At 34.6% G+C, this 144,179-nt stretch overlaps 2 pseudogenes; one reads left to right on the plus strand and one right to left on the minus strand.

Annotated features, from left to right (window-relative positions):
* Positions 1-21,417: 21,417 nt before the first annotated feature.
* Positions 21,418-22,667, minus strand: LOC100686735 (annotated as a pseudogene).
* A 2,707-nt stretch (positions 22,668-25,374) lies between these two features.
* On the plus strand, positions 25,375-96,217 carry LOC100687454 (annotated as a pseudogene).
* Positions 96,218-144,179: the final 47,962 nt, after the last annotated feature.

The raw sequence follows: 144,179 nt of genomic DNA on the forward strand, positions 1-144,179 counted from the left end.
GCGAGAGCTCCATGGATTGAGAGTATGTTACAGGAGGATATTTAAACTAAGACTCAGCCTTGGTTTTGGGTTTGTTTTGCTCTAAGCTTGTTGCATTGCTTTATATTATGCGATATTTCAGAGTCAATGTAGTGGCCCCAAATCTGAGGCCTCAAACTTATAGAATTTAGGGAATCACCCAAATTCCAGATAACAGCTAAACTGGACTGTGAACTGAACTGCTGTCTGTCCTCCATACTCATACCCTGGGATTTCAGGCTACAAAAGGGATAACCTCATAGACTAATTAGCACAAGTGCTACCGACCTTTCAGTTGTAGCCCTGATGTGTAATTTTGGACAGAAGTACTTTGGGAGGATATGAAGGACTCCAGTATAGAAGACAGGCATAAGATGCATGATCTTGGCTAGGATTCTGTCCTCCTGGCACTGTGGTGTTAGCAGGAAAGTAGAGTTGAGCCTGGGCGCAGCTCTAGTGAAAGCCTTTGTTAAATGGCTTAACACCTTGCTCTATAAAGAGAACATAGTCCCTATCTTTACAGAAATATATCCAAGCAATCCTTATTCTTGTGCAAGTGAACATAAATGCTTTATTCTTCAGATTTCACCTACAGAAAGAGAATCATGTAAGTCCCTTTCATTCCCCCAAGTGGCTGCTATGGAAACGCGTCTTGATGCATGACAGGACGGGGAAGCTAGCTCCACTGTGCTTAAACAAAGAGGAGAAATTTCCACAAGATTTCCAGTTCTGTGTGGAGCCAATAAAGAAGCAACTAGGAAGTACACAGAACAGCAAATCTAAGGAAGAGATTGCTAATTCAGCTTTGCCAGTTACATTTTCTCAAGGCCTATAATTAAAAGTGAGCTTCAGGATACTAGCAGAGAAATCAGATTTGCTCCGAGCCTGAGGGGCTTGTAAATTGGCTGCTTTTGCAAACTGCTTTCACTCTTGTAGGTCAAGAGGGGAAGAATTAACGCCTTTGTGTAATGGAATAAATGCATCCCTGATGGCTTGAAAGAAGAGATTTGCCTCCCTAAACTTCTAAGATTACATATAAAGTAAGAATTGACTTTGGTAGAGTTAGGCTTGCTGTGAAAAGTTACAAGTATCCCAGATCATAGCACTGTGCTTTGCATTATAGTCACATGACCCCAGTTTTGTCTTCCACATGCCCTTTACTGTAGCTGTATAATTTGTATAATATAAACACACATTTATCAGGTTTGTGTTTAAAAGTCTAGGCCAAAATATACTGCAGGAAGCAGAAGTTATCTATATGTTCTAATAAATGGGAGGTTTTCTCAAAATTCAAGTACATTTTTTAAAAAAAGTTTTTGAATCTATTTCCCTAGGATATCACAGCCTTAGGTTAAATCTAGTCACATTAATATTTATAAACCATGTTTCCAAAATTTTCATCCCCTTCTGATATAATGGGATCTCTAGCCTCAAGCAATGTCTTGCATGTGCTAATAAACAATGCCAATGGACTCCCACAAAAGTCTACTCCTACACTGGCCTACTTTCAAGATGTCCCTGACAAGTACTTACTGCACATATCTCTTGGCTGATTTTGGTGCCCAGATTCTAGATGCTTAGAACCTGGTTTTGCTTCTGACTGCAGTCAGACAGCAGTATCCTTCAGAGTCCCAAATAACCAAAGAAAAATTGAGAAGCCTGAGAGAAACTTGTATGCCAAAACTTCTTCATGATCCATGGAGAAGTGGGGGCAAGGCTTCTCTACTGGGTTAGTTATACACAAACACATAATGAAGTTGAAAGGAAGTGCTAATATTGATTCAATATGTATCCAGCACTCTTTAATCCTCTCATCCATAACTTTTATAACCCTCACAACAGCTCTATGATGTGGGGTTTTAGGTACTGGGGTTATGGGTTCGGAGAGGAGACATGTTTCCCACTCTTAAGGCTTTCCTTTCTTCTCTCTCTCAAATGTCTGAGATATAATGAGTTTTCTCTCCTCTGACTGGGATGGAAATATCTCCTAGCTTTACTCAACTTTGAATATCTCTAATTTGCTCTAACCCGCATGCCTGCCCTAGATTGCCTCTCTCATGGTGTCATCTTGAGCATGCATGGCTCAATTTTCAGCAAAGGATTTTTTTTTTTTTAAGATTTATTTATTTGCTTGAGAGAGTGAAAGCACTTGAGAGTGGGGGAAGGGGCAGAGGGAGAGACTCTCAAGCAGATTCCCCACAAGGTGTAGAGCCCTGTGTGGCTTTCCATCTCAGGACCCATGAGATCGTGACCTAAGCTAAAACCAAGAGTCTCGAACCTAACTGACTGAGCCACCCAAGCACTGCTTAGCAAAGGATTCTTGAGGGAAGCCCCACACTTTCTTCCAGAGCTCAATCTCCTCCACACTTGACCTCACACTGCAGCCCCTTCAGCAATCCTGACCTCACATATTTGCTGCCTACACTTAGCAGGATTGTAGCAGTTGGTTAGGAAATTTTCCCTACACAGTAAGCCTGACCACAAGTAGGGCTCATCTTGTGAGTTTCCCATTTATTCCAGATTGCAGTCTAGGTTGGTCTATTTTTCAATGCCTCAGTAATCACCTCATATATTTTCTCTATTTTATAATTGTGTAATTGTTGGTCTGGTACCAGTTAGTCTTTCTTTGCTGGCACTATAGCTTCTTATCGAATAAGAAATAATTTCACTGAAATTCCCCCCAAAATTACTATTATTTTTTTAAAGATTTTATTTATTTATTCATGAGAGACAGAGAGAGAGAGAGAGAGAGAGAGAGAGAGAGAGAGAGAGAGAAGGGCAGAGACACCAGCAGAGGGAGAAGCAAATTCTACAACTAGTTTTCATTTTAGTCTGTTAAAGGCTGTGCAGTAAGTAAGTAGATGCAAGTGCTACTTAGATGTTTCGAAAAGCACTTTTATTTATATTCTATTTAAAGACCCAAAGGACCAGGACTGGGATGTATACATTGTCAATATCCAGGTCTTGGAACAGAGATCAAAAATTAATTACAACAATATTTTGTGACTAGGGCACCTGGGTGGCTCAGTCACTTAAGCATCTGCTTTGGCTCAGGTCACCATCCCAGGGTCCTAGGATCAAGCCCAGGTCAGGCTCTCTGCTCAGTTGGAAGCCTGCTTCTCCATCTCCACCCCCTTAACCCTGCTTGTACTTTCTCTTGCTATCTCTCTCTCTCTCTCAAATAAATAAATAAAATCTTTAAAAAATAATATCTGGTGAATAATTAATTGAATATATAAGTAAATTATTCTTAAAATTTTAAACATAAAAATAAATAAATTTTTAAACGTAAAATAAACATAAAATAAAATAAAATAAACTTAAATAATTTTTTTTCAAAATGATACTTTCTTTTTCTAAAGTATAAGGTTTTCTGCTAGGAGTGTAGACTGAGAAGTGCATAGATTATGGCTTGCTGTCAGAAAAATACTTGAAATTACTTCCATGGTAAAGAAAGCTAGGGGAACTACGGAAGCTAGAATGATTTAAAACCAGAGGGTTTAAATCATGTTTCATATTGATATGGTATTTGGAATAACACTAATGGCATCTTTTTATTGATATGGCATCCATACAAACCTCTAAATATAGAGCCTAACTCTAAATATCCTTGGACTTACTTTTTTTTTTAATTTTATTTATTTATGATAGTCACACACAGAGAGAGACAGAGAGAGAGAGGCAGAGACACAGGCAGAGGGAGAAGCAGGCTCCATGCACCAGGAGCCGACGTGGGATTCGATCCCAGGTCTCCAGGATTGCGCCCTGGGCCAAAGGCAGGTGCCAAACAGCTGCGCCACCCAGGGATCCCTCCTTGGACTTATTTAATCTTAGATTTAGTTTTCCTTAAAACTTATGTGACTTGCTCAAGGTCACAGGGTTATAAAGATTGGACTGGCATAGGAAATATCTGTATGGAGATTTTGAAGTTATATCAGATATCAAAACACTGCACATTTATAGGTATTAAACTTGCACAAAAACAACACTATGTAATCAGGTTAAACAAGGAAAGTGTCATTCAAAGTACTTAAGAGCTAAGAATCCTTGGGAAAATGTGTGTAGCTATGATTATATTTTAAACTACATTATCTGATTCAATTGCACTTATAATAGACTTATTAAGAGCCTTTGGAATAAAGGAATAGGATGAATAGGATGCTAACATTAGAGCTAAAGAAATAGGTTTGAAACTGTATTATTTCATGATTTTTGTATGACATTATGTTTTGTGATTTAAACTAATTTTAAAACATTTCTTCATATTTAATGTGAGATTTAATTAAATAATAAATTTGAGAATATCTAATAGGTTTGTTCAACATGTATTTATAGAATTAACAAATGGACTTATATAGGTATATGAAAAACAATTCAAAAGGTAGATTCTTAATATTATACTGAATGCCTCTCAAAGAAATCTTGATAAGTCTTAGAGTAGATGCTTCACATTTTTTTTAAAGATTTTATTTATTTATTCATGAGAGACACAGAGAGAGAGAGAGAGGAAGAGATAGAGACATAGGCAGAGGGAGAAGCAGGCTCCATGCAGGGAGCCCGACGTGGGACTCAATCCCGGGTCTCCAGGATCACACCCTGGGCTGAAGACGGCGCTCAACCGCTGAGCCACCTGGGCTGCAGGCTGCCCCACATTTCTAAACAAAATAGAGTTTTTCAATCATCCAATGAATAATTTTGCATTGAATATTTACAAAATATAATTAATCTAAATTTAAGCATTTTCATACTCACAAAAGCTCATTCTGCTAAAGTTTAGTCCTAGTATCTGTTACTCCAGGGTTCAGCTTCCAAGGATCTTCTAATGACAGTGATCTACGGGCATTAGGATTTTAGCCCCAACCAATTTCAACAAACCTAAGGTAGTGAAATAGAGACATTAATTTAAATGATTCAGTTATACGTGAGAAAATACCTTAAAAGTGAATGTCTGATTATATAAAGAGCATAAAGAAAAATATTAAAAACCTGGTTTATTGTAAAAAAAATGGCCAATTTTGAAAATAAAAGGAAAAATAAATTTTACAAGGAGGTAAACTTTATGATTTTTTTTCTTTCCAAGTTTTTACTTAAATTCCAGTTAGTTAACATAGAATGAAATATTAGTTTCAGGAGGAGAATCTAGTGATGAATCACTTCCATACAACACCTGGTGCTCATCACAACAAATGCTCTACTTAATCCTAATCACCTATTTAACCCATGCCCCCACTCGCTCCCCTCTGTTAGCCATCAGCTTGTTCTCTATAGTTGAGTCTGTTTCTTGGTTTGCCTTCTCTTTTTATCCTCTACAATTTTTTATTTTGTTTATTAAATTCTGCATATGAGTGAAATCATATGGTAGTTATCTTTCTCTGACTTACTTATCTTGCCTAGCATAATACTCTATCCACATCTTTACAAATGGCAAGATTGTATTCTCTTTTAGGCTAAGTAATATTCCATTATATATTCCAGTGTATATATAATATATACTATATCTTCTTTATCCATTAATTAGTTGCTGGACATTTTGGCTGTTTCCATAATTTGGTTGTTGTTAATAATGTTGCTATAAACATTGCAGTGCATGATTCCTTTTGAATTAGTATTTTTGTATTCTTTGGGTAATTACTTGATAGTGTAATTGCTGATTGTAGGGTAGTTCAATTTTTAACTTTTTGAGGAATCTCCAAACTGTTTTCCAGAGTGGCTGCACCATTTTGCATTCCCACCAATAGTGCAAGAGGATTCCCCTTTTCCTACATCCTCACCAACATCTGTTTTTTTCTTGTGTTTTTGAGTTTAGCTATTCTTTTTTTTTTTTTTTAATTTATGATAGTCACAGAGAGAGAGAGAGAGAGAGAGAGGCAGAGACACAGGCAGTGGGAGAAGCAGGCTCCATGCACCGGGAGCCCAACGTGGGATTCAATCCCGGGTCTCCAGGATCGCGCCCTGGGCCAAAGGCAGGCGCCAAACCGCTGCGCCACCCAGGGATCCCGAGTTTAGCTATTCTAATAGGTGTGAGGTGATATCTCATTGTAGTTGTGATTTTTGTTTCCTACAGAGAGGTAAACTTTTTTAAAAAATGGTAGAAAGAAAAACTCACTAAAATAATTTTTTAAAAATTTCATTTAAACATTTTGTTTACAAAGCCTCTTTTTTAAAAAATTTTACTTATTTATTCATTACAGAGACAGAGAGAGGCGCAGAGGCACAGGCAGAGGGAGAAGAGGGCTCCATGCAGGGAGCCTGACGTGGGACTCAATCCCTGGTCTCTGGGATCATACCCCAAGCTGAAGGTGGCGTTAAACCGCTGAACCACCAGGGCTGCCCACAAAGCCTTTTTTGAAAAGTAGACCTTCAATTAACACTTTTCATGAAGTGCAAGTATTTGTTATCTTTACATATTCCCAAAAAATTTTCTCTTCCAGTACAAAGCAGGTTTAAATCACATAAACTGGGAGGAGGGAGGAAAATGGTATTTAATTCAACCTGCCAGTTATATTAAACCTCAAGTTAAATGAAGTTATTTTCTGCTCAATAATTTCCAGTGACTTATCATATCACTTTTAAGGAAAGGCAAAGTCCTCAAAGTAACTTGCAAATCTCTATATATGCATTTTTCCTTTAGGCATTACAGAATTTTCTTGCAAAAAGATCATATTCTGTATCTTCAATAGGTAATTAGTTACTTGCATGATTACATGAGTTACAATTCAAAAAAAAAATTCAACACATGTGTTCATGTATTTTAAATTGGTATGTTTTATTAAATAAGTTATATCTTAATAAAATTGAGTAGACAAAATAAAAAAGGTTGAGGAGCCCATCAAGCTCAAATATAGTTTATCTAGTTTATCTGGTATTCCCAGTGAAAGATAAAACTCTTTTTATTCATAAATTCTTGAATAACTAGGAAGGAAGTATATATAAACTTATAAATGACATTGTGATAGTTTGGAAATTGTAAGAAATTATACAGAATAAAATTAAATTTATAGTGACAAAATATTTAAATTTCTTGTATATTACTTTGATTTTTCATTATTTCCTGGATGTAACAATTCTAAATCTATCCTATATTTTGCTACTTTCTCTTTAATTTTAGGATTTTTAAATCGTTCACAATGAACAGAGGAACATAGCTCTGGAAGATTCTGAATGAGGTATGCTTATTGTCAACTCTACAAAATACAGTACAGGTTGAAATCTGACCACTCAAGAGGAAATCCTGCTCCTATCAAGTATAATAGTAAAGAAAGGGTCCAGAGAAGACATATACTTAGTCTTCTCTCTATATATTTCTGGAACATTACATCTGTAACACTTTCATTTTTGGAATCTTGTTAGATTCATCCACCTCCTGGAAAAAAATTACCTCAGGATTTAGCTATTATTGTGATCTGGTTTAATTTTTACCAAAGAATTATTCCTAAAACTTCCAAAATAAATCTTCAATGTGTTTCCTTTAAGAGCAATTTCTGCACATGTTATATAAGCACATAATTAAAGCTTTATTTTAAAAAACGAGTGCATTTCATGGTATATTTTGATGATATTTGTTTTACTAGAAAAAGTCCATCTGGGCAGCCCGGGTAGCTCAGCAGTTTAGCACGGCCTTGGGCCCAAGGCGTGGTCCTGGAGGCCCTGCATTGAGTCCCTGCATGGAGCCTGCTTCTCCCTTTGCCTGTGTCTCTGCTTCTCTCTCTCTCTCTCTCTCTCTTTTCTCTCTCTCTCTCATAAATAAATAAAATCTTAAAAAAAGTCTATCTTATTCATGGTATAAAACAGAGAAATGATGAGTTACTGTTAATTATGTAAGCGATCTTAACCTAATTGTAACAGCTCCCTTGCGTTTATAGTGATTAATATACCTAATTATTCATTGGTTATTTGGAAAATCACATTTGCTTTCTTTGAGAAGGAAAGAATAGGAAAAGAAAGGAAGTCTTCTAGAGGGGGAAAAAGGGGGAAAGAATTTTGAAATTCCTAAAGCCATAAAGGTGGAATAAAAATGCCATCTACAATTTTTTTCAAAATTATTTTGCAATCCAAAAATAGGAAAGGAGCCACTTTTCTAAAGTGTTGGTACTTTGTATATCAACAGACCTCTAAAATTGGGAGTCATGACTTGGAATTGCTATTCTCAATGACATTGATACTTAAGGCATATCTATCCTACATCAGAAACCATTCTAGAAGGAGGTAAGTATATAGTAAAATAAATAAATAAGTAAGTCTGTGCCATTCAGAAGGTCTACATTCTTCCCCAGGAGATTTTTTTTTAATTTTATTTAAATAAATTTGCCAACATAAAATATAACACTCGGTGTTCATCTCATCATGTGCAGAAGGGGAGGTGGGTGGAGAGATGGGGTAACTGGGTGTTGGGATTAAGGAGGGCCCAAGATATTTCTATAAATAGTAGCAACTAACAGAGCTGAATTGAGCGCTGAGGTTTTCCAATTCTTAATATCTTTCTAGATCTATTTTATATTAGCTCATAAAGACATTTCTAAAGGGTAGAAATGCAGAGATGCCATTACCTCAATCAATGAAATTAGTCAGTCTACCATAACTCCTTTTCCCCTCCCCTTAATTGTTGAATACGTAGTCCTCTGTTCAGTTATTAAAGATTTACTCCATGAAAACAAAGAAATACTGTATCTTAAAACAATCTAGCATGAATAGCTGGAACAAATTTATTAACATCTTGGTGAACTGTTTCTTTAAATATTTGATATATCCATGCTTCTTAGAATATCATCTCTACCTACAGTCTCTACTTACTAAATATTTGTTAAGTCAACTTTCAATTTATATTATACTGTTGGATGGATATAGGTTCTATGAAAAGGAAGCTAATGATTTAAGGAAGTGACTTTGCCCTTTGCTTTAATTAGTTTTATGGAAATAGGTAAAATCTCTTGAATTTTCTGAATCTCAATTTATTTATAATTCATATGAGAAGCTGTGCCATATCTGTGGCTATCAAAGTGTACTGCATATATGAATCAATCTGGGAAATGTTAAAATGCAATTATGAGCCCCTTTTGTCTTTGAAACTGATTCTCTAAGATTTGGATGAAGCCTAGGTATTTGTTATTAAATAAACATCTGAAGTGATGGTATCTCAGAATGTCTGCAGTCAAGTTTAAAAAACTGAATTAAATATTTCCTGAAAGTCTTTCCTAATTCTAAAATGTTATGATTTAAAGTCCACAAAAAAAGTATTGAGAAGAATTGCTAATGTAAATGTAATAAAAGCTTCTCTGTGATTCCATTAGTATAGTCTTATTAATTCATAAACTTTATATTTTAAGACTAGTTTTGGTTAACAGGCAAAAGGACAGAGATCCCATATACTCCCTGTTCTCACACATATAAAATCTCCTCCAACTATCAATATCCCAACCTATTGTGGTATGTTCATTACAATTGATAAAACTACAGTGATACGTCATTGCTCAAAAGTCCACAATTTACATTACATTTCATTCTTGTGCATTCTATGGATTTTGACAAATGTATAATTATGTGCATCTACTATTTTACAGAAGTTTCACAGTCCTAAAAAATCTTCTCTGCTCAGAATCAGTACTCCAATTCCGCTAGTAACTTCATGGGTCACACTTTAAGAATATCTTGAGTCTCTCTAACACAGTGGCATCAAAAAGAGTGAACTATTTAATATTTTAGCCCCTGTGTTCAAAAATTATGCAAGATCTTGATAATTCTAATTAACCCACCTTATATTTTATCATATAATAATAATGCTATGCAGAAGTTGAATATAGGTGATGAAATCATTTCACTAGACTTAACACATTAGCTCCTCATTTCTAGTTTTTTAGCTATAGAAGCTTGAATCCTGCCTAAAAGAACAACTCTATTTTTTTCTCACATAAAATTTTTTTAAGTCTCAAAATTGTCTCTGGTGTTCTAACCAATTTTCCTTTGGTTTTCTAAGAAATTACATCCAGTGTATTCCAATTAATTGATAACTTGAAGTAGTTTGAAGTTTACTTATTGTGAAGATCACAGAGGTCTAGCAGCTTGGCCATAGCTCCTAGGTGATTTCATTGTGTCCTGGCTATCAGCTGGACAAGACACAGTTTTTCTAAAAGTCAACAATTCTAAGTCACCCTCATTTTTTCTTTTGATACTAAGAGTAAATAAGTTGTCAGGAAACAGGGATATCTGTAAGTAAAATAACATTCTCTAGTACCTTCTCACCATTTTCTCTCTCTTTCACATCCTGATTTTGCCCTACTTTATTACTTATTGCCATATTATAAAGTAAGCCTATATTAAATTCTATCTAAAGATACCATAGGTACTTAGGATATTAAAATGCAGTAGTTTTGACAGCTCTCTAATCATAGTGAGATTTTATACTCATAATCTGAAAACATGGCCTGAGTATATGCATATGAATAATGAGAATCTGAGCTCTGCTATCCTTTATCTCAGAAACACACTGATCAGAAAAGTTGGTTCTAGCATCAGATTGACCATATTCATTTCTTATTTCCTACTTCCATCCCTTGATTGCTTTTTACACTTGGGTAAATGATTTTCAACCTCTCTGATTCAGTTTTCTCATCAGTATAAAGGACTTGATCATAATAGTACCTACCTCATAACTTTTCCGAACATAAAATTAGTTAGCATACCTAAAACTCTGCTTGTTATATCATCTTATAAATTGTAGCTAATACTGTTAATTTATTCAAAGGTTAAGAGAAAGCATAGTTTGTTGTTTTGCAAGTGTCAATAATTCACTATGAAATTAGAGCTCACTTTATTATTTGTAAGTCGAATATAGGGTTCTAGATATCTTCTGAAGTGCAGGTTACAATTAAATTGCTAATTATAGAGCACTGCTAAAGGTGTGCTGTGTGAAGTCTATTATCAGTTCTATTCTGTTTTTTTTTTTTTTTTTTTTTTTTTTTTTTTACTGTTAGCTACAATTCCTCTAAAAGAGTTGAAGTCAGCCTTTATTTTAAAAGTGCTTTAAACATTTCACTGAAATAATTGAATGTATTGGTATTAATGGGATTCTCATAATAAAGAAGAATAAATGGGCTAGCTGTTAAGAATATTGAAAGAATTAGGGGCAGTGGATTTAAAATGCCCTCTTCAACTTTCCTCAGATATTATAAATGTAACCATTAATATGCAGTTTCCTACTAAAGTTCAGGATATTTGAAAGATTTTTTTTCTTTTTATGATTTGGAAATGGTGGTTAAAATATGCTGAAAGAATAAGCCTTGGTTTTTTTTAATATATGAAAATACTCTGAAATCATAACTGAGGCAATTTTTCCTGTACCTCTAAAATATCTATTTAATTTAAGACAGGAAGAAATTGGCATACAGAACTGGTATAGAAGTGTCAGTAAATGTTAGAGTGGATTTTGGAAGTCTTTCCAGTATATAATTAGTAAGTATGTGTACATTAGGTTGCTTTGGGAGAATATAATACCTTAGAACTCTACATCATAATAATAACCACCATTTATTAAATCTGTGCTGCATGTGAGGCTACAGAATGTTATGTTTTAATCTTATCTTTCAATAACCAGTGCTGAGTTGTGTTATAGAGTTAACATCGGCATCACCACCATCTAAATTCTCCTCAACTTCAAGAAATACTAGGAACTAAGTTTCACTAAATTCACTTGCATCTGTAGTTCTCACCCAGAGTTTGAAGTAAGGAATCCTGTCTGAGACAGGAAAAACAGATTATTATCTTCCAGATAAAACAGGTTATTATCTTCCAGATTATTATCTTCCAGATTATTATCCTGTCTGAGACAGGAAAAACAGATTATTATCTTCCAGGAGCTCCTGGAAGATGCAAGATTCAATGCGACTTTCAGATGAGCTTCTTGAGAAGAACCTGCATCACAACTATAGGCTGAGACCATCCAGAGATACTTTGCCATATATCTTGAAACCTGGCTTTGGGCCAAGCTTCTCATGATCATCTATCTTTTCGCTTTTGACTGACATTGGTGATGTTGGCTTCTCTGACCTTCATTCCCTCAGACTTTCTAACAATTGTTCAGACTTTAAAGCCCTTCTTAAGTGGTAATATAAAGTGGCTTCTATTTTCTTTCTCTTTTAAATTTTTTTATTAAGACTGATTTTCATTTCAGTATAGTTAATATACAGTGTCACATAAGCTTCAGGTGTACAATATAGTGATTCACCAGTTCTACACATTACACAGTGCTCATCATGGTAAGTGCATGACTTAATCCCCATTACCTATTTCACCCATCCCCCACTCACCTCCCCTCTGCTCACCATCGTTTGTTTTTTACAGTTAGGAGTCGTTCTTGGTTTATCCCTTTCCATCTCTCTTTTTTTTTTCTCATTTGTTTTGTTTCTTAAATTACACATATGAATGAGATCATATGGTATTTATCTTTCTCTTACTGACTTATTTCATTAGCATTACATTAACAAGAGTCATCCATGTTATTGCAAATGGCAAGATTTCATTTTTTTTATGCATGAAAAATTCCATTCTGTATATACATCATATCTTCTATATCCATTTATCTATCATTGGACATTGGACTATTTCCATAATTTGGCTATTGTAAATAATGCTGCTATAAACAGAGAGGTGTATATATCCCTTGTAATTAGCATTTTTGTATTTTTTGGTTAAAAACCCAATACTGTGATTGCTGGATCATACAGAAGTTCTATTTTTAACTTTTTGAAGAACCTCCATACACTTTTCCAGAGTGGCTGCACCAGTTTGAATTCCCACTAACAGTATTAAAGGGTTCCTTTTTCTTCAGATCCTCATCAACCCTTACTGGTTCTTATGTTATTGATTTTTAGCTATTCTGAGAGATTTAAGATGATATCTTACTGTAGTTTTGATTTACATTTCCCTGATGATGAGCGACATTGAGCATCTTTTCATATGTCTGTTGGCCATCTGGCTGTCTTCTTTGGAGAAATGTCAATTCATGTCTTTTACCCATTTTTAATTGGACTATTTGGCTTTTGGATATTGAGTTGTGTCAGTTCTTCATATAGTTTATATACTAACCCTTCATCAGATAAGTCATTTGTAAGTATCTTCTTTCAGTAGGTTGCCTCTTAGTTTTGATGGTTGTTTGCTTTGTTGTGCAGATGCCTTTTGTTTTATTGTAGTCCCAGTAGTTTATTTTTGCTTTTTCCCCTCCTTGTCTCAGGAGACATGTCTAGAAAAATGTTACTATGGCTGATGTCAGAGAAATTACTTCCCGTGTTCTCTTCTAGGATTTTTATGGTTTCATGTCTCACGTTTAGGTCTTTAATCTATTTTGAGTTTATTTTTGTGTGTGGTATAAGAAAGTGATCCAGTTTCATTATTTTCCTTGTAGTTGATCAGTTTTCCTGACACCATTTGTTGAAGACACTGTCTTTTTCCCATCGCATATTTTTTCTTCCTTTTTCAAAGATTAATTAACCATATAGTTTTGAGTTTCTTTCTGGGTTTTCTACTCTGTTCATTGGTGATGGTGGCTGGCTTCCCTGATCTTCATTTCCTCAGACTTTCCAACAATTGCTTAAGCTTTTAAACTCTTCCGACTGGTAAAATAGGTGGCTTCTGGTTTCATGACTGGAACTTGACACAGACAAGATGAAGTAGGCATCACTATCCTCCTTTAACAAATCAGGAATTTAAGCTCAAAGAGCTTAGATAACATGTTCAAAAATGACATAGCTAATACATGACTACACTGAGATGCACTCCTAATTTATTCAAAGATGCTTTTGTCCAATGATATTATATTCTGGGGTCAGTTCCAATAGCGGTGTGTCTTATACTAAATTCATATATATTGCATTTATTATTTATTATTATTTTTTTATGATAGACATAGAGAGGGAGAGAGAGGCAGAGACACAGGCAGAGGGAGAAGCAGACTCCATGCCGGGAGCCTGATGCGGGACTCGATCCCGGGACTCCAGGATCGCACCCTGGGCCAAAGGCAGGCGCGAAACCACTGAGCCACCCAGGGATCCCCTGCATTTATTATTTTAAAAAAATTAAAAAGGCTACATATGGTGGCCACATATACTAACATAAATTTCATACAGTACAGATTGATTCTATATCTAATATATGGGCAGGTTTAAAAAGAAACTTGTTATGCAAACTTAATACTTGTTCAGTTTTGTCATTCACATTTCCCTAGGTTAAATCAAACTTAAGTTTTTGCTGTGTATTGACTCTGTTGGCATCAATACATGAAGACCCTTTAATCATACAGCAGCCAGAACAGGGACCCTGGAACCAGGCACATGAAGATTACGAACTTTGCAAAAAGGTAGATAAAGACCAACAAGTTATTTCCTCAAGGATGATAACATAGAATAAGAGCATGACTAAGTTAAAAGCCACAGAATACGATTTTATGAAAGAAGTAAGTGGAACTCAACAGATCAACTCTCAATTGATATTTTGAGATGCCTTACTCCTTCAAGACTTAACTCAATTGTTTTCTCTTCTTGAAAGCTTCTTTGGGTCAAGTCATCACCTCTCCTATGTTAAGTCTAATGATCCTTCTTTAGCTCCATTGACACTTTATGCATGTTTTTATAGCAAAAATTTCAAACTTTTTACCCTTTAGACAGATGAAAAGAAATGTTATCTTTAAAAGAAGACTATTAAATAGATGCCTCAACAGTCATTGGTAATAACAATATATTATTTCCCACTCAAAATTTTGAAGAATGATACCAGTGCCAATACAAAGCAAATTTTAGCTATGAATGATGTACTTATTATTCAGAGCTGAAAAACAAAAACAAAAACAAAAACAACAACAAAAAAAAAACAAATACAAAAAAAAACAAATACAAAACAAACCAAGTCATATAGAGAAAAGGCCACTTCCTGATTTTGGTATAAGCTAGAGAGGTCCAGACAACACATGAACCAGAGGCCTTAAGATGTCCGTTGATACAGCAGGGCTAAAGGAAGCTGTCTGGCATCAAAAGAGTAAAAGAAAGTATAAACAACAACAACAAAATGAACATAAAGCCAGCTAGAGACCTAAATGGCCTCTCTTCGCTCTCCTAGCTTTGCAGGAGTTAACCTGATGTCCAGGAAGGGACTGTGAGGGAGTTGGAGATTATGTTGAGATAAATCTACCAGTAGAATTTGAAAATTTTGGAATACAGGGAATTCTGAGTTCAGATTCAAGCCAGAGACATTTGCTTTCCCATAGACAAATGTAGGATGGGAAATAGTTACTTGTGCACATATTTATATCATTCAGAACTATTTTACATTGTAAAACATTTTAACAATAGCTTTATTAAAATATAATTTACAAACCATATTGTTCACCTAATTATACAATTCAGTTGGTATATTCACTGAGTTGTGCAACTGTCACAACAATTTTAAAACTTCTTGCCACCCTTCCAAAAAAACCCTATACCCATTAGCTGTAACCCCATTTTCCCCCTCAACCTCCACCACCATTACTGTCAACAGCAAGCCATAGAAAATGTCTAATTTTAACCTACTCTATAGATTTACTTATACTGGACATTTCATAGAATGCAATCATGTAATATGTAGTCTTCTGTGATGCCTTTTTTTCACTTCGCATACTGCTTTCAAGGTACATCTTGTTGTATCATATATCAGTACTTCACTCATTTTTATTACCAAATTATATTCTATCATGGAGGTATACTATATTCTACTTGTCTGTTTATCAACTGGTCAACACTTGGATTGTTTTTACTGACTTCTTTCATGTAGCATACTGTTTTTGAGGTTCACTAAGATAAACGACAAAAACATCAAAAATTTTGTAGCAGTAGTTTAGTCTCTGTGCCCATTCCTAATGGTTGCTGAGTCATTCTAATATATATATATATATACCACATTTTACTTTCCTGTGTATCAGTTGATGAACATGTATATTATTCTCATTTTTTGATTATTATAAATAATGCTACTATATACATTCACATAATGTGTTTCTATGGATATGTTTTCTCTTGGTTAAATTCTTAAGGAGGAAAATTATTATTATTATTATTTTAATTTTTATTTATTTATGACAGTCACACAGAGAGAGAGAGAGGCAGAGACACAGGCAGAGGGAGAAGCAGGCTCCATGCACCGGGAGCCCGACATGGGATTGGATCCCGGGTCTCCAGGATCGCGCCCTGGGCCAAAGGCAGGCGCCGAACCGCTGCGCCACCCAGGGATCCCAAGGAGGAAAATCATTGAATCACATGGAGACTTTATGCTTAACTTGTTTTAAAAGGCATTTGATAATTATTTTAAAAGATTTATTTATTTATTTATTTATTTATTTATTTATTTATTTATTTATTTATCAGAGAGAGCATATAAGCAGGGAGAACAGCAGAGGGAGACTGAGAAACAGGCTCCATGTTGAGCAGGGAGCCAGATGTGGGGCTCCATCCCAGGAGCCTGGGATCATGACCTGAGCTTAAGGCTGATGCTTAACCCACTGAGCCATCCAGGCACCCCTATGTTTAACTTTTTAAAAAGCTACCAAATTATTTTTCAAAGTAGTTTTTGTGTTTTAACTTCTTCTTTTTTTTTTTTTTTTTTTAAGATTTTATTTATTTATTCATGAGAGATGAGAGGAGAGAGAAAGAGAGAGAGGCAGAGACACAAGCATGCTCCATGCAGGGAGCCCAATGTGGGACTCAGTCCCAGGTCTTCAGGATCACACTCTGGGCCCAAGGTGGCACTAAACTGCTGAGCCACCTAGGCTGCCCTATGTATTAACTTCTTATCTGAGCTACATGAAGATGTCAGTTTCTAAACTTCTTTGCCAATACTTGTTCTCATTTAGCTTTTTATTATAGTCATTCTATTGGGTAACTAATACTATTCCATTGTTTTTTAATTTGCATTTCCTTAATTAATAATGGTGAGCGTCTTTTAGTGTGTTTATTGGCCATTAGTGCTTCTTATTTGTAAAACATATATTTAATAGTATGCCTGTTGTTATTCTTTCTTATTTTTCAAGTTATAAAAATTATTATATATCCTAGATACACTTTATTTACCAAATACGTTATTTGAAAAACTTTCTCCTCTATTACTTGTGTTTTTATTTTCATAAGGGTGTTTTTTGAGGGAACAAGTTTTCAATTCTGAAAATGTCTATCAATTTTTTTCTTTTGGTATTATAACTAAGAATTATTATCTACCTAAGGTCATCAAGATTTCCTCTTTTTTTCCAGATTTTTAAAAATAGCTATAGCATTTACATTTAGGTCTTCGATTTATTCTTAATTAATTTTTTTTAAGATTTATTTATTTATTCATGAGAGACACAGAGAGAGAGGCAGAGACACAGGCAGAGGGAGAAGCAGGCTCCATGGTGGGAATCCGATGTGGCACTCAATCCCAGATCCTGGGATCATACCCTGAGCCAAAGGCAGACACAACTGCTGAACCACCCAGGCACCCCTTTTAATTAATTTTCTATATGTTGTTAGGTATAGATGTCAGATTCATTTATTTTATCTTATTCTATTTTGCAATATATATTTGTTTGAATGAAGATACATAATTTTCCCAGCACCATCCTGTGAAATTACTTTCTCCCATTGAATTATTTTGCATTTTATACTTATTTTTTTAAAGTCAGTTGATCATAAAGATTAAGTCTACTTCTAGACTTTTAATTCTATCTCACTAAACTGTATGTCTCTTTCATTGCCAATATCATATGATGCTGATTACTATGGTTTTACACTTTTTATTTCCTTTTTTCATTTAATATATCATGGCTCTTGTCTCAGGTCAAAATTTATGATTTTGAATAGCTTAATAAGGCTTTCTGATATTTTTATAATAATAAACAGAATGAATAAGTTATACTTTTTCAAATAGTCCCCTATGGGTTCATATAGACAGTTTTCTATGTTTTCTTTTAAAGTCTTTATTGCTGGGGGATCCCTGGGTGGCTCAGCGGTTTGGCACCTGTCTTTGGCCCAGGGCGTGATCTTGGAGTCCCCGGATGGAGTCCCACTTCGGGCTCCCGGCATGGAGCCTGCTTCTCCCTCTGCCTGTGTCTCTGCCTCTCTCTCTCTCTCTCTCTCTCTCTCTGTCTATCATGAATGAATAAATAAATTTTTTTAAAAATAAAATCTTTATTGCTGGGAATTCAGATCTAGTTTATAACATTTGGAGTTGATTATTTAATAGTGTAAATTAGAGGGATGATAATTTCATGTGAGTATATAAGTGTTTCCAAATAACTACTTGAAAAGACTATAGATTATTCATTACTCTGTACTGTAACCTTTGTCATAAATCTATAGCTTCGGATATTTAATTGTTTTATTACATTTTTATAGTTTTATTTTTTGAACTCATCTACATATTTTGTTAAATTCTTTTCTATGTGCTTGATGTTTTTCATATTATTTTACTACACTTTACCTAACTGCTTAGGATGGTTATTTAACCTTCTTTCTTTGCCCTTAGGTTTTTTTCTGCATTTTCTTTGATCACTGGGTTACATTGTTTAATAATGGCTAAATTCTCCTACTGTGATTGTTAATTTTTCTACTCCTTTAGAGTTCTATTCATTTTTGGTTTGTGTGCTTTGAAGCCATAAATTTGGGCATATAGGTAGATTTGTTGCATTTTCCTGATAAATTAAAAATTTTGTTTTTTGTGAAATAACCTTCATTATCCCTGCAATATTTTTAACTCCTCTATATAAAAGGAGGGAAATCCAAAAATGATATTCATGGACAAAATTGGGTCACACCATCCCTAAAATTCCTTCTTTATTGACACTGATAGCTTCCAGCATCCAATTATACTTATTGTTGTTCTTTCTCATCTGTGGTACTGAGTGGGAAACTTTCTATGTTCTCTAACAAAACTATTACAAAATAGAAAGCATGCATAATAGACATCATAGGATCTCATGTTACTTCTGTAATTAGAACTTAGATAAATTAGTAAAGGCCTGAGAAATTTTTGTAGTAAGTAACTTGTCTGCTGGGAATGAACAGCCTAAATCTTATTTTCTGCCATGTTCTTCTTGTAATTATTAAAAACAAAAATAAAAAACAGTCTTTACAGATAAATAACATCTTGTTAACTGGAACGGATTTTACCTTAGCTCATCAGAAATAAAGAACAGTGTCTGATGGCCCTAGAATGCTCCTTAGATCTCATGAAATGTGTATCTATAAGGACTATGTTATTAAATTATCTAACCTCAATTTTTTAACCTGATGGAAAAAGGCTATTTTTAGAATCTTAATAGAACTCATATTTTAAAGTATTCCAGATAGGGGTAGTTCCCCTAACTGGAACATTGTATACCATTTTCACTGGATAAAGTAAGTTGAAAAGATGAAATGAGAAAACATTGCCACGTAATATTTGTGAGGCTTCATGGAAAAGAGACTATCTCTAGCTTCTCCCACAACTTAATTCTTTTATGCATTAGAACAACTCTATTTCTTTTTTTTTTTTTTTTTTTTAATTTTTATTTATTTATGATAGTCACAGAGAGAGAAAGAGAGAGAGGCAGAGACATAGGCAGAGGGAGAAGCAGGCTCCATGCACCGGAAGCCCGACGTGGGATTCGATCCCGGGTCTCCAGGATCGCGCCCTGGGCCAAAGGCAGGCGCTAAACCGCTGCGCCACCCAGGGATCCCGAACAACTCTATTTCTTTGACCCAACTCAATCAACATTTTTTTAAGATATGAAATGAAAAGAGTTAGTAAGGATAATTCTGAGTTTCTATGATTTGGCATTTAGCAATCATGACTGTGCTTGCTTCACTGATTTTAAGTAATTTAAATGTGTATAAATCAGAATGTACAGCTGACATGAATCTAAAAATTTGTTAGGAAATCTGCAGAGGCCTCTTAGGAATTTGAAGAATTCATGGAGAATGGGAAAAGTACCGTAGCCAAAAAAAACCCCAGAAAATAGCCTATGCAAGTTGAATTGATTCTGTCATTGGTTTATTATACCAGTTTCTTTAAACTTATCTGAAATGTGAAATACCAAATCTGAATGATTCCTATTTATAGTTGTTATAATTATAGCTGTAGTATTACTTGTTGAAAAATACATTCACAAATGTATAAAAAAGAAGTAATAACTGAAAAATCCGAAGCAGATATTACCGCTCACATTTTAACATACATTACTTTAGTTTCAGTCTTAGTATGTTTGTGTGTGTATGTGTGTGTGTGTGTGTAATTCTACCATGTTTAAAATCAATCCTTTGTCACTTTACCCAATTTGTTAAATTTGCTATTAAAATTAAAATTCTTAAAATAATTCAGGGTGAATCCAGGAAGACGGCAGAGTAGGAGGACCCTAAGCTCACCCCGTCCCACATTTACAACTAAATATCACTCATAACGTCCAAGTCAATAACCAGACAACAATCCAAAGCCACATCTGAGAGGTTAGGAGGGGCAGAAACAATGGTGGGGAGCTGCCCACAGGAAGGAGGGATCTGATGTTATATAGAGAGAAAAGCACCCAGGAGCTACACAGGAAACAGCATCCTCATAATGTCTGGCCTTCTAAACCAAATGGGCTGAATTCTGTTAGTTTGTGTAACCGCAGGACTTGGAGCCTGAATCTTTAAAAATCAGCTGACTCAGCATTGGGCTAGCTGGGAGGCCAAGCGGTAGTGGGTCCCCCCACTTAAAGACACAATAGTATGAGGAAAGGCAAACACAAGTGACAATTCATAGATTGGAAGTTCAAATATTATTAAGATGTCTATACAACTTAACGCAATCTACATGTTTAATGCAATCCCAATCAAAATACCACCAGCATTTTTCACAGAACTAGAACAAACAACCTTCAAATTTATAGGGAACTACTAAAGATTCTGAGTAGCCAAAGCAATTTTTTTTTTTTTTGGACTTGAAATATATTTTTATTTTGAGTTTTGTCCTTCATGTTTTATGGAATAAAAAATTCGGGCTTTTTAACAGATTTTTTTTTTATTTTTTTATTTTATGTATGATAGTCACACAGAGAGAGAGAGAGGCAGAGACATAGGCAGAGGGAGAAGCAGGCTCCATGCACCAGGAGCCGACGTGGGATTCGATCCCGGGTCTCCAGGATCGCGCCCTGGGCCAAAGGCAGGCGCTAAACCGCTGTGCCACCCAGGGTTCCCCAAATTCGGGCTTTTTATCGCATGAAACTAAAATTGGGACGGATGGGGGGCTGGAGGAGGGGGTTGGGGCTGAGGGGGAGCAGGAGATGCCCACTCCCCCAGCTCCTGGGTAATGACACCTCACTTTGTCTTGCATAATTTCTGGCATCTTCCTGCCTGCAATGCAGGCTCTCTCAGCGTCTCAGAGAAGAGGAGGGGATCACATGCTCATCCTCATGCTTGGAGAAAAATTGTCATTCTGGAAGGAGTGGAGGAAGTTCTCTCCTAGATCGCCATGGTCTCAAGGGGTGCCTGGAGGATTGCTAATGCCACTTATGTTGTTAGAAGAATTTTTGGGAAGTCCATCTATGTCACCTGACCCTAACGATACGTTCATGTGGTGTGGCTCCATGCCGCCCATGCCTCCCATCCGGCCGTGCGAGCCTGGACCCATGGGGAAGTTGGACCGGCTGCCTCCAGGCGCACCGGATTAATCATTGTGTAGATGCTGTCACTGGAATTTGTTAAATCTGCAGGACTAGGCATGATGGGTGTTCCTGGGGGGCCACCACCACCAGGAGGTCCCACGTAGGTACCAGGTGATGAGGAGGAGTAAGGAGTTGAGTTAGCACTGTTGGGATTTGGCCAGGGCCTGCCAGCTCCCGGGCCCATGTCACCCCCGGGCATGGCGGGCCGAGGGAGTTGCGTGGTGGTCTCATGCCGCTGCCGTAATGCTGTGGGCCAGGCCCCATGGGCCCCATGCCTCGGGGAGGGTTCATTCTCTCATCGATCCTCCCAGGTTGGGGTGCCCTTGTTGTCGGGTGGGATCCATAGAATTGGGCTGCAACCGCTGGGTCCCAGGAACTCCTCCCGGAGGCTGGTTTCCCATTCTGATGGGGGCCTGGGGCCGCCTGCCTATTGCGGTGACATAAAAGGCTGACTGTGGGGCCCCATCAGGCTGCTGGGGTTGTGAGGTGGAGGCTGCGCGTGCGGCCAGGGCTGTGGCCCCGGAGGACCCTGAAAGAACCCGAGTGGGATGGGGCCTCCCGGCATCCCAGGCATCCCATCCTTGGGGGGAAAGTCGCCAAGCACAGGGCTCGGGGCAGCTGCTGCACTGCAATCGTGAAAGACTTTTGCTTCACTCAAATGTTCACAAGTGAACATTCAGTAATGTGAATTCAGAAACTCACAGTCCATTTCAATTAATTAATTAATTAATTAATTAATTCAGCCTTTCAGGAGCTGCACAGTAAAGGTCCCAAAATACGCACCACCACGAGTGCAAAAACCCAGGCGGTTCTCCCAATGTGATGTTTCTTTCCCATCGGATCTCCGACAAGAAGGTCTGTGCAGATTTCTGTGCTCCTACGTGCCGTAAATATTCGTAGACGTATAAAGCTAACTTTCCCCGAGCCTGCCCATCCGAGGGCACAGCCGAGCCTTTGCCTTTGGCAAACATGGTCTGCAGGGAGGAGGGCACCGACCCCGCCGCCCGCCGCCCGCCCGGCTCCGCCTGCGCCGCCCCCTAGCCAAAGCAATTTTGAGAAATAAAAAGCTAGAGGTATCACAATTCCTGACTTTGAGTTTTATTACAAAGCTGTAGTATTCAAAACAATATGGTTCTGATGCGGAAATAGACTCATAGATCAATACAACAGAAGAGAAAACCCGGAAATAAACCTACAATTATGGGGTCAAATACTCTTTCACAAAGCAGGAAGAATATCCAATGGGAAATAGACAGTCACTTCAACAAATAATGTTAGACAAACTGGACAGCAACGTGCAAAAGAATGAAACTGGACACTTTCTTAGACCATACACAACAATAAACTCAAAATAGATCAAAGACCTAAACATAAGACCTGAAACCATAAAAATCCTAGAAGAGAGCACAGGCAGTAATCTCTCTGACATCGGCCATAGTAATATTTTTCTAGACATGTATCCTGAGTCAAGAGAAATAAAAGCAAAAATAAGCTATGGGGACTACATCAAAATAAAAAAGCTTATGTTCAAAAAAGGAAACTATCAACAAAACTAAAAGGCAACCTATGGAAAGGGAGAAGATATTTGCAAATGACATATCAGATAAAAGGTTAGTATCAAAAGATATAAGACTTGATACAACTCAACACCCCAACCAAACAATCCAATTAAAAATGGGCACTGTGGGTGGTGCCTGGTTAGTTCAGGCAGTTAAGTGTCTGACTCTTGGTTTCAGCTCAGTGTCATGATCCCAAGGTCATGATATGGAGCTCCAAGTTGGGTTCCATGCTTAGCTCAGAGTTTTCTTTGGATTCTCTCTCTCTCTCTCCCCTCTGCCTCTCCTTCTGCTTGAGTTCTCTCTCTCTCTCTCTTTTATCCCCCTCTCCCTCTCCCCTAAAATGAATAAATAAAATCTTTTTAAAAATGATTGGAAAACATAAACTAACATATCTCCAAAGAAGAAATACAGATAGCTAAGAAACACATGAAAAGATGCTCAACATCACTCATCATCAAGGAACTGAAAATCAAAGTTACAATGAGATATCATCTTACATCTGCTAAAATAGCTAAAATCAAAAACACAAGAAGCAACAAGTATTGGAAAGGATGTGAAGAAAAAGAAACTCTTGTTCAGTGTTGATGGGAATGCAAACTGGAGCAGCCACTGTGGAAGACAATATAGATGTTCCTCACAAAGTTAAAAATAGAACTACTGTATGATCCAGGAATCACACTACTAGGTATTTACCCCTTAAAAACCCAAAACTGTTAATTACAAGGGGTTTGTACATTCCTGTGTTTATAGCAGCATTATTTACAATAGCCCAATTATGGAAGCAGCCCACATGTTTTTTTGATAGATGAATGGATAAGGAAGTGGTATATATATATATATATATATATATATATATATATATATATATATACACACACACACAATGGACTATTATTCACAAAAAAGAATGAGATCTTGCCATTTGCAACAACATGGTTAAAGCTAGACAATATAATGCTAAGTGAAATATATCAGTAAGCAAAAGATAAATACCGTATGATTTCACTCGTCTGAAGAATTTAAGAAACAAAAACAAGAAATGAGTAAAGGGAAAAAGAGAGAGAGAAAAACCAAGAAAGGGAATAGTAGCTACGGAGAACAAATTTATGGTGATTAGAAGGGTGGTGGGTGGGGAGAATGGGTAAAATCAGCAATGGAGATTAAGGAGTACACTTGGGGTGATGAGCACTGGGTGATGTATAGAACTATTGAATCTCTACATTTTACACTTGAAACTAACATAAAGTTTTATGTTAACTATACTAGAATCTAAAATTAATAACAACAAAACAATAACAATAAAAACTTCAGGGTGTTTCCATTACTTTCATCACTATAATGTTGAAATTATTTGTTCAACATATGTTGAACATCAATAATGTTTTATTATTTGTGTGTGAATATGTGTATAAGTGCATTCATAACTTTGTCAGTATTTCTGAATATTTCCTTTGGATATTTTCATTCTTATTTTTCTTCAAATAATTAGACAATTGTAGCATCTTTTGCTATTCTAAAAATTATAACATGTGAGATAAAATTACTAGCACAAATTTTATGAACTTCTTCACAATTGTGTTTCAGTGTGATTTCTAGAAATACACTAAGTTTCATTCCCACTAACAATATCTAAAAGTGATTATTCAATTTTCCTTTTACAGAATGGAGTTCAATTGTTATTTTTAATCCTCTTGTACACAAAATGCATTTGTGGGTCAAATGTTAATTAATTAGAAAATTAATTTTCTAAGATTAAATTAATCTTTTACGGGTGACTGTTTAGACATTGGATATAAAATTAGTAGATAAGAATGGACTGTGAGTTTCTGAAATTTACACTGGAATGAGGAAGATGGAAATGAATCAAACAATTCCATAAGAAAATGTAAAATTACAACTGTGTTTAGTGCTATGAAGAAGTGTACAAGATGATATGAGATCACAATAGGGAAGTCAAACCTCCTTTGTAGTTTGTGTAAAACTGCCTCAAGTGAACTTGAGGAGACAAGCTCAGTGAACTTCACACTCATTCAGGAGTAAAGGCTACTAGACAAAAGAGCAAAGAGGCGTTTGGAAGAAAATGTGTAAAAGGCTTTGTAGTAGAAGACAATATTGTTTTTTGGCAGCAAGATGAGTGCATCTGAAGCCGAGAAAGCAAGACTTGACAATTTTGGTGTATCTATTTCTCAACAGGTAGGTCAATTAAAAAGAAAAAAAAAAGTTAGGTATTATTTAACTCCTTTTCTTGAATCAAAATGAAAAGCAATTGAAGGGATTTAAACACAGAATGACAATAATTGATGTGACTTAAAAAAATAAAAGTTGTGTTTTTCTTGGTTTTGTCTAGTTTTAATGTGGAAAACAGGTCAAAAGGAAGCCCTTGTGGATTCATGGAAATAAAATATGAAGATCTTTGACATAAAAGATGGAAATATTTGGAGGTGTGTTTGATGAAAGATGGTGGTGTCTTGTGAAGTCAGAATGAAGGAAAGGGTAGAGTTAAGGATGACTCCATTTTCTGGATTTTATCATGAGAAGGATACAGATAAAGAGAAGTTTTCAGAGTGATAGTAACATAGAATTTATTTGGATGTGTTTGGGGGAAAAAATAACTTTCAAATTTGCTTGCTTATGTCCATGCATAATTTGAAGTATAAAGTACCTTCTCAGCAGGAAATACAATAATGAGGGCCATCTGTGTAATAACTGAAATCATGGATACAAATAAATTTATTTAGGGAGGTTTTGGGAATGAGTAGAGAGTAGTTCATGGACCACAGGGCAAAACAAACAATAATCATTACACATTATGTAGTTTATTATAATTTTACGTCTTTTTCCTGAGAACATGTTTTAGGGCCTTTATTCATTTTTCTATCAAAAACTTAATAATTTTCTTAACAATTTTTATGTGTGCTTAAATCATTTAACAATTATATTTAGGTCAATATTTGTGTTTAACTTGCTGTTTAATTATACTTTAAAAGGCATATTTTCCTAAAGTGCCCAAGCACTAAAATTTTATGAAGTCATATATTTTGTCTTTTATTATTTTAATAATTATTATTTATCAATACATTAGTTTATTTGTCATACTATTTTACCAATGTTTAGAAAAAAATCTTTAACAATGCTTACATAAACATTCTTTTTCTGGCTTAAAATTTCCCATTTACTTGGTTTGTAAAATGCACCATGTGAAATGTGAATCTTTTTTTTTTTTTTTAAGATTTTATGTATTTATTCATGAGAGACACAGAGAGAGAGAGGCAGAGACACAGGCAGAGGGAGAAGCAGGCTCCATTCAGGGAGCCCGATGTGGCACTCAATCCCGGGTCTCCAGGATCAGGCCCTGGGTTGAAGACAGGCGCCAAACTGCTGAGCCACCCGGGCTGCCCTGAAATGTGAATCTTAATTAATTGGTATTTATTATCAAATATGTACCCAATTCTCTCATCTCAATATGTTGAATAATCTGCCTCTTAGTCACAGAGTTTTATTTCTACATTTTATTCATATGAAAAATTTATACATATTAAAACTGTTTTAAATGATCTGTTTGGTATCACTGATTCTATAATTTTTCTCAATGTTACTTTTAGTAAAGGTTATCTTAATAAAACAAATAGCTCTACAAATGGAAAAATTGGGATCAACTTGATTAACTATATTTATAGCCTTAATATACTATTTGTTATTTTAAAAAGCAAAAATAAAATAGTCAATTTTAGATTAGATAAGAGACAGCAGAAAATATAATTTATCAAATCCTCAAAATTATCATAAATAATTTAAATACAACAAAAAACAAGCAGAAGCAGCTTTCATTTATCCCAAATTTTTAGAGAATGTTCATGTTCATGAATAAATTTGCTGTTACAGTGTAATTTCTGACAAATAGAATTGTATATGTGTCTATATGAGTGAGTTCTTTAAATCACTCATGGCATCAAATTAGACTTATACTTAAGAAATTATTTGAAAGAAATAATTTATAATTAGTGTTTTTTAAAATCAATTTTCTGGGCAGAAGACATGAATAGACATTTTTCCAAAGAAGACATACAGATAACTGACACATGTAAGGATGCTTAATGTCACTCATCATTACAGAAATTCAAATCAAAAGTACAATGAAATATCACCTCACACTTGTCGGAATGACTAAAATTAACAACACAGGAAACAACAGATGTTGGGAAGGATGTGGAGACAGGGAAATCCCGTTACACTGTTGGTGGGAATCCAAACTGATACAGCCATTCTGCATTTTGTGGAGGTTCCTCAAAAATTTTTAAATAGAACTACTTTATGACACAGCAATTTCACTGCAGACATTTACCCAATGGATACAAAAGTACTGATTCAAAAGGACACAAATGCACCTCAATGTTTATAGCAGCATTACCTATATATCCAGATGAATGTGTAAAGTAAATGTGGCATATGCATATACAATGGAATATTACTGAAATCTTGCCACTTGCAATGACATGGATGGAGCTAGTATATAATGCTAAGCGAAGTAAGTCAGTCAGAAAAAAGACAAATACTATATGATTTCATTCATGTGTAGAACTTAAGAAACAAAACAGATGATCATGGGGAAAATAGAGAGACAAACCATAAAACTGATTCTATTTTTTTTAAAGATTTTCTTTATTTATTCATGACAGAGAGAGAGAGAGAAGCAGAAACATAGGCAGAGGGAGAACCAGGCTCCATGCAGGAAGCCTGATTTGGGACTTGATCCCAGGACTCAGGACCACACGCTGAGCCAAAGGCAGATGCTCAACCACTGAGCCACCCAGGCATCCCATGTAAAACTGCTTTTTCACTATGGAGAATAAACAGGGTTGCTGGAGGGCAGGCGAGGAGGGGTTGGGTTAAATGGGGTGATGGGTATTAGGGACGGTGCTTGTGATGAGCACCAGGTGTTGTATGGAAGCATCGTACACCTAAAACTAATATTATACTGTATGTTAACTAAACATACAGTTTATCTTATTTTTAAATAAAAATTTGAAACAACAAAAACCAAGCAAACAAACAAAATCATTGGGAATTCTGCTCTGACTGGAAATAGGTGAAAACAGCACAAATTTGCTTAGGAGTGAGCTGCCTTTGTCTCGTGTTAAATCATCCAATCAAAATCATGGAAGCTTTTATGTATAATAAAGAGTCGCTGATGGATTAACCAAAAAAAAAAAAAAAAAAAAAAAGTGATTTCCTTTCCGGTCATGAGATCAACATTTATTAACAAACAATTCAGTTTAACATTTTTCAGATGTTTTAATTCTTTTAACTTTATTTAAAGCAGTTTTCTACCCAAGACAAAAGAGAATTTAATCAGTTAAGTGAGAAACTTTCGTGTTTATCTTTCAATTTATCAGAGAAATTAATTGGCATATTTCTTTTTTTTCTTTTTTTGGACAGTTGTTGTGCTCAGATAAGCACAGATTTTCTCCTTCTTCAGTTCTATACAGTACTGCATGAAATATTTTGTTCATACTTTATGAATATTTAGATTTTACATGCCTTGCTGTATTAACTTTAAACTAAAAGTGATTAATGCTAAGGAAATTAAGTTTACAAAACAACTAACAATGAACAGTTTATTATAGTCTTTAATCTCATTCAAACTATACTCTTTATTTTAGAATCCAATTATTTTTCCAAACTGAATGATATATTTTAGAATAAGCTTTGATTTTGTTTTATTGTTTCATGATATTTCTAACTGTTCTGCCTTCAAAACATTCAAGAAAAAAAAGAATTTCCAGTGTATAATCATTCTGTTTCAAGTCTATAATCTTTTAAATTACTCTCCTACATTGTATTTTAGAGAAATATTGTTAGAAAGGAGTAATTTTTCTCTAACTTCAGTTCTGAAGAGTGAGGATCTTTGGTAACTGAATGGTGGCCAAGAATGTCTTTAATAAGATATTTTTACTTCCTATCGAAGTCCAATGACAACTTCCCCATGCCCTCACGATTCTCTGTGAGTTAAATCAAAATTTGAGAATATTTAATTGTTGACTAATAAAATTGCTGACTAAAACATTCATCTCAAGGGAACAAGTCCAGAATTTAAAAGAAAATCACGTGATCTCTTTATGAAGGTGTCTTGGTGTTAATGATATTCAAACATAGACAGCAAGAGTTTTTATCCTGACTCTGTAATCATTTGTAGAGTGCTTGGAATAATATAAGCATTCATAACTCTAACCGGAATCTCTTAAACTGTGGCAATGAATCCCAAGTATCTACACTTCTTTAAACCTCTATTGGAAGATGATTCTAACACAGGACTGTCATTAGCACAAGAAAATGAGCAGCACAATACACCTAAGTTTACATTTCTTACTCCCATTTTACAAATCTCACTGAAAATTACCTGTGATTTTATTAGAAAGTCTTTGAAGAAATAGTTATGTAGAGGCAGTGTGAAGGAATTGGTGTGATAGAAAGAGCCTTGGCCTGACAGAGGACTGAGGGTCTTCCATTCTCATTAAGTGCCTAAGTTCTGCTTTGATTCTGTCTCCCAATCCATAAACGTGAGAGCATAGTAGATAATATAGCAGACATGTGTTTGCCTTCTTACATCTACCTTTTCCTTTCCCTTCCTCAATAGCTTTAGACATCTCTGACAATCTACAGAGCTCTGAGGGAATTGACCCTGCTACCAGTTCAAGGGGCATAGAATGGTATCCTTTACAAGCCAACCAGAATATTCAATCTCTCCTGGCCACACATATGAGCATCAGGCCTAAGCCAGACAAGTCAGAATCAGTTTAATATTTTGCTCCAAATTTTAGGGAACAAAAATTCTCTATTTGTTGGTGAATGCAGTGTATGTATTTAGGGCCTGGAATTGTGTCAGGTACGTTTGCTGCTATTAAAAACACAAACAAACAAAAAAATTTAACTGAGTAAATTTTAAAGATCTAAGGGGATTTACTCAATGACTCATGAATTGGGCAGCATTTAATCTAGCAGATAGAAAGGAGTTCTGAGAAGATGTACAGAATGGAGGGCCTTTCTAGGCAGAAAGAAGTGGGAACAAGAAAAGTTTTCCTAGGCAAAAATTGTGGTGCTTGTTGCCATCATTTTTCTTTAGGGCATGGTAGGGGCCAGGCAGATTACCTAATTAGTGCGGACCAGACAATTCCTCATCAAATGGATCAAGAGTCCATTTCTGGGAGAGCCTAAACTACAACTCTTAAGTCTCAGTTTGGTGACCGGAAGCCTGTTACCTTGCTTTTAATATCACCAAGAGAGAAGTATCCCAGAGAGGAAAGCCAAAGCACAAAGAAGGACAAAGCCAAAAGAATTAAAGGAAAATAGCCCTATTGATAAGGTAGACTTCTCTCTGGAACCCACTCTGCCTTTGAATCAATGACTGCTTTTTTTTTTTTTTTTTAAGCCACTTGAATGTGTCTCCCTGTCAATTGAAATTCTTGCAACTGAATTAATTTTGATGTGGCAACTTTCAAGACCTCATCCAGATTTAATATTTTTGATCTTTAAAATTTAAAATAGTTTGTATTCCCTGATTTCATTTTGGTCCATATTAACCCGGAATTCTGTCAAATGCATTAAAAAGTAGGCAATATGACATATCTTAAAGATCACTAGACCAAAGAGACACATTTCTAATAGATGTATGATCATCAGATCTTCCGGTAACGCGTCAGAAGCAATTCTGAAAATAATAAAGCAATATTTAGATAATCACTAAATATAATGATAGGTTAAGAGATTTCTAAAGCTGCCAGGCTTTCACTCACAGTATTTCCTGTCTCCCCAAAACTGTGCTTATTTGAAGAACATATATAGTCACTGTTCACTCCTGATGGGCCCTGTTCACCAATACCAAGGACTGTACTATCAAACCTGAGTTTTAGCTGGAGGTATTTGAATACTTCTAGTCCAACACTTTGAGATTCCATGCCATTCTTCCTGCAGCTGATATCCCTCTGACTTTGTCTCAAACTGTACTATGTTTTGCATGGGATGTAGGTCTAATTCCCAGTGTCCACCAGAGTCATCCTAAGCTGATGATGGCTTGACACGGGGATAGAAAAGGGAAGCCTCTTTGCCCCATGGTCTGACAACTGTCTGGGGCAATGTGCACTCCTGAATTCCCATTGTATCAGGTTGAGGCTGATGCCTCAATTGGCCTAGTCCCAATGGAGACGAGGCTCTTTCTTAAGTACTTTCCCCTGCTTTATTTCACACCCTTCTCTCCAGAGAGCTCTCCCTCAATGAATCATGTGAAAAGGAATAACTCATCTCAGTTTAGTCTGTAGGCAACCTTGATCTCTGTTTTTTCCCCTGGTGCAAGTCTCTACCTGAGCAACATCCCATCTTCTCAAATACCCTGAAAACTGTAACCACAACTTACACAGCATTTTCCCTTCAGAGGCCTAGAGTTCAAATCCTGATGACTTATTGCCTATTACCATGCTTTTTCATGTGTATCTCTGAAACTCCTGGCTTCTGAAATCTAATTTATCCATTGATATTTGCTTTACCTCATGAGGCTGGAAGATGGGGGAATGTACTGAGAGAGACTTAGTCCAGAGGAGATGGTTTTTAAAACATTTCAAATGCCAGTCTGTTCTCTTGGAAGATCTCAATGGCTCTAATATTGAAATGATTGCAGATATGGAGATAAAGCATTAGAAATTTAAACATAGAGATTCCTACATCTTTAAATTAATTTATTTTCCATCTGTATATCACAAGCTGAGAAAGGTGCTTTCCTTCGACTTGACTTCAAACAAACTATATATATATACTAGAATCATACTAAATGTTGGTCTCCTTGCTAAGACCTTTTTTCAAATTTACAAAGCTTTTTTTTCTTAAAGTTGGACTTAGAAAGCACTGAAAGCTATTACTATCTCTGGGATTCTTTCTTTCTTTCTTTCTTTCTTTCTTTCTTTCTTTCTTTCTTCTTCTTTCTTTTTTCTCTTTCTTTCTTTCTTTCTTTCTTTTTCTTTCTTTCTTTCGTTTTGTTTTCTCATTGTGTTTGTGTTGCTTTCTCAACAGGACATAAAGATATGGATCTACCACATGCCATTATGCTGTGTAGCTGTCCTGGCACTTTCTTCTGTTCTTGCTTCATTTTAACCCAGGATGTGAAACATTTATAGGAAGTAAATGTAGGTCAGTATAAGCAATAGCTAAGCAGTAGAGTTTTTCCAAATTGAAATAATTTGTGTGGGGAAGTAGGTAGGAAAATAAGCCAACATTTAAGTGAAGTACAATAGAGGGGGTTCAGGCATTTAGAGGCAGCACTGGAATAGATGACCCTAATGCCCCTTCCAATGCTGAGATTCTATTATTCCCTAAAATGATAGAGAGTAAAATGGTGAAGATTCCACATGGTAAAGCATTGTTATTTTTATTTTAAGTTAAATAAAATCTGAACATTTTCATCTTTTATGTTCCTGACAAATAGGAGAGATTTGGTGACATTTAAACTTGACCCAAATTTCTTAAATCTTCTTATACTTCTTTACCGTGTTGAAGAATTTTTTCTTCAATTTCAAGAGAAACCCAGAATGTTTCTGATCACTTTTCACTTAAGAAATGATGTGCTAGTTGGTGTCTTAAAAGTTCAAATACAGTGTCTTACTAATCCTGTTGTGTTTTTTTTTTTTTTGAGACAAGAGTTCGCTATTCATCAGTTTTCCTTGTAATGAAGTTATTGTTACATAAAACTTTGCTATCTATAAAAAATCTAAAGTCTATATAAGTGGATCACTCCTTTTTTTCTTAAACTATAGTTAACTCAACCAGTATTTTCTTTTTTAAAGTTAACAAAACTGAAATACAGATAGGTTAAATGACTTTGTAAAAAGCCACAATAAAATGGTAATGAATTAAAAAATCTAATTCATTGCTTCCAGTTACCCATCAAGTTACTTTCTAGGATTAAAATGTGAAAGCTAAAATTCATGTAGGTTTTAAATTAGGCAAAAGATTAATAAAGTATATTTTACATTTATAAAAATGACTAACTTTTTCATATGGTGACACTTCTAAAGTTTAATTTTCACTTCTCACTTACATTGACCAAACAGTTTGTTCTACAAATAAATATATATAGCACCTAAGAACAAATAACCTTCAAGATATATTAAACTAAGCAACCTTAAAAAGAAAGAGATGGGGCAGCCCAAGTGGCTCAGTGGTTTACCACCGCCTTCAGTTGAGGGTGTGATCCTGGAGACCCGGGATTGAGTCCCATGTCAGGCTCCCTGCAAGGAGCCTGCTTCTCTCTCTTCCTGTGTCTCTGTCTCTGTCTCTCTCTCTCTCTCTCTGTCTCTCATGAATAAATAAAATCTTTAAAAAAAAGAAAAAAGTAATTTATGTATTTATTTATTTATTTGAGAGAACACGAGCAGGAATGAGAGTCAGAGAGACAATGAGACTCCCCACTGAGCAGGGATCCTGACATGAGACTCAATACCAGGACCCAGGGATCATGATGTGAGGTGAAAATAGTTGCCCAACCTACTGAGCCACCCAGCTGCCCAATTTAAGTAACTTTTTGAATATAAAATCCTACAAGTACAATGTTGCTTACAACCAATATATTATAGTAATAGGAATAACATCAAACAATTTTAAATTATTTGTTCATTTACAAATTTATTTTACTTATTCTTTAATATGTCTGTGATATAGGTTTTTTTTTTCTCCTTTTACAGATTAGAAATTAAAAACCCATAATAGTTAAGAGGCTGGCATGAAGTCACATGAAATCACACTCAGATCCAATTTTTCCTATTAAGCTATTCATTCATATATTAGAAAACTGCATTTATTGAGCACCAATACTGTGTCAGGCTGCGGACTAAGTGAGGTTATAAGAACACTATATCTCTTATCCTACTTACATATAACTAGAAATTATAGAACTTGGAAAGTGGCTATTTTGTCTTCCCATAGAAAGTTTCCAGATAAGTCATGAAGAATAGATTGGCAAAATGAAATAATGAGAGAGCTAACCTATCCGTCTTCCTCATAGTCAGGGACCCTGCCTGTTCTAGGACTACATGATCATTACATTACCTATTACATAGACCCCTACTTTGTTTCATTTCTTCTTTTCTATCCCCTATACTGCTCAATTTTAACTTACAACTCGAAGTTACATTATTTTTAGAAATATTAGTTCTATCAGCGCACTCCTCTACCCTTGATATCATTCATTATATAAGCTCATTAACATAAAACCTTTTAAGCTCATCTCACACTAATCTCCATTAATTTCCAATACTTTTTTCAAAGAAATGAAATTTGACTTATTATGATACATATTTTAACTTAAATGGCAGAAACTGGTTGCTAATACTCTCTTTTCTGAAGCTCAACCAAGACAAAAGTATATTTTAAATTAAGAAGTTGTTTTAAATAAAGGCTGTCAAATATGCTCCAGTTAAGTAATATTTATTCTCTGAACTTGTCTTACAAGTTATTTATAACATATTTATAAGACACTTTGCTGTCGACAGAGGATACTGGATTTCTCTCAATATTTTTTGAGACAGGTCATAATTTGTGAATTACATTGATTTTATTTACTTACATGTATTAAGATTTGTATCCACAAGTATCAGTAATAATTGACAGTGTATTACTATAAACTTTCAAATTATGATATATAAAACAAAACTAAATAAGTTAAAATAGCTCAATGTTGCCAATATGCAGTATAAAACTGGATTAATGACATTAGATCTTTCTTTATCAAGTACATTATTGACTAAGCAGGAAACTCTCTTCTTGCTTTTATGAATTTTTTACTAATTTGTTTGTTGAGAAGAAATGTCTTTCTCTTTATATTATCATTTCTGATGGTAATATGATTTATCATCTTTGATGGTAATATGATAATCAAAATCTCTGATGATTTTGTTATAAAAAATGTAATTGAGGAGTGCCTGAGTGGCACAGTCAGCTCAGAAGCTAACTTTTGGTCTCAGCTCAGGTCTGATCTCAGGGTTGTGAGATGGAGCCTTACCTCAGGCTCCTGCTTAGCACAGAGTATGCTTGAGTTTCTCTTTCTCTTACTCTGCTCCTTTCCATTGCACTCTCTCTATGTCTCTCATCGAAATAAATAAATCTTTTAAAAAAAAGTGTTATTGAATGTGCTCGCTTCGGCAGCACATATATTAAAAATGTAATTGAACTTATGGTATGAGAGGTTGACAGTGTTAGCATAAGATATGGTTGAGGTTTCCTGCACAGATGATGCTGAAGAAGACCTGAATATTCCCAATGAGGAATACAATTACCTCCCAAACAAAGCAATATGGCCTTGCAGCCTTGGAAAACATACATGGATAGTATTTGGCAGACTAGGTCATTGTTTTATACAAATGGAGTTTGGAACTTTGTCTAAACTTGATGGCTTGCTTAGCTTTCTGTCTTTCTCCATTTTATCTTCTACACCCCTTACCAGTCAGCCTTTGGAGCAATTCCATAAGAAATCATTTGGCCTTAAAGCCCAATCTCAGAACTGCTTCCAGAAAACTACCTAAAAAGAGTACCAGCAGGGCTTGACTCTGAGAAGAGGATGGCTATCGAAGGAAAGAGGGAGAGCAGGTTTGAAGGTGACAGTGTGTGTCTTTTGTGTGTTTGAACCAGTAATTGGTAACAGTGTCCTTTTTCAGGTAGACAACTCTATCTACATTTATTTTTAATTGCCATGAACCTAATGACTGGATTGCATTTGTACTTGTATTATTTTCTTTTCTTCTTCTTCTTTTTTTTTTTTTTTTTTGACTTTCTTGGTCTCTGTGTTTTATTTCTCCTGTTTGCTTGTAATTTGTATCCAATGTGTGTCCTTAACTACAATTATTTAATGAAAATGGGGCTTATTCTTTTTTCTTTATGTAGGGAGCTTCCAGGGCATAGCAGGTGGAAGATCATGGGCCTTGATTGTGCCCCTTAAGGACATTTTACAAAACTTTGTGTTGTCATAAAACATAAGAGTGCGGAAGTGTTACAGGTGATAATTTATAAACAATGACCATAATGATTAGTGAGAGGGATATCCTCTTAAAAAAAAAAAAAAAGGATATCCTCTTATCCACTGGGCAGTTGTACAAATATAGTACCCTACCTTACTCTCCTGCCCTCTGCCCTGGACTTGGTTCTCAGATCTTAGAATATACCAAAGTCCCTGGGAAAAGTCATGTGAAAATTGGGGCCAACAATTAGGGAGAGCAGAATTTATGACTTGTCATCTTGGTCCACACTTCTATTTTCATCCTCTACATGTTGTTCAAACCAGATACTCTCCTAAGGAAATTATAATCTAATATTCTCACTCATTTGGACTGTAATTTCTAGGTAATTACACTTTGTGTTGAATGACATACAAAGAAAGTTGGATTGATTTTCTATGGTGACATTAATTTTCAATTAATGGATTCATTGTATTTGTGTGTGTGTGTCTGTCTCTCTGAGATGAGTATATAAATGAATAATGGATAAGTGTAAGTGATAGCAAGAAAGGAAGACAGAGACTTCATGGATAGAAGCTTGAGTCCTGTGTTTTATGTCCTGGTATTAAATTCTAGTTCTGACCATCTTGTCAAGTTACCCTAACCAAATATTCTAACTCTGAAGATTTATTTTCTCCTCATCAAATGGGATCTTCCCTCTCATTCCTTAATATAGATATAAGTTTCTATCTGGTGTCTCATCTTTAGCATGAAGGGTTAGCATTCTCTTCAGTGCATATTTGCTGGTTGATAATCTCTCCATTTTTGTTTATCAGAGAATATATTTTGCTTTAATTCCTGAAGGATATTTTAATGGTTAGAAAATTATGGCTTAAAAGGGTTTTTTCTCCCACTTTCAAAGCACTTGAATATTGTTAATCCATTGTCTCCTAGTTTTTATTTTTCCTGATGAGAAGTCAGCTCTTTGTATTGTATTTATTTGTATTATTCTGTTTGTATTTTTCTTCCTGTGTCCAAAAATTTCTATTCACCTTCAGTTTCCAGCACTTTCTCCATGCGTTGATATTATTTTTATTTGTGGTTTTATCCTGCTTGTATTTGTGTTTTCAAGGGCTTTTTGTTTGTTTGTGGGTTTTTTATTTGTTTATGGGGTTTTTGTTTGATTTTCTTGTTGTTTTTTGGGTTTTTGTTTGTTTGTTTCCAAGCTTAGTAAATGTTTAGATCATTATATTTTTTGTACCACTTTCCATCTGCTTTCAATCTGGGTTAAAAATCACCTGTATACCACCTGATGTTTCTCCCCAATTTATTTTTTAAATTGTTGTGTCTACTTTTCATGTGAGATAGTTTCTATTAAAATATCTCTAATCTCACTGATCTTTCCTTCTGCTCTCTCCAACTTGCTGTTAAACTAATATCATATTTTAAACTTTGTTATTATAATTTCCTGTTCTAGAATTTCTGATTTGTTTTTTTCCATTTTCATCTTCTGTTTAGTTTTCTCTATTTTTAGTCATGAAAAATATTTTTTCCTTTATGCTTTTGCATCATCCGTTATAATTGGTTTAAGGTCCTTCACTGCTAATAATAACATTTGGGTCATCTTGGTGTCAATTTTTGTGAATTGCTTTTTATCCTGACTATGGATTATACTTCCTAGTTTCTTTGTATTTCTAGTAGACTTAGAGATATTTATATTACACATTATGAATGATACCTTTCAGATTCTCTGCATTTTGTTATCTTCCTCTGAAAAACATTTTTTTTAAAGATTTTATTTATTTATTCATGAGAGACAGAGAGAGAGAGAGGCAGAGACGCAGTCAGAGAGAGAAGCAGGCTTTATGCAGGGAGCCCGATGCGGGACTCCTCTGAAAATTTTTAATATTTTTCCAATATGTAATTAACTTTTGTGAACTTAAACACCAAAATCTGTCAATCATGTGATGCATAGCAGCTGCAAAAGTTCATTGTTTCCAGAATTTCAGCTGTGATTTTCATGTGCATAAAGACTTTAGGAGTAATCTGGGAGTTTATGGTAGGCATACATCAATTATGGAACTTGCTCTTCTGTGGGTATGTCCTTTCCTAGATTCCCCCATCTTCGCTGTACTACTTCTAGTAGCTGAATGTTAGATGGATTTTTGTTTGTTAATATGAGTCATCTCACACTGTGAATGTTGGGATGTATTTTAAGGAACTAAGTCATATAAATGCAAATTACCTAAGGCATCACCTTTTCATAAATGGTCAACTCACTACTAGTTTCGATCTGATTTTGTTCAACCTTCAATACTTTCAAATATGTGTTTTAGCATTTTGCCCAGATTTTATGATTTAAATTTATAAACCATTTAATTTATATTTAGATTTTATACTTAAATTATGAATTTAAATTTATAAAGCATTTAAATATTATCATATTTATTAAATTCAGTAACATGAAAACAACATTAATAATCATTCAAAAAATATACATGATTAAAAAATAGATTGCAAAGGCTCTAAATTGAAGTATCTGAATTTTCTTTGGGAAACTGAAAACACATTTTTTTAAAAAATATTTTATTTATTTATTCATGAGCGACACACAAAGAGAGAGAGAGGGAGAGACACAGATAGAGAGAGAAGCAGGCTCCATGCAGGGAGCCTGATGTGGGACTCAATCCTGGGTCTCTAGGATCAGGCCCTGGGCTGAAGGTGGTGCTAAAATGCTGAGCCACCTGGGCTGCACCTGAAAATATTTTTTGAAAAAAAGAGCAGAATGAAGCAATTGAAAAGAGTATTTTATCTTTTTTTGAGATAATTCAGTTAATCAAAAGCATAAAACGTGGATGACCTAGTCATCTCACTCAGGAAAGTGTGTTTCCTGAAGAACAAAAAAGATTATATCTATCATATCATATCATATCTATCGGTAGGGTGCCCTTCAGACTGTTTACATATTAAATAGTCACTTGTCTTTGATAATTTTATTTATTTAAAATTTTAAAAGTACATGGAAGCAGATGAAAATAAAAACATGATAGTCCAAAACCTTTGGGATGTAGCAAGAGTGGTCATAAGAGGGAAGTACATAGCAATACAGATCTATCTGAAGGAAAAGAAAAGTCTCAAATACACAATCTATCTTACACCTACAGGAGCTAGAAAAGGAACAGCAAATAAAGCTTAAAGCCAACAGAAGAAGGGAAACAATAAGGACTAGAGCAGAAATAAATCATACAGAAACAAACAAACAAAACCACAGTAGAACAGATCAATGAAACTAGGAGCTGGTTCAGTGTAAGAATTTATAAAATTGCTAAACTCCAGCCAGACTTATCAAAAAGAAAAGAGAAAGGACCCAAATAAATAAAATCATGAATGAGAGGAGAAGTTACAATCCATACCACAGAAATACAAACAATTGTAGGAGAATATTATGAAAAACTATATACCAACAAACCACACAATCTGGAAGATATGGATAAATTCCTAGAAACATATAAACTACCAGAACTGAAGTAGAAAGAAACAAATAATTGGAACAGACTCATAACCAACAAAGAAATTGAATCAGTAATGAAAAATCTCTCAACAGACAAAAGTCCAGGGCCACATGGCTTTCCAGGGGAATTCTATTAAACATTAAAAGAGTTAATACCTGCTCTTCTCAAACTCTTCCAAAAAAAGAAAAAGAAAAAAAGAAAAGGAAGGAAAACTCCCAAACTTATTCTATGAGGCCATTACCTCGATTTCAAAACCAGACGAAAACCTCACTAAAATGAAGAATTACAAGCCAATATTCCTGATGAATATAGGTGAAAAAATTCTCAACAAAATACTAGCAAATCAAATCCAGCACTACATTAAAAGAATTATTGCCGGGGATCCCTGGGTGGCTCAGCAGTTAGCACCGGCCTTCGGCCCAGGGCATGATCCTGAAGTCCCGGGACTGAGTCCCGCATCAGGCTCCCTGTGTGGAGCCTGCTTCTCCCTCTACCTGTGTCTCTGCCTCTCTCTCTTTCTCTTTCTCTCTCTCTCTCTCTCTCTCTCTCTCTGTCTTTCATGAATAAATAAATAAATGAAATGTTTAAAAAAAAATTATTGACATGACCAAATGGGTTTTATTCCTGGGCTGCAAGGTGTTTCAATATTTGCAAATCAATCAACATGATACACCACATTAGTAAGAAAAATGATAAGAACAATATGATCCCTTCAATGGATCCAGAAAATGCATTTGACAAAATATACTATCCATTCTTGATAAAAGCCCTCAAAAAACTAGGGATAGAGGGAACATAATTCAACATCGAAGACTGTATGCAAAAGACCTACAGCTAATATTACCCTTAATGAGGAAAACTGAGAATTTTTTTCCTCTACAGTCAAGAACAACACAGGGATGTCCACTCTCACAATTGTTATTTTACATAGTACTGGAAGTCCTAGCCTTAGCAATCAGAAAACAAAAAGAAATAAAAAGCATCCAAATCAGCAAGGAAGAAGTCAAATTTCACCTATTCACAGATGACATGATATTCTATGTAGAAAACCCAAAGACTCCACAAAATTCAGCAAAGTCACAGGATAAAAATTCAATTTACAGTTATCTGTTGCATTTCTGTACCCCAAAAATAAAGCAACAGAAAGAAAAATTAAGGAATGAGTTCCATTTACAACTGTACCAAAAAATTATAAGATACCTATGAATAAACCAAACTGAAGAGGTAAAAGATCTGTACTCTGAAAACTATAGAACACTTATGAAAAGAATTGAAATGACACAAAGAAATGGAAAAGCATCTCATGCTCATGGATTGGAAGATCAAACTTTGTTAAAAGGTTTATACTACCCAATCTACACATTTAATATAATGCCTATCAAAATACCACTAGCATTTTCACAAAACTAGAACAAACAATCCTAAAATTTGTATGGAGCTCCAAAGGACTCTGAAGAGCCAAAGGAATCTTGAAAAAGAAAAGCAAAGCTGGAGGCATCACAATTCTGGACTTCAAACTGTGTTAAAAACTGTAGTCATCAAGACAGCATGGTACTGGTGCAAAAACAGACACGTAGATTAAGGAAACAGAATAGAAAACTCAGAAACAAACCCACAACTATATGGTCAGTTAGTCTTCAATGAAGCAGCAAAGAATATCCAATGAAAAATAGTCTCTTCAGCAAATAGTGTTGGGAAAACTTGACAGCTACATGCAGAAGAATGAAACTGACCACTTTCCTACACCATACACAAAAAAAATAAATTCAAAATGGATGAAACACCTAATGTGAGACAAGAATCCATCAAAATCCTAGAAGAGAACATAAGCAGCAATCTCTGTGCTGTAGCAATTTCTTACTAGACATGTCTCCAGAGGAAAGGGAAAGAAAAGCAAAAATGAACTATTGAGACTTCATCAACATAAAAACTTCTACCTACCAAAGGAAACAATCAAGAAAACGAAAAGGCAACCTATGGAGTGGGAGAAGATATTTGCAAATGACATATCTGATGAAGGGTTAATATCTAAAATCTATAAAGAGCTTATCAAACTCAATACCTCCCTTAATAACCCAGTTAAGAAATGGACAGAGACATAAATAGAGATTTTTCTAAAGAAGACAGGTATATGGCTAACACACACATGAAAAGATGCTCAACATCACTCATCATCATGGAAATTCAAATCAAAACTACAATGAGGGGATCCCTGGATGGTTCAGTGGTTTAGCTCCTGCCTTTGGCCCAGGGCATGATCCTGGAGTCCCGGGATCGAGTCCTGCATCAGGCTCCCTGCATGGAGCCTGCTTCTCCCTCTGCCTGCGTCTTTGCTTCTCCTTCTCTCAGTGTGTGTGTCTCTCATAAATAAGTAAATGAAATTTTTTTTTTTTTTAAAAACTACTATGAGATATCTTCTCACACCTGTCAGAATGGTTATAATTAACAACACAGGAAACAACAGATGTTGATGTGGGTGCTGAGGAAGGTGAACGCTTTTGCAAACCAGTGCAGCCACTCTGGGGGCTCCTCAAAAATTTAAAAATAGAACTTTCCTACACTCCAGAAATTGCACTACTAGGTATTTAACCAAAGATAAAAAAATGCTGATTCGAAGTGGTACATTCACCCCGATGTTTATAGCAGCATTATCTACAAGAGCCAAATTATGGAAATAGCCCAAATATCCATCAACTGGTGAATGGATAAAGGAGATGTGGTATGTATATGTATATGTATATGTATATGTATACCATATGATTTCACTTATATGTGGAATTTAAGAAACAAAACAAAACAGATGAACATAGGTGAAGGGGGATAAAAAAGAAATGGAGGCAAACTATAAAGAACAACCTGAGGGTCACTGGAGGGGAGGTAGGGAAGAGATGAATTAAATGAGTAATGAGTATTAAGAAAAGCACTTGTGATGAGCACTGCGTGTCATGTATAAGTGATGAGTCACTAAATTCTACTCCTGAAACCAATATTACACTATATAATAATTAATTACAATTCAAATAATAAAATGAATAAATAATAAAATTTCCATTTTGGCAAATGAATCTCTTTTGAACATTGGGTCACTACTAATAATATAAATGGTTATTATGAAAACCAAATTTTGTGTTGTTCAAGTGGGTAGTGCATTAGATTACTTATTAAGTATTATAGCTCTTGAACTATGAGGACCATAAAGATTATCACATTTGTACCTAACAGTTTTGAGCTACTTACATAGATGCATTAAATTTATGTTTTTCTAATTATTTAAATTCAGTTAGCCAACATATAGTACTTCATTAGTTTCAGATGCAGCATTCAATAATTTATCAGTTTTGTGACTACCCTACGATCCAGTTGTACTACTGGGTATTTACCCCCAAAATACAAATGTAGTGATATGAAGGAGCACCTGCATTCCGGTGTTCATAGTAGCAAGGTCCACAATAGCCAAACTGTGGAAAAAGCCAAGATGCCCATCAACAGATGAATGGATGAACAAGACGTCACACACACACACAAGGGTGCACGCGCACACACATACACACACACACACTGGAATGTTACTCAGCCATCAGAAAAAATGAATACTTACCATTTACATCGACATGGATGGAACTGGAGGCAAATAAGCCCTGAACAAAATAAGTCAAGCAGATAAAGACAATTATCATATAGTTTCACTCATATGTGGAATATAAGAAACAGCCCATAGGATCATAGGTGAAAGGAGAGAAAACTGAATGAGAAGTCATCAGAGAGGAAGAAAAATCATGAGAGACTTTTAACTATTGGAAACAAACTGAGGGTTCTTGGAGGGGAGGTAGGTGAGGAAATTGCATAGTTTTTTTTTTTTTTTAAGATTTTTTAATTTTTGGGAGGGACGAGATGGCGGAAGAGTAGGGTCCCCAAGTCACCTGTCCCCACCAAATTACCTAGATAACCTTCAAACCATCCTGAAAATCTATGAATTCGGCCTGAGATTTAAAGAGAGAACAGCTGGAACGCTACACTGAGAAGAATTCGCGCTTCTATCAAGGTAGGAAGACGGGGAAAAAGAAATAAAGAAACAAAGGCCTCCAAGGGGGAGGGGCCCCGCGAGGAGCCGGGCTAAGGCTGGGGCGAGTGTCCCCAGGACAGGAGAGCCCCGTCCTGGAGGAGCAGGAGCTGCACCAACCTTCCCGGGCGGAAAGGGGCTCGCAGGGAGTTGGAGCAGGACCCAGGAGGGCGGGGATGCCCTCGGGCTCCCGGGGACACTAATAGACACCTGCGCCCCTGGGAGATGCGCCGAGCTCCCTAAGGGCTGCAGCGCGCACGGCGGGACCCGAAGCAGCTCGGAGGGGCTCGGGGGCGGCTCCGCGGAGGGGGCTGCGCGGCTCCGGGAGCGTGAATCCAACAGCGCAGGCCCCGGAGCACAGGGCGCCGGGACACAGCCCAGGATCCGGCCTCCCCCCGGGACAGGCAGAGGCCGGGAGGGCCCAGGACAGCAAGGACGCTCCTGCCCCAGCTGAGCACATCAGCGGCCCCGCCCCGGAGCCTCCAGGCCCTGCAGACGGAGTTCCTGCCGGAGCTGAATCCAGGTTTCCAGAGCTGCCCCGCCACTGGGGCTGTTCCTCCTGGGGCCTCACGGGGTAAACACCCCCACTGAGCCCTGCACCAGGCAGGGGCACAGCAGCTCCCCCAAGTGCTAACACCTGAAAATCATCACAACAGGCCCCTCCCCCAGAAGACCAGCTAGAGGGACACGGGAAAAACAAATTAGTGACCAAGCAGAACTGGAAAGTTCCAGAGGAAGTCAAGGGACTTACTTACAGTATACAGATTCAGAGGATACCCCCGTTTTTTTGTTTTGTTTTGTTTTGTTTTTTTTGTTTGTTTTTTTGCTTTTTGATTTCTCTTTGCTTCCCCCACCCCTTTTTTTGTCCTTTCTTTCTTTTTCTCTTTTTCTTCTCTTTGTTTTTCTTTTTTTCCTTCCTTTTTTCTTTTTCTCTTTTCTTTCCTTCTTTCTCTCCTCTCTTTTTCTCCTTTTCCCAATACAACTTGTTTTTGGCCACTCTGCACTGAACAAAATGACTAGAAGGAAAACCTCACCTCAAAAGAAAGAATCAGAAACAGTCCTCTCTCCCACAGAGTTACAAAATCTGGATTACAATTCAATGTCAGAAAGCCAATTCAGAAGCACTATCATACAGCTACTGGTGGCTCTAGAAAAAAGCATATAGGACTCAAGAGACTTCATGACTGCAGAATTTGGATCTAATCAGGCAGAAATTAAAAATAAATTAAACGAGATGCAATCCAAACTAGAGGTCCTAATGACAAGGGTTAACGAGGTAGAAGAACGAGTGAGTGACATAAAGACAAGTTGATGGCAAAGAGGGAAACTGAGGAAAAAAGAGACAAACAATTAAAAGACCATGAAGATAGATTAAGGGAAAAAATGACAGCCTGAGGAAGAAAAACCTACGTTTAATTGGGGTTCCCAAGGGCACCGAAAGGGACAGAGGTCCAGAATATGTATTTGAATAACTCATAGCTGAAAATTTTCCTAATCTGGGAAGGGAAACAGGCATTCAGATCCAGGAAATAGAGAGATCTCCCCCTAAAATCAATAAAAACCGTTCAACACCTCGACATCTAACAGTTAAGCTTGCAAATTCCAAAGATAAAGAGAAGATCCTTAAAGCAGTGAGAGACAAGAAATCCCTGACTTTTATGGGGAGGAGTATTAGGGTAACAGCAGACCTCTCCACAGAGACCTGGCAGGCCAGAAAGGGCTGGCAGGATATATGCAGGGTCCTAAATGAGAAGAACATGCAACCAAGAATACTTTATCCAGCAAGGCTCTCATTCAGAATGGAAGGAGAGATAAAAAGCTTCCAAGACAGGCAGGAACCAAACCAGCTCTGCAAGAAATTTTAAGGGGGACTCTCAAAATTCCCCTTTAAGAAGAAGTCCAATGGAACAATCCACAAAAACAGGGACTGAATAGATATCATGATGACACTAAACTCATATCTTTCTTTTTTTTTATTTAGTTTTTATTGGTGTTCAATTTATTAACATACAGAATAACCCCCAGTGCCCGTCACCCATTCACTCCCACTCCCCGCCCTCCTCCCCTTCTACCACCCCTAGTTCGTTTCCCAGAGTTAGCAGTCTTTATGTTCTCTTTCTGATATTTCCCACACATTTCTTCTCCCTTCCCTTATAAACTCATATCTTTCAATAGTACCTCTGAATGTGAATGGGCTTAATGACCCCATCAAAAGGCACAGGGTGTCAGACTGGATAAAAAAGCAGGACCCATCTATTTGCTGTCTACAAGAGACTCATTTTAGACAGAAGGACACCTACAGCCTGAAAATAAAAGGTTGGAGAACCATTTACCATTCAAATGGTCCTCAAAAGAAAGCAGGGGTAGCCATCCTTATATCAGAGAAACTAAAATTTACCCCGAAGACTGTAATGAGAGATGAAGAGGGACACTATATCACACTTAAAGGATCTATCCAACAAGAGGACTCAACAATCATTAATATATATGCCCCGAATGTGGGAGCTACCAAATATATCAATTAATAACCAAAATTAGACATACTTAGATGATAATACACTTACACTTGGTGACTTAAATCTAGCACTTTCTACACTCAATAGGTCTTCTAAACAAACACATCTCCAAAGAAACGAGAGCTTTAAATGATACACTGGACCAGATGGATTTCACAGATATTTACAGAACTTTACATCCAAACTCAACTTAATACACATTCTTCTCAAGTGCACATGGAACTTTCTCCAGAATAGACCACATACTGGGTCACAAATCAGGTCTTAACCGATACCAAAAGATTGGGATCGTCCCCTGCATATTCTCAGACCATAATGCCTTGAAATTAGAACTAAATCACAACAAGAAGTTTGGAAGGACTTCAAACACGTGGAGGTTAAGGACCATCTTGCTAAAAGATGAAAGGGTCAACCAGGAAATTAAGGAAGAATTAAAAAGATTCATGGAAACTAATGAGAATGAAGATACAACCGTTCAAAATCTTTGGGATGCAGCAAAAGCAGTCCTAAGGGGGAAATACATCGCAATACAAGCATCCATTCAAAAACTGGAAAGAACTCAAATACAAAAGCTAACCTTACACATAAAGGAGCTAGAGAAAAAAACAGCAAATAGATCCTACACCCAGGAGAAGAAGAGAGTTAATAAAGATTCGAGCAGAACTCAACGAAATCGAGACCAGAAGAACTGTGGAACAGATCAACAAAACCAGGAGTTGGTTCTTTGAAAGAATTAATAAGATAGATAAACCATTAGCCAGCCTTATTAAAAAGAAGAGAGAGAAGACTAAAATTAATAAAATCATGAATGAGAAAGGAGAGATCACTACTAACACCAAGGAAATACAAACGATTTTAAAAACATATTATGAATTATATTCAACATATTATAAATTAAGCAATCTAGAAGAAATGGACGCATTTCTGGAAAGCCACAAATTACCAAAACTGGATCAGGAAGAAATAGAAAACCTGAATAGTTCAATAACCAGGGAGGAAATGGAAGCAGTCATCAAAAACCTCCCAAGACACAAAAGTCCAGGGCCAGATGGCTTCCCTGGGGAATTCTATCAAATGTTTAAAGAAGAAACCATACCTATTCTCCTAAAGCTGTTTGGAAAGGTAGAAAGAGATGGAGTACTTCCAAATTCATTCTATGAGGCCAGCATCACCTTAATTCCAAAACCAGACAAAGACCCCACCAAAAAGGAGAATTATAGACCAATATCCCTGATGAACATGGATGCAAAAATTCTCAACAAGATACTGGCCAATAGGATCCAACAGTACATTAAGAAAATTATTCACCATGACCAAGTAGGATTTATTCCTGGGACACAAGGCTTGTTCAACACTCATAAAGCAATCGATGTGATTCATCATATCAGCAAGAGAAAAACCAAGAACCATATGATCCTCTCATTAGATGCAGAGAAAGCATTTGACAAAATACAGCATCCTTTCCTGATCAAAACTCTTCAGAGTGTAGGGATAGAGGGAACATTCCTCAACATCTTAAAAGCCATCTATGAAAAACCCACAGCAATATAATTCTCAATGCGGAAGCACTGGGAGCCTTTTCCCTAAGATGAGGAACAAGACAGGGATGTCCACTCTCACCACTGCTATTCAACATAGTACTGGAAGTCCTAGCCTCAGCAATCAGACAACAAAAAGACATTAAAGGCATTCAAATTGGCAAAGAAGAAGTCAAACTCTCCCTCTTCGCCAATGACATGATACTCTACATAGAAAACCCAAAAGACTCCACCCCAAGATTGCTAGAACTCATACAGCAATTTGGCAGTGTGGCAGGATACAAATTCAATGCCTAGAAGTCAGTGGCGTTTCTATACACTAACAATGAGACTGAAGAAAGAGAAATTAAGGAGTCAATCCCATTTACAATTGCACTCAAAAGCATAAGATACCTAGGAATAAACCTAACAAAGAGGTAAAGGATCTATACCCTAAACACTATAGAACACTTCTTAAAGAAATTGAGGAAGACACAAAGAGATGGAAAAATATTCCATGCTCATGTACTGGCAGAATTGATATTGTGAAAATGTCATGACAAAGGCGATTGTTGCAGGATAGGTTGTAACATCGACAGGGAAATCGTTAAACAAATTATACTTGGATCTTGTGGACTGCTATGCAGCAGTTAAAACCATGTGTGGTGACAGGTGTTAACTAGACTTACTATGGTGATCATTTTGCAGTCTATACCAATAATGAATCATCATGTTGTACACCTGAATCTAATATAATGTTTCTTGTCAATTATATCTCAATTAAAAAATGAAACATAAGCTAGATCTTTATTATTCTAACATGGAAAAATCTCTACAGTGTATTTAGTATTGAAAGTTAAGAGTCCTGAGCATATATGACACTATCTTGTTCTTAAAAAATACATTTAAAATGTATTTCTGCAATTTCAAGTTTTATGGAATACTATAGAATACTAATACAATGAGAGCTGATTATAAATTCAATTAAAATGGTACATTTTAAGCAATTGGTAGGCAAAAAGATCATGTAATTTATCTTGTTTATATATATATGTAAACAATATATATAAACAAATAGAAAAATAAATATATAGAAAAAACATATCCAGAAAATATAGAAAAAATAAATATCCAGTCACTGGATATTTATAGACAAAATTAATATCCATCCTGTCAAAGACACACAAGTCATTGTTATATATATTGGATATTCCGAGGAAATACATGCACCTTGACGTTGTTATTCATATTTTGCAATCTTATTTGAGGCATGAGTTTTCTGATCTTAATCCAAGTTCCTAAGTTTCATTTACTGACTCACCTATTTATGGAGACACAGCTCAGATACTATAAGACAACCAGAAAACCTGTATTACCTTTCTATATATGAGTATACAACTTACAAAAGATTTTCAGAGCTACATCTGTCACCGTAATTAAACATATACCATTGAGTATTGAGTTCACTATGTCTGGAACTTAATATTAAAAGCATATACATGCTTTTATCATTGTTGTTAGAGGAAGTCATCAAGACGACATGACTACCACTTGACTTGCAACCTGGACCCAGGCAGTTGGAGGCTTCTCACCCCTCCCCTGTCCTTGAAATGTATGTTCCGTTCACTGTTTGCACAGTTGGAGCTGATTTCAAGGATGCAGTCTTAAGAGAGCAATGTGTTGTTGAGACCATCTGGATGGTTTATGTGACTGAAAATAGTTAAGGGCTTTGTAGAAACTAAGATGCTGGTGGCGGATAGAGGAGATGGACTCTTCTCACTGCTGCCCAAGATGTGAATCCCCTTGCTTTGTAAACTACCTCCTGCCAATGTGGAGTGGCCTCTTTCTTCAGTCTTGCCTTCCCCTCCATGTACAAGGCCCAATTTCATATTTCACCTATGGAACCCTCAAGTTTGCACACCAAGAGATACCTATATTTGTTTCACAATCATCATGATAATCAGTTATATTAATATTCTTTTTTAAAAGATTTTTATTTATTCATAGGAGAGAGAGAGAAAGAGGGAGAGAGAAAGAGAGAAGCAGGCTTGAGGAGCCTAACTTGGGACTTGATTCCAGGATCCCTGGGTCATGACCTGACCTAAAGACAGACACTTAACTGAGCTACCCAGGCACCTCAGTTATATTCATATTCTTAAAAAGCATAAAGTAAAATTGACCATATATGTGAAGTATTCAAATCAAAAAAGCAAATAACCCTTGATTTTTTTTTCTTTACAGCAACAATGTTTAAGCATATAAATCCTATCATTACCTATTAATTATAGTTAACTTGGTGTTTTCATTGGTTTAGGCAAAGCTAGAAGCTGGTTTGAATGATCTCAAGGTGGTTTTCTGCAGGAGTGTGCATTGATCAATGCCAGGAATATTTCCACAAAATAATGATATGTCAAATGAAGTCACCTTCTGGTGTGAAATTCCTGGGAAGTTTTTATTTATTTGTTTACTTGTTTATCACAAAGAAGATAAAGGTATTTACAATAAGATGGGACACTATGATTTTCTATTCTGAATTTATTAGTATATGATCAGAATCTTGAACAGATTATTTTTTTAAAGTAGTCCATATTTAGGCATTCAAACATCTGGTTTGTCTCTTAAAATCTTGTAATAAGATTGCCAGTATATTTTGCAGTTCACCCAATACACAAGCATTCTATAAAGTCACTAGAAGTACAAATTCTCATTTCAACTCCTTCTATATCTATGGCAACTGCATATTCCATTCTCATTGATCAAAGTCCAAAGCAAAGAATGATCTCTAGTAATTGCTTACTTATTCAATTTGCTTTCTAACTCAATGTTCTAGTGAGATTCTTTTTGAAAGGTCAGCAACTTGTCTCCAATTCATTTCATTAAATATGAGAGCACAAAAAAGGAGTTTTATATTATTTAGGAAGGACAAGGTACATAATCACAAAGTGAAAGGTGTTAATATCTATTCTTACTCAAAATGTATTGCAGTATTTTTCATCTTTCATCAGAACTTTAATTGGTATCTTAATAAGAGTATCTTATAAAGCAACTGCATGGTAAAGCAGACAATAGCTAGCAAGAATCCCCATTATTGAATAATTCTTTTCAATATCTGAAAGTGGGAAAGGAAAATAATTAAAAATGAAAGTGGGAAAGGATTAAAATAGGTTATTAAATGGTAATTTTAGAAATTTGAAGTCAGTTGTAAAAGAGGTGTAGTAATAGCAGCCCAAGAAGTCACTGAGAATGTGGACTCTTATTAGCAAAAAGTACCTAAATTTGATTGAGAGATTAATAAAATGTTATTCATATTGTTGATTCATTGTTTTTGAATGAGATGCAGAATCTCATTTCTATTCTCATCTCAAAATCAAGTATGTGTTCCAGCAAGCACTGGTTAGTGATCAGTTAATGGTAAGGTTTACATCTTGGCAAAACCACTTATTAGCTACAGGATCTTATCAAGTTACTTATCCTGATTGAGTGTCAGTTTTCTTATGTGTAAATGAGATAATGAAATGCACTCTTGTACCTGTTTAATAAAGTTGTAGTGGCACTAAATAATCCATGTAAAATGTTTTGCACAGAGCTGGTTATTATGTAGTCATCATAAAGATGGAGGTTATTAGCATTGTTATACCACGAGTGCATCCTTTTTCAAAACTTGATTCTGTGCTAGTGATGAAATAGAAATGGTTTCCTTTAATGCTCCTCCACGCCTCTCCACTCATGCAATTGTTTCCAGCTTCTCTAGTGAATGCCTCTTTGATTAACCCTTATCAATACTATATACTTTGCACTTTTAAAAGTCTTCCCTCTTTATTTGGATAATTTCTCTTCCCTTATACATTTACTTATTTTTCTACATTATAATTAAAAAAATATTCCTTCAAGTCTTAGTTCTTATTGACAATCTGAGGAAAGCTGTGAAATATTTCTTGGAAAAATATCATATATATGTATACATGAGATATATACTACATATGTATACATATTTGTACACATACACATACATGATTTTTGTATGTAATCTCATGGGGGTTCATGATGTACATCACATCTCTAGTCCACCTAGAAGTTGTCCAGGGGTCCCTGAGCTCAACCTTAAATCTTATTGTGAAATCTTTGGATTTCTAGAGTCCTTAAACTGGCACACATCTGATTCTGGAGTAGAGGCCTCCAATTTCTTTTTGCTTAAGATTATAGAAAAATGTAGACATTGCATAAAATACTTGGGAATTCAATGCAGTCATTTTGAGACAGGAAATGTGAAATCAGTATTAGCTTGAAAGCAGGGGAGCTAAAGCCTTGCAAAGGAGCTAAAGGACATGACAATGCAGCATTGTCAGCATTGTCAGCCCAGACAATATTTTGGAGAAGTTTAACTAAAAAAATATCTACTAGTACCTTGTTTGAGATGGAGGTATAAAGAATGAGGGGTTCACCATAGATGCCCACCTGAGGAAATGGACAGATTTGGGGTTGTTTGTGTGTATGGAGTAGAGTAACTTAGGGCAGTGAGAGGCGAGGGTGTGCAATCATCTCTCTGTTTCTGTATATCTGGCCAAGTCATCAAATTCTACTTTCAACATTTGGTGGATTCATAGAAAAGGTCAATAATGATGGGCTATCAGTGGAGATTTAACAAGACAATTAACTCCTTGGAACACCAAAACAGGTCTATCTTTGGCAATGCTTGCTATAAGAGATTAATGAAGAAAATATTCTCCCTCATTTTTTTTTCTATCTGGCAGAGCAACCATTACATATTAGTGCTCATTAACTATTTGTTGAGTAGTTTTACTAAACAGGTATATGTCTGTACAAAAACCTGGAAACTCTGTACGCTAGAAGTTGTTCAGCTAATTTCTGTTTTAAAAGAACCTTTCCTATCAAAGAGAGGTACAGGCTTTTTTTCGAAATCAGTGTGGGATAGACAGTGAAGAGCCAGAGGGAGTGAAGGAGTATAGTGCCCCTATGTCTAATGCACTCATGTGGAAAATTAACTGTTCACCAGCTAGGTCATTAGAATGACTTGGGAAGACTCAGGTAGGCTTACTGATTAGGCTGCTCTAGTAGGAAATTCAGAAACCTCAATTTTGTGACTAGCTTTCTGCCTTTTGACCTTTTGAAAAAGTAATTTCAGATCTCATTTTCTCCAGCTCTTAAATAGAATCATACTTGTCCATAAGGCAATTTTAAGATACTCAGATGAATGATGTTACACATGTTTAAATGCAATTCTCTCCTGATTTACTGGAAGACACATATTTCTTTATTTAGAAAGTGTCTTATATATTTTATTAGCTTTTGCTATATAAAGTGTCTGAAATATGCTACTAGTAGAATCCCCACTTTGCCGATATGTAAACTGAATCATAGGAGTACAAATAAAAGGATCAAAAATCAGAATCTCAGAAATCATTTTTAGTCATTTATCCCCAAAACAACAGTGAATTAAGAACTTTGAAAACCACAACATTGAACCCTGGATAATAGTGTCTACTATATCTAATTTGGGTTAATAATAATAGTTAACACAAAACAATGATTATGTATAGGAGGGCACTCTTCTGAGTGTTTAACATGTGTTAACTCAGTTACTCTCACTAAAACTCTGTCATATACATACAATTGTTGTTTCCATTGTGCACTTAAGGAATCTGAGATGCTAAAGAACTATCTAATATACTTGAGATCAATAAGTGGCAGAGCCAAAACTTGAATCTGAGAAAAGGGATTCAGAATCTAGGCTCCTAGTACTTTACTATACTATATATGTAGCTGAATTGCTTTCCATAACCATGTTAAGTCACAAATCCAAAAAGTTATTTCTACTCAAATATTTCTTACTTCAACTATTACCAACTTACTTCAACTATTTTAAAAATTGGTTAAACATATTTTGTTTTTTAAAACAAGAAATAACATTTATTTCCTACAGTGTAGTAAGAGGCTAAGTTTTACACTGATTGGATGAAAAGATAAATGAGAAGGTATTGATTTGATATTTTCTGCATTCTAACCAGAAGCAGAAGACCCCACTATCAGTATGAAAAGGGGACAATAGTACAGTCAGATATTTACTATTAAAATGACCAAAATTGGGACACCAGGATAGTTCAGTTAGTTAAGTGTCTGCTGTTGATTTTGGCTCTGGTCAAGATCTCAGAGTCCTGAGATGGAGTGCCATGTCTGGCTCCATGCTCAGCAGCGAGTCTGCTTCTCCCTCTTCCTCTGCCACTACCTCTGCTTGGGCTCTCATTCCCTCTCTTTCTCTCAAATAATTAAATTAAAAAAAAATTTTAATGGCCAAGATTACCCTATTGACCAAGACTTATGATTGATATGACAGTAAGACTAGAAAGGAAACATTATGAAATATAATTAACTGTTCCTTGAATATTATATTTTGTTTTGTTTTTGCTTAAGACTGTTTCAACTATTTTCCTAAGTTCCACTTACTTAAAACTCACGTGCATTTTAAGTGAAACCACTTGAAAGTAAGATTTTGCATTTTGGAAATATGCAACAATAACCCAAATATTTTAATTGCTGATAGGTTAATAGGTGATTCAAATCACAGTTCACCCAAAAGTTTGTAACAAATCAGTGTATAGTAAAACTGATTTAGGCAGAGAATGTATATTTGGATTCATAGTTCTCGGTAGACAGCTGATCCACAGCCACAGGCCATTCCTCCTAATTAAACCTTGGTCTCCTACACTGAAAAGATTTTCTAATAGATTTAAAGAAGTACTGTTTATGCAAACACATCTCAACAAGTTCTTATAAATTTGTTTCTTAAGTGAGCCCACAAATATCCTTTATTAAAATGCTCGTGAATTTTTTAAACATTCTAATCATAATGGGTGGCTCAAATTGCTTCATAAGCCACATTTTCTAAATCACTTTAGCAGCTTAAAGGTCCTGCTTATATATAAAACAATGCATTATCTTCATGTGTCATTTTTGTACAGAATAAAAAAGATTTTGAGGAAATAATTTAACCAAAATTGTTTTTTTAATTACCATAAATACCACCTACATCATTTTATATTGCAAACTATGCTGAACTGTATTTTTGGCTTTCCATTTTGAAATCTTGTCTGTCTAGAAAAAAAATCATCTACTCTTTATTTTTTAGTTTTACCATACAAATTTTATACAGATATTTACTTGAAATTATGTTCAACTTGCCAGGAATGAGGTATAATGAATATAATTAACTGAAATTATATGTCTATTTTTCTGTCAATGACTACAGTTTGTATTTAGGACACTAGTTTTGTAGTTTGGCTGTATTTATGTGTAGCTCCTAGAGGAAGATGAATGAGTGAGCATCACAATTTCTAAGCAACTTAAATTGCAATGTGAGACAGGTATTGATCTTTCTAGGATAATGTGTCATATGGTAGATGATCAGTTAGTCTCTTAAGTAAATTACAGATTAATCCATACAACATTATGCAATAGAGGTAGAAGATTTTGATTCAAAAATGGTGATTGTAGGATCCCTGGGTGGCGCAGCGGTTTGGCGCCTGCCTTTGGCCCAGGGCGCGATCCTGGAGACCCAGGATCAAGTCCCACGTCAGGCTCCCGGTGCATAGAGCCTGCTTCTCCCTCTGCCTGTGTCTCTGCCTCATTCTCTCTCTCTCTCTGTGACTATCACAAATAAATAAAAATTAAAAAAAAAATGGTGATTGTAGTGTATAAATTGTAGGGGTTAACCTCAGTAACATAAAGGTAAAAATCAGCAGGAAACACATTTTATCTGTTTTTCTTTACAAATATCATACATAAGGAAACACAAAGTGTCATATAATAAATACTCAGTGCCTATAAATACAATAACATAACAAGACACTGAGGCATAATACATATAGGAATGTAATTTAAATAAATAGGAAAAGCCATTTAGGTATCTATCATGGAAGATAGGTTTAATTTTATAAAGACTGGATGGAACACATTTTATGTTATAACACAAAACAAAATAACCACAGAGTCTAAATTCTTTAAGTGGATTCCATAAGTAAATGTTTATTTCCACACTGTGAATAAGGACATGTCAGAATTTTCTATTGCCATACCTGTGGAAAGTGACATCCTTTTCACTTCTATTAGATGTTACAACTTCATGCCAGTGGAATAGACAGATGTGCCTTTTGTGGCTTTCCTCTGACAGAATGAATACTATATAAAAATACTAATAAAGAAATTCAAGCCGATTCTTTATGTTCCTTAGTGATTTCCACCACTTCAGCTTAACAGGTCTTGGTTTTTCAAAATGGAGAGTACTAGTCCCTGAAATATAATACATCAGTGTTTCCAATCTGCCCTTTGAATGGGTATTTGGAACAATGCTCCATCAATTACTCTTCATTATAAGGGAAAAAATTACTACTTCACAAAATAGGATTCTTCTTTTGGAAGAGATCAATGTATAGGACTGCTGAAAGACTTCATGCTCCTTTGCTACATGTGCCATTTATGTTATTTTATTTTTTAAAAGATGTTTCTACAATTATCCCAAAGGTAGCTTCTTTGCTGTGCTATGAATATATAAAGTGATGCTGCACAAAGAAAGGCCATGCTCAAAGCAGCTGTGTTAAATGTATTCTAAAAGCAGGTCAGAAATGTTATGTGAACTTAGAACACCTGCATTCAAGTCCAGTTCTGCCACTTTAAGCTATATACCATGGGCTCATTTATCTCATCTGCACAAAAAGGATAATAGTACTTAAATATGTTATTATGATGGTATGATGATAAATGTGATATATGAGAAAGGGGCCTTGCGAACTCCAAAGTGGATCTGAATTTAGCTACTTAAGTGCCCATTTTAAATTCTACATTTAATTATATTTTATGGAATACTTTGCACTCATACAAATTATTTTGTCTATGAGCTGTCTTTATTTATGTACCTCATAAAAGGTTTAATTTTTTTAATATTTAAGCATTACTTAACTCCCTTAAATTTTTACTAAGTCAGGAACCAATGAATTTATACCAATGATTCATTTCTGGCTCAAATTTTGTATGTGCAAAAAAAAAAAAACATTTGTCAAGAGTATTTGTGCTGTATCATTGTTATACACCTGAAATAATATAATATTGTATATCAACTATACTTCAATTTAAAAAAAAACATGGTGTAAAGAAAAATAAATAAAATATATTATTTTATATTTTCTCCCTATTCCCTTGACATTACACACACATATACAATTAAATTCTCTGATAAATCATTATTTGGCAAGCAATTTTTCTCCCCATCCTTCATGCTACTGTGACTGCTTAGGACTCTTCACTACAGTGATAGCTATAGTTTGTCCACTACAGAAATAATACAAGTCAGGTCCTTCCTGCCTTATCAGTACTTGTTGACTCTATAGCTCCTATTCTATGCATAGAAAAGAAAACCAATAATATGATATAATTTTTAAAGAATGGATTCAACAATTATACTGCTCTAGAAGCAATTTTTTTAGAGGACTTCAAAGTTTTCTCCTATGATCACCAATATAAACTTGTGATAATTTGACAGACAAATCGTGGAGATAATCTTGGGCAGGAGAATATATGTCCTTTAAATCTTGATGCATATGCTGTCATAGATGTACATGCCCAGTATCATATCTCTTATTTTCAATTAAATAATAAGCCACTAGGCAGCCCAGGTGGCTCAGCAGTTTAGCGCTGCCTTCAGCCCAGGGCATGATCCTGGAGACCAGAGATCCAGTCCCACGTTGGGCTCCCTGCATGGATCCTGCTTCTCCCTCTGCCTGTGTCTCTGCCTCTCTCTCCCTCTCTCTCTCTGTCTCATTAATAAATAAATAAAAGTCTTTAAAAAATAAAAAGCCACTGATCTTAATTTATGCCCATGAAGAAAGAGTAATTAAAGATTAATTGACAAACCTTCACATTGTTAGCTACCCACTTTAATAATATTGACACATATTTTTATAAATCATTAAGCATGATTATCGTAGAGAGGAACTATCTAATATTTTGCACTACTGAATATCTTTCTTTTATGTTTCTGAGACACTTTCTCTTTTAGAAGACAGGATATTATCTTGTCTTTTAAGTTAACCAGTATTTCACATGGTCTTGATTAGTTTGGCATGATTGTCCTGAATATGAAGGGAAGAAATGCATTATTAGCCATTGTTCTCTCCGAGTAGGTATAATCCAATGAACTTTCTCTGCTCTATTATCTCTCACAAACTATTTTCAGTGATCTACTATAAATATTACATATATAAGAACTATCACAGTAAAGATAAAAAGACTATATTCTGTAGGAAAAATTAGGAGAAATATTTTCAAACATTTTTGAAATCACAGTCTGTTTTGTTGATCATAACCAACAATGAAAAGATAAAGTTGGAAAATATGGGACTAGAATTTAATTTCTGAAGGTTAAATGAAATCCTCATGTCTTTATAGAAACAATGGTCAAATATTTGCCATAAGAGGTACATATGTGTGGCCATCTAAATAACTATTCAAAAGACAGACATCAAATCTATAGAAGATAGTGCAAGAAGACTATCTTTTTCCCCCACATGCTTTAATCAATATTATAGATAAAGAGATGCACAATAGATAAAGTATTCTGGATAGAATAATGGCCAAATCTCCAGATACGCAGCTTAGTCTGAAATTTCCTATACACGCAGACATTTTATGGAAAGGGATAGGGAAAGGCAAAGGATGATTAGGTAAACAAACTCAAAATAATGAAGAAAATCGAGGCACCTGGGTGACATGGTTGGTTAAATGTTGGCCTCTTGGTTTTGCTCAGGTCAGGATCTCAAGGTCATATCAGACTCTAACTGGGCATGGGGTTGGCTTAAGATTCTCTCTCTACTTCTGCCCCTAACTCCCCACCCCACCCCCACCAATGCTTACATTCTCTCTTTCTCTAGAAAAACAATTAAAAAAAAAGACTAAAATCAAAAAGAAAACAAACAATAACAAAAAGTAAATTACCCACATTACTGAAATGACTATTTTATTGCTTACTCTCCTGATATTCCAGGAGATGTCTTAGAGAGTTCTAGAGAGTGGTCAAGTGTAATAAGATTATTGTGTATTAGTAGATATACAGAGGAAATAGTCGTGCTAACTTTTAGAAGAGATAATCCCTGTTGTATTGTTATTGGTAGATGAAATTATTTTGGAAACATCTGCTTCTCTCTGATCTGCTTCTCTCTGTTAGACCCAGGAAAAGACAGTGTGATGCAGGAAACACTGTGCCTGATCCTTCATAAATTCTAGAGGAATACACAAGAAAAAATTTGCAAACAATAGAAATATCTTTCTCTATCTTCTTCTTGTTCTATCATAGCAAAAGGGATATGGAATGGGTAGTAGAACAAAGTAGTTATAAATACCAGTTATAAATACCAGCTATGAATAGGTCATGAGTTGCAATAATGTGAACTATAGTAATTATGATTTAAGTGTGTTTATACATATATTAACCAAATATTTTTTTGCTCTCTCATTCTCCTCTTACCTAACATTGAATTTGTTAATGGTATTTTGGTTTACATCTTAGTATTTGTTACAAATATCAAAGAGGAAATGTGAATCAACTAAAAACTGAACATCACTCAACCACAAAACAGGACTCTGTACACATTTTTCAAAGAGTTGTTATCATTTCCACAGAGTAGGTGTATCACATTAAATGGAAGCATGGCTTTGTTGTCTTTCTTTGGAAATAAAATATGTCTGAAATTAAATGCATGAGTATAAATTTGACAATGAGGGTAATGTGGTAACTTTGTCAAATATTCATTTGACTGGGCTGAATTCTATTTCTTAGATCAATTCTGTTTCCTTTATGTTTCCAATTAGGAAAAGACACTTTTTTTTTTTGCATGAGATTCAAAGAGTGGGGAAGTCAGTAGTTGCAAATGACAGTTTATGTATGACAAGTAGGGTGAAGTTAGCCAGGTTCCCATTGGATTAGCTAATTTAATATTCACAAACTCCAGAGCACTCAGGCTGGACCCAGTTGTCTGATACCTGGTTTCAGGGTAATTAAGGCAGATGCATAAACCCAGAATGTGAGAGTCATTAACAGAAGTGGTTGAGATATGGACTATTCTAACTGTTCAAGAAGGGGAAACCATCAGCCAGTGCCTCAGCATGGAGTCAAGACAGCATTAAAAACAAAAACAAAAACAAAGGTTACATTACAATTGACTCCTATTGCCTTAAAATCAAATTTCAGCTTGAATATTTAGGATATTTGAGTGGCCAGAATAGTAGAGGGACTTTTAGAGAATAAGGCAGAAGTTGCCCTAAACACCATGGAAAACATTTTATTTTGAAAGTAAAAAGGAGAAACGCATGTAGAGGTAGGTATAAAGAGTCTTGGTAGGCCAACCCATTGAGAAGTTTTCCATTTAAATGACACTAGCCAAAAAAAAAAAAAAAAAAAAAAGGTCTAAATTTGGGGGCTAACAGTACCTTGATGGAGTTGTAGTATATTTAAAGTAGGAGTTACATTTTTATGATAACAATATATTGATATGTTCCTTAAATCAAGGTTGGGGATCTTACAGTTTCATTGTTAGAAAACATGAACTGACAGTTTAGTAGGTATATGTAAAAGTTAGTGGCATTTATAACCAAGAGTAAGAGCACATGTAGGAAATAGAACCTCCTGGTAGCAAGCATAAAGGAAGTAGGGGAAGGTATTGGGTAATGGGAGGACCTTTCCTCAAGAGATGAAGACGTGTACCTGTATGAGGCAGTTTCCTGCTGGGGAAAGCAATAATTTCCACTTAGTTTTAGAATGGCATACATAGTAGAAACCTCTATACAATTTTCTCTTAGGCATGGAGTAGAGTGTAGGTAGGGGTATATGTTCTGGCTGAGTGCAAAAGACATGTCAGGATCTGGGCTAAGCAAAGAGTGAGCTCAGGAAACATAACAGAATCCCTGATACCAAAAGAAGAGAAATAATAAATGTCTTGTGTCCAATTTTGTCAGTGTCTCAGAAGAAGAAGTTTTGGATTAAGAGATTAAGACCTGGTTGATTTTTTTCTTTTTTAAACCTTAAATAGTTGTTCTTTGAGAAATCAACTAGGCATCTAAATTAAACTGGCTGCCTGGCATCTACTAGAGAGATTTAAATTCTCTCGAATGCCTTTTTCAGGAGCCCAACATTGCGTATTTTTAGAAGTGAAGTGCGTGCATGGTCACTTATAGTTCAGTGATGTCTGAAACTCCAAAGGATATGCATAGAGTGAGTCCATCGCTTGTTGACCTTTTGGCTACAATCAAGTGGAGTCATGACGAGTCCTTGTATTATCATCTTACCATATGCAGAGACATTTGTGACTTTGATTTATATTTCGGGCATCTGTGAGGCAAGATTCCCAGAATTCCTTCCCCTGAATGGGACAACTCTTCTCTTAAGCTATAGCCAAGAGTTTGTAGAAATGTGCAAATTGGCACACTTTGGTAACCAGAGCCTTCAACCTTAAGATGCCTTCCCAAACTTTTGCCCATTGTTCTGACCCTGGGTCCCACCCTCTATCAGTTAATGTTTCTACTGAACTTTATATGATGGTGATAATATCCATTGGCAAAGTGTATTGATTTACTGTTGTTCGATTGGTTTGTTCTAAGGGGCTTCCCAGGTAGCTAAGGGGTTTGGAGGAGAAGTGATTTCCAGGAACATGATACCTGTCAAGGGACTGAGTATAGGGGAAGCCACTCCTTCCCACAGGTAGAATATACCACAAGCTTTGGTTTGGCTCCATCTTATATTAAGGAGGCCTCAGTAACCTTGACAGGCTTGTAAGGTGCTGCTTTTATGTGCTTTTATGACCCAAGAAATAACGATAGATAGTTGGATATGGAGGATTCTCGTCTCAGAGTTTGTGAGAGCCTCTATTTTCAGGAAAGCCCACTCTGTGACCAGCAATTTTCTAATGGTTTCTAAAAGAGCAGATTTTTTTGTTTTTTTGTTTTGGTTTGGTTTGGTTTTGGTTTTGGTTTTTATTTGGTTTTGGTTTTGTTTTGTTTTTGTTTTTCTTTCTTTCTTTCTTTTTTTTTTTTTTTTTGCATCACAAGCCCATCCACAATTTATGGCCATCATAGGTTATCCAGAGACTCCAGAGGCATGAGAGATGGTTGCTAAAGTCTTTACAGTGAAGGAGTCTCTGGAAGCACTAATGCAAATGCCTTTTTATTTGGATTTATACAGATTCTAGAGCCTTTCTTTAAAGGTGGGCTGATTTGTAAGTAAAACCATTAGTGAAACAGAGTTAAATTTGTTAAATGACCAGTATATTGCTTTCAGAACTCAAAAAGAGTTTTTAATGAGTGTGCCAAAGAATCTTCTCAATGGAGGATATCATCAATGGGATGTCATACCTGTGCTGCTGAAGAAAGGGATGCAGGTAATATCTTTTCTGCAAAGATTGTGTGATTGTGTGCATTGGCACAACTGTCAAGATATGTTATGTGGAGACTAGTAAAAGTGTATGTGTGTCCTTTGGAGATGATGTGTTATTAAAGCAAACATGGAATAGAACATAAAACATAAAGGCCAAATTTAATGGTAAAATATTTACTGGCTACTGATTGAATAGAGTTAGTAATTTCAATAGTATTGGGTATTCAGTACTGGGGACTCATTGGATATGACCACAACATTAAGGTTGTGGTAATTTACCATGATGCTCTATTTACTCCCTTCTTGTTTAAGAATAGGGAAAACTAAGCTGTCAAATGAAGAAGAAGTGGAGATAATCACCCATTCATTAATTAGGTCTTATATAATAAATTTTGATCCTTGAAGACACCATTTTGATTTATTTGGGGATGTATTAACCATTCTAACTAGGGGCTCACGAGGCCCCATTTTATCAAGCCAATCTGTAAATGTCAAAGACTTAATTTAACTTAAATTTATTGCTCACTATGTCAGAGTGTCTATGTCTAATACGAGATATTTCAGAGCAAAGAGTGCTATAACTATGGGAAATTTAGCTAAGACTGTAATTGAAATGAGGCATCACTATTTTGTGTCCAATTTATATTTAGTTATTTTCCCAAGATTTTACAGGATACCATGTTTAAATTTAGTGGGATCCTCAAGTATAATTACAATTTAAGGCCTAGTATTGATAAAGTCCATGAAGGTTGTCATTAGTTCATTTTAGCAAATGTTAATCTAAAATCCATGTTTTAGAAACACAAAACGCCATTCAGTATCCTTATAACTTATTGTTATATACATTTTAATTAATAAATTTTGGACTTTCAATTGGTTTAAATTAACCTCTATGTTAATTTAATGTGTGTGTGTGTGTGTGTGTGTGTGCTTTGTTGTTATTAGGTCTTACTCATGTACCCTGGATTTTGGTGTTTTTTAATCCCTTCCTCCCATTTTTAACCTTGTTTTGAACACTTTGCAGCCTAAAGACACAGTTTTTAGTTTCTGTCTCTGTCTGACAAGTCATAGGGTGAACTTTCTGTGGGTTACAGGAAAGAGGAGGAGAGGAGTAGCCCACCTCTTATACAACCATCTCTTGTTCCAATCCTTTCCAGCCTACCTTACAGAGACTACAATCTATACTTAGAGAATTCTAGCTTCCTTTCGTTGGGATAACACAGCTGCTTATACAAAGTATCGGTCAATTCAAATGTTGATATGGAATGGCACTAAGTAAAGCCCAAGTATACTGGATAGGGTTTTTTCATTATCTAAGCAATTGGGTAACTTTGGAGGTGTATGGGGGTGGGGTACAAAAAAGAGATATTGATTCCCTTGTCCAAGAGTCTCAACTTTGGTTTAAACGTTGGACTACTGACCTATAGTACAACCCCCAATACCCCTTAGGATTTGGGAAACATGAAGCTAGTTGAAAATAGCAAAGCACGTAGTAACACAGAAGACAAGCCACTGTCACTGCCATAGGAACAACATCCACGAAACCAGTACCATGAGGAAGTCTGATCAGTATCTTCTTCCACAGGGGTCACCAGAAGCACATGGATAAACCAGAATTCTGCCCCTAATAATAATTAAAAACAAAACCAAAAACACATCCCTGTTGCTGAAGAAAGTGACAAGCTCCTGAAATAAGCCTCTGCCAAATACAGGGTGTGATCAGAAATATATTGGAAAGCTAACTCCAGAAATGCAGCTCAAGCAATCCGTCATTTCTACTGTCCTATGTGAAGACCTCACCTGGGCTGTCATGCAGTCCTCTAAGTTTACTCAATATTTTAAATATTCCAACACCAGAGATATTTGGGTAAAGAGAGACATGGAAGCCATTAACAGACAAAGAGTAAGTTTTGATGACACAACACACTGATACTGGGATAGATGAAAAGCAGGATGTTGTTACTTACAGCCCCAAATGAGGGAAAGCTGCCGAGCAGGGTCACATATGGGGCTGTACCTGGAGATGGGGTAATAGAAAGCTGGAACTGTAAGAGTGCAGCGTATGTTTGGTAAGTGCGGTGGGATGGCTAGATTTCTTGGCCTCTTTGTAGATTGGCTTGTTTGAATAAATTTGCAGGTTCTGCATTATAATGGCTACCCCTAGTTTTCTGATAGTTGGTCCCAGGTCAATTAATTCAGTACATAAGGACCTAGACTGTGAAAGTCCATTAATGCAAGTGGTTGGGTATGAACTTAATTAGGGGAACTGGCTGGATTCTAGCTAGGACCTCAAGACATTATCTAAGATAAACAATAAATCATATTATAGGGCACTTCCAGGCCTATTGAATCAGAATCTGCATTTTGATATCCCAGAAGATGTCAAGGACATTCAAGTTTGAGAAGCACTACTGGACGTAATGCCTTTTCAGGAACAGTTGAAACACTGGAAATATTTAATTTGGAAAAGAAGAAATTTGAGATAGACACTAAAAAGTGAGTCAAACCACTTTAAAACTCTAAATATATGAGGGCTCTCACAATATGAAGGATCCCTTAGTAAAGAAGAAGGAATATTAATGACCAGTTCAAAAATATAGATTTTGTTGAAGTAAGATCATGGTCAACTGACTGTATTATTTGGTCACCTTCTCTATGGAAGAGTTATATATCTTCATTCTGTTTAACTTAGATGTGAACATGTAACTTGTTCTGGCTAATGAAATGTGAAAGGAAATACATTTGTTATTTCCATATGAAAACTTTAAGAAGTAATAAATATTCCACCATTTTTTCCTTCATTGCTTCTGGGATCACAGAAGTATATGTCAAGATGGAATTCCTACAACCTATGTACCGCAGGGAATGCAATAAGTGTCTTGTTATCCTGGAATGGATATACAGTGGAACTATTGTTAGTTTTTTTTTTCCTTTTTTTAAGCCTCTAAAATATGGAAGTTATTTGCAACTGGCATAGAATAAGCTAGGGTGATCTGTCTGATACAATGAGGAGCTTTCTAAAATGAGAATTATACAGAAATGCAATGTACTTTCTTCAGAAGAATGCGAAAAAGGCTTTGCAATCAATTAGACATGGATTTAAATCTCCGCTCCAATGTTCCCAGCCAATTGTATGTATACAGTCTGGCATCTCATGGATGTCTGATAAGCATTATTTTCTCTCCATTAAGACAGTAACTTTCAAATAATCCTTTGCAGCATCATATTTCCATAGTGGTGCCTCAGGAGTCATAGTATATCTCAGGGGATGCTAAGGTACAGAGCTCAGGTCTGCTATCTCCTATTTAATCAGTGTGACCTTATTTGAATATTTTTATATACCTGAATGGTATTTAAATTTATCTGACTAAAAATCCCCAAAGGAGCAAATAATGTAAAAACTGGTGCTCTAGAGAATTTCTTGTGAATGGAAATGTTCTAAACACTTCAGATGACTATAGAATAGCTTGAATGGCAAGATGTCCTAGTTTTCCCAGGACAGTCCTGATTACTCATTTGGTAATCATTCTCTTATTTACTATTAAAAGTTGCCCTATCTGGATGGCGAAATTACATGGTCACCCTAATAAAAAAGTTGAGCAAAGACAATATGAGTAAATGACGATGATGATGATGTTAAGTAGTTAATGTTTACATAAAAGTGCACAATATACTACAGATCTCTTTTTAAATAGTGATTCTTTTTTATCTGATGAATGAATAGACTAGATGGTACTTTAAAATATATTTCACCTGTGAGATTCTATCATATTATAAACATGAGAAATAAACTAGGTTAATCTTAGATGATGAAGAAAATGTTATTGGTAAAAATAGTAAGCCATGAGGCTATGAGGAACAGAAAAACTTCAATTAGGCATCATTTTCATATTTTTTAAAAGATTTTATATATTCATGAGAAACGTATAGAGAGAGGCAGAGACATAGGCAGAGGGAGAAGCAGGCTCTCGACAGGGACTTGATCCCAGGGCCCTGTGATCATGACCTGAGCCAAAGGCAGATGCTCAACCATTGAGCAACCCAGGCAACCTTCATTTTCATATTTGAAAGTCTTATGTGGTTCTTTTTGTTAAAGATTTTTTATTTGTTTTATCTATTTTATGTTTGTTTATTTGACACAGAGAGAGAGAGAGCACAAGCAGGGGGAGCAGGGGCAGAAGAATGAGAAGCAGACCCTGGGGTCACTACCCAAGCCAAAGGCAGATGCCCAACTGACTGAGCCACCCAGGCGCTGGTATTATGTGGTACTAAAAGAGAATGTCCCTTATATAAGAATGCAGGATATCTTTAGAGTTGCAGAAGAAAGTAAATTACATTTGAACAACAAAACCATAGTCCAACCAAGAACCAGAGAGCCATCAGGCACCAGTTATATGCTTTAATCTGGCTTACAACATAGGTCCCAAGTCTAAGGGACATATTTCACATTACTGATGCCATCTTTTTGTGATGGAGTCATTGACAATTACAAATAGGGTTCACATGTATCCTTAGTATTCAAGGTTCAGCTTCTTCCTAGCCAATAGCTTCACTTCTTTAATACTTAGGAAAGCAAAAGGGAAGCTCCAAAAATATTGTTTTAGGAAAGCAGCCTTTCAAGTTACATAGACTTATAAAATGGTGGTTTTAGTGGTAGGCATTTTGGAATTTATGAAAGTTTTGAAATACAGAAAATGTAATTGACTCTATATTATTAATATTTTATATTACTAAATCTAAGGTAACTCTTAGTATTTTAAATCTTTCAGACAATTTGACCTGTAGAAAAATGATTTTAGTATGTAACTCCAATTTCAAATGTATAATTGGGAGTTTAGATTTTAGGTTGAAGTTTTTCTAAATTTCAAAGTGATATTGGAATACTTAAGATAACTGAATCATTCCATTAAAGATCTAATATATTGCAATTTTAAAAATCACCTGTTTGCAAAGATTTGTCAACCAAATAATGGAGGAACTTAAAAAGAGAATCAAGTATTTCAAAGTACCTGATTAGTAGAGGGACTATATGCAGAATCTAAGTATAGTTTAACTGATTCACATTGCCACAATCCTTTTGACCATTTTCAATCAAATGTTGAAAATTCCTCCTTTTGTAAGAATCATTGTTTGTGGGAGAAAAGGCAAAATTCAAAAGTAGCCCAAGAGATATCTCTATGCATTCTCCTAGGCAACCATGCATCAACTCCCAGTCTTACTTTTCAGGTGTAAAAATAATGTCATGTGGCCCACATAATAAAGTTTAAGTATTTAAATATAATCATAAATTTGACAGAATACTAGCCTCTTATGAGCAATGGGGATTTGGGAATAAACCTAATCTTCTACATGTAGAACATTATCTCTATATTTTATTAATGGAAATAGACAATTTTCAAGGATTTTCAAACCATAAATGCAACCCAGTATGAAAAGTCTAAAGCTCAGACCTTGAGTTTTTATCTAACAGAAAGTTTAATCATGAAATCAATATTTTGTGAACAAAAATTCTAGTGAGCTGTGTGTGCCTGGGGAGAATATTTTCATGGTTCAGTGATGCTACTTAGTAAGTGAAAATCATTGAGGCATAACTGGAGAAGGAAATTTGTGGAATAAAACATTCAGCTGTTTTTACAAGATATTGGGCAATGCAAATTATTTTGTCTAACCACTGTGATTTTTTTAAAGCTTGCTGATGCTTATATAATAGCCCATCAAGGCAATATAACTTATAGCAGTGTGCTTTTCATTCCCTTGAGTTTATTGATACCTAATTTTATGTTTTAAGTCACTCTGCATCACCATTGCATAAGCTTACACAAAGTTTTTAGAAGAAGAGATTTGAGATGAAGAAAATATTACTGCATCCTTTTCTTTAAGAAGAGGAAAAGAATGAAATAAATAGTTCTGTGTAGGGTCATATAAGCATCCACAGAGTGCTGGGGAAACCTCATGGAGAAGATGTGGGAAACATAACCAACACCTCCCCACCTGCCACAAAGCTCTACAGTGATCAATCGTTTTGGTTGTGCTCAATGTATGTTGATGGGGACTTCTCTAATTCTAGAAAACTAAACAGAGCAAGCAACAGAAAAACAATTTTTCCTTGTAAGGGTGAAAGTGATGAGGTTAAAAAAATGAAGGAATGAATATAAATATGAATATAAGGAGAAGTCTGGTAAGATAAGATGCTACTTAACAGGGGAAGATAAAATAATTAAAGAATTGATTGCTACTAAGTAACTCAATGGCTCTGTTGACCTGATACAAGCTTGATTCATCTTTTCATTTTGGGATTTCTTTCTTTTCTCTTGTTGTCCTCATTATTCCTGTTGTATGATTCCCTGGCTTAGATTTCCCTGCTGGGGAAGTAGCACATATGGGACGTAACTCACCAAAAGCAGAATCTATTTCAAGTCCCTCTGCAAACTGTGTGTCTGTCATCATCTCATTGAATCTAGGCCCAGTTCACTTCTTTTTAAATACAGCTAGTAATCTAAGCGGGATAGACACAGATGTGAGCCATCTAGATCTCCCTTAAGAAAGGACTGCCCTGCCGCAGGGGTGTGGTCAGCAGAGAGCAGACTAGCGGGAGGAGTGACTTTCCTTGGGAAGTCTGCATTGGAAGAATGAGAAAACTGAGGTATATGCAGTCATTTCAGCTCCAGATAGGATAACTGACAGATAATACTTGATCCACACCTCTCCTGCAGGTTGACCAAGACTTTGTAGGACCTCCACCAGAGATCACCTCTGCCCCATCATGCTTCTTCATGTTTTCTTTCACAGATGTTGATTTCTAATATATATCTTGCACCTAAAACTTCATCTTAGTGTATGAGTACTCCAACCTGTGATGCTAATTCCTATTAAAGTATTGTTAGCAAATAATCGCTTAATGTTTTATACTTTGCCTGTGCATGTGTGGCAGTTGAAGAGACCTCTATGCATTAAAATCACAGTAGGTGACTGATGTCAGCCTTCTGTGTGTGACCATCTCAAGTGACCTCCAGGAGATATCCAAAACAGCAAGAACCAGAAAACCAGTCAAGTGGAGGCATGCGGGCAATATCTTTGAATAATCAGTTGCAATAGAAATATAATATATTAAGATGACTTAAATGCCTTTCTCAAGTCTATGTGAAAATCAAAAAGCCTTAATTTTGTACAACCTTAACAAATCATACCTTTGTGATGTGCAAGTATTTGGAGAACTGCTCACAAATACAAATACTCCTTTCCCATTTTTTTAATATATAATTCCCTGTTCTTCAGAGTTCTTCAGAGATATCTGAAACTATTTCCCAGGCTATAGGTCTCAGTAAGACAATGAATAAAACATTTACTGACCCATTCTGAGGTTGACTGTCTTTCAGTAGACACTCCTGAAAACACAAAGACTCATCCCAAAACAGGCGTGTTAAATGCAAGGATTCTCATGATTTAGTAGCCTAGAAATTTTTGCCAATGTTTGGAGGGCAGTGTTTAGAGCCATTTTAATAGATCTCATTAGGAAGCTGCTCACTCTTCATCAACGATTTATGCCAATACAGACAGAAAGAAAACATCAAATTAACTCCTTATGAAAAGACAAATGATTTACTTTTGATAATATATGTAATTATTTTAAAACCAATGTATCAGATATTTTAGTAAATAATATTTATTCAATATCACTAATTCATCCATGGAGCAATCTAATTTTATATACATAAGGAAACTGAGGCTCAGAAGAAAAGAATGAATGAATGGTGAAGCAAAGCAAAGACATGGGCCAAAATATATCTGAACTCCAAAGTTTCTGATTCTGTCTTTCCAAGGGGCGGGGGGGTGGTGGGGTGGGGAGGATGAAATTTGAGAAGAGGAAATAATGCTGATTCTATTACTAGTTTACCTAGCAGTTGGGAGCAGAGACAGAATAGAATGAAAAGGAAGAAAGTTTAGAGGCCTAAGATAATTTCACAACTGATTCTATTTCTTTGGAATTGCCCTTAACCAGTGTCAAAATGCTCCATCAAATTATTTTTGCATGAAATTTGACCTAAAATAGTATGAATAAAATATTTTAAATCAGTTTCCCCATGAATAAGTAAATAAAATCTTAAAACAATAAAAAAAATCAGTTTCCCTATTTATAAACTAAAATTTTTAAGAATGGAGCAAAGATTAATGTAGTCTCATCAAGACCTTTGATATTAACTGACTAACAGTGTGAATAGAAGCTCAGCATCATCACATATATTTTAAGTCTCTGGAAAATACCATGTGAAATACCAAGGCACATTACTTTGATAGCTTTTATTATTTACATGCAGTCAAGGTTTTCAGGTATCTAATGATAAACTTCTAAAGGCAACACACATCAGGATGGTTACCTTGGCAACTGAGGCTAGCCAACCACAGAAACATTTTAATAAGACAGCAGCACCGTCAGTGATAAAACAGTCCCAGTTTGACAGAGGAAGAAAATTGGCACACTGTACCAGAGTGAGGTAGGGACACATATAAGATAGGCATAAGCAAATGCTGCAATTGGATTTTTTCTAAAATTCTACTTGCAACAAAAATCATTACAGCTCCAAAACTGTACTAGTAGCTAGAGGATGTTTAGTATTCCACTGTGCATTGAGTCCTCACAAGGTTGAGATTTTGGTCTGCCAAAATCTTTAACATGCTATTGATGGTCTCACTCAATTGAGTCTAGGCACACAGATGATATTTTGAATGGGGTTTGCAGGGCACTAGAAAACTTGGCAAAATGCTCCATGAATGCCTTTGAAATAAATGGATCTAGAGATAACTCTAAAAGGTCAAAGCTTAATCCATTGATCTCAGGTATTAAGTAGGTGTGGAGAACCAAGGAATGAGAACTGCGGGCTTCTTCAGCTCCTTCAACCAAATCATGTGGGCATTTCCAACTGTTAATTTGTGAGGCTGAGTTTAAGTTGATAGTCTTCTGGGAAAATTAGTTAGAATATATTTTTGTAGGACAGATCAACATTGTAAATATTGGTTTTGGCACCACAGGATAAGAATATTCAATACATAGATAATACGCCAAACAGTGGAACCAAAATCCTACACTATTATTTTAGTATGTACAGGCAGCTGGGTTGCAAACACCAAACTATAAGAAAAATACTTGCTCAAAAATAGTTCATCTCTTTAGGCTGAATAAATATGTGCAGAATATACCCTAAAAACATTATAGTCTGTATTTCTAGCAATGAATCACTGGGCCCTATTAGCAATTCTTCCAGTGTATTCTCCTCTGGCCTGAATTCCAAGGCTGCATTGGTTCCCATTTTCCACCCGCTTAAAGAACCCATAATACTATTTGTCACATTGTTTTGTAATTTCTGTATACTTGCTTGTCTCTTCTTTTAACTGAAAATTCTTAGAGAATAGTAATCCTATTTGTATGTACATCCCTAGGACATTATCAGTATCTGGCTCAGAGTAAGTGTAAAGGAAATGTATTTTGACTGAATCAGTAAAATAGAGAACACGTGTGAATATAATTGTTGTCGCTAGTGGAACACCTGCTGACTTCTGATCTTCCCAGTGATGCAGCTGCCTCACATAGCCACTTGGTAACTTGGGATTTCCTTATCTACATGGCAATAAACTCAGAGTAAGAGGATAGCTACTGTTTTCCTCCTTTGTGTTAGATTCACACTCACTCTGAATTATTGGTTATCTAATGTTGTTTTGAAACAATCTTACATGTTGGAATTTTTCCTGCCTAACCACCTTGGATATAAACCTCAGATTTTAGACCTTAAATTTCAGTTTACCATATTATACTGGTGACTCTCTATGCTCCCTGTTGACTGGCTGATTCCCTGAGAAGCAGCTGACTAAGCCCGTTTAGGCTGTCTAAACTTAGCCCCTGAACTGTGTCTGCCTCCACATCTGCTTAACATAAATTATTAACATGATGACCAAGGATTTTGATTTTTAAATTTTGTGCTTTGTCTTTATGCCAGGAAATGCCTAGAAATTACATATGGTGGCTTCATGAAAAGCCGACCACATATAAATGAGATCATATGGTATTTTTTCTTCTGGACTGGCTTATTTCACTTATATTGTCCTCTAGGTTCATCCATGTTATCACAAATTCATAATGCTATATAATCTACATAAGCATGCAGATGTCTCCTTGAGCTAGTGATTTCATTTTCTTTGGATATATATTGCACTGTGATCTGAATGTTTGTGTCCTCCCCAAATTCATATATTAAACTCCTAACCCCTAAAGATGACGGTATTATTAGGAGGGGTGTTTGGGAGGTGATTAGGTCATAAGGGTAGAGCCGTCATGAATATGATGAATGCCTTTTTATTTTGTATATTTTTTAAAGATTTTATTTATTCATGAGAGACACAGAGAGAGGCAGAGACATAGGCAGAGGGAGAAGCTGGGAGAAGCTCCCTGTGTGGAGCTTGATGTGGGACTCAAGGACCCAGGACCCCTGGATCACACCCTGAACCAAAGGCAGAAGCTCAACCACTGAACCATCCAGGTACCCCAGAGGAGTGCCTTTTTAAGAGACCCCACAGAGACCCTTAGCTCCTTCCATTTTATGTAAGGATAAAATGATAAGTCCTCAATCTAGAAGAGAGCCCTCCGCACTGGCATCCTGATCTCAGACTTCTGGTTTCTAGGATTGTGAGAAATAAAGGTTTGTCCTTTATAAGTCATCTATCTAGTTTGTGGTATTTTGTTAAAGCAGCCCAAACTAAGACAAACCCAAGAGTGGGATTGCTGTGTCATATAGTAGCTCTATGTTTAATTTTTTGAGAACCCTCCATAATGTTTTCCACAGTGGCTGCACTACTCTCCATTCCCACTGAGAGTGCATAAGGGTTCCTTTTTCTTCACAGTCTCACCAGCACTTGTCATTTTTTGTCTTTTTGATAATAGTCATTCTAACAGGTGTGAGGTGAGATCTCATCTTGGTTTTGATTTGAATTGCCCTGATGACTGGTGATAGTGGACACCTTTTCATACACTTGCTGGCCATTTATATGTCTTCCTTGGAAAAATGCTTATTCGGGTCTTTATCCCACTCATAGAAGCAGAGAACAATGTTGCCAAGGGCTTGGGGGTGTGGTCAAAGATTACAAATTCAGATATGTAGGGTGAATAACGTCTGGAGATCAAATGCACAGCTTCGTGACTATGGTTAATGATACTGTGCTATATACTTGAAATTTTCAGAATAAGAGAATAAATCTTAATTATTTTCACTAAAGGAAGAAAGTTAACTTTTTACAAAATAAATTTTATAAAATAATTTTTATAAAATGATGAGCATTTGATTAACTTGATTGTGGTGATCATTTCACATTATGTATGTATATCAAAACATCATGGGTTCACCTTAAATCTACACAATTTTTATTCATCAATTATACTTCAAACAGCAGGAAAGCCCTGCCAGTCACCTGGTCATCTATTTGAAAACAAAGCATGTAGGCACACTATTCCATCTTGATCTTTAAAGTTGTTTTTTTTGTTTTTTTTTTTCAGGGAGTAATAATTACTTGGAAAGTATCCTTTGATCTTTACATTAAAAGCCCTGTTGCACACAAGATTAATAGTATATCCCATTTTAGATAAGCAAACTGAGACTCTGGATGGAAGTTTATATGATCTAGCACTATGTAGAGCCTTGTCAAGAACCCAGGTTTACTTTCAGCTTGAGAGTCCTCTAAGATTTTACAAATAATGCCCCATCTCAGAAAAAGAACTTAACATTTTTATTAATTCCATTTGAGTCACAAGAAGTGCTATATTATTCATATTGTTCTTAAACGGATGTTATGATATTTTGAGAGGATTTATATATAGTAGCAAAAACGTAGATACATGATAAGAAATAAAAGGGCTTTTGTATATAATTTGTTAAACTATTGTATTGTGAAAAAGTAGAAAAGGCTTTCAGAAATATTTGTTTAAAAAAAATCTGACATATATAACCTTGTCCCTGTTGTATATGGCATGGTTTATATGTATGAAAGGCCTCCTACTAGACATCTTATAGCCATTTTGGGCCACTTTTATATTACAAACTTATTTTTATATTTTTATCCATTGTCTCATTTCCCTTAGAAATCTGTGTAATTTATTTTCCAGAAAAATATCATCTGATTTGATGAGCTAAGAAGATATATCATAACAGGCCTCTTGATAGATAGGCATAATAAACATTTATTTAAACTTATGTCATAAAGACAGAACAAATGTCATATTTTAAAAAAAATACAAGATGACCTTTTGAAACAAGGCTAACAATCTCATACCAAGATGCATAAGTGATATAGCTAATGTTATATCTCATTTGTCATGATCTACAAACACACAAATGACATTTGTATTTGAAAAGGTCAGGATGGATGATGTGATTGCTTAGTAAGATTAACACCATTACAATTTAAATTAGATATTTTACAATTGCTTTGCTGGAATAGTTTAATGGCCACTGGGGACAACTGATACTTGCATCTGAAATTTTCCCATTCTAAAATTATCATGGCCATGGGATTCAGAGTGGTGAAGATGTTGGGTCACAGAACTTTTCTTCTGGGTCATAACTTGAGCCTACATGAAAATATATTTGGGCCCACCCCAGCAGAACTCACACAACCCAGCTTTAGTTGTGTGTTTTAATTTTTAAAATATCATGATAAACTCATATTCCAGTCGATTGTTAAAAATGTAGGATGTACGGTGGGCAAAATTTTCTAAAGCACTATTTAGTACACATTATACACTTGTGTGTCATCTCTATAGTTGTAGTAGGAAATACACAATGAAATATGTGTGTCTGTGTTCCAAGAAAATTTTATTTACAAAACTGGTAGTGGCTGGATGGACTGTATTTTGACTCCTGATGGATGGAATATTAGAATTCTATAGTTTTGACAGATAAAAATTACTCTCAAATCTTAATGTGCAAATTACCAAATGATCTAATATGAACAATGTTATTCATGAAGCTTTCCTGGAAGGAAAGTCAGCTCCTCTTTTCCCTAGCTTTCATTTAACCAAGCTTTTTCTGAAAAAAAAAAAAATAGTATTTCTGTGCAATATTTAGGTAATTTTGCGGTCAGTTTGTGGTAAATTTGGGAAATATTGAATTAAAAAAGTATGACATGTTTTTCTGGAGGAGAATGTACAGTAACTTTTAATATAACAAAAATGCACCAGGGATCTACAAAAGGAGAAAAAAGAGTTTTTTTAAAACCTGTTTGGTATGTGAGCCTCTTTCCGTTCTCTTTTTTGTTTTTAACAAAATATTTTTCAATGAATTGCCAGGACACATTTTGCAAGAAAATTAGCTTTAGTTTAATTTGTGAGTGAATAGGTAGTAATTTGTTTAATTATTTAAAACATTAAGGTTTCTTGGTTGGTGTTTCTTAAGAGAATTGGCAAGTATCCATGTTAGTTCTTAAGAAAACTGTAAGTTGTCTCATGATATCTGTTATATAAATCTTTGCCTTTAAAGAAGGTTTGGAATTAAGGTAAAAAAGAAGAATGGAAAGATGACATAGTTGTCTTCATACTACTTGTGAGAACATCACAAGTATAATCATCTTAACTGTGTCTAAAAACTCCTCGCAACAATGTCCACAATAGCCAAACTGTGGAAGGAGCCTCAGTGCCCATCGACAGAGGAATGGATAAAGAAGATGTGGTCTATGTATACAATGGAATATTACTCAGCCATCAGAAATGACAAATACCCACCATTTGCTTCAACGTTGATACAACTGGAGGGTATTATGCTGAGTGAATTAAGTCAATCAGAGAAGGACAAACATTATATGGTTTCACTCCTGGAAGGGATATAAAAAATAGTGAAAGGGAATAAAGGGGAAAGGAGGGAAAATGAGTGGGAAATATCAGTGAGGGAGACAGAACATGAGAGACTCCTAACTCTGGGAAATGGACAAGGAGTAGTGGAAGGGGAGGTGGGCAGGGGGTTGGGTGCCTGGGTGACGGGCATTGAGGGGGGGCACTTGACGAGATGAGCACTGGGTGATATGCTATATGTTGGCAAATTGAACTCCAATATAAATAAATAAATAAATAAATAAATAAGGTATAATGCTTTTAAAAATTGAAAAAAAAACCCTCCTCACAATAACATTTCTGTGTTATAATGTTTGGGGGCATTTAAGTCATAGAATGTTTCTAGATATCTTTTTCACTGCAGCCTGTCAGTGAAAAGAATTTTACTAAATATTAAAAGTAATGTGAATTAATGAAATTATACCAAGAAATGTTCAAATAAATTTTTCTTTTGTTAACTTAATCCCTAAACTTTTAATTGCTTTAAAATATTTTTTTTCAGTTCCAAATTTTTATTTAAATTTTCATTAGTTAACATATAGTGTAATATTGGTTTCAGGAGTAGAATTTAGTGATTCATGACTTACATACAACACCCAGTGCTCATCATCACAAATGCCGTTTTTACTATCCATCAACCATCTAGCCCATCCCTCACCCATATCCCTCCATCAACTCTCAGTTTGTTCTCTATAGTTGAGTCTCTTATGGAAAAATACAGTTTTTTATTTTTATTTATTTTTTTAATACAGTTTTTTAAAAAGACTTACACCATATAATAACAATTTTTCATCATAATAAGTTTGCAAAAGGAAATTACTTTTAAAAAATATATAAAGATAAATGCAATATAATGCAAAATATACTATAATATGTAAAATATGATATTTCAACATTAAAAATTCAGATAAAGACATAAAAAATTAACAAGTAAATAAATAAAATTTCAGAGACTATAGGAAAGGGGTATCTGGGTGGCTCAGTCAAGCTTCTCTTTTTTTTTTTTTAAGATTTATTTATTTATTTATTTGAACAAGAGATGGGTGTGGGAAGCACAGGGAGAGGAGAGAAAATCAGAAATAGACTCCTCACTGAGCATAGAGCCTGATGTGGGGCTCCATCCCAGGACCCATGAAATCATGACCTGAGCTGAAACCAAGAGTCAGACACTTAACCAATTATGCCACCCAGGTGCCCTAAGCCTCTGACTCTTGATTTTGGCTCAGATTGTGATCTCAGGGTCCTAGGATTGAGCCCCACATGTGTCTCTGAGCTCAGCGGGGAGTCTGCTTCAGATTCTCTCCCTCTCCCTCTGCCCCTCCCCCTGCTCACTTTCTTTCTTTTTTTTTTTTTTTTTTTTTTTTTTTTTTTTTTTTTTTTTTTTTAGTCTTTTTTTTCAATTTTCACTTATTTATGATAGAGAGAGAGAGAGGCAGAGACATAGGCAGAGGGATAAGCAGGCTCCATGCACCGGGATGCCCGATGTGGGATTCGATCCCGGGTCTCCAGGATCACGCCCTGGGCCAAAGGCAGGCGCCAAACCGCTGCGCCACCCAGGGATCCCCCACTTTCTTTCTTTCTAAAATAAATACATAATAAAAATATTTTTTAAAATGTTAAAGACCATAGAAAAGAGAAAATTATCTTTACCTAATGGATGGCCCCCCAAAAAAGGAGGTGGTGTAAAAATGGGTATTGCCTTGTGGACTGCTTTAGTCAGAAAGCAATGTAATATATTGAGTATAAAAGAGAATGTGACTAAAAACAGGCGGGCAGGATATGGGTAGAGAGAAAAATTACATTAGGGCAAAGAAATTAGATATGTTTGCTAAATGATGGGAACCTGTTTTAGAGAAATTTGTAATTAAAATTTACATAGATCCGAGCTGACTGAACTATGATAACTATTATAAATTTCACTGGATAGGGATAAGAAATGGATCATACTCTAGGACATAACGATTAACTGGATGAGCATTAAAAATAGGTAAAGTTGGAGTAAAGTTATCATCAGTGTTGCCCAGGATATATGTGGTGCTAATAAAAGGAAAATAGAATAGGGGCAAATTTCACCCCCAGAACTGGGAAAATAAAGATTAATATATCTTTATTTCATAAATGTATCTATGAGGAACACCTGGCTGGCTCGGTGGTTGAGCATCTGACTTTGGCTTAGGGTGTGATCCCAGGGTTCTGGGATTCAATCCTGCATCATATTCCCCTCAAGGAGCCTGTTTCTCACTCTGCCTGTGCCTCTGCCTCTCTCTGTCTCTAATAAATAAATAAATAGTCTTTTAAAATATTAAATAAATAAATCTATGAAACCAAATAATTTAAAAGCACATAAAAATTGAGTAAAGTCAGATATTAGAACTTGTGTGTGTTTGAATTGACTAAGATTCTTTAATTATAAACATATTTTGTAGTTTCACATTTGTTTACCCAATGAGATAGAATAAAAAAAGCAGCAGAAAGCCTTGGCTAGTTGACCCAGGTGATGTGTGAATGCAGTCTACTGTGAAGAGTGGCAGTCTACTAACTCCACCTTATTCTATTTTGTTAATTACAATAGGATAAGAGGAGCTTTTAAATTTCTACTCCTGAAAGAAGTTAAACAATCATAAAATTGTACAGATGAATCCTCTTGTCATTCAGTCCAAATTCTTTGTTTTATAGATGCCCGGGTGACTTGCTGAAGAATTCAGAATACTTTGAATGCTTTTAAAACGGAGTTCGTTGGTAATTTTTTCAAAATGTTTTAAAACTATCTTATTTTCTTGTAGAAAAAATCACAGTGCATGGTGATAAAGTACAGAAAATCTTTAGCATTAAGAGAATTCAAAACTCCTACCTACATTCCCAGTGATCCCTTAGGCAGCTTTTCAATGCTTTACCCAGGGTTTATAAAGTTTATGCATTTACTAAAAGACTAAGGTTAAAAAGGGATCAATTTCTCTCTAGAGAGTAAAAATCCATGAAAGAGAACTGGGAAGAATCTTAATGATAAACAAAAACAACAATGTACATGATTGCTTTATGCAAAATATATATGCAAAGATGAAAAACAACGTATAAAAATAAAGATGATTTACCAGATAAACCTAATAACTGATTTTCAAATGAGCAAGGGATTTTAATAGGTATTTCTCCAAAGAAGACTAACAGGTACATGAACATTTGCTCAAGATCACTAATCATCAAGAAAATGGAAATCAAAACCACAAAGATATCACCTCACCTTGTTAAGATGGCTACTATTAAAAAAAACAAACCAAACCAACCCAAAGACAGTAAATGTACACTAGAATGTAGAGAAATAGAACTACCTTATGATTCAGCAATCATACTTCTGGGTATTTATTCAAACAATTTTAAGAGATAGTAGCACTCCATGTTCATTGTAGCACTATTCACAATAGCCAAGATATGAAAACAACCATGACTGAATGGATAAAGAAAATATAGTGGCACTTGGGTGGCTCAGTCAGTTAAGAGTCTGTCTTTAGTTTGGGTCATGATTCAATGAGTCCTGGGATCACGCCCCACATCAAACTTCCTGCTCACCAGGGAGCATGCTTCTCCCTCTCTCTCTGCCCCTCACCCTGCTCATGCTGTCTCTCTCTTGCTCACTGTTTCCAAATAAATAAATAAAATCTTAAAAAAAAAACTTATAGTATATACATAGAATAGAATATTATTCAGCCAAAAAGGAAAAAAAAAAGGTAACCTACCATTTGTGACGGCAAGGATGCATCTTGAAAACATTATGCTAGGTGAAATAAGCCACTTACAGAAAGAAAAATAATTCATAATTCCCCTTATAGGAAAATAGGCAAATTCATAGAATCAAAGAATGGGATGATGGTTACCATGGGTTGGCAAAGGGGGAAATGGAGATGGCTAATCAAAGGATATAAAGTTTCAGGTATAGGAAGATACATAAGCTCTAGAGATCTGTACAGCATTATATCTACAGTCAGTAGTACTTATTGCACATTTAAAAATGTGTTAAGAGGACAGATCTCATGTAAGTGTTCTTACCAAAATGCAATGAATTTTTTTTTAAAAAAAGAAGTTATCAGGGATCCCTGGGTGGCGCAGCGGTTTGGCGCCTGCCTTTGGCCCAGGGCGCGATCCTGGAGACCCGGGATCGAATCCCACATCAGGCTCCCGGTGCATGGAGCCTGCTTCTCCCTCTGCCTATGTCTCTGCCTCTCTCTCTCTCTCTCTGTGACTATCATAAATAAATAAAAATTAAAAAAAATAATAATAAAAAAATAAAAAATAAAGAGCATTAAAAAAAAATTTAAAAAAAAAAAAAAAAAAAAAAAAGAAGTTATCAGATAAATATTTCTGTTTTACAATGAATGGTATGTAGTAGAATGTATATTCTTTAAAAGTGGTTAGACTTTTGAGCTACTTAAACATATTTAAAAAATAAAATGATACATTAGACTAGGTCCAAAATATGGAGTGTAACACTAAACTGATAAGTAAAATATATACATGTTATACAGTGTTAAATGTTTCTTTTACTTCATGTTTATCAATTTTTTCAATCAATTTCCCTCTTTGAAAAATATAGATATCTTATTACTTACCTAAATATAGATATCTTATTACTTACCTGAATATTATATGGAAATAATTACTTTATGAAGTTCCTTACTGTTTTTCACAGTGGCTGTATCAGTTTACATTCCTTTCAAAGGTGCATAATGGTGCCTTTTTCTCCACATCCTCACCAACACTTGTTATTTCTTGTCCTACTAATTTTAACTACATTGGCATGTATAAGGTGATATCTCATTGTGGCTTTGATTTGCATTTCCTCATGATTAATGATGTTAAGCATCTTTTCCTGTGTCTATTGGCTATCTGTATGTCTTCTTTGGAAAAAAATCTATCAGGCTCTCTGCTTATTTTTTAGCCATATTTTTGTTTGTGTGTGTTGAATTGTGTAAGTTCTTTATATATTTTGGATATTAATGCCTTGTCAGATATATCATTTGCAAATATATTGTCCCATTCAGCAAGTTGCCCTTTTGTTTTGCTGATGGTTTTCCTTCACTGTACAGAAGATTTTTATTTTGATGTAGTCCCAATAGTTAATTTTTAATTTTGTTTCTCTTGCCTTAGGACACATATCTAGGAAAATGTTGCAATGGCCAATGTCAGAGATTTTATTGCCTGTGTTCTTTTCTAGGATTTCCAGTTATGAAATAAATAACACACGAGAATAAAGGACACAGCATAAGGAAATGACCAATGATATTGTAATTATGCTGTATGGTGACAGCAGCTACACTTATGTTGGGCATAACATAATGTATAGAAAGGTTAAATCATATATTGTATACCTGAAAATAATATACTCATGTTTCAACTATACTCAAATAAGAAAAAAAAATAAATTTCCCTAAATATTTGTTTCATTTAATTCAAACACTCCTCTCTGGATCTTTTCTGCTCTTGAGTGTTATAACAGTGTAGGAGATGGTTTCCTTAGGGATGAAATTCATTGATTTAGTTGATGGAACAATAAGTAAATTAAGGAAACCCTTAAGATATAAGATTAATTTACAAAATTAAATGATATTTCTGTATACCAGAATGAAAATGGAAATAAAATACAATTATTTAAACATATTTAACATTAGATACTTAGGAACACATTAAATGAAGAATATTCAGAATTCCTACATTAAGAAATATAAAATATTACTAAAAGAATTTGAAGATCTAAATAAAATAGAAATGCATAATATGTTCATTAATTAGAATATGCAAGTATTTGAGACATACATTCTCCCCAGTAAGGATGCAAAGAAATTGCCTCAATATGGATACAAAGAAAGTGCCATCAAAATCCCAGAGGCTTTGTAAGGATGTGGATTTGCATGTGTGTATTTGTGTGCATGCACTTGCTTATATCTGAAAATTCACATGGTAAGTACAAAATGTATTTGGAAATGCAAAGGACATAATAGTGAAGAGCAAAGATGGAGACCATAAACTGTATGGCTTCAAGACTTAAAGTAATTAAAATATGTGATCAAAAGAGCAGACTGAAGAGTCAAATAGACTCATACATACATAGACATTTAATCTTCAACAAAGGCACAAATGTAAATAAATGTTTGATGCTTTGTGTTTTCAATAAGTAATGCTGAACAACTGGATATATATCTATGAAAAAAACTAATCTTGATCCCCGCCTGACGCCATACTAGAAAACCAAAAACCAAAACTAAACAAAACAAAAAACTTAGAATAAATTGTAGACCTAGAGAAAAGCAAATTACATTAAAATTTATATCTTTTATACTCAAAAAATACTATAAAGAGGAAAAAAAGTAAACCATAGACTGGGAAAATACATTCATAGTTCATATATCAAATAAAAGAGTTTTAAACATAACATATAAATAATAATTTAATAATAAAATCAGCAAGCTTTCAGATGTATGAAAAATACTAGAAAAGACATTTCAATAAAGACTTATGAATATCCAATAAGCTCTAAGAGGGAAGCTTAACATAATGCAAATTTGATACATTGCATTGTCATTGATTGTCACTGGAAAACCTATTGGATTGGCTAAATTTAAGAAGATTAACAATACCAAGTCTTGGTGCAGTTGTGCAACAAATGAGACTCTCATGAATTAGCGTTTAGACTGTAAAATGGTACAAACACTTTGGAAATGATGTTTGGCAGATTGTGATTTATCATGTGACCTACCAATTTCACTTCTAGTGTTTTCCCAAGAGAGAGAAATAGTTTCCATACAAATATTTTACATGAATTTCACTGATGTTTTATTTACCACAACCATTAGCTGGGAATAGAAATGTTCATCATCAGCAATATATTGAAAGAATGCCAGATATTTCAACATTGTTGCATATCAAAAACATCATTCGAGATAAAATGTGGTCTGTGGAGAATGATTGAGATTGAGTGTAAAGTGGTGCAATGCAGCTTTCTGGAACGATGCAAAGGTTATAAATATCAAGTGGAGTGGTGGTTAAACATTTACATTTGTCAAAATTCATCAGTTTTTATACTTAAAATAGTGTGTGATTTGAAAAAAAAATACTGTGTAATTTGCTAGGTATAAATTGTATCCATGCAAATACTAGAGAAAAATGTAGATTAAATGTTATATAACTGACATAAGAAAAATTTTATAACTATGATTTAAAATTTATATAAAGAAAGAGAATTGGTAATTTGAACTTCATGAAACTGTAAAAAAACAAAAACAAAAACAAAACAAAGACACTGCTCCCTTGTAAGGGTGTCTGGGTGGTACAGTCAGTTAAGCCTCTGAATCTTAGTTTCAGCTCAGGTGGTAATCTGAGGGTGGTGAGATCAAACCTCGAGGTTGGCCTGTGCTCAGCACGGAGTCTACCTGAGTTTCTCTCTCCTTCTCCCTCTACCCTTTAAATAAATAAACCTAAAAGAAGAAGAAGAAGAAGAAGAAGAAGAAGAAGAAGAAGAAGAAGAAAAGAAGACAGAAGAAGAAGAAGAGAAAAGAAGAAGAACGAATAAATACAGAAAGAAGAAAGAAAGAAAGAAAGAACTAAGAAAGAAAAATGAAAAAACTCCCCCCCTCCCCTCACCCACTCACCGCCCCTCCCCCCCAACCCCCACCACCCCACCCCCCTCCCCCCACTCCCCACCCCCCACCCCCCCCCCCCCACCCCCCCCCCTCCCTCCAAGAAAGAAAAAAGACAAAAAAGAAAGAAGGAAAGCAAGCAAGCATTGCAGACCGGGGCATCATAAGCAAAGTAAATAAGAACTAGAAAAAAATAATTGTTTTTAGTGTTTAATCCCTTTCTGTCTATCCACTTTTCCATTCATCACTTCCTGTCATCTACTTCCTATAGATATAAATCTTATATAGATGTAATCAGAGTGGTCACAGATAAATATGTGAAATAGCTCTTGATCACATAAAAGATGTTCAACTTTCCTTAAAAAGAAAAGAATTTCAAATTAAACTATGCTGAGATATAGTTTCTCATCTATCACATTGGCAGAAGTCCCCACATTTGAAAACATATTTATGTTGCTATGGAGAATAGACACTCTAGCAGATTGCTTGAGAATTGCAAAATCACATAAGACCTATGGATGTAAATTTAGGAACACCTAGTAAAATTACCTATACATTTAAGCTTTGATACAGTGATCTCACAAGCAGGATATCTTTCCCGTAGATATACTCACAAAAATATGGAAAAGATTTTTGCAGAAGGCCTTTCACTGTAGCTTTCCCTGTGCTAGCAAAAGACCAAAAACAGCCTAAGTGTTCACCAATAAGGAACAGTCTGAATACACTGCTATCCAACTTCTATGGAGTATTCTCCAAGATATGCTGTGAGATTAAAAAAATATATATTTATATATAGAAAAATTATTTATCATGTGTTACTATAGCTTATATTTTAAAATATAAGAAATAATAAAAATTTAAAATATTAACTTGCATAAGAAAGGAAAAAAATAGGGAGTAGAAGCCAGAAATAGCCTATTTTCTCTAAATATACCTTAATTTGTGAATTTGACTTTGTAACTTGTAAGTACTTATATGTATGCATAGATAAAACTATACAGAATACTTATGATTTCAAAGTCAAATTCAGGGGCACCTGGGTGATTCAGTCGATTATGCCTCTGCCTTTGGCTCAGGTCATGATCCCAGGGTTCTGGTCCCAGGGTCCTGGGATAGAGTCCTGCAATGGGGCTCCGTGCTTAGTGGGGATCCTGCTTCTCCCTCTCCCTCTGTCTCCCAGCTCATGCTCTCTCTCTTGCTCTTTCTCTATCTCAAATAAACAGTCTTAAAAAAAAATGTCAAATACAGGGCAGCCTGGGTGGCTCAGCAGTTTACCACCTGCCTTTGGCCCAGGGGGTGATCCTGGAGACTCGGAATCGAGTCCTCCACGTCAGGCTCCCTACTTGGAGCCTGCTTCTCCCTCTGTCTGTGTCTCTGCCTCTCTCTTTTTCTCTCTCTCTCATGAATAAATAAAATTTAAAAAATTTAAAAAGTCAAGTACAGATATAAAAATTAAGATATATATGTCATAAATTTAATTGATTTTTAAAATTAAAACCAAAAATGAATAGATTATTCTGTGTATCAAGATGGTAGATAGCCACAGAAAATAGTATTTCAAATAATTTTAAAATGTAATAGTTTGTACACTTACTAGGAGCTATTATAGGGACAAACAACTGAAAAAAAAGTATTTTTTTCTTAAACATTTACTTGGCTCTTTTAAGCCATTTGCACTTCCAAAGAAATGTTTTAATTATTACACTTGCACATGTGCACACACACACACACACACACACACATACATACTGCTGCTGAGATTTTAATGGCATTTCATTTAATCTTTATCTTTCACTACATTAATGTCTTCTTACATAAATTTTATCTTTCACTATATTAATGTCCTCTTACATAAGCAAATTTTAAATATTCAATTTATTTAAAATCATAAATTGTTTTAGTATTATTTAACATAAATTTAGTGAGTGCACCACTATCATCATTAGAGAAAATAAGTGTAACCAAAACAAACACATTAAATATAAAACCTTATACTCCTAAATTTAATCTAGAGATATAAATATGAATTTAGAATATATTTTCTCAAAAACCCACAAACAGAAGCAAAGAATACCCATAAACCAGACGGTGGTATCTGAATGCTACTTCCCCCCAAAATACAAGGATCTTTGAAAAAATGGCTAATTCCAAGAATGGAGGGAACATGCAAGGTAAGCCTGGGACATGGTGAATCATAATGCAAGATAGTTATCAAAATCTACTGAGGTTAGTTCAAAAGGATCCAGGAAAAAAGTAAAGAGATTACTACTGGCCAAAAATAAGAGTATTTGGGAAGTAATGAAAACAATAATCTTAGACTGAATCATATCAAATACATTCAAATCTATATAGTTAATAATAGTTCATAGGCAAAAATACACTCATTTGTTAATTTTCTGGAAAACTGTAATTAGGGGAGGATAAGTCCATTTTTTTTCCTATCTGTGTTGCATGAACTCTTACCTCAGAATATTCAAATAGTTAAGGGAGAAATTTTTTTTTTTAACAGGGAAATTTCACATAATAAATTAAGAAAAGTGATTGAATTAATATATCATGATTTTAGCAAAATAATATAGCAACATGTTTTTTTCATTTTTAAATTTAAATTCAATTAATTAACATAAGGTGTATTATTAGTTTCATAGGTCATCGTTCAGTGATTCAGCAGTTGCATATAACACCCAGTGCTCATTACATCACATGCCCTCCTTAATGCCCATCACATAGTTACCCCATCCCCTCACGCAACAAGTTTCTTTAATGACAACAGAAAAACAGCACATGGAAAACAAAAAGGTGAGGAGTAAAAAATGAGATTAAAAAATACTTAAATAAAATGATAATATCTTGTCTAGATCCTGATTCAGACAACCCATTTTTTAGAAAGCCAGGGAAACTTGAATCCTCACTGATTACTGGGGTTAGCAATGATTGTTCAGTTTATTTTTTTAAAGATATGATTATAGTATCATCTTTATGTTTTTGTTAAAGTCTAATTTTTTAAAAGATAATGTTGAACCCTTCATGGTTGAAATGAAATGGAAGCCTAGGGTCTACTTAAACATAATACCCTGCCAGGGAGTAGAAGGGATGGTAAAGAAGTAGAGATGAGGCATTCTTGGCCATGGGATAATAATTATTGAAACTGGATGATGTGTCCATTGAGATGAAGGATTCTATCGTATTCTCCTTCTATTTATATGTATTTGAAATTTCTCAAAATATTTCTCCTTTTTTAAAAAAGATTTTATTTATTTATCTATCTATTTATTTATTTATGAGAGAGCGAGAGAGAGAACAACAGAGGGAGAGGAAGAGGGACAAGCAGATTCCTGCTGAGTGAGGAACCTGACATGAGGCTTGATCTCATGACTATGAGATTATCATGACCTGAAGTCGAAACCAAGAGTCAGATACTCGATTGACTGAGCCACCCAGGCCCCCCCTCCCAAAATATTTCTTAAAGTATTGTCTCTCTTTTGAGATAGAATAGTCTCCTTAATGCCAATTGCTAGTTTTCTATGATAACATACAATTTGCTTCATTATTAATAATGTTGCACAATTTGCTTCATCATTAATAATTTTAAACAGTTTAATTTCAACATTACTTATCTCTCTGGCTATATTCCATTTTTTATTAAAAAATGTAGTGTACTCTTAGAAATTACAAGTGCTTTGTATTCAGACAGATCTGGGTATGAATCATAGCTCTAACACTTTTTAGCTATGTGATTGATTTTTGCAGAGTTTACTTAATCCCTGAACCTCTGTCTGCCATCTGCGTAACAACAATATAACAAATGAAATATTGTATGTATTTTAGCAAGATTTCTTAGCCTAAATTCACCTTTGGTTTCAGAAAAATCTGAGAATATATTTGTCGTAGTCAATTTAGGCTGCTGTTATCAAAATACCATAGACTGATTGGCTTAAACAATACACAATTTTTTCTCATATTTCCAGCCTGGGAAGTTCTACATCTAGATACCAGTAGATTCAATTCTTGGTGAAGGCTCACTCTAGATTGTGGATTGCTGATGGCCACCTTCTCCTGTATCTTCCCATGGTGGAGATAGGAAGTTCTGGTATTTTTTCCTTCCTCTTGTTATAAGGCTCCACCCTCATAACCTCATCTAAATCTAATTACTTCTCAAAGGCCCCACATCCTATACTATCACACTGGAGATTAGGACTTCAACATATGAGTTTTGGAGGGATACAATTTAGTATATAAAAGTATGAAAAATATATAGTAGTACATCCACTAGTAACTTCCTTGCAATGAAGGGTTTGGAGCCTCTGATGAAAGAATGTGTTCTTTAGGGAGAAACAATCAGACATGTCAATATGGCCAGTTAGGATAACTGGTTGTTGAAGAAGATGGAATTTGTGATTCTAAGAATAGTAGCAGTATATTGAAAAATCTATACCTCCACCAGTCATTGGACAAATATTTAAGAAATAGCATGATCACAGAATGATTTAATTGGAAATACTCTGATCATAGAGCACAAAAGTACTCTTTTGAGACTTCCTCTATAAAACTACAACACTAAATAGAGGAAATTCTTTCCACTTTGAAGCAAGATAGCTGGCAGTCAGATACCTTGAGGATATTGATGCAATTATAAAGAATGATGGTAGAAAGGGGTTGCTAAATTGATCTCATGGTTTTAACTTTTATTTAACTAACAATTATATTTTTGTACTTATTATATACCCATTATGTTTGTAGGCACAGTACTGATTTTTTCAGGGTAAAAATATGAAGACAAACATGACTTAAAACTACAGAAGCTTACCATTTTATTTGTTATTTTAAAATATTATATTAAGGGATCCCTGGGTGGCTCAGCAGTTTAGTGCCTGCCTTCAGCCCAGGGTGTGATCCTGGAGTCCCGGGATCGAGTCCCACATCAGGCTCCCTGCATGGAGCCTGCTTCTCCCTCTGCCTGTGTCTCTGCCTCTCTCTCTCTCTTTCTCTGTGTCTCTCATGAATACATAAATTTAAAAAAAAAAATCTAAAAAAAATAAATAAATAGAAATAAAATATTATATCACACTTGAGAAATATTTCTATTAATGTCAAGAACAAACAAGGATAATGTTTTATTGAAGGTATTAAAGCAAGCAATTAAGAAAGAGTAAGCAATATAATGTATAAACACTTTTAGAAGTTGAGATAAAATTATGTTTTCAATGATATGTTTGTGTGCCTAAAATTCTAAAAAAAATAATTATATGTAAAAAATAGCAGTACAAAAAGTAAGATAATTTTGTGAAGTGGCTAGATAAAGTTAATATACTGAAAATAACAACCTTCATGATTAGAAACAATAATCAGCAGTTATGATGGATGGAAAACAGGACATTTTAAAGTAATTATGAGTAAACTTAAGAAAAGCTGAAACTCTATATGAAGAAGACTATAAAATACTAAAGAAGGACAAAAAAATATATATTATCATAGAAATGGAAGAGCTTGGAGAGGGAGCTAAAGCTCCATGGGTGGGAAAATACATATTACTATGATATTACTTCAGGTTCTCCAGAGAAACAGAAACAATAGAAATTGTGCCTAAACAGGAGACTTATCACAAGGAATTGGATCACGTGATTATACAGGTTGACAAGTACAAATATGCAATGTGAGCTGGCAGCCTGGAGTTCCAAGAGAACCAAGGAGCAGATGAAGCCAATTGGCTGTTTTCTGGAGAATTCCTCACACTTGGGAGGTTGGCTTTTCTGTTCCATGCAAGACTTCAGATGAGTCCCATCTACATAGAACAATCTGCTTTATCCAAAGTCCACTAATTGAAACATTATGTCATCCAAAAAACACCTACTAAGTTGACAAATAGAATTAACCATCACAACTATTCTGATTTTTTTGAGTATTTTCCTTTTTTCCAGCATTTTGAGATATATTTGACATGTAAAATTGTATAAAGTTAAGGTGTACAATATGTTGGATTGATGCACTTAAATATTGTGAAATGATTACAGCTGTAGCATTAGCTGACACCTTGCATCACCTCACAAAATAATCTTTTTTTAATGGTGAGATATTTAAGATTTACTCTGTAGCAACTTTTAAGTATACAATATAGTATTATTTAATTATTGTCACCATACTGTGTATTAGATGCCTAAAATTTATCCATCTTACAACTAAAAGTTTTACTCTTTGACCAACATCTCCCCATTTCCTCGAACCCCAGTCCTGACAACTACCCTTCTACTCTCTGTTTCTAGGAATTTGGTTTTATTTTTTTACTCTTAAAAATACTTGTTTACCAACATGACTTAATAACAATTTTCAGTATATCTTGTTTAATGATTATGATAGTACTTCTTTCAAAAGATGGGAACAAGAATGTTGTGATATAATCTTTTGAAAAGTAAGATGAAAATGCCAGTCTTTGGAAGAGTCTCTGAGGAAAGTTCTTTATAAGAGAAGAGGCTTTCATTGTCATGTCCTTTCACTTATTCCTACCTAAAATGAAGATGAGCTGGTGGTGGTAAAGCAACTATTATGTGACCACGAAGGGATAAGGCAGAAAATACAAACCACAATCCGAAGATGACTGAGCAGAAGTTTTGAAGAAACATGTCACTGACCACATTCTCAAATCACCATATCAGCCACAGATTAAATACTTTTCAGTTCTTGTTACATGAGAAAAATTAAAATTAAAATTAAAATGATAAGATCATTATTTAGATTTTCTGTTACATTCAGACAGGTTTACTTTTATTTTTTATTTTATTTTAAGATTTTATTTATTCATTCATGAGAGACACAGGGAGAGAGGCAGAGACACAGGCAGAGGGAGAAGCAGGCTCCATGCAGGGAGCCTTGATGTGGGACTTGATCCCCAGAATCCGGAATCACGCCCTGAGCCAAAGGCAAACGCTCAACTGCTGAGCCACCCAGGCGTCCCGACAGGTTTATTTTTAATATAGAAAGACTATATTGTCTTGTTTTATTTATATTATTTAGTTAACACAATTATCATCTGTTATCCCTTCTGCTTTCTCATCCAGGGTGTCCTTAGAGTGCTTTCGTTCACTCCAAGTCATGGGTCAAGTCCCTCTGGTAAATGAGGGAATGACTTGAGTTTGTCCTCCTACATGTTTAAGACAAATCTAGACTTATTTCAGAAGTATTATTTTGAGAAAAGATTTGTAAATTCATATAAACATTTTTACAGTTTACAATTAGGAATATTCCTCTATCTCTTTTATAGAGTCTGGAATGTTGTCTATTGTTCTCATCTGTTCTTCTGCTAAAATTTTCTCCTGGCTATAATTCAGATACACCAACATAGCATTGCTATTTTTAGGTGTAATTGTTTTTATGTGATTTTTTTCTTCTTTTTACAAAACACATGTCCAAAGAAAGTAATTTTTAGGAAGCTTCACAGATTTTTCTCTTAGCTTAAGAATAGGTGGAAGCCATTCAGAGAATGAGAGAAACTAAAGTATTGCTCATTTCCCATCAAAAAAAATCAGTTATGAGCAGAAACATTGTTTCTCTCCTGTTCATTATCTATGTTCAAATTGAGTTAAAAATAACCTTGCCCACTTTATTTTTTATTCCTTATTTTTTTTATCCAGAGAATAATTAATGTTCTAATCTATCATGAAGAAAGACTGCTGTCCTACATTTGTTTGAAGGAATGAAAGCTGAAAACGGGGTGTGAGAATGATTTGTTTACCTTGGTTCAAGGTAAAATTGCTTTAATTTTTTCAGCTGCATTGCTGCAGTAATGTAAAAGCCCGAGCACGTCTCTCAGTATCATTAAAACAAAACTGGAATTAATACACAGCACACTCCATCCATACCATAAAGCAGTCAAGGAAATGCTGATGGTGGTTGAGCTATTGATAGTTGGTTAGGTTTTATAAACTAATGGAGTATACATCATCAACAATAATGCTGATAATGAATTGATGATGTTATGTTTAAACAAAGAAGAGAGCTATCCTAAAAGATTTGCTTTTGAGAAATACTATCCTTTATTTCATGCCTACAACATGGATATGGGTAGGAAATAGTACCCATGAGAAGAGATATTGTCACATCAGTAACATCATGAAATGTGTCAGCCTGATCAAACACTTGGGTTCTACAAAAATCCCTGTAAAAATATACCATTGTCTAGTGGGGATGTGTTAATTTTAAGCTCTCAGCACTACCGACAGAGTTCCATCTCTGCAAAACTGTCTCTGTTTTGAATATCTGTAAGGAATCTGGGATTGTTTTGTAGCATTCCTTTAGTGTGTGTGTGTGGGGGGGGGTGGGGGGTGGGTGTGGTCAACCCAGCAATTTCAATTCTAGGTAGATACCTATAGACACTCCAGCATAGGTGCATTGAAGACATGCACGAGGATATTCACGGCAGCATTTTTTTGTATTATCTAAAAAAGTGGAAACAACCTAAATGTTATCGGTATTAGATTGAGTAAATGAATATTCATACATTCATTCAGTGAATCGTATGCACAGTGAAAATGAATCACCAAGCCATATGTGTCAACTGGGGTGAATCCTAAAAGTGTAATATTAAGAAAAGGAAGCAAGTTAAGTTTGAAACCTTATGATATGTTCACAAATACATAAAGTTCAAAAGCAGACAGTACTAAACAATATAACTCAAAAGAGTGCTCAACATAAATTTAAGGAGAGCAATTGCTCCTAGGGAGCAATTGCAAGGCATATGATGAATGGTGGGTAGAAAAGTTTTCCAAAGTACAGTAAATATTCATTTTTCTTTATTTATGATAGTCACACAGAGAGAGAGGCAGAGACACAGGCAGAGGGAGAAGCAGGCTCCATGCACCGGGAGCCCGATGTGGGATTTGATCCCAGGTCTCCAGGATCGCCCCTGGGCCAAAGGCAGGCGCCAAACCGCTGCACCACCCAGGGATCCCCTAAATATTCATTTTTCTAACTTATTTGGTGGAAACAGAAATGTTTCTTATATATAAAAAGAAAATTATGTATAAAATGTAAAACATTGCTATTGGCTCTCTTTTCTTGAACATTACCTCACAATGTCATGAAATAAATTTTCACAAAGTGCCATGTATTACTATTATCCTATTTTATTTTTTAATTTTTTTTTATTTATGATAGTCACAGAGAGAGAGAGAGAGGCAGAGACACAGGCAGAGGGAGAAGCAGGCTCCATGCACCGGGAGCCCAATGTGGGATCCGATCCCGGGTCTCCAGGATCGCGCCCTGGGCCAAAGGCAGGCGCCAAACCGCTGCGCCACCCAGGGATCCCTATTCTATTTTATATAAAGGCAAACTTAGATACATATTAACCCAGCCAAAGTCACAGGGAGTGAATTACCCGAGGTTACACAGCTGGCACGTTTCAGAACTGGGATCCAGACCTTGGTAATTTGAAGCAGAGCAAATGTTCTTAATGTTACAACTACAAGACTCTCCACATGCCTTATCCAAACACATGCATGATTTTAATGTGGTTGCAATCATATTATATGCTGCAGTTCATGTAACATTGCATTTGGGGAAGTAATCTGTGTCATTATAACTTTTGAAAATATATATATTAATGACTACATAATATTTTATACTGTCCTTCCATACTTTATTTAAACAGCTTAATTATTTCTAAAGTCTCAAAATAAAATTGTTTTGGAGGCATCCTTAAATATCCTTTGTTTTATATATATAAAAATGTCTATAAATTATAAAAATAAATTTTTATTTATTTAAAAAATATTTATTTAAAAAAATCTAAAAAAAATATTTTTATAATTTATAGAAATTTGATCACATTAAAAAATAGAAACAATTCTAAAATATTCTAATTGGTCTCAAAAGGTGCTGTATCAATGATATTCTTACTAACATTTTATGAGAGAACAAGCATTTTGGAAATTTGACAAAGCATGATCATATAATATTGCTGTTTTTTATCTGTGTATGTGTAATAAACAATGATTTTAGGTTTTATATTTTTATTAATAAATGGCTTTCCTATCTTTTGATGATCTTTGACTTTTTTCTATAGATGGGTTAGCAATTGCATTAGTGTTTGGTAATATAATTTTCTATAAAAAACAATACTGAGTCTTTGTCATAAATGTCTGTGTTTCGCTATTATACATACATCATTTAATTTTATTTTTGACCTAAAGTGTTTTTATAGTCTTTAAAAATCTATGGCTTTAAAAGAATTTTAATATGTTGAGGAAATATCTTCCTCCACAAAATTCTATGCACACTTTTTTCTTTTCTCTATATTTTTTGAATTATAAGTTTAGATATGAGGATTTCATTTTTTCTATATTATTTCATAAACTTAGAGCAATATTTGACTATTATTCTGTTTAATTTGGGTATTTGAAAACTTGTACATATATATTTTATATACAATGGTCAATTTCTGGGGTGTCATTCTTTTCCACTATCTGCTCAATCAATTCTTGCACCATTCATTTCGAAATCATCAACTCATGTACCAATTTTTGTAACAATACTATGTTTTTTAACATATTGGTAATATAAATTGCAATTCTTCTTCTAGAAGATTCTAGATTTTCAGACTATTCACCACTACAAATTTAGTAGCATCATCAATTTCTTGGACCATTGTCATGGCATCCTCATTGGCTTATTCACTGCCCTCCATTGTCAATTCTCCACCCAGCAGTCAGTGTGAGCCTTGAATAAATCAATCACATCTCTCAGTTTAGCAGCTTTTAAACTATTCATGGATTACACATGTTCGTGGGATGTGGTCACCTCACCTTGGCCCCATTTTTGGACCTAATTCTCCATTTCTCTCAGTTTACTCTAGTCACTCCAGCCTTCTTGTGTTCTAGAGACAAACTATACTTCTTTCTATTCAAAATCCATTGAGATCTCATATTATTTTTAGTGTTTCCATGCTTATGTCAACTAGTGCTTTGGAGAAGAATAAACCAGTCACTGCTAGCTCTTTCAGTATTTTTTAATCAGAAAATACCTTATAAATGTATTTCACATTTAGTGCATTTAGAACCCGGAAAAAAACAATAGAATAATAGAATTATTTCTAACTGATGCCAGTATCATTTTAAGATCTATTAATTTTGTAAACAAACAGATAAATACTGAAGCCCCTGAGTCAAAAACTGATTACAAAAATGCCATGGGGTTTGGGCGTGACAGCATGCCCATTTAATAATCAGGGACAGGAGAAGCTCAAAAAATACCTCAGCACAAGAGTTTTGGAGAAACTAGCTACATTACACTCCTCACCCTCAATTTTATTATGGCAAAACCTATAACAAAAACATACAAAAGTCATATCCTCCCTATGAATGCCACCGTGTGGATTAAGTAGAAGTCATTAACTAGTCCAAACACTTAGAATTTTGTTTTTCTTATTAATCTTCAAAGCAACCTAAGGAAACATGAAGAGAAAATTACTATCAGGCTTTGTTTATAAAAATGAAAAGTGTAACAAACCAATTTTCTATGCATCAAGTATCTTTATTAGGCATAAATTTTCCTAAGCAAAACCTCAGCTTTTTAGAAATATTCACTATTTTAAAAAAATTTTTGATTAACTGAAATTAATTTGGAGTTTAAGCCTTTACTCCACCAGAAGAAAGTAATTTAATCTAAGTTAATAGAGTTATTTTTTGTGTATCCAAGGATCCACTCTCACAACATTCCCTTTCCTAGGGATCAAACATACTTTCCTGGGAGGAGTGGATTACAAAGGGGGCATTTATCATCACTAACTATTTGGGCATCAGCTGGGCCATCCAAGTTCCCAACATTTCTCAAAGTAGGATGCCCAGGCAGATCAAAGCTGTGACCTTTGGCCTTAACTACATGGCCACTTTAGATCTTGCATTTTTTCAGCTACTTTGATGCCCATTAGAAGACGTGAGAAGTGAATGTGACATCAAAAGCTAATATTTAGTACTTCTTGTGTTGGTGCCACACATAGAGTTGCCACTGGAGCAGCTGGAGGAGAACCATGGCCAACAGTGAAGGCACGCACTTTCATTGCCATCAAGCCTGATGAGGTCCAGCACAGCCTCATGGGAGAGATCACCAAGCCTTTTAAGCACAAGGGATTCTACCTCATTGCTACAAAGTTAATTTAGGCTTCTAAAGACCTTCTCAAAAAACATGACATTGATCTGAAGAGCCATCTGTTCTTTGCCAACCTGATGAAGAAGGTGCAATCAGGGTCTGTGGTTGTTATGGACTGGGAGGGGCTGAATGGGGTGAACACAGGCCGAGTGATGCTCAGTGACTCCTACCCTGTGGACTCTAAGCCTGAGACCATCCATGGGTTCTTTTGTATCCAAGTTGGTGGAAACATTAGCCACAGCAAGGATTTCATAGAGAGTGCAAAGAAGGAGATTGGCTTGTGGTTTCAGCCTGAAGAGCTGGTGGATTACTTAGAGCTCTGCTCAGAACTAGATCTATGAGTGACAAGAAAGCAGACCTCAGCACTTTGCCAGCTCCATTCTCTTTCCTTCTCATGGGGAGGGGGCTAGATTTACTGTAGCAAATCCAGTTACACTTAAGAACTTTCTTGTAATCTGGAGGGGAAATCTTGGGGCTGAGAGTGCTCCCTGTACAGTATTATTATGTGCTACTATCTGATTAAAATGTTTCAACCCAAACTAAAAAAAAAAAAAAAAAAAAAAAAAAAAAAAGCTACACTCAATACATTTTTTTTTTTGAATTTTTGCAAAGTATGTTCCATTGCTTGGACCAAAATCTCTCTATCTGAAGGGAAACAAACAAAAGGCAAGGAAAATTATTAAGAATGAAAAATGCCTCAATATGTAAAAAGTCTTATTTTTAAATGAAACTGTGAAGTAAATAAAATCAAAGATGAAAACTCTTGTTTTCTAATTTGTAGTTTATTGTACTGAATAAAACTGGCTTCATTGAAATATATACGGCCAGATGTTACCTGAATCCTACTCCTACTTGCCATCTTTTGAATTCATCTATCTATCTAATCTCAATCAAGAATCATCTATCCATGTATATGCACAAATAACACATTTATATGTATAAGACTAACATATGTGAATCACAACCCAGCAGAAGTATAGCACCACAAGTAGCTATCAATAATTGAGTGTCATTTGAATCCTTCTGCCTTCCCTTGAATATTGACTAAATTTCTCAATTTTGTGCTTATCACTCTTCTGCTTTTAAAAATAGCCTTACTATAAATGAGTGTATTTTTAAATATGATACAGTCATATTTCATATGTGTTGAATTTTACATCAATAATACTACATTGAGTGGATTATTACCATTTGTTTTTGTTTACTCAACAATTTTTTAAAAAACATTTATCCATGTTATGAATATCTATTTGATCTTTTTCAATACCTTAAATATTGCATTGGATGGGCATTTTAAATCCATTTCAACATGTTCTGCATGATACCACTTTGAAACTTTTTTAAGATATGCTTTTTGTCTAAATGCAAAAAAAAAAAAAAAAACCCACATAATTTTCTTCATGAGCAGGGGTAACCTTGGGCAGAAATGACTGAATTGGCTATTACAGATGAATGATTCTAATATGAAACATAACCTACTCACCTTCCCTCTTGATTCCATCTTCTGAAAGCAACCTTGTCTGTTTTCTTCCCCAGTAGATGTGACTATGGGGAGATATCAGCCTCGCTGTCATGAGGATTCCAACCTGTTTGTCAGTATTACTTTTCTCCTTGTAACCAACAAATGGAACTTGTAGTTTATATGTCAGTCTCTTGTGAATCTCCTGATTTGGGGCTGGTATCAGCTTGCTCCTGAGATAGAAAATCCATTTTTAGGAATGGCAAACCCAAGGATCAAATCCCTAGGTATAAAGCAATTTTGTTTCTGTAGTAATCTTTTCATCTCTCTTATTACTTGGCTACACTATTTGTTAGAGATTTCCTTCCCTGAAAATGACAGAACAGTGAATGCTAGCTTTATGCACAGCAACTCAATTGCATAATCAGGAAAGATGTATTAATTAATGAAGAGGCATATATGACCAAAACAAATAAATAAAAGTCTTCCTGATGTAATACAACATTGTACTATCTTTATTCTTATAATACGTCAGCTGCAATATGGATTCACCCACAATGAAAATATTTTCTCCTATTTTCTTTGTGCTTTTAAATTTTTTTACTTCCTTTTTGTTCCTTATTTTCCTTTTAAATTTATTCTTACTTATTTGGTTTTCCTCGTTAATAATTAAGAAAAGTTAATAAGGTTTAAGTTTGTGTTATGAATGGAAATTAGTAGCAAATAATCACATGGCTATTTTAAAAATTTAAATGTATTGTGCTAATTCATCAGATAAACAGTGGCAAAAATCTGTTGAAACCTGAAAAATAATTAATGTCATTCAAAGCTAATTGGTGGGAGCCAAGATAATCTCTGATTAATAATTGACAATGAAACAGAACCAAATAAAGTAAAAAGAATATTAGTTCAAACTCTGAAATAAGATTTTATTCAAAAGAAGCATTTTTGACTTCCAAAGCCTAAATTCTGTCAGAATTTTTTCTTAATCTTCAATTGAAAAACAATTGAATTCCCTTGTAGATTTAAGGAAAATAATTACATAAATATGATGCTAGTTCTTGATGAATCTACTTTTCAAATGGTTTACCTAACGCTAATTATTTTATGTTTGTATTTAGATGTTATCACAGTAGCCTTGCTTATTCCGTTATTCAGACAGTATATTTATTCATGCATATTAATGCTGTGTATCAAGTAAATTGTGTCATTGGCATAGGCAAAATTTTGTGAACAATGGAAATCTCGAAGAAGACTTTCTCAGATCACATTAATACTGTTTTGTGTCTGTCTCATCTTCCATTTGTCTATAGGTAAATATTAAAAATGTCACTTTGATGGTAATTTCTCCCCTCCCAGAATTATTTCCCCAACAATTATGAAATAAAATATTAGAGAAATTCATATTTCTTCTTTTTTGCTAACCACTCCATATTTGCAGACTTCCCTTTGTGGAATAATACATACAACAAGTGGTTATTATTTCATATTCCCAGACTAAATTTTTGGTGGTTACTCAGTCATTTATGTTCATTGAGTCCTATATTATTGAATTATATCTTCTTACATATGAAAAAGTAATTTTGGTTTAATTGCTACTGATGACTAGTTATGCCTTTTTATATCGTTTCCTTCATTATCACACGGTCACTTAACATAAAGTGAATAAATCGTATGAAGATGATGTTTAAATTTGGAAGCTTATTCTTATTTATCATAAGATCTAAGCACGTAGTCAACAATGTTAACTGAGATGAAGTAAGCATAACAATTATAAATTTTAGTATTTAAATATGTGTTCTCCAAGACTAATATTGTCAAATTCACTGTTGGTATACAATGTATATGTGAAACTCATTTCATACATGAGGTAATTTTAAAATTAAAAATGATGAGGGGTGCCTTGGTGGCCCAGTCACTTAACCACCCAGTCTTTGGTTTCTGCTCAGGTCATGATCTACCAGTCATTCAATCTAACCCTGTGTCCTGCTCTGGGCTCAGCATGAAGCCTGCTGCAGATTCTGTCCCCCTCTTCCTTCTGCTCACTCTGTCTATCTATCAGATAAATAAATAAGATATATATTTTTTAAATGGTGAGGGTTAAGATAATTTTGTGTCAATGAACTTTTTTACTAAGCCTGAAACAAAAAAGACAAAAAGAAATTGAATATATAGCTGATTTTTTTTCCTTTCTGAACAGGTAGAATATAGAAATTATACTGTTCATGGATAAATTTTTTTTATTTGCATGAGACCAAAAGCATACATAAGAGAACATAGCAAAAGTAGAAGCATGACTTGCTAAATCCTAACTTTGATGGCCTAGAATCTTTGATGATAGGTTTCCAAAATATTTTCTAAACATACTTCTTATTTCTTGGGCCAGAACATTTACATAAGCACTGCTGTCATTACCATTTCTTCTTCTATGAGGACCTCTGACAGGTTCATGCATGAAATATGAACTATTGTCAGGTTTAAATAAATTTAACTTAAAGATTCTTATTTGGGAAGGGAAAATATGAATGTTTCATCTGTGAACATTGTATGTCAAATATACCAAGCTATCAATTCATTTGCAAAACTGTCAATCTAATAGTGAACAAGACTGAATAGAGAGATTCAGAAATAGCCGTAGGCAACATTCTTAAGATATGCAACTCTTTAAAATAATAGCTATAGTTATTCAACACTGTAAAACAAATTTGATTATTTCTATAGAATTAACAATTAATAGAATCACAAAGTTCAACTACAGAAAGTTTAATATACATGTAGTCCAATATGTTTAAAATATAAACAAGTCTGGTAAAATATCAGATATTACAGAGTCCTGTGAGTCATGCTATAAATCCTGGGCTTTATCCTAAGGATAATGTAAAGTGACAGATATGTCTTAAGAAGGGAAAATGTAGCATGATTAGATTGCATTGTTCAATCATGATTCTTTCTGGAGTGAGGAGATGAAATTAAAGAAGGCAATGGCTTTAGCTAGAAATAACATTGAATGGAGTTTGCCTGGGATCACTAGTGGGTGGAGAAGCTGAGGATAGGAGAGTTAAAATTGACACAGTTCGGTGAATAATTGTATGTCACTAGGTGAAAGGAAATAGGATGTTGAGGATGATGTAGGCATTTCTGGACTGAGTGACTGGGTAAATGACGGCATCCCTCAATGATATAGGGAATGTTGGAGTGAGAAACCATTTTATGGGAATATTATGCACTTTGCTTCATGTACATTAGGCATGAAGTACCTAATATGCAGATTAACAGTGGGTCTGGTACTCAAAAATTAACCAGAGCTGAAGTTAAAAACTTGTTAATTGTCTGCATATAGCTGAAAATGGAAATCGCTGGAGTGAATGAATTCATTTCAAGATGGTATAGAGTGAGAGAAAAACATTATTGAAATTAGAGAATTCAGAACTTCAAACATTTGATTGCTATACAAAGAAAGACGAATAAGCAAAACAGATGAAAAAGAAGTTGTCAAAGAAGTAGAGGAAAACACTGAGATTATGGTGGTATAGAAATCAGAAAAAGAAAGCTCAAGAGGATTTTCTTTTTAATCAAATAATGCTGAATTGCAGTAAAAGTTGTTTAAAAATTAATCTTGGGAACTTTTAGTGGAATAATCAAATATGAAGCCAGAGAGGTATGTTGAGACTATGTTGATGTGAGAAACTGGAGACAATGAACAAACAGACAACTGAATAGTTCAAAGAGTTTAAAAAAGGGAAGAAATAGAAAAGACAGTAACTAGAGGAAAGTACATTGAGAGTATGTGGGACAAAGGAATTTTTTTAAAAGATGGGTTTCACTTAAGTGCCATAGATTAGTGCCATATAGATTAGTAAATGGAGAGGGTTATGGGGGCAAAGAAGAAAGCGATAATGGAACTCAGAAATTTTCATGGGAAAGTAGAAGGACTAAGCCCTGAGAGTGAAGGCACAAAGCTGGTCTTCACAGGAGCAGAACCTAAGTGAAGGACTCCTCTCATGACCTGTGTGAAATTATCTCAAATAGAATAATTAAATGTCATCTGGGAATTTGTTATAAAGGTTTCAAGCTTCATCTCAGATTTACTAATTCAGACTCTTTGGAGGTGAGGGGCCTGCAATTTGTGTCTTAATAAGACTCTTGGTGATTCTGCCCACATTAAAGTTTGAAATGCAATGGATCACTGGAGTGGCCATACAGAGATCTGGCAACATTCAGTTACCACAATTCAAAAAAAGAATCTTTTTTTTTTATTATTTTTTTTTTTAAGAGAGAGAAAGAGAGAGACCAGTGCAGAGCCCCACAGGGGGCTCAATTCATGTCCCTGAGATCATGACGTGAGCCAAAATCATAAGTATGATGCTTAACAAACTGAGCCACCCAGGTTCCCCAGAGACAATCTTAATTTGAAGGAAACAATTTTTATTCACTTCTTTGCTTGACTACATTGTAAATAAAAGCAGGATGACACTCTTAGAAAATGTTGTTACTATTATCTCAATGAGCTGACCCTAAAATCAATTTCTTTCTTTCTTTTATTATATTTAGGGTTCTCAGGAGATAACTCCCTATGATATTGTAGACACATTTAATCAATCACACATAATAACATACCACATGTGTAATAATGCCATGTGTCACATGTCCACTTAAGACACACATTTACACACAAGCATTAAATCTTTACTCAGGCTACTCTATAGCACGCATTGCCTATGACTAGCAACTTCAAAAATATGTATTGGTGTTTATGCTAAAAATTAACAATAGGAGGTATTTAATAAATTACTTATCTCAAGGAAAAAGCAAATGCATTAACATAGCATTCTTTGTTTTTTGAGGGTCTTTGTAGATGATATAAATTATAGTTCCTTTATAGTCTACAAACATTATTAATATGGGATGTAGAACAAGGAAATTAGAATAAATGTAAATACCATAAAAGAAATTAAAGATAATAACGGAATGATGGCTCAGTTGGTTGAGCTTCGGACTCTTGGTCTAGGCTAGGTTGTGATCTCATGGATCATGAGATCGAGCCCCACATGGACTCCATGCTTAGTGAAAGTTTGCTTGAAGATTCTTTCACTCTGTCTCTTCCTCTACTTGTGCATGTGCTCCCTCCCTCCCTCTCTGTCAAATAAATAAATCTTAAGATGATAACTGAACAATATCCTGAGGTATAGAAAACGAAACATCTTGGTGATTTTATTTTTTTTTAATATTTTATTTATTTATTCATGAAAGACACACAGAGAGAGGCAGAGACACAGGCAGAAGGAGAAGCAGGCTCCATGCAGGAAGCCCGATGTGGGACTCGATCCCTAAACTCCAGGATCATGCCCTGAGCCAAAGGTAGGCACTCAACCACTGAACCACCCAGGCGTCCCCATCTTGGTGATTTTAATAGTAATATAGTTTTTGTGTCTTGGAATTTGCCTAAAAGTACACTGACTTCAGAATGAAACAACAGAATCTGCTTAGGTAAATCTGTTTTAGATATCATCACAATTGCAGAATTTGTTTATTTATTTTTATGTATGTATTTATTTATTTTTAAGAATTTATTTATTTATTCGTGGGAGACACAGAGAGGCAGAGATATATAAAGAGGGAGGAGAAGCAGGATCCATGCAGAGAGCCCCATATGAGATTTGGCAGACACTCAACCGCTGAGCCACCCAGGCGACCCAGTTATTTATTTTTTAAGTATTTGATTTGTAGGGCATCTGGGTGGCTCACTTGGTTGAGTTGACTCTTGATTTCAGCTCAGGTCATGATCTCATGGTTTGTTGGATAGATCTCTGCCTCAGGCTTGCAACAGGGAGTCTGCTTGAAGATTGTCTCCCTCTGTCCCTCACCCCACTCTCTCCCTCTGTCTCTCAAAAATAAATAAATAAGTCTTTAAAAAATATTTAATTTTTTTCACACTATCCATCCAGCCACTGGCAAGTTATATGATGAATCCAACCTTAGCAATTTATTGGACAATAAGCCAGGGATCTCTTGTGACTTTATCAGGGTTTTAAAAATGTCTTGGTCAATATTATCAGCCTCAAGTCTAAATACTCTAAATGACTTCTTGAAATATCCCCACATAGACCTCAAGGTAGAAAGAAGACCTGAAGTAAATGAGAACTACTGGAGTTAAATCAGTAATGTCTAAGGTTGCAGGAAGCATGATGATAACCTTGTCCTTTATTTTTTCCAAGCTAATTTCCTTTCTCTCATGGAGCTATTTCACAGGCCAGGCAATAAAAACTAGTTCATAGGAGATACATTTTTCTCAAAGGGCTTAACATGGCCAAAAAGTAAGAATTGGAGAGAGCAAAACTATATACTGTGTTTATAGAACAAGAAGCTGTGGTATTGACCAAGCTTAGTATTTACAGCTTGATTTACTTCCTATAGGTTTTTGACATTAGAAAGTTTCCTCCATGCTTGAGTACATATTATTTTCTTCTGGGAAAACGTGGATTATTGTAATCCTTTGCCTGATTTTGTTTCTTTTGCTTTTGGGTGTTTGTTTGTTTGTCATAAAAAAATTTGCTCTGTATTTATCATGAAAGGATACTGTATTTTTTTATATTTTTAAATTTTTATTTCAATTCAATTAATTAATGTATAATGTAGTATTGGTTTCAGAGGTAGAAGTCAGTGATTCAGCGAAGTCCGGGTGGCTCAGCGGTTTAGCACAGCCTTCAGCCCAGGACGTGATCCTGGAGACCCAGGATTGAGTCCCACGTCGGGCTCCCTGCATGGAGCCTGCTTCTCCCTCTGCCTGTGTCTCTGCCTCTCTCTCTGTATCTCTTGAGAATAAATAAATAAAATCTAAAAAAAAAAAAAAGTAAGTCACTGATTCATCAGTCTTCTATACCACTCAGTGCTCATTATATCACATACCCTTCTTAATGTCCATCACTCTCTTACTTCATTCCCTACCCTCTCCCCTCCAGCCACTCCAGTTTGTTTCCTATGATTAAGAGTCTCTTATTGTTTGTATCTTTCTCTGATTTTGTCTTTTTTTATATTTTCCCCTCTTTTCCCATGATCCTCTGTTTTGTTTCTTAAATTCCACATATGAGTGGAGATCATATGATAACTGTCTTTCTCTGATTGACTTATTTCACTTAGCATACTATTTTCTAGTTCCATCCATGTCATTGCAAATGGCAAGACCTCTTTTATTATTATGGTTGATTCGTATTTCATTATATATATGTGTATATATATATATATATATATATATATATACCACATCTTTTCTATGCACTCATCTGTTAATGGACATCAGGGCTCTTTCCATAGTTTGGCCATTGCAGACATTGTTGCTATTAACATTGGGTGCAGATGCCCTTTCAGGTCACTACATTTGTATCTTTGGGGTAAATACCCAGTAGTGCAATTGCTGGGTTGTAAGGTAGCTTTATTTTTTACTTTTTGAGGAATCTCCCTAAAATTTGTATAAAACCAGAAAAGACCCTGAAAAGCCAAAGGAATGTTGAAAAAGAAAACCAAAAACTGGTGGCATCATACTTCTGAACTTCCAGCTGTATCACAAAGGTATAATCATCAGGACAGTATGGTACTGGCACAAAAACAGGCACATAGATCAATGGAATAGGATAGGGAATCCAGAAATGGACCCTCAATGCTATGGTCAACTAATCTATGACAAAACAGGAAATAATATCCAATGGAAAAAAAAAACAGTCTTTCCAACAAATGGTGTTTGGAAAATTGGACAGCCACATGCAGAAGAATGAAGCTGGACCATTCTCTTATACCATACACAAAAATAGACTGAAAATGGATGAAAGACCTAAATGTGAGGCAGAAGTCCATCAAAATCCTAGAAGAGAACACAAGCAGTAATCTCTGTGACCTTGGCTGCAGCAACTTCTTACTAGACACATCCCCAAAGGCAAGGGAAACAGAAGCAAAAATGAACTACAGGAATTCATCGAGATGAAAAGCTTTTGCACAGCAAAGCAAACAGTCAACAAAACCTAATGACAACATATAGAATGGGCAAAGATATTTGCAAATGACACTTCAGATAAAGAGCTAGTATCCAAAATATATAAAGAACTTATGAAACTCAACACCCAAAGAACAAATAATCCATTCAAGAAATAGGCAGAAGACATGAACAGACATTTCTTCAAAGAAGACATACAAATGTCCAACAGACACATGAAAAAATGGTCAACATCACTCGGCATCAGGGAAATACAAATCGAAACTACAGTGAGATACCACCTCACACCAGGCAGAATGGCTAAAATTAACAATTCAGGAAATGACAGATAGTGGTGAGGATGTGGAGAACCCTCCTACACTGTTGATGAGACTACAAGCAGAATAATGGATTCTGTCAAATTTTTTACTTTGTCAATTGAGACAATTATGTCAGTTTTCCCTTCATTTTGCTCATATGGCATATTATCTTGATTTTCACATGTTAAAATAGTCTTGCAATTGTCATAAATCCCAGTTAGTCATGGTGAGTCTTTCTAGTATGCTTTGAAGTTAATTAGCTACTATTTTGGTGAGGATATTTTCATATATTGCTGTATGCATCTATTGTCTACTTTTCTTGTGATATCTTTGTCTGGTTTGGTATCAGGCAATGTTGAGCTCATAGAATAATTTTCCATTTGTTGGAAGAATTCAAGAAGCATTGATGTTAAGTTTGTTTTGTTTTGTTTCAACCTCTGGTAGAATTCACCAGTGAAGTAATCTGGTCCTGGTCTTTTCTTCTCTTTCTTTCTTTTTTTAAAATTAATGAATCAATATTTTTATAAGTGAAGGATTTCTATTTATTCTTGAGTTCATTTTAGTATCTGTATGTTTGTAGAAATTTGTTTATTTTATCTAGGTTTTCTAATTAGCATACAATTCTTGATGGTATTTTCTTATAATTCTTTTCTTTTGTAGGATCATTAGTCATATCTTTGATCTCAGATTTAGATTTTGATGTCAGTATTTCTGTCTTACTTCTTCTCTTAGAGTCTGCCTACCTAAATATTTTGTCAATTTTGTTGGTCTTTCCAAAGAACCAGATTTTGGTTTCATTGATTCTATCTTTTTTAATTCTCTATTTCATTTATCTCCACTATAATCTCTATTACATCCTTCTTTCTGCTAGCTTTAGTTTTATCTTGTTTTTCTTTTTTCTAGTTATTTAAGGTATAAAACTAAATTATTGATTTGACATCTGTCTTCTTTTTTAATGTAGGCATTTATAACTATAAATTTCTCTCTGAGCACTCATCAGAGGTGTTAAAGAATGGTATAGGAAAAGTGTTCTATAGTGTTATGAATAAATATTAGCCTTTTAGAAGGCCTCTTTCCAAAGGCTGTGACCTTCACAAGTTTACTTACTCCTTTTTTCCCTCTTCCACAAGTACTTCTCTCTCTTTCTCTGTATCGTGTCTCTTTCTGTCTCTCTCTCTCTCTCTCTCTCTCTTTCTCTGTCTCCCTCTGAATGTGTGTGTGTGTGTGTGTGTGTGTGTGTGTGTGTGTGTGTGTCTTTCTCCCTCCCTCTCTTTCTCCTCTTCTTCACATCTTAAGTAAGACAGGAAGGTTAGAGCTGGGTAATTTTTATACCTGTTAGCTCTGTGAGCTTAACTCCGTATTGTGTTGTTTTCACTGTTGTTTTCTTGCAGATTTGCTTATGGCTCTCAGGGAATGACTACTGGCTTACTCCTTGCTTCAATCTGAGTGCCCTGAATCTCAGGTAATGCATGTCAGACAAACAGAACAACATCCAGAGAAGATGCTGTCCAATAATTTTGGAAAAGAGAATTTTGGGAAATAGGAAATATCATCATTGCCAAATGTGATGGAAATAGAAAGAAAATAATGTTTAAGAGCCTTGGTTACTGACATGCACACACGCAGAATGGTTTTGACACATTGTGTGAGAGTATAAACTGGATACACAGATGGTGTCATTACTATTTAGTTTGATTTAATAGATATGTCTAACTTTCTTTTATGTTTTAGACTTGAAGAAATTAATTTCTTCCCTCTCAAACGTGTATATACCTACAGTATTCACTCATTTATCCCTAATTTCAAAAATAAAAGCATTAAAAGAAAAATAATGTCTCAATAAAGCAAATTATATCAGGAATACACCAATATCATATCATAATTCAAAGTAAATGACGACTATTGCCTTTTAAAAAAAGAAGTTAAAATTCGTTTTTTTTTTGTAAAAAGATTATTTATTTATTTATTCATGAGAGGCAGAGACACAGGCAGAGGGAAAAACAGGCTCCACGCAGGAGCCAGATGTGGGACTCAATCCCAGAACTCCGGGATCATGTCCTGAGACAAAGACAAATGTTTAACTGCTAAGCCACCCAGGCATCCCAGAAGTTATTATTATGAAAAATGGCATCTTTGCACTGAAAAGTGACTTTGTCCATTTTTCCCCTCAAAGCAGCATTAGTTCAAATGCAAATACATTATAGGAAACTGTATAAACACAGAATGCATTTTATAGAAATACTATTAAAAGAACAACACCCAAAAATCATTAAATTACACTTTCCATATGAGTTGGCACATTTCTAAACTTTTACAGGTGCTCATAAATGTAATCTCACATATATACTTTGCAATGTCACACATTGAAGTTAGTGGCAAAAGGAATTTTAGAAAACATCAAGATCTGTTGCAAGTCTTAATTTGTTTAGCCTTCATTTAACCTTTATGTTCATTCAATGACTGGGTTCAAACATAAATAACAATGAAATCCCTCAATCCCAGGGCATAAAAAGTAGCAAAGTTCTGTAGCTATTTTCATAAAGATGCAGGGTGACAGGTAAGATAGGTTATAATTGACACTAATTGGTGTTCCTGATTGCTATGGCATATCATCTTTATAATAATATGTTCAGGATAGCTTGGCACTTTTCAAAGAATTAAAAACATGTCTTGTATGAAATAAACCCACCGATGTCTATAACTGAATAACAAACATTTGAGCAGCAACTAAAGGTGACATTCTGAAAAATATATTATTGCTTTAGCAAAATAATCAGAGGTAATGTAGCAATGCTGTAGATTATATATATATATATATATATATATATATAAAACACCTCAAGTAAATTATTCATTATCATATTTATTAAAAGATAAACATAAATGTTAAAAAAAACTATTCTATCTGAAGTGTAAATGTTCAGCCTGATCACTCTCCATGATGTATGTAATCCCTTCAAGTTTTCTTTTTATAGTGATATTTAAACAATTGAAATATTACATATGATTTTAGTTCTGTTTTTTTCTCCTAATGTCTTCAACTAATAAACATTTTCCTGATGCACTGTGTAATATAACCTAATTTCAATAAACTATGTTAGTGGCTGAACACTTGTATTAAGTGAATTCATCACCATTTACATAGCCTTTCCCCTGAGTTTGGCCGTGTACGCTATTTCCAAATCCTACTATTATAAACCACTACATTTAAGATTTCTGTGTATATATATATATATGTTCCTAGCTAATAATTATTTCTAGAACAAATACCTGTAAAATGTCAACTTGGATAGACAAAGAAACATTTTAAAGTGCCTTAGTGTATGAATATATGTTGACAAACTGCTGTATAAGAAAGATAAATCTATGTACCACTTTCAAAAGATCATATGAATACTTATCAGATTAGGTATTTTTTTTCTAATTTTGGTATCTTCTAGCTACTCCTATGCTTAAGGAATTCTCAGTCCATTACCTTTACTTTATAATTCAAGTTACAGTGTTTGCACCTTATTGCTCTGTACATGGTCTTTATTTAATAAAATCTAAGTGTATAAACAAATGTATTCTTCATTTTTGACATATGTATTTTAGTGAGAATTTCATGTATGCACATTTTAATTTTTTATAAAGTTAAATTTGTCCACCTTCTGGTTAATTATATCTTCCAGTGTTTGGATAAAAATTAATCTACCCAAAGTAACTCAATTTTTATTCATTTAGAATACTTTGTTATGTGTTGTAAGATAAGACTCTATCTGTATTATTTTTCCAAGTAGTTAACCAATTGTCTCAACACTATTTAACATAAATTTCCTTCCTCCTAGATTTGTACTTTTTCTGTTATGTTAAAATAGACTGATGTGTAACTAGTATTATTTCCTAGTCAACTCTGTCTTAGTGCTCTGTTCCTCTAATTTTATGTGAACTTCTGTACTGTTAAGGTGGAGTCTGGGATGGCTAGTGCCCTCTCATTGCCCTTCTATAGTAGAATTCTTTTCTACTAGTCTTGTCTGCTTATTTTTCCTGATATGCTTCAGAGTACTTTGAAGTTCCAAAACAAATTTTACTAAGTTTCTTAATAGAATTGAGTTAAATCCATTGATTAACAGGAGGTAAAATTTGTCTAAGAGTGGCTTCAACCCAAATTAAGGAACTAATCTGGACCCATTACTGGAGCCACAAGTTAGCAGACAAGCCACAAGTTAGCCACCTTGGTCAATGTTTCTTCATTATCGCGCTCTACGATTTTTAAATATCACTGCTAATTACATATAATTAAGCATTTCTTACTTATTAAGTGTTACCACTCAACATCTGATAATAGTTAAATATGCAGAAATTATGACATTTTACTAGTCGTGTCATGATTTCACTAGTCAGGATGCTGGACAGAAGGAGCAATTAAGCACTGAGAAGTAGTATTTAATGCTGATGCAGACTGAGAACCCTGCAAAATATTAATAAGTAAAGTGCAAGGTTCTTAGTCCTAAGCTTACTCTTCCTGTTGTAAGAATATTACATGTTTCACCAGCAAAATGTTAGTAGGAGCATGGATTGTGAACATTTCAAAGGGAGGAAAGATTATCTCATCTTTCTAGAGAAACGTTGTTAAGAATGTCAATTTCTAAGCTAACTGGAGACTGCATGTGTATCCTATATTTCAAGGTCCTTCTCCAGAAAGTAATACTTAAATTCTACACAATATTCAGGATCTTCAAAAGTAGCTTTGCTGCTAGAAATATTGTCTTCATAATATTTATGTGCATGTTCCCATGAGAGAATGGATTAAAGTAATTTCTCAGAAACGATTTGATAAAAATCAGGGTCATAAAAATACAAAAAGAAGAAATGTCCAAAGTGAGGTCTGCGCATAGTACATCAAAGTTCTACAAAATTACAGTTGAACTGAAAATCTTGCTTAAATAAAATAGATAAACTTGCAGCTATGATTCACTTCATTCATCACACCCACACAAACTGATTTTTCAGGAAAAGAGTCATTTTCTAGGCTTTTGTTAAGGAAGAAATTTTAAATGTGCATCTCATAATGGAGGAAAAATTGATGATGTGAAAACTGTTAGCAGCTATTTTCATTCAATAAACAGAATAAGAGGTTTACAAACCATTGTTTGTTATGTTTCCTTTTTACAGCCGCCTCCAACATTGGTCAACTTGGTTGAGCTAAATTATAGGTAACAGAGGTCTTTGTCACCATTTGGAGGGGGAGGCAAAATAAAGTGGCTGACTAGCCACTAGCTCCTCTCAAGTCATTTGGCTGGGTTTGAGAAAATAACAAGAAGATATGAAGTGGTTCAATTGTGAATTACAGGCCACCTTATAAAAACATTCTTTCAGTTTGATCTGTAACAAAAGTTACCATCAAACATTTTGAAGTTATGACCTTTGGTCTACTTTAATGTTGTTTATCTCAGGAGATTTATAGACTTTAAGAACTCTTTGGAAGAATAGCATAGTCTGTGTCCTCTTGTGAAAGTAAAGAAGCAAGTCCAGCTGTTGCATGAGTGTCTAGTCATCCTACCTCTGAAATGGAACGCTGAGGATATTTTCTTTAAAGAATGAGCTTATTTCTCCATTTGTTCCAATTGGAATTGATCTTGTGTATTGGAACTCTGATACATTTTTGAATGGATAAATTTGTTTGTAATACTGATAACATTATTGTTTTAGTGTTTCGCTGGACAGAGGGCTCACCGGGTATGAAATTACCAATGGGAATCTTATTTACCATTTATTTATCTTCTGAAAATGTTACTTGAACTGATGTCAACCTACTCTAAAATTTCATCTATAAGCATCTTCACTTAAGATGCTCCACTCTTCAGTATCTTCTCATTATCCGGATCCTTACCTAAATTTCAATTCCTGAAACAGAATTTCATAGACTTCTTTAGCCATAAATCTGCCCACTCACTCTCTGGCCTATCACTCGCTTTCATTTTCTTCATAGCACTTACTATAATATTTCTCTCCCCAGCAAAATACAAGAGCAAGAACATTTAGAACTTAAAATAGATTCTAATACACAGTAGTGTTATCAATGCGTATTTGTAGGATCAAAGAAGTAGAGAAAGGTGAACAAATGTATGAATAAAAATGTTACTGTAAATGGCATGTGCTGATGTCTTTTGTTGCAAAAACATGTATTTTAGCACACTAAAATGTTGAGCTCTGGTTTCTCTCATCATCATATGATATGAAAATTTAATTTTATCACAATTTTATGTTCTTATTCTTTTTTTAAGATTTATTTATTTATTTATTTATTTATTTATTTATTTATTTATTATAGACATAAAGAGAGAGAGAGAGGCAGAGACACAGGAGGAGGGAGAAGCAGGCTCCATGTGAGGAGCCCGACGTGGGACTCGATCCCGGGACTCCGGGATCGTGCCCTGGGCCAAACGCAGGCGCTAAACTGCTGAGCCACCCAGGGATCCCCTATTTTATCATAATTTTAAGAATTAGATATTTATTGACATTTATCCCAACATCGTTTGCATATTTGGGTAAACCCTGCTTTCTAGGATCATCTTTAAATATACTCTTGATTTCCATATGCTATTATTTCATCACAGTTTCCACACTTCACAATTTTTACCTAGTTTATATCAAATATAGACAGATCCATCTTTATCTGTATGCTTTTCAAAAATATTAAGATTTTTCAGTTTTTGAGAAGGTGGGGCAAGATGGCAGAGAGTAGGATTCCTCAACTCACCTGGACCCACCAACTTACCTAGATAACTTTCAAATCATCCTGAACACCTATAAATTCGACATGAGATTTAAGGAGACAACAGCAAGAATGCTACAGAGACCAGGGTTTTCGCTTCTGGCAAGGTTCTCCCTTTTGACTTTCATATTTCTACAATTACAAATTTTAGATGTATTTTCCTCTTCTAGATTCCTTTCAACATACTCAACTTAGTTTTGGGAGATATATGAGCTATATAACTTTTTGTTTTATGTTTTTTGTTTTCTTTGCCTCATTTTGTTCTGCAATGGTGAAAAGTTAATAACTTCTAAAACATGACCAGCATGCACCCAGAACCAATGGAATACCATGCTGATTCATTCTGTGAGATTATATTCTCTCTTCATTCCCATTCTGCCCCCCTCTTTTATCTCATTTATGTTTGGTTGGTCAATGCTCTGGCTCTCTACAAATATTTGTGGTTTATATAAATTTGGGATTGAGCATCTACTAACATACAGAACTTAATATATTCAGAACCAAGAGGATCAACCTCTAGGACCGCTCAGGTACACTACGTTCTCCCTCTACTAACTTCATCATCATCATCATCACTATCTTTCAGTCTCCCCCGCTTTTTTTCTTCTCCTCTTTTTCCCTCTTTACTTTTGCTTTTTTCTCTCTTTTTTTTATCTTTTCTTTTTCTTCTTCCTTGGGATTTGGCCTTTTATTTTTTACTACTTTGTTTTAAAATTTTTCACTTTAGTGGTCCTCTTGTTTTATTTCGTTCTGATCTTTGTTTTAATTTTCTGGTCTCCGACCTTGTCAGAATCATCTAGGGTGAAATTTACTTAAGTTGTGGTTGATATTCTTGACTCAGCCTGCTCATACAGCCACTATGCACTGAACAGAATGACTAGAAGGAGGACTCACCACAAAAGAAAGAATCAGAAAGAGTACTCTCTGCCACAGAGTTACAGAATTTGGATTACAATTCAATGTCAGAAAGCCAATTCAGCATCACAATGATAAAACTACTGGTGGATCTGGAAAAAAGCATAAAGGATTCAAGAGACTTCATGAGTGCAGAATTTAGATCTAATCAGGCCAAAATTAAAAATCAATTAAATGAGATGCAATTCAAATGGGAGGTCCTAATGACCAGGGTTAATGAGGTGGAAGAAAGAGTGAGTGACATAGAAGACAAGTTGATGGCAAGGAAGAAAGCTGAGGAAAAAAGAGAAAAAACAATTAAAGGACCATGAGGATAGGTTAAGGGAAATAAATAATAGCCTCAGAAGGAAAAATCTACATACAATTTGGGTTCCAGAGAGTGCCAAGAGGGACAGAGGACCTGAAACCGCATTTGAATAAATCATAGCTGAGAACTTCCCTAACTTGGGGAAGGAAACAGGCATTCAGATCCAGGAGATAGAGAGGTCCCCCCCTAAAATCAATAAAAACTGTTCAACACCTTGAAATTTAATAGTGAAACTTGCAAATTCCAAAGCTAAAGAGAAAATCTTTAAAGCAGTAAGAGACAAGAGAGTCCTAACTTATATGAGGAGAAATATTAGATCAACAGCAGACATTTCCACAGAGACTTGGCAGGCCAGAAAGGGCTGGCAGGATATATTCAGGCTACTAAATCAGAAGAACATGCAGCCAAGAATACTACATCCAGCAAGGCACTCATTCAGAATAGGAGAGATAAAAAGCTTCCAAGATAGGCAGAAACTGAAAGAATATGTGACCACCAAACCAGCTCTGCAAGATATATTAAGGGGGACCCTGTAAATGAAAGAGGAAGCCCAAAGAAATAATCCACAAAAACAGGGACTGAATAGGTATTATGATGACACTAAATTCATATCTTTAAATAGTTACTCTGAACATGAATGGGCTAAATGATCCCATCAAAAGATGCAGGGTTTCAGACTGGACAAAAAAACAAGACCCATTTATTTGCTGTCTGCAGAGACTCATTTTAGACCTAAGGACACCTCCAGCCTGAAAATGGAAGGTTGGAGAACCATTTACCATTCAGTTGGTCCTCAAAAAAAAAGCTGGGGTAGCAATCCTTATATCAGATGAATTAAAGTTTATCCCAAAGACTGTAGTAAGAGATGAAGAGGGACACTAAATCATACTTAAAGGGTCTATCCAACAAGAAGACCTAAAAATCATGAATATTTATGCCCCTAATGTGGGAGCCACCAAGTATATCAATCAATTAATAACCAAAGTAAAGACTTACTTAGATAAGAATACACTAATAGTAGGAGACTTCAACATGGCTCTTTCTGCAAATGACAGATCTTCTAAGCACAACATCACCAAAGAAACAAAAGTTTTAATTGATAAACTAGACCAGATGGGTTTCACAGATATATACAGAACTTTGCATCTGAATACAACTGGATACATATTCTTCTCAAGTGCACATGGAACATTCTCCCGAATAGACCACATACTGGGTCACAAATCAGGTCTCAACTCAAACCAAAAGATTGGGATTGTCCCCTGCATATTTTCAGACCACAATGCTTTGAAACTAGAACTAAACCACAAGAAAAATTTGGGAGAAACTCAAACACATGGAGGTTAAAGAGCATCCTGCTAAAAGATGAATGGATTAACCAGGAAATTAGAGAAGAATTAAAAAGATTCATGGAAACTAATGAGAATGAAGATACAAGCATTCAAAATCTTTGGGATATAGCAAGAGCAGTCCTAAGAGGGAAATATATCGCAATACAAGCATCCCTCAAAAAATTGGAAAAAAACTCAAATATACAAGTTAACCTCACACCTAAAGGTACTGGAGAAAGAACAACAAATCAAACCTACACCAAGCAGAAGAAGAGAAATAATAAAGATTTGAGTAGAACTTAATGAAATAGAGACCAGAAGAACTGTAGAACAGATCAACAAAACCAGGAGTTCTGGTTCTTTGAAAGAATTAATAAGATAGGTAAACCATTAGCCAGCCTTGTTAAAAAGAAGAGAGAAAAGACTCAAATTAATAAAATCATGAATAAAAAAAAAAAAAAAAAAAAAAAAAAAATAAAATCATGAATGAAAGATGAGAAATCACAACCAATAGTAAGGAAACAAACAATTTTAAAAACGTATTATCAGCTATATGCCAATAAATTAGGCAATCTAGAAGAAATGGATGCATTTCTGGAAAACCACAAATTACCAAAACTGGAACAGGAAGAAATAGAAAACCTGAACAGGCTGATTACCAGGGAGAAAATTGAAACAGTCATCAAAAACCTCCCAAGACACAAAAGTCCAGGGCCAGATGGCTTCCCAGGGGAATTCTATCAAACATTTAAAGAAGAAACAATACCTATTCTACTAAAGCTGTTCAGAAAGATAGAAAGGGATGGAATAATTCCAAACTCATTTTATGAGGCTAAAATCACCTTAATTCCAAAACCAGACAAAGACCCTACCAAAAAGGAAAATTATAGGCCAATATCCCTGATGAACACAGATGCAAAAATTCTCAACAAGATACTACTCAATAGGATCCTACAGTACATTAAGAAAATTATTCACCATGAACAAGTGGGATATATCCCCAGGATACAAGACTGGTTCAACACTCATAAAGCAATCAATGTGATAGATCATATCAACAAGAAAAAAAAAACAAGAACCATATGATCCCCTCAATAGATGCAGAGAAAGCATTTGACAAAATACAGCATCTTTTCCTGATCAAAACTCTTGAGAGTGGGCAGCCCCGGTGGTGCAGCGGTTTAGTGCCACCTGCAGCCCAGGATGTGATCCTGGAGTCCCACGTTGAGCTTCCTGCATGGAGCCTGCTTCTCCCCCTGCCTGTGTCTCTGCCTCTCTCTCGCTCTCTCTAAATAAATAAATAAATAAATAAATAAATAAATAAATAAATCTTAAAAAAAAAAAAAAAAAACTCTTCAGAGTGTAGGGATAGAGGGAAAAACTGAGAGCCTTTACTCTAAGATCAGGACCAAGACAGGGATGTCCACTCTCACCACTGCTACTCAACATAGTCCTAGAAGTCCTAGCCTCAGCAATCAGGCAACAAAAAGAAATAAAAGGCATTCAAATTAGCCAAGAAGAAGTCAAACTCACCCTCTTTGCAGATGACATTATACTGTATGTAGAAAACGCAAAAGACTCCACCCCAAGATTGTTGGAACTCATACAGCAAATCTGGCAGTGTGGCAGGATTCAAAATCAATGCCCACAAATCAGTGGCATTTCTATACACTACCAATGAGACTGAAGAAAGAGAAATTAAGGAATCAATCCCATTTACAATTGCACCCAGAGGCATGTGATACCTAGGAATAAACCTAACCAAAGAGGTAAAGGATCTATGCCCTGAAAACTACAGAACACTTCTGAAAGAAATTGAGGAAGATGTAAAGAGATGGAAAAATATTCCATGCTCATGGATTGGAAGAATTAATATAGTGCAATGTCAATGCTATCCAGCACAATTTACACATTGGATTCAATCCCTATCAAAATACCATGAACTTTCTTCAGAGAGTTGGAACAAGTAATCTTAAGATTTGTGTGGAATCAGAAAAGAGCCCATATAGCCAGGGGAATAAGGAAAAAGAAAACCAAAGCTGAAGCATCACAATGCTGGATTTCAGGTTGTGCTACAAAGCTGTGATCATCAAGACAGTGTGGTACCGACACAAAAACAGACACATAGATCAATGGAACAGAACAGAGAATCCAGAAATGGGCCCTCAGCGATATGGTCAACTAATATTTGACAAAGCAGGAAATACTATCCACTGGCAAAAAGACAGTCTCTTCAATAAATGGTCCTGGGAAAATTGGACAGGCATATGCAGAAGAATGAAACTAGACCATTCTCTTCCACCATACACAAAGATAAACTCAAAATGGATGAAAGATCTAAATATGAGAGAAGAATCCATTAAAATCCTAGAGGAGAACACAGGCAACACCCTTTTTGAATTTGGCCACAGCAACTTCTTGTAAGATACATCTATGAAAGCAAGAGAAACCAAAACAAAAATAAACTATTAGGACTTAATCAAGATAAAAACTTCTGCACAGCAAAAGAAACAGTCAACAAAACTAAAAGACAACCTATGGAATGGGAGAAGATATTTGCAAATGACCTATCAGATAAAGGGCTAGTATCCAAGATCAATGAAGAACTTATTAAGCTCAACAGCAAAGAAACAAACAATCCAATCATGAAATGGGCAAAAGACATGAACAGAAACTTCACCAAAGAAGACTTACACATGGCCAACAAACAGATGAGAAAATGCTCCGCATCACTTGCCATCAGGGAAATGCAAATCAAAACCACAATGAGATACCACCTCACATCAGTGAGAATGATGAAATTAACAAGACAGGAAACAACAAATGTTGGAGAGGATGTGGAGAAAGGGGAATCCTCTTGCACTGTTGGTGGGAATGTGAACTGGTGCAGCCACTCTGGAAAACTCTGTGGAGGTTCCTCAAAGAGTTAAAAAATAGAGCTACCCTATGATCCAGCAATTGCACTGCTGGGGATTTACCCCCAAAATACAAATGTATTGAAAGACCGAGACACCTGCGCCCCAATGTTTATAACAGCAATGTCCACAATAGTCAAACTGTGGAAGGAGCCTCAGTTTCCATCAGATGAATGGATAAAAAGATGGGGTATATGTATACAATGGAATATTGCTCAGCAATTAGAAATGACAGATACCCACCATTTGCTTCAATGTGGATGGAACTGGAGGGAGTGAAGTAAGTCTTTGGAGAAGGACAAACGTTATATGGTTTCACTCATATGGGGTATATAAAAAATAGTGAAAGGTATTATAGGAGAAAGGAGAGAAAATGAGTGGGAAAAATCAGAGAGGGTGATAGAACATGAGAGACTCATAACTCTGGGAAAAGAACAAGGGGTAGTGGAAAGGGAGATGGGGGGGTTGGGGTGACTGGGTGATGGGCACTGAGGGGGGCACTTGGCGGAATGAGCACTGGGTGTTATATGTTGGGAAATTGAACTCCAATAAAAAATGTACAAAAAAATTAAGATTTTTCTTCCTTGACCACTTTTATTTTTTTCTTTTATTTTTGTTCAAGCATGAGCTATAAAATGGTCCATAAAAAGAATAATTGTATTTTAAGGGATCAAAATTGTATTCCTTACATTATTGAATTTGAAATCACAGCTAATATTAGATGATATATGAAATATTTCCTAAATATCTGTCTTAAATGGATATTTGGATTTATAGAGAACAAGTGTTGATCAAAAGAAAATTAAATTTTAACCAAATAAATTAGTTAAACATATACAATATGTTTATATGTTGTGTGTATATGTTGTTTGTAGAGTAGGGGTGTTTGTGTGTGTGTGTGTGTCCATTATATTACTTAGTTGTCAGTGTATCCAAGAACAATCTGGGATATTTATAATGGAAAATTAAAAAAATAGATATGGAGACGCAAATATTATAACTCTATAAATTCTATAAGATTACACGCAGATTTTTGAACCACAGCTACGTTTCTTATTGTACTAGATGCAGCATTATTTTTTCACATATTTGTAATAACACTGAGAGGACCTTAAGGAAAATGACATTTGAGTTATCAATAGGAAGAAACAAGCCACTCTGCTTTTGCACCGGAGGATTACATGGTCCTTAGGTCTTTGTCAATAATTTATTTTGGTATATTTCACATAGTGTCTATCTATTTTTCTACTATGCCAATTTCTGGCAGTGTGTTAATGCTCATAAACTGCACTGAGTATTATGACAAAATGTCTAGTATACTCAACTGGTGTAATAAAAATTTCCTAGCCTTTTCCTGCTGGAGGGAAAAAAAAAATGTCTTCTCCCGTATGATTCAATGGAGAATCAGTGATCTCTGAAACCCTGAGAAGTCACAGCTAGCGTATATATTACCTTGTGCTTGTAGATGGGCTATGTAGAAAAAGAAAATTAAAATTCTTTCTTTGAACATTGCAATTTGGAAATAATCTTTTATCACACACCGACTTGACATGCAAGTTAAAAGTACAATTGAGAAAGTTGTAAACTGCAGTTATTTTTCTACTATCTTACTGAACCTAATAAACATATGGAAGTACGGGGAATTAAAATGATTTAGGAGACACTGGAAATTTGCCTGCCTACTGCTACCTGTCTTTGTGGCACTGGAAACACAAGTTAACCTCTTCTCTTCCAATTCATCTTTCACTTATGTGAGGTGAAAAAGGGAGTTGGCTGCTATTTGTAGAGTTGAGGCTGAAAACTAGTGTGTGACCAGAGAAAGTGCTTCGGTTAGATCCAAATGATTGAAACAGCTCAGTGTAAAACCTCTCCCCAAACACTTGCTCTTTCTTTTCAAATGAATATGTTTTTCTATAGAACATGAGTTCATTTGAATTCCTTTTTAAAAGATGTGCTTCATATGCCTATTTTTAGGGTTTTGTTCTATTAAATAAATTCACTCAAATCTTGCATATCTATGTTTTGAAATGACTGAACTCTCTTTTCTCATAATTTGTCTCTCCATTCAAAGAATAAATAAGTAAAAGAAACTAGATAAAACTGACAAGGCTAAGAAAGAGCTACAAAAAATCACATATATTGAGTAGCCCTGAATTTTCTTCTATATGTGAGATCTAGTAAATAAAAGCAACTTATATAGTAAAGTCTTTGAACTGTGAAACAGTTCACTAAAGGTGAATAGAAATATCTACTTATAGTACTTAAATTCATGTCAAATATTGACATGAATACTATTCAAATATTGACATGAATACTATTCATACTATTACATTAGCAAAACTCACAGGTTTAGTTCATCCTATAGTATGTACTGAAAACATAGCTTAAAAAATTTAAACCTGAACATTTATGTTAAAATCTTTGACCAACAAAACTTCTGGAAGCTTGCCCCCATTAATGGGTTCTCTGACTATATCTGAATTACCCAGAGGAAGGCCTCTGATTCTTGACTTTCCGCCTTCATAATATTGACCCTGCAACACAGAATCCTTGAGATGTTACCACCTTGCTGCTCAAGCTGTCTTTGAAGTGACTGCTGTATCTCTCACAAATATCATACACACTGTGGGGTGGTGGGTGGGGAGGGGGTGATGACAATGTGTATGAGATGGTGAAAAGGAAGATCTTTATTTTAAGCACAAGTTTAAGACTTGCTTTTAGAAGGTCTTATTTTCTGTCCCTTATGTTTTTTCCAAGATGGTTGACATCAGGATCATGCATTCTATAAAGGCAAATCTCCTCCCTTCCATTATCCATGTCTGCTTGATGGCCCTGCCAAAATAATTGTAACATAGTCCCAAATTTATTCATATTCTAAAGTCTGGATTATTTACTAGTCTTTAGCTCTCATTGTATAGCAGTTTAATGATTAGAATGTAGTTTATTATGTCTACAAAATAAAAATTACTAAAAAATTGTATTATTTTATATTATATAAATCCATGAACAGCTAGAAAAGCATAGAAATATTTAATGTAATCCCAACCATATGATTGCTGCTATTTTTTATTTTGGAATACTGATTTATTTATTCCCACTGTCTACAGCAATCGGATAATTGTTGACTTGCTAAAATAACTAGATGAGTACAACACTCTTTTAACATTTAGGAAATCTGGATAACACAGCTATGTGAACATTTAGCATAATAGTAAATTTATATGGGTATTTTTTAAAGCTTACTAGGAATTTCAAGGTATTACTGTTAATGATTTTATTCAACAGACCTAGAAAAACATGGGTGTGAATTTTGAAAAGCTAAGCAAGTGTATACCAGGACAAGTAAGTTTTATACACCATAATCTCTCCTTTGAAAAATAAAAGATTTATTGATTTGTTATATAGAGAGAACACACAAATGGAAAGAGGGGCAAAGGGAGAGGGAGAGAGAAAATTGTAAGCAGACTCCTGCTGAGTGCAGAGCCCAATATGGGGCTGAACTCAGGACTCTGAGATCATACCATGAGCCGAAAGCAAGAATCAGAACTTAACCAAGTGAGCCACCCAGGTGCCCAATACACTAACTTCTAACTTCTTAAGGAAAGGTTTCTATTTCTTTTTTTCTTTTTTTTTTTTTTTTGTTTCTATGTCTTTGTATAGTTTCTACCAACTTTATTTTACATAACAAAAGATGTCAGAAAGATAATTCTAATAACATTATTATCTAAAAATCTTTGAATAATATTCGTTTTTTACAGAAAATCTGAATGGTGCTACAGCTCTTATAGAAATACAATATTAAAAAAAAGAAATACAATATTTTTAAACAAAATGTGAAGTTGCAGGTATAAGTGACAAGCTTCTAGATCATAGCATAAAAAGCTATAATTGACAGGGCCATTCACAATCCAAATATTTCCTCTACCCTTCCCTTGGATCCTCCAATAAAAGTCATAATTTCCTCATGTGAGTATAAAGACCATGCTCTAAATTAAAAATGTATCATTTCCCTAGATAATCAGGGCCAGAATACGGCTTTGGCCATTAAAACAGCATAGGCTTACTTGGCCCTAAACGGCAGATTCAGAGAAAGGAAATGAAAAGATTGAAGTTTATAAATAAAATATATAGTTCCTGAGTGTCATAATATTTTTTAGCCTTACAGAGCTCAAATGTGTACCCCAAATAAAATAAGTTATAAATAAACCATTTGAAATATGTATTCTTTATCCAATAACGTTAACTTGCTTACTGTAATTATGTATAATGTTTCAAGGGTTTATCTGTTGAAAATATGACACAATAACAATTAACTGAGATATTTTAAATTATTGTATCTCAATATTTAAAATTTTATATTTTCATATTTTTATAATGCACATAAATATGTTCAGTTATATATAGGGAGTGATTTAATAATAATAACTAACCTATTCTATTAGTTTTAAAACTGTTCCACACTCTTTGGCAGCATAATATTTTAGTATTTGGTCCTATTTCCACCTCCATTGTGTAGATTCATGTTTACACAGAATCTATAATAACTATTTTTCTAAGAATCACTGAAATCAGGATTTTACAGTAGCCTACTGGGAGAATTATTTCTTGCATATATATTTTCAGTAATTTAACTATTTTTGCCATTATAGATTAAAGAAAGATGGATTTCTGCCAAATTCATACAAGACATTTTGGCTCCCTTCTTATTTTTCTCCTTATCTTCCAAATGACTCTTGAGTTCCAACCAGGTGTCTGTAGCATTCCTTTAAATGTTAATTTAATTTTAGTTTTTTAATTAATTAATTTTTAAAAATTTAAAATCAATTTGCCAACATATAACACCCAGTGCTCATCTCATCATTAAAGTTTAATTTTAAAATATGATGAAAAATAAATATTCAAAATGGAACAACACTAAAATTATTGTCAATTGTCACATGCATGTCAGCTGGCCAGAAGGATAAAAAGGATGGCATGTGTCATTTGTTTAGGAAATAAGGAATAATGTTATTAGTCAAACAAAAACTGCAATTTGCTATTATAAATAATTTTAATTATAGACTTGCTATTTATACACTTAAAAATCTAATCTGTATTAAATTCAGATCTGAAATGCCCTTATTTCTTTCTTTAAAATTTAAAATATGGAAAACAATTGCTTCCAAAGAAAAGATAAAATTATATTACCTTAAAACTCCTTTTTATTTTTTAAAGACTTTCTTCATTTATTTGAGAGAAAGCAAGTGAGATCAAGAAAGAACATAAGCCAGGAGGAGGAGCAGAGAGAGAGAAAAGGGAGAAGCAGACTCCCCACTGAGCAGGGAGCTGGATGCGGGGCTCATCCCAGGAACCCAGGATCATGACCTGAACCAAATGCAGCTGCTAAACTAACTGAGCCACCCAGGCGCCCTTAAAACTCCATCTTAAATTGATTTTTGTATATAATGAGATTGGAGGTCCAAATGTATTCTTTCACATATGGACATTCTATTATCCTAGACCATTTGTGGAAAAGGCTAGTCTTTCATCAAATGGTTGTGGCACCCTTGTTGAAAATCAAATGACAATCGAAATACAGATTTATTTCTTGACAATTGTTTTTTTATTCAATTGATATATGTATGTCAATGCCAAACTATTTTGCTTATGTAGTTTTGCAAGAAGTTTTAAAATGAGGACATTTAGTCCTCCAACTTTTTTTTTTTTTTTTCACCAATGTTGCTTTGGTTATTCAGGATCCTTTGCAATTCCACATGAATTTTATTACTAGCTTGTCAATTTGTGAAAGAAAGACAGATGAGATTTTGAAAACAATTATGTTCAACCTGTGAATCAAATCAGAAGTATTACCATTTTAACAATATTAAGTAATCAAATCCATGGATCTTTCCATTTAGTTTGATCTTTAATTTCTTTCAACAATATTTTGTACTTTACAGTAAAAACATTTATCTTATTATACCTAAATATTTTGATATATGTGATGCTATTTAAATTGAATTGTTTTAACTTTATTTTTTGATTGTTCATGGCTAGTGTATAGAATTACAATTAATTTTTGTGTACCAATCTTGCACTCTGAAATTATGCTGAACTCACTTTCTTTTCCTAAGAGATTTTAGTGAATTCCTCAGAATTTTCTATATGCAATATAATATAAACTGCAAAAAGAAATTGTTTTACTTCTTCCGATCCATTCTATATCCCTTTTATTTTGCTTTTCTTGCCTAATGGCTCTGCCTAGATCCTCCAGTATAACATGGAATAGAAGTGGTGAACAGTGGTAAAAACCATACATTCTTGTCTTATTCTTGATTGCCAACAGAAACATTTGTTCATTCACAATTAAGTGTAATATTAGCTGTTTTCTTTTCATAAATGCCCTTTGTCACATTGATGGCCTCAATCAGATATAAAAACATGCTGTCTATTCCTAATGCATTCAGTGTTTTTGTCCTAAAACTGTGTTAGGTCTTGTCAAATGCTATTCTTTATGAATTGAATGATCATGTGGTTTTTGTACATTAATATTCTGATATGGTTTATTACACTCAGCTCATATGTTAAAACAACCTCGTGTACTTGGATGAATCTCAATGACTCATGGTGTAGAATTCTGATCATATGTTGCTTGGTTCAGTATTTTAATATATATTTTTTAATTTTTATTTATTTATGATAGTCACAGAGAGAGAGAGAGAGAGAGAGAGAGAGAGGCAGAGACATAGGCAGAGGGAGAAGCAGGCTCCATGCACCAGGAGCCCGACGTGGGATTCGATCCCGAGTCTCCAGGATCCCGCCCTGGGCCAAAGGCAGGCGCCAAACCGCTGCGCCACCCAGGGATCCCTGGTTCAGTATTTTGTGAGAATTTTTATGTCTATATTCATGAGATACTGGTATATAGTCTTTTTTTTCCCTCATGATGTAATTTATGGTTTTAATACAAGGATTATACTGGCTACAGAGAATAAATTGGTGTTTCTTCCTATTTTATTTTCCATAAAAATTTGCAAGAACAATTTATAAATTCGTTTAAATATTTTGTAGATTTTGTCAATGAAGCTATTTGGTGCTCATCTTTTATTTGTAGAAAGTTTCATTATGAATTCAATCCCTTTCCTTGATGTAGATTATTCAGAGTTTCACTTTTTTTTTTTTAGTCCATTTAAGTATTTTGTCTTTGTAGAATTTTTTTTCATCTAAATCATCTACTTTTTGGCACACAGCTGTTCATAGTATTCCCTTCTGATTTTTCTCTATTTGTAAGGTTGGTAGTGATATCTTGTCTTTCATTTCCAGCATTAGTAAATTAAGCCTTCTCTCTTTTTCTCTAGGTTAGTCTAGCTAAAAGCTCATTAATTTTCAAAGATCTAATTTTTAATTCCATTGTTTTTTTCTCTATTGTTTTTCCATTCTAAATTCCATTTCAATGTTTATTATTCCATCTTTTCTGCTATTTTAAATTTCTTCTTCTCCTTCCAATGTTTTAAAGTGGAAGATTATATGGTTGATTTGGAATCTTTTTTCTTTTTAACATAGGCATTTATACCTACATATTTCCCTCTAGACACTGCTTTAGCTTCATATATTTACTAGGTTTATCTTCTTTCTCATTCATCTCAAAGTATTTTCTAATGTGTTTTGTGATTTTTTTTTCTTGAGTCACTTGTCATTTGGCAATATGTTTTTGCTCTTCACATATTTGCAAATTTCCCTAAGGTCTTTCTGTCACTGACCTTTAGTTTCATTCCATGGTGATCAAAGAACATATTTTAGATGATTTCAATTATTTTAAATTTCATTCTTATTTTTAAAGAATTGTATGTCCTAGTATACAATCTATCCTGGAAAATGTGCCATGTGCCCTTAGGAAAAATTTATACTATGCTGTTACTATGTTGACTGTTGTTTAAATATGTTAGGTTCAGTTGGTTTACAATGCTGTTCCAGTACCCCATTTCCTTTCTATGAAGCTGTTCTGTCCATTATTGAAAGCAAGGTATTGAAATCTTGAGTTATCATTATTAAATTATATGATCTTCACCTCTACTTTGTCAATATTTGCTTCATGCATCTTAGGCCTCTGTTGATATAGGTGCTTGCTTAGTTTATTATTTACAATTATTTTTACAATGTTTATAATTATAAAGATTGTATATAATGTTTGCATTTGTTTTCTATTCCTGATATATTAACCCACTTATCATTATCAAATGCCCCTTGTTATCTGCAGTAACATTTATTAGTTTTACAGTATTTTTTTTTTTGTCTGATGTTAGCACAGGCACTCCACTTCACTTATGGCTTACTGACTGTTCTAAACACATTTCTTCTGCAAAGAGGAAACAGTAGGATACTGATTGCCTCTCTTATCCTTTCTGGCTTTGTAACATACTTTCAGAAGAAAAACTGTCTTTTTAACTATAATTTATAATGCACTATGTAATTTACTGCTACAGTGAACATGCAGAAAGTATTTGTTTAATTTGGAATTTGGGGACTGCTGAGCTTGGACCAATTAGTGTGGCAAAGCAGAAACCTTTTACTTTTGTAAAATTCCACATTCCACACTCAATACTTGAGCAAGTTTTTTCAATATATCAGTTAAACCATATGTTACTTCCTTTTTAACTTGAGTCATATTCATCAGAGTTTTGATTCCCATTTATGAAAACAAGCTCTTTTCAATGACTCAGATATATATATATATATATATATATATATATATATATATATATAGACTTGTGCTTCAGGTATTCCATAATTATAAGCTCCTTCCTTTTTTTAATAGAAGATGAACAATTTAATGATCTTGATCAATAGTGTTTGCCTTCTTACATTCTTAGCTAATAAATGATGATTGGGATTGCTATGTGTTTGTGTGTTTGTGTGTATGTGGGTGTGTATGTGTGTACACCTACATATGTATATATATATATATATTCATACATATGAAAAATACTCATATTAATATTTTCATATAATTTATGAGTAATCATTAGTCCTAGTCCTATTTTAAGCTGACCTAGTCCTTAATATTTATGACCAAATACCTAAGAGATATTTCTTAGGATTTGTCTTAATTATTTCCACTATATTAGTTTGTCAAGCTGCAGATTTTAGGTCACCAGTAATTGGTAAAAGAGTGAGAAAAAAATATTGTTTGGGCACCTACTAATAACCCAAACCCTAGGCATCAATACCTAACCAAGCAATACTGGAAACCTCAAGATCTCAAATCATTAGCAGCAAATCAAGATTCACAATAAGGAAGATTACTTCCCAGTTATCCCCCAGAAGTCAAGACCCCTGCATATATTTCCAGAGGTTGTACACCACTCAGTATTAGGGAATTCTAGTCACATGATAATTTATGGATATGAACCACCTCCAGGTTAACTTCATTAGTGATTCTTTGCTTTCAGAATGCCGATAGACCAGATTCACGCAGGGTGTATTCCATTCTCTGAGGGGATCTGTTGTATGGAGACTAGAGATACTTAGTCTCTTCCCCATTCCTGCTTCCATCTTTTCTTCTGATGTTTTACTGCTCTACTTCCATATTCACTATTTCCCAATCACCAGATACCTCACCTGAATTTGATCTTTATTTCATTATTCTATATTTCCATTACATAATTGGAAGGGATATCAGGAGATTTCTTACTGGGGAAGCAAAGGATTTTTAGTATGTTTTCAGTATTTTTCTTGGAAATATTTAGCTAATTTGACATTAAGTCATGTTCCCATCTGGTTAGTGAAGATAAGTCTCTCCTACTAAATTTTCCACCTTAAAACCAATTATCTGCCTTGCTTTCAGTTCTCTGAAAATTTTTCCATCTTTTTACTTAGATAGAACAAAATATCAATGTACATACATAATTTAAACAAATCTCCCAATAATCCTGGAGGATAGGTATTACTATCCCAATTTTATAAATGTAGAAACCAAATTTAATAATTCACTCAAAGTCAGGTTACTGATAAATGGTAAAATTCTACACATGTTCTATTTTATTCCAGTATCTAAACTTTTTCTACAGGTTAATAATTCTTCAAGATTTGAATTATTTTCCCTTTCCATCTCCCTGACTCTTACACTTTGATCTTGTTTGGTAAACTTGCATAATAATATTTGGATTTAATGTTTCTTACTTTGAAGAGTATATATTCTCTTATAATTTTTCTTTTGTATGTTATATAAAAATCACATTTTGTTTGCTAAGAGGATGGATTATAAAATGTTGGAGTCAGGAACTTCTAAAACATTTTTTTTAAATTAATGAGATTTAGGATAAGTGAACACAAAGCAAGAGTAATTTTGTGACACTAACTTTTATCATGAGACATCATTCCAAGAACTAACTCTGATTCATAGAAGCATTTTCTTTGCAGATTAGTTGATGCCCTGCATGGTGAAAAGTTCACTTTAACCTCCAAGTCCCAGCATACTGCATTTTACAGTTTAAGGTGTTTTAAGGTAAGGACATTTGGCATTTTACAGAAATGAGAAATTTGAAATCCTTACAGATAAAATATACCTCAAATGACAACTCACTTGGATGGCAGTTAGGAACAGCCCTGCTTTGACAATTAATTTTACTCCGCTTAGTAGTAGAGGTTGTCCTGGAAAATCAAAATCTTTGGAAGAATAGCTTATTTCAAATCTTATATACAGTCTGATTATAATTCCCATGTTCATTGCAGCATTATTCACAATAGCCAAGGTACAAAAATAACCTACATGTCCTTTGATGGTTAAAGAAGATGTAACACACACACACACACACACATGCACATACACAGAGACATACATACATACATACATACATACATACATACACAATGAAATACTCAGTCATGATAAAGGGAAAGCTTACTAAACCTAGAGGGCATTATGCCAAGTGAAATAAGTCAGACAGAGAAACACAAATACCATATGATTTTACTCAAATGTAGAATTTAAAATGCATACACACACACACACACACACATACAATTTATAGAGACAGAGAATAGAGGGTACAACTTTCAGTTTTAAAGAGAATAAGTTCTGAGGACCTAATATACAGTATAATGATTATAGCTAATGATACAATATTGGCTACATAAAAGTTTTGAAGAGTAAATATTAAACACTTTCACTGTAAAAAAAAAATTAAGAGTTAACCATGTGAGCTGATGGATGTATAATTATCTTGATCTTGGTGATTATTCCACAATGCACATATATATCAAACTATCACATTGTGCATTTTAAATATATTTAATTATATTTGTCAATTACTCCTTTAAAGATTTGGGGAAAAAACAGAGTAAATAGAAATATTGCAAGGATGATGAGAACCAAAGAAAATAGCTCACATTGTTTATGTCAATTAATTATTCCAATGTGAAATAAATATTTCTGGTAAAATAAATATTACTATTATCAACTCAAAAATGTAAAAAATATATCAAATTCAGTGGAAAGTTAATTAGAAGACTTCTAAGAAGACGGTAGAATAGGAGGATCCTAGGCTCACCTAATCCCATAGATACACCTAAATAACAGCCACACCAAATCATCAAATCTAGTAAATGACCTACAGTCTGGGAGAACAGACTTTCTACAATTAGTTCTGGAGAACAGGACATAGAAGAAAGGGCAGGAGAGGTGGGGATAGAGTCAGAAGTCAACCAAAATACATTAAAAAAAAAAACAATTAATAGACAAAAAGGAAGAAATTGATGTTAATGTAATAATAGTAGAGGACTATAACACCTCACTTACATTAATGGATCAGCAGATCATCTAGACATCTATGCATAAAATTAACAAGGAAACAGTGGCTTTGAATGGCACATTAGACCAGATGGACCTAACAAATATATTCAGAATATTCCATCTAAGATCAGTGAAATAAACATTCTTCTCAAACATTCTTCTTCTTCTTCTCAAATGAAATAAACATTCTGCAAATGAAACATTCTCCAGATTAAATCCCGTGTCAGGCCACAGAATAAGTCTCTGCAAATTCAAGAAAATTGAAACCATAGCATGCATCTTTTCCAACCACAATAATATAAAACTAGAAATCAAGCGCAAGAAAAAATCTGGAGAGAAAACAAATACATGGAGGTTAAATAACATGCTACTAAACAATGAATAGGTCAACCAACAAATCAAAGAGGAAATTAAAAAAATACAAGCAGACAAATGAAAATGAAAACACAATGGTCTAAAATAATTGGGTGCAGCAAGAACTGTAGCAAGAAGGAAGATCATAGCAATACAAGCCTACCTCAAGAAGCAAGAAAGATTTCAAATAAATAATGGATAATCTAATTTTATGCTTAAAGGAACTAGGAAAAGAAGAATTAACAAAGTCCAAAGCCAGTAGAAGGAAGGAAATAAAGATTAGAGCAGAAATAAATGAAATAGAGACTAAAAAAAAAAAAAAAAACAATAGAACAGATCAAAGAGGCCAGAAGTTGTTTCTTTGAAAAGATAAAAACCAAAATTAATAAACTTGTAGCCAGCCTCATCAAAAGAAAGAAACAAATACAGAAAAACAGAGACAGAGAAAGAAAGAGAACTCAAATAAATAAAATCAGAAATGAAAGAGGTGAAATAAGAACCAACATCACAGAAATACAAAGGATTATGACATGAAAATTACATGCTAACATTTGACAAAATGAAAGAAATGAATACCTAGAAACATAACATTCCACAACTGAATCAAGAAGAAATAGAAAATTCAAACAGACCAATTACTAGTAATGACATTTTATCAGTAATCAAAAAACTGTCAACAAACAGAAGTCCAGGACCAGATGGCTTCATAGGTGAATTTTACCAAACATTTAAGGAAGAGTTCACATCTATCTTTTCAAACCCTTGCAAAAAATGGAAGAGGAAAAAAGCCTCCAAATTCATTCTTTGATACCAAAACCACATAAAAACATTAAAAAATGAAAATTACAGGCCAATATTCTGATGAATGTAGATACAAAAATCCTCAACAAAATATTTGCAAACTGAATCCAGTAATGCATTAAAAAATTATTCACCACAGTCAAGTGGGATTTATTCCTAAGATGCAAGGGTAGTTCAATATTTAGAAATCAATCTACATTTTACATTAGATTTACATGAGAAAGTATAAAAACTATAGGATCCTTTCAATGGATGCAGAAAAACATTTGACAGGCTATAATATCCATTCATGATAAAAATTCTCAACTACAATATCCATTCATGATAAAAATTCTCAGCAAGTGGATTTAGAGGGAACATACATTGACAGAGTAAGGACCTTATATGAAAAACTCACAGCTAACATCATACTTACAGGTAAAAAACAGACGGTTTTTTTTTCTCTAAGATCGAGGATGCCCACTCTCACCATTTTCATTCAATGTAGTACTGGAAGTCCTGGGCACAGCAATCAGACAAGAGAAAGAAATAAAAAGCATTCAAACTGGTAAGAACTAAAACTTTTGTTATTTATAGATGACATGATACTATATACATAAAGCCCTAAAAACTTCACCAAAAAAGTACTAGAACTCATAAATGAACTCTGTAACGTCATAATTTAGTAAAGTCATAAAATTAATAAACATAAATCTATTGCATTTCTATATAATAATAATAAAGCAATAGAAAGAAGAAAATTAAAAACATGCCATTTACAACTGCACCAAAAAGAATAAAATACCTAGGAATAAAATTAAGCAAGGTAGTGTAAGATCTGCAATCCAAAACTATAAAATATGATGAAAGAAATTGAACATGACACAAGAAAATAGAAAGGTACTATATGCTCAAAATAGCAACAGCATGTCTCACAGAACTAGAAAAAATAATAATACCAAAATATGTATGGAACCACAAAAGATTCCAAATACCCAAAGCAATCTTGAAGAAAAAAAAAAAAAAGAAAAAGAAAACTGGAGGTATCACAATTCCAGATTTCTAAACATGCTGCATAGCTGCAGTAATAAAAACAGTATGGTACTGGCATAAAAATAGATATATAGATTAATGGAACAGAATAGCGAGCCCAGAAATAAAACTACAGTTATATGGTAAATTAATCTATGACAAAAAAGGCAATGGGAAAAAGTCTCTTTAACAAACAGCTTTAGGAAACCAGACAGCTGCAAGCAAAAGAATGAAACTCGATCACTTTCTTACATCATATACAAAAATAAACTCAAAATGAATTCAAGATCTAAATGTGATATCTGAAACCATAGAATTCATTAAAAAACAATTAAAAAAAAACCAAAACATAGGCAGGAATTTCTTTAACATCAACCATAGAAACATTTTTCTTTCTTTCTTTCTTTCTTTCTTTCTTTCTTTCTTTCTTTCTTTCTTTCTTTCTTCCTTTTTGAAACATTTTTCTAGATATGTCTCCTCTAGCAAGGGAAATAAAAGCAAAATTAAATTATCGGGACTACACCAAAATAATACCTTTTGCAAAGTGAAGGAAATAATTAACAAAGCAAAACAGCAACCTACTGAAAGGGAGAAGATATTTGCATATGATACATACAATAAGGGGTTAATATCCAAAATATATAAAGAATTTATACAACTGAACATAAAAAAAATGATTAAAAAATGGGCACAGGACATACATAGATATTTTTCCAAAGAAGACATCCAGATGGCTAACAGATGAAAATATGGTTGACCTCACCAATCATCAGGGAAATATAAATCAAAACCACAATAAGATATTACCTTACACCTGTTAGAATGGCTAAGATAAAAAATACAAAAAATAAGAAGTGCTAGCAAGGTCATGGACAAAAAGCAATGCTTGTATACTGTTGGTGGTAATGCAAGTCAGTGCAGCCACAGTGGAAATAATATAGTGGATCCTCAAAAAATTAGAAAATAGAGTTACCATATAAGACAGTTATTCCACTACTTGGTATTTACCCAAAGAAAATGAAAAGACTAATTTGAAAATATATATGCAGCCCTAGGTTTGTTTCAGCATTATTTACAAAGACCAAGATATGGATGCAACCCAAGTGTCCATCCACAGATGAATAGATAAAAAAGTGTAGTATATAGAGATAGCAGAATATTACTCAGTCATGAAAAAGAGTGAAAGTTTGCCATTTGTAACAACATGGATAGATCTAGCAGGTATAACACTAAATGAATTAAGATCTTGGTGACTATGCATGAACAAGAAATGCTTGTCAGTATCATTTTATAGATAAGCACCCTTATGGATTGGTGTAGGTTTTACCTTTGTTTCAGTCACCTTATGTTTCAGCATAAGAAACCACCCCAAAATTTAGGGTCTTAACACAAATATAATTATTTTTCTCATTACTCTGCCATCTTTACATGGCACAAGTGGGTAGTCGTCTGCTCTACATGGTTTCTATTGGAGCTGGAAATTTCAAGTTGCCTGTATTAGCCAGTTATAGGCACCACAAAAATATCGCATACTGGGTGGCTTAAACAACAGAAATCTATTTTATCACAGTTCTGGAGGCTAGAAATCCAAGATCAATAATGTAAAGGAAAGAGCATTGTCCTTGTCCAAAGACTAGGGAGGAAATGATCAACAAAAGAAGTCAATCCAACTTGGGAATTGCAATTGGGCAAAGGTGGTCTATAACAGAAATAGTAGCAAGGCACATGAAGTCTCACAAGAAGCAGTAACCCAGGAAATAATGTCTTTGCTAATTACTGTCTTTCTCTGAGCTTGGACTCCTATCTTTCCCTCAGAAATCATGTCACAGGATTCAGTGCAAGTCCACCTCCTCAGTGAAACATTTACTGATAATTCTCAGTTTCTGAAAATTCTGTCCTACTATGTTGTGCTCCTTGATGGTATGGACCATATCTTGCATTTATCTCCAAGGAAAAATAACAGTAAATATTTTAAAGTGATTAAGAAAATAATATAATTTCACATTTATGCTTTAAATGTAGAGTTCTTCACTGGCTCTCAATACTGTGAAATTTTGATTTTGAAGAAACTTGGCAAAACCACAAATTAATCTCCATATGTTCTTGGGATACGTGCGCATACTGAATCCCAAGGAAAAATCTCAGTTTTGCGTAGGTTCTTAAAATAAATGTGCAAAGTAATCCTATAATAATCTTTCATGGCATATGTTTTGGTCAAATAAAAGAAACTGTAGCAAATATTCTGCAAAAATGCTTCAGTTCAAAATGTCATTATAGGTTATCTTTTTCTGAGCAAAGATAGATGTGATTCTAACAGTGCTGGCCGATAAATGTATTTTTACTGTTGTAGGTTGATTTTTTTCTTTTATAAACTAAAAGTTAATAATTTGAGTGCTTGGAAAGACATGTAAATAATATAGTGTCTAACAAAAGGGAAATATATATCATCCAAAACAGCAGAGGTTCATAGCAAGTTTTTTTCTTGATGTATAGGCATGAAAATAATTTGTAATATCTTTAGTGTTAAGAAGTCATCTTTCTCTTTGATATTAAAGACGCAAAGGGTGCCTGGGTGGCTCAGTCAGGTGTCTGCTTTTGGCTCAGATCAGGTCATGATCCTGGGGACCTGGGATTAAGCACCACACTGGGCTCTCAGCTCAGCGAGTGGACTGCTTCTCCCTCGGCCCCTCTCCCCACCTATGTGCTCTCTATCTCTCTCAAATTAATTAAATAATTAATTTAAAAAACAATAAAAGATTTTATTCTCCTTTGGAGTGCTATTTCTGACACAAGCAATCAAGTAGATATCAATGTATCTTTCTATATAAACAGATTGCTGTTTTTGCAATTATCAGAAATTGACTTGACTTGCTTTAGCATAAGAGAAACATTTCATAAGAGTATCAAGTCTCACAGAAACACATGAAGACTAGCTAATCAGGTCTAGAAAATAAACATACTCCACCATCATTCTGTATTATTGCCACTGACACACTTCAGATGTGAATGATTTCTCAATTGTTCTATGCCTTCGACTCAATTGTGAAAACTTCACATCTCCAGCTGATCCAGCCTGATGAAGGAAGAATTAGAAATATCTTCACTCTTTTCACTTGTAGGAAGTGAACCTAGGTAAGGAAGATTTCCCAAAATGTAGAAAAAATGTAGCCTTCACATGTACAAACATTTGGTATACATTTTTAATACATTGAGAGATAGAATGCAACACACATTTGGCTCTTTTCAATGCTCAGAATTTGGAACTTTATCATTATCCAGTATTAAAAATGATACTTGCAGGAGGCCTATTATTTTAGAGTCACACATAATTTTCATTACATCAGTGTGTCATGGGAATAAAAAATTAAAATATTTTTGCTATAGAATACAGAATCTTCGCATCTAGTAATTAAACTATTTCTATAGGAAAAGACAATAGGACATGAAAAAATGATCACCAAAAATAAGATTTCGTCTTGTGTGCTCTCTGAGTCAGTTGCAGATTAGGAAGGAATTCCAGAGAAGATTATGTCATTTGTTATCTGAGAGAATAAAACCCCACACACTGTGATCCTATGGGTTGACTCTTATTTTTCATATAATAGTTACAAGGTAAATACCAATGATTATAATTGAGGATATAAATATAAATCTCATGGTACTGTTAAAGGCAAATCATATCACCAAGACTAGTATCAAATGGTGTCAATAGGAAGGATACTTAAGGAGAATGAAAATACTAGCAAACTGTCCCCATTGAAATTCCAGTGGCATAATATTGTTGAAATGTGGACAACAGTCAGGAAGTTCACAGATATATGTGTCACAAGTATTGTTAAACAACTATTAATCTAAATTGGGAAGAACTATTTGAACTTTAATAGAAGAAATTACAAACCGAGGTATTGGCACATTTAAATATACAATACTCAAAAATAAAATATTTCAAGGTAAACATAATATCAAAATTAAAGGCACATAATATGCTACATAAAATACTTTCAATAAATATGACAATGGATTAATATTCTTAATGCATAGAAAATGCTTATAAATTGTTAGCTTTTTAAGATCTCAATATATTGATGGGTCAAGACATAGTCAAGAAAAAAGATACATAAATAGCTAATGTATACACATTCTTCAATATGTTTCTAATAAAAAAATGCAATTAAAAATATTTCCCTTGGAAATGTCAATTTAAAATGATAAAATGCAGTGTTCAAAAAGTACAATAATAAAAGGGCACTTTTATTCATTCTCAGAGAAGCCCAGATTATAGGAAGTTTTGGGAAAGGAAATATGGTTTTATATATCAAAGCAATAATATGTGTAAACTTGAACTCAGTAATTTAAGTTTCAAGGGTATAAGTCATTGTATAAAAAATTCTGTTTATCTCTGCTTTACATCTATTAGTGAAAAACAAAACAAAATGCCTAACAAGAAATAAGTGAAACAGGGCACCTGGGTGTAAGCATCTGCCTGTGGCTCAGGTCATGATCCCAGAGTCCTGTGATGTAGCCCTGCCTTGGGCTCCCTGATCAGTGGGGAATCTGCTTTTCCCTCTCCCTCTGCCCTTCCCCACCACTCATGTTCTCTTTCTCTCTCACTCTGCTTTTTTTCTCAAACAGATAAGTAGAATATTTTTTTTAAAAAAAAGAAGTGAAATAAGCTTTAATTAGATAAACTGTTTTGACCATTAAAAATATTTATGAGGCAGTTTTAGCCCAAAGAAATTCACTTCATCATTACAACCACCACCACCACCACAACAATCAAATGCTAGAAATAAAAAGCCTCATAGAAATGAAAAGGTCTTTGATAAGCTCATTGGTAGACTGGACACAACTGAAGAAAGAATCCGGAAGCTTGAGATAGGCCAATAGAAACTTTCCAGACTTAAACACAAAGAGAAAAAAAATGACAAAAAACAAAATAAAACACAATATCCAAGAATTGTGGGACAATTTCAAAAGGTGTAACATGAAAACTAGAGTGTCCCAAAGGAAGAATCTTGAAAAAAGTAAGAGGATGAGAATAGGAATTAAATTGAAAAAAAATTGTTCATCTGAAACCATAATAGCAAGAAATGTTGACTGAAATACTTAAGTGTTAAAACCCTTATCATGTTGTTTCCAGTTGATTCATCATGTAGAAAATTAGTAAAGATATAACCTACCTGACCAGTATCATAATTCAACTTCATTTCATTGACATTTATAAAATACTTAATCCAACAGCAAAATATGCACTGTCCTTAAGAAACATGGATGCTCCTGAGCTATGACATGGTTTAATGTGTTTAACATATTTAAAAAAACAGAAGTCATATAAAGTATGTTCTCAGATCAAAATGGAATGATGTTGAAATCAATAACAGAAAAAATAGCTGAAAAAATATCCAATTACTTGAGAATTAACACACTTCTAAATAACATGTGGGGTAAAAAATCTCAAAAGAAATAAATATTTTTAATTAAATGAAAATTAAACTACAACTTAGCACAATGTGTGTAATGCAGTATAAGCAGTGCCTAAAAGGAAATTTATAGCATTTAGAGAATATCGGGAAAAAAGAATTATCTAAAAAACAATCTTAAGCTTCCACCTTGGAAAATCTTTTAGGAAACTAGAAGAATCAAGTCAAAAGAAAGAAATTAAAGGAAATCAAGCAGAAGAAAATAAATAATAAAAGTAGAGCAAAAATCAACAAAATTAAAAACAAGAAATCAATAAAGGAAATCAACAAAATAAAAAACTAGTCTTGGAAAAGATACAACTGATAAACATCAAGGCAGTTTACCTAAGAAAGATACAACCTGACCAATATCAGAAATGAAAAGGGTCAACTCTGCTGATTTCACTGTCATTAAAATAATAATAAATAAATACAACTGCCTATAAGTTTGGTAATTAGACATAAAATGTCAATTCTTTCAAAGATATGAACCACCAAAAATTACCTAAGTAGAAATATGTGACCTGAATTTCCCTATATAGATCTATTGAAGAAGTGAGATCAATGCTTAATAACCTTACAAGAGAGAAAGCACCAGGCTCAGATGGTTTTGCTGCTGGATTGTACCAAACATTTAAGGAAGAAGTGATATCCACTCTGCACAATCTGTTTCAGAAAGTAGAAGCAGAGAAAACACTTCCTAACTCACCCTATGAGGCCAGTATTATCCTAATACCATTAACCTAGTACCTAGTACCATTAAAAGCCTATCTAGCCATTACAAGAAAGGAAAACCACAGGGGAAAAAGATAACTTCTGGACATAGATATAAAAATCCTCAATAATACATTAGCAAATTGAATCCAACAATTCATAAAAAGAATTACACATCATAACCAACCACATTAGTAGTATTAAAAAGTAAAATCATAGGATCACATACAGTACTCCCCTGGAGAAATGTAACATAAGTTTTCAGACCTGAAATGGTGGCTTCATGAAGTGACTTCCTTCCAAAGAGTACAGTTTGGAAAGGGGATAAAAGGGAATAACTTGGGAAGCCTGCATGGCTCAGTGGTTGGGTGTCTGCCATTGGCTCAGGGCTTGATCCAGGTCTGGAATCAAGTCTCACATCAGGCTCCCTGTGGGGAGCCTGTTTCTCCCTCTGCTGGTGTCTGTCCCTCTCTGTCTATCATGAATAAATAAATAAAACCTGAAAGAAAGAAAGAGAAAGAGAAAGAGAAGAAAGAAAGAAAGAAAGAAAGAAAGAAAGAAAGAAAGAAAGAAAGAAAGAAAAAGAAAGAAAAAAGGAAATAATTCTACAGTAGAAAAACTTGATAAACACAACTCAGATGATCAAGGTTAACATCAACAATTATAAGTCATGCTGATACTATGTACCCCTGATATGATATGGTGAATATGGCATCTGCTGTGGTCCCAAAAACATTACCCCAGTTTAACAGTAAGGAGAATATCAGGAGGATTTCCCTTCAGGAACACTCTACAAAATGCCTGACCAGTATTCCTCACACTTTCAAGTCCTTGAAAAAAATCTGAGAAACTCATAACTAAAAGGATCCTGAGGGGTCATGATGACTAAGTATAATGCAGTATCCCAGTTGGAATACTGAAACAAAAAAAAAATTATGGCAGGAGAAAATTAAGCAAATCTGAAGAAAGCATGGACATTAGTTAATAATATCAATAATTTCATTATGTAACAAATATACCATAATGTAAGATGTTAATAGTAGGGAAATAACTGGGGACTGTGTCCTAATTTGCAGTAATTCTGCAAATCTAAAACTGTCCTTATATATAAAGATTATTTTTAAATATTTATATATTTTTTTAGTGACAAGAAGACATGCTCATATTATAAGATGAAGTGAAAAACAGACACAACTGAAGATACTGTAAAATCTTAACTAGGTCAAACAAATGAATTTTGTGCAATGAATTTGTGCAAAGGAATTTGAAGGGAATCTACTATAGCATAATAGTTCTGTTTGTTTTGTTTGGGAAAGCCTGTTGTACAATAGGTGATGTTTATTATCTCTTAAAACTTTGTACATTTTCAAGTAATAAGAAAATATGTCATCTTAAAATATATAAAGGTTGATAATTCAGTTTTGAATGTTTGAAATCACAGAATGTCACACCCCAATGTATTTTCTCAGTTTCCATAATGAGGTCAATGCCAGGAAAAAAAAAACAAACAAACAAACAGAGAAAGAGAAAAAGAAAGCACACCCCCCCCCCAGAAAAAACAAAAACAACAAAACCACTCTGACTGCTCATGCCAAGTGTTACCATGGCAATATTCTAAGTGAATAATTAAATATATTTTAAAATTTATAAACATTTGATAGTTTAGAAATGTTCCCAGTTTCTGTGGACTTAATTATTATGCCTATTTGAACAAATATTTCCCTCAATAAATTAAATGATACAGTTTTTGAAATTGAAACTAAGACTTTCTTGGTTTAACCTACTTAACACAAAACAATTAAACAAGTGAAGTACTCTAACAATTGCTGAAGACTAGAAATGCACAGTCATATGTTTCTGTATTATACTTTAGGATATAAATGTGTTGGATCCTTTATTGCAAAGAAAGATCTAGTCTGGTCATTGAGCTTTCCCTGGGAATGGGTTTTCAGAGACTGTGGAATCAAAAACTAACAGGTTGTTTTGCCAAAATGCACTACTTGAATTAGAAGATTTAGTATGAGTAGAAACAACAAAGTTTGAGCAGTAGTATATGTTTAATGGTCATTATAAATTAAAGATTTGTTTGATTAAATCATTGCATGCTTTTTTTTCTTCACCTTTGAGATACAGTATTTGGGATGTTTTCTGTCTGAATAAGTCAATGAAATTTTAGAAAGAGTGGTCCCAAGTCAAATATTATCACTTGTAAGGTGATATATTAGCTGGCCACTAATATATAACTCTGTACACACTTACTATGCTGGAGTTCTGGGAGGAAAATGAGTATGATCTTGCATGAAAAACAACCAATTAGGGGTGTTTTAAATTCTTTTGGGCTGTAGTTGACTTTCCTATAATAGATTTGGTAAGACAATGTTGAGCTTTTTGTTCTTTCTGACTTTGAGCCAGAGAATTCAAATATGCTCAGAAACAACATCAGTTCATGTATTAAGTGAACAAAGAAATAAGTGATAATAATGTGAGCTGTATTTTATTTGAGGTTAAAAGGAAGTGAAAATGGTATTTGGTATTTGTGAGAAAACTGCTCAAAAAATTTTTGAATGTTAAAGATGCTTGAACATATCATTTAGAGGCAAAGAAAGAAAACTAATTTTCACAAAAACTGTATGAGAAATATTTCCGAGTAGGAGAATTACAATAATTTTGAGAGTCCCTGGGTCAGCTATGGATCTTATTATAGAGGGTAGATGAAAGTGGAGTTCAGGTCCTCCATGAGATTGACCTTTTTAATATGCCCCATATGCCCCAATCTGGCCCTGGCTGCTAAGTCTTTTGTTTCTTATATTATTCATTTATTTCTCTCACATTATTTATCATACATTTTTTTCTGTTCTCTTACTGACTTTTAGGCTTGAAACTGCAGAAATTCACAAGAACAGTTAAATGTTTAATCAAACGCTTTGCCTGTAAGACTGCATTTTTTTCATTTTTTAAACTTTCCTAGATGAAAGTAAATGTTACAATATATGTGTATTTTTTATTTCAATAGAAAGTCAATGGAGCATTTTATAGTTAAGGTCATTTTAGGATATAGAAGTATGATCCCCCTTTCTCAGAAGTCCTCAATTTTTATATTCTACTACTTTAATGTAAAGAAATCCTGGAACTTTCTAAAACTGTGAGAAACTTTCTGGTTTTATTAGTGAAGTTGATATCTATTTTTTAAATTTAAAAATCAATTTTAATAATATATAAATTTTATATACTAAAACATAACTGTTTTAAGCATATGAATTTTGGCAAAATTTTAGTCTTCATTATCTATTAGTTGATTTTTGCATTCTGGAAACTTACTATCCTTACCTGTTCTAATAAATTATTGGTAAATTTTGTAGAATTTTTCTGTAAAGTTGCAGAACAATTTTAATTCTTCCTATCCCATCGGTATACCTGCTATTTTCTGTTTGTGTGTTTATATCGCACTGACTAGGCCCAATGCAAGGTTGAACAGAACTGGGCATAATTAGCTCTCTTTCATCTTACAAATCTACCAGGAAAGTTTTCGTTAAGTATGATATTAGCTATACTATTTTTATTGAGGAATTCCCTTTTGTTCCAACTATACTGAGTTTTAATCATGAATGATGTTGAATTTTTCAAGTGCTTATTGCTGCAACAATTGAATTAATCATGTTGAGGTGGGCAATCAGGACAACAAGACTGACGTATTAATCAAGCCTTTCTTCATTTACTGTGACAGTGAGAGCAAGATGTCTTTTGAAGCTCTGGTTCCCTAATGTTCCATTTTTCCCCATGGATGGTCCTAGGCAAGGGTCTAATGGATGCGGCACATAAAGGAGTAACTCTCTCACTGCTAAGGAGAGACCTGAAGAAAAGTCTCTTGCCTTTTCGTAGACCATGGGCTAAGGGTAGGGAGACAAGGAAGGGGTAGCATTAGAAAGATGGAGAAAGGGGGCGCCTGAGTGGCTCAGTGGTTGAGTGTCTGCCTTTGGCTCAGTTTTTGATGCTGGAGTCTTGTGATCAAGTCCTGTATCAGGCTTCTCTTGGAGAGCCTGCTTCTTTTTTTTTTTTTTTAAAGATTTTATTTATTATTTATTCATGATAGAAATAGAGAGAGAGAGAGAGAGAGAGAGGCAGAGACACAGGCAGAGGGAGAAGCAGGCTTCACGCTGGGAGCCAACCCGGCACTCCAGGATCACACCCTGGGCCAAAGGCAGGCACTGAACCGCTGAGCCACCCAGGGATCTCCGGGAGCCTGCTTCTCCCACTGTCTATGTCTCTGCCCCTCTCTGTGTGTCTCTCATGAATGAATAAATAAAATCTTGAAAAAAAAAAAAAAAAGAAAAGTGGAGAAAAAACCTCAGCCAAGGCCTTTCAGACAGAGGCCTCTAAACAAGTAGTCTGGGAGTGGAAGCAGATAAGCCTCTAAGCACAGCCACCTGCCTGTGATGCCCGTAAGGGTGGAAGAAAAGTTGAGTCATTGACTGCAACTTCCTTCAGAAAATTTCACTGTAGGGTTGTGCACCATGTGTGCGGGGAGGGCAGCTTTCCCTATGGGGTCTGTCAGGCAAAACCTTGGAATTGCTTATGGTTGGCCCAAAGATCCCACATAGGATTTGGTGAGGAGCCAGACTACTCATTCAGAGTTTTTTCTCCCTATTCTCTTACTGGAAACAAAACTTTATGAGTACTCTCTTTTTCCTTTAATATAGATATTTGGACTATTCAGTCTCCTCCAGAGCACCACATTGTCTGCAAATCTTTTTATAATCTATACTGTCTGTTAGTTACTAATGGGTTTACATACACATCTGTAAATTTCACAACCTACCTTCAAATAATATTATGCCACTTCACATAGAGTCCAAGTCCAAGACAAAAATGAAAACAAGATTCTGTGACACAGGTTTTCAAAGGACCTACCTTTTTTTTATTCTGAGAGCAGGACATTTTTTAGTTGTTAGGTGGTCCATGACATTAGGATAAATTAAGTATGAAGGTTTAAAAGTTCTGTTATAACAACTGATATGAAAATATGAAGGAGGTATTCAGGAAGGTACCACATGCTCAGTTGAGTTTGGAGAATACACATTTATGTTGGCACCAGCATGTAAGGCAGAATGATTTTCCCCAGCAGCACCCAACAATCTGAGTAATAAGTGGAGAAATGTGAGTTGAAGTTGAGTAGGAGGACTGATGTGGCAGGAAAAAAGCTCAAGGATTTGATCATGGTCATCATTGATTGAAATGATGCATCATGCTGGATAAGAGACAAAATGAATTGATGAAGTAAGTGAAGGATTAGGACAGAAGGAAGTTCCATATGCAGTCTCATATTTTATTTTCATTTTAGGATGAGTGTGAAATGAGAAGAAAATTTACCAAGAAAAGGAAGAGAGATATTAAGGATGGGGGAAGAAAAAGAAGGAACATGAAAAGTTTTAGATGTAGCAAAATTTTAATTATGATATAAAATCTTTATTATATTTTTCTTACCTATATAAATGTTGGGTTAGAAGCTTTCTACTTACTCCCAGATCCAATTTGCACCATTCTTCACTGTACTCTTTACCCTAAAGGTTAACTTGTATGGAATTTTATAATCAATAGATTCCTTTGAATCAAGCTTCTCTCTAGGTTTGGATGTTGAAAGGCACTAACATGAACTCAGAAGACAAGAAGAACTTAATGTAGTTATTTGTCTTGATCCCTCTTTGCCACGCCTCAGCTCCTGCCAGGATGTCTTTTCTCTCCAGCTCCTGTCTACAGGCTCTAATATTTTTCTTCTTTTCTTTGTCCCTTTAGAAATAGGATAGTAGCAGTTTCAGATGCTTCATTATTCCTTGTTAATTTCCCCCAACTATTGCTTGTAACTTTGGAAATCATCTTACTAAATTTACACTGAACTGCCCAATTTGAGTGTGCCATCTGTTTCCAGGGGGATCCAGACTAACACACATGCACACACATACTCGGTAATGACTCCATGTCATGTCAAATTTCCTCCTGGTATTGACATTCCTCATGGAAAATTGTTTCGATAGATACGGTTGTATATGGACTTCAGGGTTACAAACAATGGAAGTCTTCAGCAATTATGGATCACATGAGAGATAATAGGATGAGTTTAGGATAAATTTTCCCCAAATGGGAAGTTTTGTTAATAACATTAAATAAATAGATTTATACATTGTTTTGCTAAGGTTGCTATCATATAATAGCACAGACTAGGTGGCTTACACAACAGAA

The sequence above is a fragment of the Canis lupus genome, chromosome 4 (genome assembly GCF_011100685.1).
Source record: "Canis lupus familiaris isolate Mischka breed German Shepherd chromosome 4, alternate assembly UU_Cfam_GSD_1.0, whole genome shotgun sequence".
NCBI classification, from domain to species: domain Eukaryota; kingdom Metazoa; phylum Chordata; class Mammalia; order Carnivora; family Canidae; genus Canis; species Canis lupus.